Genomic DNA, 142,304 nt, shown 5'->3' on the forward strand with positions numbered 1-142,304 from the left:
CTCTTGAAGTTTCCTCACAACTCTTCACTTGCAAGTAAATACAAAAAAATAATACGTTATGATTTTGTGTATGATATTTGTCAATCAGTGATGCAAGCTTCTCATAAAACGCTTTTTTTGGGTCCTAAGCCAAAGTGAGTTTGTGGGTTTAATTGAATGGTTGTTAATGTTATCAAATTGAACATATTTTTCCATGTTCACAAAAAGAGGGAAGTGGAACCTCATGCTGCGGGCAAGTAGTTTCACTGCAGAGGTTTTGGACATTTTATGATTACATTTATATGGTTTAAAAGACTGTAAGCTAATGCAATAACACCACAAATGCACTGGTGAATAATTTGGAGGAAAAAGTGGTGTGAATTTGCATGAGTGCAGGACAGCTGGTAAGATGACACTTTTCTGCTTGCAGCAGATGAGTTGTCAGAAAGTTGGCTTCTGCGCATTTAATAAGCCATTTCTGAATTACCTTTAGCCTCTTTCTCAAAGGAGTCTTGGTGCCCATTGTTTCATATGAAAATGAGATCCATTCACATGCAAATTAAACTTATTTTCACATGAATGGTTGTGCTCCAGCCTCACCTTGATAGAGTGGCTCAGGTCAACTCAGAAATGGGCCGTTGTGATATCAATTTCCAAACTTTTCCAAAAGTTATATAGCAATACAAGTTAGATCATGCACAAGGTCATGCTCCCATTTACTGTGGCTCGTGACAATAAGCATGTGAGAATAGGCCATATTCGTATTCTCGGTATTGGACTGAAACTAGCTTGAAATGGAGGCTCATGCCGGGAATATCATTAAAAAGAGATTAATTCCATTTCCATTTCCATGTTCAATTCTTTCTATCAGAATTTTTTGCTCAATTCCTTCATGTAGCCCAGATCAAAATTATAATAGTCACACTGTAAAGGGTTTTTACACAACAAATTTTATTGCTCTTTGGGCCCCGGGTTTGGACCAACACAAGTACCAGTGGCTATTAGTAATGCATGTAACATTTAAAAGCGGGCTTCCACTATATTGTGTCGTTCCCAAAAAATACTCATTGTCTTTTGTTTTTTCTTCTGGCCAATCCTCCCTTCTGAAATTCTACTTAAAACTTCATGCATCCACTTTCAGTTTAAGACTTTGCCATTTGAGGGAACCATCACCTGCTTGGAATTTTCAATGACATTCCATGGAAGGAGTGGGGATGGATATTTTTCTGAAACCACACATTTTACAATCGTTCATTTTTACTTTTTCTTGGTTATACGTGGTCTTGAAATAACATATCTAATACAAAAAGCAACACTTTGCAGTAAACAAGTTCAATTTTACAATTTCTTAAAAACTATACTGATAGATCGTCAACCACAAATGTTACAAGTCTAAAGAGTATCAGTCAGCCATACTGTCTCACAGACAAAATACAAAAGAAATGTTCAACAAAAAAATTGCAATTCACACTTTGGACAGAAAACACAACTGCCCTTGCCGTAACTTGTTGTGAAAGGTACATCAAAGATCCACTCTCACTCTTTTCGACATTTATGTAGGAGAGAAGCTCTTGATCTCAAAACCTAATGCACCAATAGAACCAGCAAGTAGCATCACTGTTGTTGTTTTGCTTTATTCCATGCTATTCCTCTTTACACCTGCAAGTAATTCAGCAGTTAGTGGAGACATTTAATGACCGATTTTTTCCAAAGTATTTTTTTCTTGCCAAATCCAAGGCTGATACTCGATCTACATTTTCTGCATTATTTCTTTGGCACAGTTTAGTGTTGAGGCAGTGAAGTGGTCTAGGGATGATTTGGGGGGATGGGGTGGGTAATGGCCTGGGGGGTACTTTGGGAATTTCTGGGTGGGGATGTGCCGCTGTGACCCTGGAACCCTTAGCCTATACCAGAGCTAGTTCAGCTGAATTTTGCTAACCCCCATCTATTGACACTGTTGAGGCTGATTTGCGTAAATTTAAACTTGCCAATTTGATTTTTTTATATTTTTGAGTGGCAATTTCTGGTTTCCTTACTCTAGATAAAACCTTCAACCAACCAGTCAGTTTTGTGAAAAATGATATGCTATTCTAGACCCAAACGCTCTCATTGACATACCCTATCCTAGAGTAAACTGCTTGAAAACCATACCCTTCACAGCGGCACATACATATATAGCCCATATATGGCAGTGCCCCCCCCCCCCCCCCCCGCCGGGGTAATGGCTATCGACACTTGTTATGTAATGTTCAATTTATATTTCCTTCAAAGCACCGTTCTGCATCAACGTAACCACGCACAAAATTAACTTCAAAAAAGCAGTGAGTTAAACAAAAACTTTATATTTAATAGTTAAAGTGAATTCTACGCTTACCTCGGCTAAGTTACGATTGATCCGTTGATGAAACACCCTCCATCTTTTCTCTTTCGATGGCCGCTGCTTTCGCAAGCCTCTTTTCACGCAAAGCCAAATAGTTCCTTCCAGTAAAAACCAGGATGTAAACCGAAGCTGCCATACAAGTAAAGGTAATTGACTTCTGAGCAAAATTCGCAACTTTTGACAAAGTACCCATCTCTACGAAAGTTCTTCGAATCCTTGGAAAGCGTTAGGAGTTAATCAGCGGTATTGTTCCTTAAAAAGATGCGCAGGTATTTCACAATTTCGCGGGAGTAGAGCGGGTAGTAAAATGGCAACAATTTTTCGTGCGAATATTGCTCTCAGATCGCTTGCTCGTAGAACTTTAATCTGCCGTTTCTACTCAAGTAAGTTTGTCTGTTTACAATCTAAGGAATTGCTTTATATTTTAATCAGCGTTTCCGAAATCTCACAAGATTCGTTTCTTTTCAGATGGCATTCAGTCTCAGGTGAGCGAACAAAGTTTATTGTGTCTATTTTCAGCTATTTTAAAATTCCACGTGGAAGATTGTCTATGATCTACTTTAGTTTTAAACGTCCCTTTAAATGCCGTTCATTACAGAACGATTGATTGCACTTAGGGCTGAACTGTGTTTAGTATTTGGTCTCGTTTTCAGGGCTTAACTGCAGTTAATACAATTGTACTTAACATAACCTTCGATCTGTCCTGAAAAATACTTTCTAGTTATAGCTCAGCTTTTACTATAAATGTTCAGTTTCGACGAGATCGCTTTAAAGATATTTGCGCTTCCTTCTATTTTTTTTCTTTCTTTTCTGTTTTTTTTTTTTTTTTTTGTGGTCACAGGATACTTTTGACCTTTACCGTTTGTGGCTCGTTTTACAAACTTGGAGCCTGGACTCTAAATAAAGGGGGTAGTGCAGGGGGTGTGTCTGGGGCGGAGCCAGTGATCGACCGTTAGAGAGAATTAAGGACGTCATCAGCTAGTTACATTATATAATCTTTTCAGAATTTTAAATATATTTAATGTGCAACTGAAAGTGTGACATCTTCTGTTGTTTGCTGAAAATCTGTCAAGTTTTGGATATTTGAGTGAGCTTTCAGCTTAATGGAGAAATTTTATTTATTTTTTTTATTTCCTAAAGCTGCACATTGGTTTTCTTAAAGAAATAAAACACAGGCTAGGATTTTCTATTTAAAAAGATTGAAAAGAAAAATGTTTCTGCTAAAGGTTTTTTTTTTATTCTGGACTGCTTTGCCCTGGGTGTTTTATACTGCATCAAAGATCATTGCATTCTTTGTTTTTATAATGGCTCATTGTTTGACTGCTGTAGGAAGGACCGATTGGTTTCATTGGATTAGGGAACATGGGAGGTCCTATGGCTAAGAATCTGTTAGATGCAGGACATGAGATCATAGTATATGATGTATTTCCAGAAGCTCTAGTTGATTTTAAATCACTGGGTGCAGCAACAGCTGCCACGCCCAGTGAGGTGGCATCTAAGGCATCCACTATTGTCACCATGCTACCATCAAGGTATTTAGCACTTTATTTGTTTGCAGGATCTTTTGTTCTGTGAGGAAAAGCTGATAAAGCTGAAATCTCTAATGTTCCTTTTCCTAAGTTATGAAAAGCCATGAAGACCAATGCAAAGATGTTTATCCCTACACATGACACTTTGATTGATCTGGACTTTTTTATATTTGCTGTCATTTCCCTTTTTGCTCTTTTTTCACTCAAGATGCACCAATCAGGGATGAAACCCTGCAACCATTGTGCTTGTCTTGTAGTCTTCACACAAACGTTCTTATCATTAGGGAAATTGTAACAGAATTTTTTTCATTTATTTTTTTTAACACCTAGCCATTTGCAGGATTCTGAATTAGATAAATCACTTCAAAAAATTTTAGAGATGAGTGCCTTGGTTCACCTAGCCTGTTAGTGCAAAGCTCTCTCACAGTTCAGCTCTGTCCACCATCCTGAATAAGCTGAAAATAATGCATAGTAGCTGGCAGTGGACTTGCATCCCATACAGTGAAACCTGTATTAAGCAGACCCCACATTAAGAGGACACCGGACCCTCTATCAAGCGAACACCAGCTTGAGTCCCTAAATTTTCTTCCCATATTTAGTGTAAAATAAACCTACATTTAGTAGACACCTCTGTTAAGTGGATGCAGACCACAAAACCTGCAATAAGCGGACACTTCAAGGGCATTTTACCTTTAAAAGTTCAGCTGAGACTCCTTTAACATTGTTCAGTGATGTTGCTTTAAAGCTAAGTGATTATTCCAGATTGATGTGTTGGCTGACTGGACATTTTGCCATGAGCAGTCTTTGATTTCACTGTGTTACACTGTGTTACAAAAGAGTTAATAATTAACTATTATTGCACAACATATTAGAACATGTTTTGAGTGGACACCCTATATGAAGCGGACACTAATGAGGGTCCCCAGGGGGTCTGCTTAATTCAAGTTTCACTGTACATAGGTGTAGCACTGGCATTATAAGCTGCTCAGGCTAATTAAGTAGCCATAGCGTAGCGTTCCTGATCTTTCCCTTGAAACAAAGTTGCCTGCTTGAAGTTTATGTCTTCATGTTTTCTGATTTCAGCCCAAATGTGAGAGATGTATACTGTGGGGAAAATGGGATTCTTAGGTAAGTGCAATAAAATTGTAAACTTACAAAACCTTATTTTTTGGAAGTAACTTTTATTTACATTTTTTGCAAGTTCCTGCAACCAGGCAATTATTTTCTTTCAGTAACGTCAAGCCTGGATCATTGTTGATTGACACCAGCACAATTGAACCTGCTGTTGCCCAGGAGATGGGGGAACTTACACAGACCAAGGGAGCAACATTTCTAGATGCACCAGTTTCTGGGGGTAGGTTTTGTTTCTCAAGCAATGACATGTGAATTTACTGTCATCTGAAAACCCTTTTGAGGCACTGGTCAATGTCCAGTTACAGGAAAAATAGTGGTCTTGGGTAGGAAAATTAAGCACAATTTAATTCTTTTCTGTGCATACAAAAAGACTGTCTTTTTGACAACTCAAGTTTTGAAGTAAACAAGCCTAGAGTGTTATAAATTAAGTGCATTTCAGTTTTTGAAGTCTTAACCAAAGAAGACTGACTTCATGTGAATTGATTTCACTATTGTGAACCATGAGAACGTATGGGGTGTCATTCCCAGAGAATGTTCTGTACAAAAAGTTTTGTTTAAAAATTTACCAGCTAAGGAGAGCGGTTCAGGGCACCATTTTAGGCTGGTTTCCACTTGCAGATAAGCATTAGCATGAGTAACATATGCAGATGCAGTAGAATATTGCTAAGTAACACCTTTTGTTGCTTGCTAGGAAATTGCCAAACAACCAATTATCAACATCTTACTGTGTCTCTGTATGTTGGCTTATTCTTTTGCGCTAGAGAAAACCAGCCTTTTATGTTACCTTATCCCTAATTTGTGTGCTTAATGTAACTGAACATGCAAGCCAGAGTACAAAATAAACCTGAGTGTGCAGATAAGCATAAGAGGGAGGGACAGTGAGTCAATGTCCTCTTAGAGAGGAATGTGTTGATGAAAGGAGTCAGTTGTTTGGAATAATCTGCTCAGACTGGTACTGTGTCCATTTTTGTTTTGATCATGTCTTCTGTGCTTGTGCTTAATCTACCTCAGGAGTGACAGCAGCCAAAGGAGGAACCTTAACATTCATGGTTGGTGGCAAAGAAGAAGCTTACGAGAAGGCTGCTAAAATATTACAACACATGGGCAAGAATGTGATCCACACAGGAGCCACTGGGACAGGCCAAGTAATTTCCAATCAGAGTATTGTCACAGTGTTGCAAATCAACTTAGGAATCCTCACAATCACAAATTGTTTATTTATTATTATAAATATATGATTTATCATTATTTTGCAGGCTGCTAAGATCTGTAATAATCTGCTGCTTGCTGTGAGCATGATAGGAGTCTCAGAAGCCACAAATCTTGGAATCCGCTTGGGACTGGAGCCAGAAATGATTGCCAGAGTAATAAACACAAGCAGCGGCCGCTGCTGGTCCAGTGACACATACAACCCTTGCCCGGGAGTTATAGAAGGTATTCCTTCCAGCAATAACTACCAAGGAGGGTTTGCATCACAGCTCATGGTCAAGGTGAGCTAAGAATTATGATTTCTAAGAAATTTGTACTGAGTTTGTATCTATTTGGTCAACACCAAAAAACATGGTGTTATCTTAGTATGGTATCACCTTTTCAGTAGTTAGTGTTGTTCTAGAAAACATTCATGCTCCCCCACTCCCCCCAACCGCCACTGCTAAGTCCAGTGGGCAAGTGAAACACATTAAGCACTTAATGACTGGCCCCAAGGGAAACAGTGAGTTTTGTTTGAAGCCGAGGGGAACACTGAGGTCGAGGGGAAACAAAACTCACTGTTTCCGGTGGGACCAGTCATCAAGTGTTTTGTTATACCTCCTAACGTAAAAATAGAAAAAAATCTGCGAAGAAATTGTTTGCTTGATGCTGGCTGGCAGACAAATTTGCCATGGTTTCAAGGAGCACGACCTGATCAGGTTCGAGTCGAAAGTTCAAGTTGTTGTTTCCCTAGGGAGTTAGTGAGTTTTGTTCATCCTAGGGAGTTAGCGAGTTTTGACCCACAACACGTGACACATTCTCCTCCAATCGGAAAACGTATTTGAGTTGGAAGGTATAACAAAGCTATTTATTAACTTTAAGTCAATGTAGGTAATTTAACTTCCATAGCAAGTACACATAAGTAATACGTCATACACCTGCACTTGCTGTGGCAGTTATTTACCTTCATCATCTTCAAGTTGATAAATACCTATTATAAGTCCATCAAACAACACATCCAATAACAGTGTGATACAACTAAAAACTTGGTAATGTCAACAGCAATTCAGTGCAGATAGCTCTTTAAATGATCGATAAAAGTGCCAGTATCCAGAGTCTATAGCAATGCAAAATTTGACAAATCATAACTTTGACAATGTTATGCCAAGCACATTTCACCTTCTTTTTTGCATAGTTTAGAAGACCACTTCAAGAAAATGGAATTTTTAGCATAGAATAATTTTTAATTATTTTGTATATTTTTGTTTCTTTCCAGGATTTGGGTCTTGCTCAGAGTGCAGCGACAGCAACCCAGACGCCGACACCCATGGGTTCACTTGCTCATCAGATTTACAGAATAATGTGTAACAAAGGGTTTGCCAAGCTAGACTTTTCGTCCGTGTTCCAGTTCCTCAAGGAAGATAAACATTAACCTGTTCTGTGTACGCCAGCACTTTTCAATAATAATATTCTTAACACTTTTATTGTCAGTCACACTTTCTATGCTGTCATCTTTAGGAGTTTGGCTGAGAATTAAAGAAATGAGCTTGGGTCAAGTGAAAAAATACTTGAACTGAATAGGCATATAAATTATTTTAGTGATGCAGTCAAGGTGTATTTTTACTGGAACTGGCCTTGGACCAGCAAATATCAGGCATTCTTCTCATTAGAAATAAATAAATATAATCGACAATTTGATTAGGACTTTTGAGATTTCAATGAGGTGATAGTGGATGCGGCCAAAGGTCATGTCTTGGAAATCAAAAGTGAACAGTCTAATCTCTGTTTCAGTAGGATATTCAAACTAAATTTCAATCAAATGACGATTTCTAACTATTTCAAAGTGTAGTATTAAAGTTCAGGCTTCAGCAAAGCACGCAGACTTAATTGTTATTTAGAACTTACAGTTGTGTATACATGCTGATAGCTCAGCCAATCAGATTGCAACATTTGCATTAGTGCTCAAGTAGAATTCTACTAATTGTTGTTAGTGTTTTTCAAGAGAAATTCCTTTTGTCCCAAGAATTTCATGAAGACAGCTTTAGTGTCTCTGCATCTATTACTGACAGTTAATTGTGTGGTCATGAAAATTAAAGCCTGAGCAAAAATAAACCATCTGGGAATTTAGTAAGAGAATCCGCAAACCGCTGATTGCTATTGATTCAGCTGATTTTTCTGCAAATCATTGTTTTTAATTAATTAATAAATTCACTAGTCTGAAATAACGAAATAATTAACTTGTTTGCACCAAACATGAAACTTCTTGCATTTGCATACAAATGCTAAATGGCTGATGCCACAGGAGAGACAAATGTTATGCTTTCATAATCTCTCTATGGACAGACATTCTGTTTAATTACATTAGCAGAATGGAATTTTTCTTTTCTGGGGTGGGGAATGGAATACTTTTTGGGGGAGGGGACTGTCAAATCTTAAACTTTCTCAGAGTGGAGAAATAACTAGTCTTGCATTTAAATGTCTCCTTGGTATGCTAGTTGTTCCATATATTCCAAATCCAAGTTATTTATTATGTTTAGAACAGGTATTGAGGGATTATGTTTATAACACACCAGTTTGATCTGTAATATGGGCAAAGCCAGAAAGGAATTCAATATAATAAACTGCAATATTTGGAACACCATCGTTACTAAAGTTGTGTTCTGATTAACCAGTGTAATTCCTTTTTCAGTTGGTTTTGTTTTGTTTGTTTGTTTGTTTTTTTTATTGTCAGTAATCAAAAATTCCTACAACAATCTGTGCTTGATTTGCGACCGGTTCTCTCCCAAACCCTAATCCAACAAAAAACACTCCACAGTACAAAAATTTGTTTTCAAATCAACCAAAGACATGTATTGTAGCATCGTTTAGGAGTTTCTCCCAGTTGTTCCTCAAAGAGAATTGACGCAAATAAGAGAAATTACAAACCTCTTTAAGGAGATCATGTCCACTAACTACAATATGAACTATTTTTTGTCTAAACAATTAAGTAAAACTGCTTTGAAGTCTGTTTCCTCATTAATTTATTATCAAAACATGACAATATTGTTTAATATACAATTGCAACAAGAGCAACAGGTCAGATACAACTCATTGTTTTCAACACAAGCCTCTAATTTTTACAAAATTCATACCAAGAAACAACTTAAACTGTGGGGAAAAATAACCAAAGTGCAAAATTCCCTTTGCTCCCTGCTGATCAGTCATGCCAAGGAATAAAAAGCATGTTGGAATACATTAAGTGGTGGTTTGCAAATAGCCCTTTTCACGATTAACTTTCCTCATTTGTGTTACAATGTAATCCAACAGCATTTTCCGGCAGAATATAAGGTGGCTTATATTGTGTAAATGCAAAAGAGAAAAGTTAACAGTGAAATGGGCTAAGATCACTGTGAATGTGTATCGCTAAATATAATACTGACGTTGCTATGATAGCATATTGATTCTAATTTGATGCTTCCTTATATTAAGCATTAAATTAATCAACAAAAAATGCCTCAAAATTCTTACTATTAATTTGAAAATAGAATGAAGGCTTCTTAGTAAATGAACTCAGAGTTAACTGACTTGACATATATGATTTTTAACGAGATAGGAAATGCCTCTGCTGGACAAAACTACATCAATTACTCTCCTGTCCATTACCCACACTCGTCCTTAACCATCTTTCAGCTTATCGGAAGAATCAAATTTCAAAAATGAGCATTTCTTCATTTGGTTTTAATTATACAAGGTTCAGTGCAACAATAAATCATTTAAATACAAAAATTTCAAAGTTATAGACTGTATTTGTTATGTGACAAAATATTGTTTTGATATTGATTATAAAAGTGTCACCTTAAAATATTTGGCCATTTACATTCCAAGTTACAGTGTCCTATTCTTTGATGTAAGCTGGAAGGCCGTAAAGCACAGGTGAGGCTCCTATAAGGTACTTGAGTTTACATGCTTGTCGGGATTGACTCAGCACTTGTGGCAATGACAGTTGCGCATTTGGTTGAAGCCACTGTTTCAGAAGCGACTCACTGAAGCGGTCAATGTCTTTATCAGTGACATCCCACAGGTTGGCGACAATGGCTGGGCTGGAGGTGAACAGAGTGTAGCATTTATTTATTTTTCAGGGTTGGAAAGGCTTATTTACCGAGTAGAAAAGATAGTTAATGTGGCTCACAGGGCAATTTTTGTAACATGAAGCAAGCCTGCAAATAATTTTTGTCTACAAGAAAGTCATTTGTTAGGCCAAAGACAAGTTATGACCTGACAAAAAGCTAGTCTGGTTGGACCCATTTTTTTTGCTGTTAGAAATTATAAAAGGTATTTCAGTGTAGAACCTTCGCCAAAATGTTGGTTACAAATTTGAATGGCTTAAAAGCAAAATCAACTGAGTGTAAAATCGATACTAGCACAATTCGATGTGACATTTGAAACGACCCATTGTGCGTGATAAAATTTCTCAAAAGTGGAATAAAAACGAAACTATGATAACAAAGCTTTTTTCCGTGATATTGTGTGGCAGTATAATAAAATAACTTGTTCCATATTCGGCCGCAAATTTCCAGTTAAAATATTTTTTGTTTATCAGAAATGCCCAGTCAGAGTGTCCAACCAGGCTAAGCTTTTACCTGTCAAAACCTCAAATTTACCGGACAGTTGTCAGATGACCGATTGTTATTTGCAGGCTTGTGAAGTAACTAGGAGTACTGCTGCACCCTGGGTAGGATTTTGCAGTGACAAAATACAAAATTCAATGCCAGTTCCAGTTTTTTTGGCTTCTTAGTTTGAGCAAGTTTGAAGCAAAAACATGCAAGGTTTTTGTAAGAAAATTGGGAAATCAAAATACGAGGTGATAAGCTAGCTGCATAATAATTTGCTATTAAATTCTTAATGTTTATGCAGAGCACAAAGCTCAACTCTCAGTGACTGACTTAAAGTTTCGCTTGAATCTCGTGGATTTCGGGATTTTCACAAGTTTGAGAGGGAATAACAGCATGACTTAAAGAAAAACATACCAGCCTGCTAAGAGGTAGTTTAAAGCCATCCCTCTTGGTTCACATTCACCACCAACCTAACGTAAAGCAATTAATAGTACACAAAATGATCTAAATGTGAATGCCAAGTGTAATCAACTAAAATCAAACAATCAAACTACTTTATTGCTCTTCCAATATTTTTGAAGTACTGGTAAATTTATCAAATTGTATGGCTGAAGTTTACCATGTCTTTCCAGTCTGTTATTGTGGGAATTATTCTACATCTTTTCAGTTTAAATATAGAAGAACTGTAGCCAGGAGAAAACATTAAAAATTTATAAAAAACGTTCATGGACTATATAGACTTAAAACTCTCCAGCTTTCGGCTGTCAGACTTCAGCCTTTGATGAATAAAAAAGGAAAAAATGACAACTACAAATATATACAAAAAGAGATGAGAATATAAAAAGAATACACTAAAATGGAAAAAAAAAATACAAGTGTCAATAAACTAATTGTTCTTTGTAAAAGAATAGAGTATTGATTGGGGAGCAGCCTTGAATTGTTATCTGCATGATTTATTGAAGCGGTGTACCATGATTCTGGCATCTTGCAAATACAGAAAGAACCCTTGTCAATCAATTGAGAATTTCTAAAGTCAACAGAGGGATTTTGAAGACCAAGCGTGTTTAGCAATGTTGGAATCTCTTGCGTAAGATTTCACATTCCTTGTGTGTTCTTTTTTCCTAGTTTCAAAGCATCTGACAGTTTCGCCTACATAACTCCATGGGCAGTCAGCACAAGATATTTTGTAGACCACATTTAGTTGAAGTTTAATCAAAGGTCTGGATTTAGGGAAATGCCTGATGTAATATCTTGACTGGCTTGCTGACAACTTGAATATCATGTTTTTGAAGAAAAATTTATTTTCAGTTACATAATAAACCTCTGATTAGCCAAGCTCGCTCTGCGCACTACTGAGTGACCATCAGTTTTCTGTTTTGTTTTGTTTTTTCCTACCCAACGTAAGGCACTTGATCATAACTGTCAGGACCAATATGTAAAAAAAAAAACCCAATATTTTGAGCTTGGTTCTGATGTGATATATTAATAATAGTCAAGTTATGTTCAATGCATGCATCCAGTTAGTGTTTTAGACCAACTGTCAAATGTTGCATATTTTATTACATTTTTTTCTCAGTCAGTTCTGTTGGGAAAGCAATTTTTTGTCCAGCAGCCATTGTTGGGGATGGTATAATGGTTGAAATACAATGGCCACTAACCCAATCAAAATGCTGGAAATTATCATCAGTCCTCATCACGCCATTGGACGCATAAGGCCTTAGGAAATACACTTCAGTTTTTCTTATTAACTTGGAGCAACTCTCCTAGCCTTAGCCAATGCTACCAAAACTAAACTGTTTATTAGTATAGTATGTTACTTGACTGACCGTTAATTTCCCAGAACTGCAGCCCATGAGCAGAGTAACAGCTCGGCAATCCAGCCTCTGGATGTCGTCTCCCTGGAGAAACTCTCGGCCAGTGCCATGGCCAAAATATCTGAACATAAAATGAGACATTGAGAAATAAGCATAGAAACAATAATGTTATCATGCATCACTGGTCTGCAACTGTACAAACAGCTTGAAAAACAAAATATCTACAGACTAGAATAATTTGTGGTGACACTTGACTGACCTAAAGAGCAAAAAAAATGAATTCATAAATTAGAGCACAGATGTTTTTTTTTTTTATTTATTTACAGACTGCAACCTGAAATTAAATGCTTAATCTGCTTTGGGTATATAAATTTACTGTCTCTTGATCAAGAACTTCAAGTTGTAAGTGCAAAAACAAATAAAGCTTTCCCACTCATCAGCACATCAACACAAGGATATTAACCAGATGGATAAAAAATGTCAATCTGTGCTGATGGTCATGGACTTCAAATTTATAAAAAATAATCACAGGTCTTTAGGGAGTGTTGAAAGGACTGTCTTGTCACCTTTTAAGTATACATGGAAGACTATGTCTGCAAGAAATCGTTGCCCTTGTAAACCGACCAGATATTACAACTCAAGCATTTCAGCACTAACTGCTCTGTATCATTTCAGATGTTTCACGTTACTTACATGAACAGCTCATGGTCTGTGAGTGCACTGCTGAACTGCTGTTGTGTTGGTGCTTTGCCTGTGATACCATGCCATCCATTTTCACTGAAAGTCAGAACAATAGCAATGAGTTTCACTCCCATTAATTCAACCTCTATCATTGTACCACCATTCAAATGAAAGTTAGTACTTCATGTGGTTTTGTTTTGGTAGATCTTACAAGGTGGCAACAAACTTTTAAGTGCATGACTGGCCCATTAAAGATTGATGATGAACTTGTCACCTTTATCATCATTGGATGTCTCACTCAGTGTTTGGGTTAGGGGGGTACGAATATCTTTTTCAGGCTTCAGGCATATAAAACAGTAGGGATTTCACAAGTTGAGGTATATGAAAGGTTAGGGAAATCTGTCATTTACATACAATGTAAACATGAACTAAGAAAATAATGCTTGCTTTTTGGTTAACATGTCTTCTGGTAATGCTTGATGTTCTCCTGCAATATTGTTCATTAACTTTTTTCCAAGGGTCTAGAAAACAGATACAGTTTTCGAAGTATGTTTGCGAAAGGGCTACCTTTTTTCAACAATACATATAGGAAGGGAGTACCTTTTCTGTCAAAATGATATACAAAAAGGTTAGGGATTGGAGCTCGTGATGAAAACTCATGGTATAAAACTTTGTACAGTACTCCCTGTTGTAGAGTACTTTGGCTGCCTTATTGTTTTCTTACCTCTCGAACCATTTCTGAAACATCTTCTGTGTGTTTGGAAGGTTGTTTTGCGGGTTGAGTGCATAGAATGTTTTTACAGGATCCACCTGTGGGAATTGACTTTGGCAAGATACCTAGAGAGTAGCAGAGTAAGTGGTTAATTTCTGAGTAGTACTGGTTCAGTTTGGAGTAGCCAAGATGGATACCCTTGATCAACGTCTCAGTTGGCAGATACACCATTGCAGATACACCATCAAGAGCCGTTCAACACTCTCTGAACTATTGACCGACTGTCACTTGAGTGTCAATCTAGTGTCAATCGAGGGTCCATTGAGGGTATCAATTTACACTCAAATGTGGATACCTTAGGTACACCTGATCCACCAGGACCACTGAATAAAAAGATGCAAGACTCATGCGTAATATTAATCTTAATCTCTAGAAAAATATTCAGACACCTGTAGGAAGGTGCTGTAGTCGTTAATGTTCTAACCACTTTTTGTGATTATGTCACTTAAGACTGAGACTAACATTGTACAAATGCATCTGAGTCTTTTTAAACAGCAATCTTGGTTAATTTGAATCTGGACTATTGTCAACATTTTCAAATCGAAAAACACATCCACCAGACTGAGTGTAAATAGCTAGCTAGTTGAAGCCTTCCTTCAGGTTAGGATGTTTAACAAGTTTCTGTTCCACTGTCCCCTGTAAACACCACAGGGCGAGATACTTTCATTGATATTTAAATAAAAAAAATCATTTTACTTAATTTTATTTTCAACATTTTAAAGAAAAAAATAAACAACAAAATACTAAATATACATATCAATTTAACAGACTCCAAGTGATGGTATTTACAAGACTTGTGACTCTTGGGAACGCAACAACAAGTTGTTGCTTGTTTTTTTACACCATAAAAGTTATTTAAACATGACACATGTCAAGCTGTACCAGCAAACTTCTCAAGAGGTCTACCACATGACCGTGTACCTTTGAAAGGAGAAATTGTAAAGATGGAACTCTTGTCACAGGTTGGTCAAACAACATAGGTATGCTTTCCCAAGGAAGGTGCTGAATATCCTGTAGGGTGATTTAAAAAAAACCACATTGTGTGACCATTTTAGCTTCCAACATAAATAAATAAATAAATAAATAAATAAATATACATTTATATAGCGCCATTTTCCACTAATTGTCCATGGCGCTTTACAATACTTTAAAATTAAAATCCCACAAAGCAACCATTACTTTTAAAACATTCTTGGTCCCTGAATTACAGGATAATTAAGTTTATTTTACTTATGATTCCCTTTGTATCACAAAAGAGACTTTCTTGTGACATATCAAACTTGAGAGGGTGTTTCATCACATTCTAAACAATCAGACAAGAGGTAAATATACAACGTCAAAACAGAGAATTTTCAACAAACTTTGAAGTGTTTGGAACTGTGATGAAATACACTCTGAAACACATTCTGAAATCCTTGATATATTTTCTTTGACAGATCCACAGACAGAGATGAAAGCAAGAATTTTCAACAAACTTTGAAGTGTTTGGAATTGTGATGAAACACACTCTGAAACACATTCTGAAGTCCTTGATATATTTTCTTTGACAAATCCACAGACAGATATCTGTCTTTGACTCAGACTGTTATCTGCTTGCCATTTTGTACTATGAAAGCAAAAGGTGCTAAGGAAACCCCTTGGTACAACATCATCTAGAATGTTTGGCTTAAATGCTAGTCATCTCTCTATTGTATTAGCAAATGACCTATTGTAAGCCTGCAATGCATCCAAAGGGCTATGCTGCTGTACCCTGTGCACACATTACATGCATGGCTACTGTGTAATCTAATTCTGCTGTTTAAAAACAGATCAAAACATGGCCCTAGAGCAATGACAAAAAGGCAAATCTTTGTTTTAAAATACTGGAGGAAACGCTCAAGGCAGGATGGTCTAAGAACTACATCAGGTGAGGTTAACTAAAACCAGTGCCAAAGCCAGATTTTAGTTTTTTTTGCATTCACTGTTAATCTATACGAAAAATTTTCCCTTGCTAGTCACCTTGCCAAGGATGAGAATGACAGGGTGTCGTGAAACAGCCTTTGCAGGGCTGTCATCAATCCTGCAAAAAAAAAGAGAGAGAGAGAGAGAGAAGCATGATCACTTAATTAATGAAAGAAATTCACTCAACTATTAATTTGAGAACAGCACTGCCAGTAGTCATAATAGTGGAATAACTTTAATGAGCAACAAGTGTTAATCTCTTTTATTTATCCTATTTTTGATTCCAGTGGACAAATTTAAACCCCTGTCAGGTAAGACATCACTCGACTCTCCCAACAAGGCTGTTTTTTCCTAATACCACTTGATTTACAGAGTAGGCAAGTTTTTCTTTGAAATTTGCCTGAACTGGGTGTACAAAATACATCATTAATAATAAACGCATTTTACCCAGCTGTCTCAACTACTGTTGCTGCTCATAGTAGTGATAGAAGTAACAATTTTTTTCCAGACCTGCTATTACTGCTCTTCTTGTTGCTATTTTGAAACAAGTTGCCAGTCAGTTCCTCAAATTCATCAAGAAGCTAAAAGATTGATGAAAGAGCAAATCATCTAGGTGATAACTATCTTGTGAAAGACTGTTTGTGGTGATCACATGTAAATGCTTCAGAATTAAAGGGTGCAAAGAATATTTCTTATCAGAATGATAAATTAATTTAAAAATAAATTGCAGTAACACACAAATTGGTTTTCTCAAGTCATTTGCTGGGTTGAAGTACCAATGCAGGGGTTTTACTGGGTGCAAGAGGTATTTCACCTTTATCTAAACATGACTGCAATCTAGGTTTTAACAAACTGCAGTTGATAATAGTTCATGAACTAAATTTATTTAATCACTATTAAAAAATACTTTAGAAAACTCAACAAACTAATTAACTTTAACTCAAAAGACAAAGTCTGTGAAGCCCCTGTGGAAGAGCAAACTTGAAGTTTTATTTTTGAAGTAAATATTCAGCCAGTGGAATATGAGAATTTGCCTCATCACCTCATTTAATGAAGATGTAGTAGGATCCAAGCCAGTGATTTCCATAAATGCTTCAGTTGCCTGTTTTTGTGACAGATGTGGTGAGGAACTCACGAGCACCTGGAATATGTATTGACAATGACATAGTTATACACGTGCAGTCCTTCCAACAGGGTGTGAAATAACCTTAATTAAGATATAAATTTGTCATTATTTATTTATCTAGTTTGCCACACTAACAGTGTACAATGTATCACAGGAATGTCTTGACACACCACCAACTTTTTGGTAGCATGAAACCACAAAGTTAATGTTTCTATTTTTTTTCTTTTCTCTGTTTGATTTACTAGCATAAATAACCCATACTGTGAGTACTGTTAAATACTGACAGTTGTATGAATCTGCAAGTAATATAAGTATTGAATTATAAGTACTGAGTATAGTTGAGACATTGTGTTCCTGCCAAATAAGTACTAAGTTGTTGACCACCCCTATTTCAAACTCTCAGGGGAATCTAAAAGCAGTTCGAAATAGTGAGAGCTCGAAATAGCCAATAGTGGACGACTGAAGTGCAAATCCAAGGGAAATGGTTTGAATGAGTTCGAAATAACAGGGAATTTGAAAAAACTGACTTTGCATTAGCTAGGTCCAACTTTAGTTCAAAAATTCCAAAAACGAAGTCATCAAACAGAATGTCAATTTAATTTCAACGAGGCTTACTGTCACAAGGACTAAAAATTACCTCAAGTAATTGTTCATCAGCTTTACATTCACACAAGTGCATAATCTTCTCCTGCAACTGCCTTGCTATGGACACTGTTGAATCACAGTAATCCTTGTTGACTGGCTGTCCAAGAAGAACTCCCTTCCATCTCCCCAACCATGAAGATTCAAGCTTTGCCAAAAGGCTCTAAAAGATAATTTTCAGAAGAATCTCAGCCACTTGCATTGATAAAATTAGTAGACACTTACATGAACATAGATTTAGCAAATCAGCACATTCCCCAGACTGAATTACAACAGAATCCGGATTCCTCAAACACTCCAATTTGAAACCTTGCTAGAAAAAAAAGATGCAGTTACCGGTATAATTTTGAAGTGCTCAATTTTTGCTCCTTGGAGAAATGTTAAGAGAAATTTACCTTCCTGTTTTTCACGCATCTTGATTGCAGTTCAAACCATTTTCCATTCCCCTTAGCGTTTGCTAAATCAAGGTTCCTCTTTAATATGTTATTAAACCTAAACAGACATTGAGCTGTGTTGTTCGTACCTTCATTCTGACATCAAGGCTTGTTCTCAGTGCCCACCACTCTGACGTGTTGTTAATGCCCATGCTTCTAACACTGTCACTCATAATGTCACTGAACTCCTCCATCACACTGCACTGAAACAGCTTGGTCAGATCCATGACAACCTCATCTGACTGCACACAATAAAACAGTTATAGTGATAATATTATTTCAATTCTGACAAATATAGCACCAATGTACATATTGTAATAGGAAATACTTCTCGACAAGACATAAACTCCACAAACAATGATGGTGTGATTGTTCTACATTTCAAATATTATTTGCTTGAAATTATATCTGTCAAAGGTCTCTTCCCTCCTGGCCCCTCTCTTCTCACACCATTTTTTTTTTGGTCACTTTCACACCTTAAGCCTTTTTGTTCCTCCCATGGCAAGCTATTCATATTGATATGGACAATATCGGGCCTCAGGAAACATCCACACTATTTTGTCCATGAGTCAATAATTAGTTAAAGAAGAAAAGAAAGGGGTTTTCAGAATGCTATCCCAGGGACCAAAACAAAAGACTGCCATAAAAACAAAGGCGTCCTATCTTACATGTACCAGGTGCCTGTGAAATGGAGGAGAAGGAATTAAAAGCCAATCAGTCCTGGGAATTAACTGGTCAGACAGGCATTATATGACATGGATTGGGTTATGGACCTAGCATGAGGTTAAGATGGCTACATTAAGACATCAGTCAACTTCATTTTTTACATGTCTAAATGAATCAAGACACAGGCAAGGTCCATTATATTGCTAGAAAACAATTTTCATGTGAGACAGTGAGTAATCTTGGGTGGGAAAGATTGCCTCAGTGACGTACAGCATTCTCTTTGTTCTGTTCCTCTCCTGATGTTGTATTGATCTTGACCAGCACAGGATCAAACCCAGCTCTTATTCTGCAAATAATCAGTTCTCTCACTTGACTTCCTGGTGGTGTGAAGGTTTGCAAAGTACACACAGTCCATTCTATAAAATATTTTAACAACATCATTAATTTTAATATTGCATTGTGAATTTTATATCTTATTAAAAGTATACTGATTAGCCTAAAGAACATAGTAGGAGCATGCATGTCGGTTAGGCTGAGTAACATAACATGAAAAGGTCTCCCAACATACTATCAGCGGAGTCAGGTTTTATCAATATCTTTATCCTTTAATTAAAACATAAATTCCATGTACCTTTTGGAATGTTCTGCAGAAGAGAAATTTCTTCAGGAGAAAATGGGGATGAGGACTGGCCACTACCATTGATATGCAGGATAAACTTCATGATGTTTCGAGTCTTGACCAGTTGTGCTAATTTGAACTGGGCTTCAGCTGGTAGACTAGCAGATAAAGTGCTATCAAGAGACAAGCAAGACAGATCTTCTGCAAGTTGGGTCACGTCTCTGTGAAGTTCCTGGAGAAGAAAAAAAACACATAAGGAAATAGAACATCAAATGAGAGTTGCTTCAAATCCCACAGAAAAACATAACCAGTCAAAAAATCCCTGGAAAGAGAAACATTACGCAGGACTTTCAACTGATATTCTCAAACTCATCAATAATTCATCAAGTTTAATAACCATGATGGTGCTTGAATGTCTGATCATAATTAGCATAGATTCATACAATTGTATTTCCCTATTTTCTCCTTTGTTTCAGTTTCAATTGAGAAGATATAACATCAAACACTCAATACCGTGTTTTACCACATTTCCAACACCTCAAGGTTGATCAAAAATTCTATGCTATACATCTTATTATCATCTCTCTTCTTGGTGTTTGCAAATGTGGTCAAACATGGTCTCTTGCATTTGATATATTACTTAAACATCCTATTCTAAAATGTTTTGACTGTATCATGTTGGGTAGGGTTTTGAACACCTCCTGTTATTTGGAACATTTAGAAGACAAGCTTACTGAGACCTCTCCACCCCCAGCTGTGAAAAAAGCTGTTAAGCAATACTCACCACAGGCAGGGAAACTGACATGTCCTTTGCTGTTCTCCTGAATTTAAGAAAGCATACAGCTACATGTATCAGCTACAACTATGATTTCTGAATGGCCAATGTCTTTTGTTGGGGAACAAAATAGTTAGGGTGTGAAAGCGACAAAAAAAAAAAAAAAAAAAGGAAGGGGAGAGAAGAGAAGAGACATAAAGAGAGGGGCCAGGAGGGATGACATTTGACATTTTGCCAGAAGCCCATTTGTCCATGAATCAGGACATTCATGGAAAAAAGGGCTTGTGGCAAAATATCAATGCTCAGTGGCAAGCATTTTCTTCCCTTTCTGTTTTTTCCTTTCTGTCACTTTTGCACTCAAAGCCTTTGCATGTCTCCCAAGGGTTTTGATTGGACAATGGGTAGTCAATCAAAGGTGAGACAGATTTTTGACTGGAACATGCACTGTAAGCATCCAGTGCAAATTAACAAATCAGTCCAGATTCGTATGAATTTGCTTTTCAAGAAAGTTCCAAATTTCTATCCCAAGGTGGTACAGTTATTCCTCTGAAACTGGAGCAAAAGGTTATCATTACAAGCCTAATCAATGGAGAGGATGTCCTTGCAGTTTTGCCAACTGGTTTGGACAATACTATTAATTAATCAATTTCTCATCTGAGTGAAAAAGAACATGTGCCTCACATGTTTTTTGTTCACCTCTGGCATGCTTAGGAAGGAAACAACTGCTGTGCAGACTAGCCTACAATCATGGACAAAAGCAGTTGAGACACTCCCCGAAAAAACCCTGTTTCGTTGAATGCGTGAGTTTTTCAATCTCCAATTTTCACATTTTGACCCCCTCTCTCCTTTTCAATGTTGTAACCACGTGGCAGCGTCCACAGAGCGCATTTCAACACTGAAAAGGGGGAGAGGGGGTTTGGCTATCCACGAAAAAGATGTTTGTTTTTTTTCAATTACGGAAGGATGCCAATAGAAAGCGTTTGTTTTGCTCAAATGTGTCAACACTTTTGTCTGTGATCATAGATGAGCCACCTGGCTTGTGCAGTTTTTATGACTGGAACAGATGTCAGACTACATTAATTTGTGACATCTTCACCTTATTCTCTTTCCTGTTCTGGTCACAGCTTGATGTCTGAGTGTCACTGATGTTGACATGTTTAAGTAGTAAATTGAAAGTCCAGGTGCTGATCGTCCATGACAGAATGCCAATCCTCGGCAGATACTGGAGAACAGGGCTGGAGGAGGACATGCCTGACAGAGTTCAAATGCTTCATTGAAATACTGGATGGCCTGATCAAGCCATTGAGGATCTAATCAGAGAACAAAGTAAGAGGAAAGTGATATTCATTATCGACTGTGTTCTCTATAATTAAGAATTAGAATATGAGCTTGCGATTTCTATAGCCTGACAGTTGATGACAACAAAGCTTGAGTCACCTATCACACATAAGAACTAAGAGTGAATAATCTTTTTGTTTCTATTAGTATAAATCTACTAGTTATTCAAAACTTCATTTAGATTCTCTTCACAGACACTTCAAAACTGCATAGAAGCAGCTGCCATTTTATTAACATTGCACACTGCTAAGCCACTCACTATCTACAACAGTCATGAATAAACAGCAAGTAGCATAGCCAATAAGAAAAAGGTGTTTGTGATAGACTGCTAATAGATTTATACTAATAATGTTTACAGCCACCTGACTCACTTTTTATTGATATGAAAAGGTTACAATACTGTAAGCGTACTAACAGTACCTTGGATTTGATTGTCCATATTGTTACAAGTAGCCACCTTGGTTGTCTTTGACCTTTCGCTTTGTCCCTTTGGTTTTTGTTGAACGTTTGCATTAGATTCCTTATCTTCAAGGGGGATTTCCTCTACTTTTTTGCTCTTTCCCCTGCCCTTTGCTCTTGAGGGTTTTTTCTTGCCATTATCTTCCACACTTTTAGAAGTTCTACATCGTCTACTTGAACCTCTTCTTGGCATCTCAGGTTCGGCTTGTTCAACTGCATCAACATGCAGGGAATCTGTCACTTCCTCTGCGTTTCCATTGGAAATGTTGTTCATCTCACTCTTAGAAAACCAGTTACTATCCACCAAAACATCACCAGAGGAACACTTGTTACGTAGCAGAGTCACTACACCATGCATGTAAAGTAAGGAAGCTTTGATTTGAAGCAAGTGAATTAATCTGTTTCCAAAGGTATCCTCTACATTACGAAGATATTCCATTGCTCCTGATAGGACAAGATTGGCTTTTTCAACTTTTCCATTCTGGAGCAACAAGTTTGCATTCATGCAGTATAATGTGGCATAATGTTGACTGAACATTAATTGTGAAGTAGAGGTGCTTGTCAAAGTTGTATCTTCTTTTTGTTTTCTGCCTTTTGCAGAATTTCTTCCCGTCTTCTTTTTTGTCGCCTTTGAATTGCAGTCGCTAGGTTCAGCACCACACAGAACAACGTCAAGTCTCCTAAGAGTTCTTGTCATCATGTTTTCAGCATGACTGCAAACAGACTCCCCAACCTCCAGAGCTTGGATGGCTTGTTCAGGACTTGAGACAGATTCAAAGTAGCTGGACAAATTTGCAAAGTAGTTGACAATTATAACATGGAGTGCAGGATCAAGACAACTGACACATTCACAAGTGTCTGGATGTTCAGTAAACAGTGGCTCTTGAACTCTAGTACTAGATGGCTTTAATTTGCTAGGCTGCTTGAGAACTGGTTGCAACATTGCCTTCAGCTGATCATGCTGGTGTTGGCACTTGTCCACGTTTCCTTGCATCACTTCCAACCGTGCAATGTTGGTGAGAAATTCTGCAATTCTAACAACACAAAATACATGTACTTCTGTTTCTGGCAACTGGACAAATGTGATTTGCTATCAACATAAGAAGACATTTTCAGGAAACTGTCACATGTGTATTTTAAAGGTTAATTGTTTTGAAGTTGGTCCTCTTAAAACCTGGGGCACAATATTGTAAAGCACTAATTAACTGGGAATCAAAGAATTAATTCTGAAGTACACTGTATTTTGAGTGCTGCAAATCCTACCAAATTCAAAAGTTTTTCTTTGCCTGGTGTGGTCCCCCTTATCTATTCTTAAGGCTAACCCTCAGAGGGAACATTAAAGATTACTTCCAGCACTCAAAATTTCATACTCGCTCATATTTCTAAAACGCTGTATGGCTAAATATTGCTTTACAATTGTACCCTTCATACCTACATTGCCACAAATTATCACTTAAAAATTGCACAAACCTTCTTCCATCCAGCCTGGAAGCACATGTACAGTCAATGGAGCAACATTGATCTAATCTGGGGTTACGTTCAATAAAGTTTTTTAAAAAGTGCTTTTGTGTGGTATTTTTAGAGACGTTTTGGGAAAACCCCCTTCATCAGTTGCAATTGTGAAGCGTTAAACATTAAGGTCAGAAGACTTTTTCTTCGGCTTGTGCGATCCCCCATTTCTTTTCTTAGGGCAAATGTTCCAAGAGAAATTCACAGGTTACTTCCAGCACTGCAAGTCACTTCTGTCAGAGTGAAGTAAATTCAGTCTCTGATTTCCAACATTTTAAAGTTAATTGTTGTTTTATAATGTATGTAAGGAAATTTCAAGTGTTTCTTGACTGTGGCTCATGCTTCACCCTTTTGAGCTCTCATTACTTCCTTACGTACTTTATAAAACAACAACTCATGGTCCTGTGATTACAAGGTATTTCCTATTTCAGCTTGAACCAGGAAAAACCTACCTGCAGGCCATGAAATACATTGATCTGTGAAAAATTTGACTTACAACATACAAATGTATGTGACTGCACTATTCACCTGTATGAAAGGGAAAACTGTCTTGCCAAAGCAATGCCATCCACAAACTGTCTAAAGGCCTCCCTCACAGCACCTTGATGAGCATAGAGTTGGCCAACTTGTAACAGAGAAGACAGCAAGTCATGTAGGAGTGACAGGTGGATAAGGTTTTGACTGGAGCCTGCTGAGCTTACTCGACCCTCTAGTGAGAAAAAGAAAAATGCAAAAACTTTTACTAGACTAACCATCATGGCTAAATTTATATGAAAGTGTCCCAGCAGTTTTTAGAGAAGGAGCAACAGTAATCTTTGAGTATTCACTATTGTTATTTCCTCACCTGTCTTGTTTTCTTTCTGTTTCTGTTTGCCACTGCAAAATATACCACTACCAAAGATCTCTTCAGCCATTTGACTCAACTTATGATACCCATCAAGAGCACACTCCAAAGCAGTCAGTGAACCAAGCATAGGATCTTTATTTTTATAAAGAAGATAACTGATCAGTACAAAGTATGTAGGTTATGCAACATACAAGTCCATAGCCTTCCTTTTTTCAAAAGGACATGAGCCTCTCTGTCTGTGGGATGAACTGTTGCCTTGAAGGTCAGTGGTATCATGCCAATAACTTTGTGTGTTGGTCTTTTCAGATTAACAGGGATCAAAGCAGACTAACGCAGAGATGATAGCTATGTTTTGGGGGCTGAAAAGATAGATACACTCATTTACTTTGACAAGTACTCACCTAGAGCAACTGTGACTGTGTGGAGCTTAGCAGGGAGCATTGAGTATTTTGCACAAATGCATTTCAGTCTAGCTTTCAACAGATGTGACATGTAATTCTTGTGAGTAACAACTTCACTCTGCAGTACTTCCTTGAGGCAATCCTCTCCTTTTGAGTACTAAAAATTAACCAATTTAAAATAAGGGACAAGTTTATGTGACAGAAATAAGGCAATGAAGCACACCAAAGAAACAAGTTTGTGAAATGAATGTCCTGTACAATTTTGCTTGTATAGGCTTATAGGATGTTCAGGTCCATATGTCATACCTGTATACTAATACTACGTCATTCAGTACATGAAAGGTCGAAAATGAAAAAGGGACTCCTATGGAACTTTCAGACAAGCTTTAACTAGGATGTACTAGCCTAGAAGTCATTCTCACAAGCCCACATAAAATTCTCTCACAGGCATGCATGTAGATCAAAGTGCTGTCAGTGACTCAGCAAGCATAGTTTGACATATCTAGATAAACTGTAAGTAACTAATGAACTGGTTCAGTCTTACCTTTCCTGTGAGCAACAGATAATGACTTTTGGCCAACAAGAATTGAGCCTTTGAGGTACTACTTGGCTCAAAGGCATCTAACAAGTTACTTGCACGAGACAGCAGAAGGCAGGCATGTGAAATGTCCAGCATGTCACACAATGAGTGGATTGCATCACTGAAGGCGGACAGTCCACTATCCAGCATGTCATTGGTGCCAATTGCTTGAGATATGCCGCCCGCAAGGTAAAGTGCACAAACTCTCTTGAAAGGCTGTAGAAAGACACATCAAGCTTATAAAGAACAATGCAAATAGACTTTCTATAGCCTTTGTCAGAGTATAAAGACAGAGGAAAAGTGTGTGGCAAACTACATGTATGTGAGGTAGTAAGTGTGACATCAGGTGGTGAATTACGTCAGACACTGGCAAGGTAAAGCCTGTGTCAGGCCAAATGTCCCACAATGCCAGAGCTTATCTCATTTTCTCTGGCACAAAGCAACTAGAAGTATTTCTACATGTACTTCCGCCCTGGTAGGGATTCTAGTCCGTTGCAGGGTTACCCTCATGATTAGACCCTATTTTAAACTTAGGTGGACTGAGGTACTGTGAGAGGAAAGTGTCTTGCCAAGAATCATAATACAATAACCCCAGCAAGGGCCATTCAAGCCATGCAAATAACAACATTTACAAAAACCATATCTGTTTTTTGGCAAATGTTTACCTTATTTAAAAGTCCAAACATTGCAGCAGTCATTAATAGGTAATGACAGGTCTCCTCAGGATTGGCAAAGTGCTGCAAGTTAATCTACAAGATAAACAAAAAATCCAAATAGATAAACATACACTGCAAAGTTCCCAAAGTTCCCCTGCCGCCACCCCAGAAAAAATAATGACCCTCCAAAAGTAGCTACCTCAAAAGTAATTTCCCTTTTTAGCAAGAAATAACAAATTATAGATGTAACAAGTTATACCATACTGGGAGGTTTTTGGGTTCAAGGCAGTGGAACTGTGTATTGGAAGTGAAAGTCAAAACTGGATAGCAACAGCTGAGAAAAGATTTGAAGGAAGGCCTGCAACAACTAACTCCAACAGCTCACAATTTGATTTAATAATACTGGTATTAATGGCAACTGACTGCCGCTAATGTAGATTCTTTTGAATTGTTATTCAAAACAATAACATTTAATATGTACATCATTAAGAAGTTTCTCCAAATAAAAAAATGCGTCTTCACATTTGTCGCCATTTTATTAAACCGTAACTTCAAACAGTAGTATAGGGTATCCATGGTACAGCACACGTTTTAGCTACCTGAAAGTAGCCCCCCTGAAATTAGTGACGCTAAGTAGTACCGAACAAAAAGGCTGCTACATTCAAAAGAAATGGGGGTGGTTACTTTAGAAACTTTGCAGTAATTACATGTAACCTAGGCCTGCAGCTTCATCTAATTTTGGCAGTCCTTGGAATTTTCTTCATCCAATTATTTCCAAACTGGACAGCATAGTCCTACTACATACATGTATATAAACAAACCTCTCTATTAGAGTCCTGCTGAGTTGATTTACTGACCAACAGTGTCCATGTGTCTAAAGCCAAATAAAGAGATGATACAAATGGCTGCTCCAGACAGACAACTTCCATCTAAAAATAATTGTAAACAAAGGTTTCATTTGAAAGACAAAGGAGAGATCAGAGGTCCTTTTGTATGCAAGGACTGAAGCAAAGAGGATAGCTTAGTTCTCTGCTTTTGGTACACCTTCCGTGTGACCTTATAAGACATACAGAAACACTGGAAAATACTAAATTTCAACCCAAATTATTTTAAACAAGAAACTCAGTCAAACAGGTCTAGTCCCCGCTGAGAAAAAAAAAGAGGAAAATGTTTACTCCAAGTGGAGTTTGAATGGAACACTGTGTTTCCAAAGAATTTTAAAAATGAACAGTGCACCTCTTCAGCTTCAAAACTCTCACTGAGCTCTGGTGATGCAGCAGCTGCCTTCTCTTCCATTCCACTTTTGTGTCCCAACATGGCAAGCCACATATAGGCTGCAGCAAGTCTGTCTTGAACAAATGATGAAGCAAAGCTCTCCTTGTCCTCTTCTTGAGCTACTCTGTCAGATAATTGCTCAAGAATTGTAACAGCTTCTTGGCAGTACTCAAGTGCAGACCTATGAACATTTAAGAGCAGCTTCGCCTAAATATCAACTAGATTTAAAAAGAGTGAAAAAATTGAATTTCTTCAAACTCGCCCAGAATGAAGCCCTATGGGCACTCGTTACAAAAATATTGTTTTAAGTTTGATAAATCCAAAACTATTTTTTACGCAATTTTTTTTTTATTCGATGCCCCAAATCAGCCAAAATGGATTGAAAATGAATGGCATATTTGGAGGCTCGTAAACTGAAAAGTAAAAATCTTCATTTCAAACTGATTGCATGTCGTATTTGTACTTTCTTTCTTGTGTATTTAAAGCTAAATAGATTGCGATTTGATTAGAACTAAAATATTTGACTCTAGATGGCTTCTAACTGTTCCTGAAGACAGCCAATTTCACTTTACATTTTTGGGGATCGTTTAATTTGGGGTTGCCTATGGAAACTGTCAGTGGAGTTCAGTTGGTTTTGCGACAAACATGTGGTCGGCATTTGCATGAAATTTAAAGCAGTGGGCAGGTCACGGAACATTAAACATTTCTTCTTTTAGAGGTTTCCAAATCTGGATCCAGCTTCTTTTGAAGGTTACTCCAAAAGGAAGACTCTTCTACAAATATAAATATTCAGGTAGGTATCGGGTAGCATTCTTCAGGTTCGCAAATTTCACTGAAATTCATTAACGGTCATTGACTTCAATTCTCAGCAAACAAACTTATTGTGTCAAAATGCACCCTTAAGCTCCCTCTTTGACCCTGTAAGATTTCATATATGGAAATAGTTTCTTTAAATAATGGTTTCAGTGAGATATCACCAGAAAATGTTTCAAAATAATGAAGGTCATGTACTCAGGAAAAAGTGCCACATTTAGTTCGCTATCTCAGCACTCATGACTTTATCGACCAAAAAATTTTATTTCACTAATTCGAAGAAGAAACAATGCTCTTTCAGACCAAACTAGTCGTTTTGGGAAAAGCCGTGTACCAGAATGCCTTTTTAGCATTTGAAAATAGGCCAAATGAAGACCTCTTGTTAAGCTGTCTTTACTGTCTTGGGTCACTCATTTAGAAAATTCATCATATATTTTAGTGCTGATCAAATCGTGATCTACTTAGCTCCAAATATACAAGAAAGGAAGTACAAATACAACATGCAATCAGTTAACAAGCCTCTGAATATGCTGCTCATTTGCGATCAATTTTGGCTGATTTGGGGCATCGAAAGGAAAAATTGCGTATAAAAATAATTTTTGATTTATCAAACTTTAACAAAAGAATATTTTTGTAACTAGTGCCCGTAGAGCTTCATTCTGGGCGAGTTTGAAGAAATTCGATTTTTTTCACTATTTTTAAGTCTAGTTGATATTTAGGCAAAGCTACTCTTAATCAAGGTACATGTTAATGGTTTAAGAACAAGGGGTTTAAGAGGAGAAAGACAGCAATCAGCAGTTGTTTTCTTATTAATATACTTCCTGCATTACTTATAGAATCAGTCAGGAGAATTTGAGTACATATCAACATAATTGCTGTTTGGCAGTCACTTCCTACGGAACTGTGAGATGTTCTTCTGTTGATATTGTTAATTAAAAACAAACAATTTTGATCTTTAACTGACAAACAATTAAGGGTTTAAAGGTAATATTCTTAGTAGTGTGACATGTTATCACCAACTGATGTTCAGTGAGGTTTTTGAGCCTCCTTGTTTTCAAGAATCTCAACATTTTGCAAAACCGGAAATTTCTGTATTAGTCCTAGATTAGGATAGTGGCTTCTGTAATAGTTTCTTCCTTTACAAAAGTAGGGCTTGTGAGAAAACATAAGTAGTGTTGTAAGTGGTTCCCATAGCAACTAGGAGTATTGCTGTGTGTTATGCTCACTTGTCTTCTCCAAGATCTACGTCTACCAAGCTATCCAATGCTATGGCGAGATCCAACATGGCAGAGCCATGTTGAAATTCATCCTCTTGAACAATAAACAGCTCTGTTAACTGCTTGATGACTGAAACTTGCTCTACTGCAGTGTCATAACTGAAAATAGAAGAAAACATAAAGAATTTTGTTAAAAATGAAGTTGCCACAGATGGGCAGTTCACCACAAAATATTCTTTTGCTCCCATTCAGGAGAACAGCACTCCTCGTTTATGTACATGCAAGCCCAGGGCAGTAGTTCATAACAAGCGCACTGAGGCACTTGCCTCACTTCTTTTTGTTGTTGTTTTGTTTATAGTCGTGATCATAAACACCCTAAATACCTAGGAAGAGAATTTAACCATGAACATGCCTACATTTTTTCTGGCTACAGCCCTCAATCCCTTCCCATTCAGTGCAAAATTGTGTGTATCAGTTTTTCTACAAATGGAGAGTTTATAATGAAGCCACAAACCTCTTTGCCTTGTAGCAAGCAAGCTCCTCTTGAAGAACCAAACACAACTGGTTACCCACAACATCTTTAGCATCTTCTAGCTCTGCAAAGGCACTGCATAGAGTTCTAAATCAGACAAGAAAAAATACAGAGACATATTTATTATAGTTAGTTGCCCACTATAAACTGTAGGGATGATTACGTAAGTCACTAACAATAACTCCCCAGCCAAAATGTTCTTTACAACACATATTCAAACCTAATACAGACACAAAAGGACCAGAACTGAGTGTTCAGATTATGGACGTGTCCGTAATATATAGGTTAAGTCTGCATACAAGCCAAGTGGCCCATCATGCCAGAGCTTAACCTAGTTTCTGTAGCATGAAGCAACTAGGAGTATTTCTACTCTTCTCTGAATGGGATGCTAGTCCATCGCAGGGTTACCCCCAGCATTAAGTTCGACAGTATCCATTTATACACCTGGGTGGAGAGAGGCACTGTGAGAGTAAAGTGTCTTGCCAAAAAACACAACACAATGTCCCTGGCCAGGGCTTGAACCCAAATCACTCAATCCGGAGAGAAGCACACTAACAATGAGGCCACAGCGCCTCCCACCTGTAATATATAGAGGTAGAGATAACATGTACATGTACGTGAATATTATTATAAGTTTCTCAGATCATGTGGGAGATGCAGTGGCCTCATAGTTAGTGCACTCGACTCCAGAGTGAGCGGTCCAGGTTCGAGCCCTGGCCGGGGACATTGTGTTGTGTTCTTGGGCAAGACACTTTAGTCTCACTGTGCCTCTCTCCACTCAGGTGTATAAATGGGTACCAGCAAATTTAATGCTGGGGGTAACCCTGTGATGGACTAGCATCCCATCCAAGGGGGAGTAGAAATACTCCTAGTCGCTTCATGCTACGGAAACCGGGATAAGCTACGGCCTGATGGGCCACTTAGCTCGTATGCAGACTTTACCTACCTTTCTCGGATCATGTGTACTTAAGGCATCTGTTGGCCGAGTGTTGACCAAAACTAACGGTCAACATGTGGACTGAGCGTCGGTCGACATATCGACCGAGCGTTAGCTGATATGTCAACCAACACTCAGCCGACCAACATTGGTTCCCTCTCGACCGATACACATGTCAGACGATACTTGGTTGACACTCGGCCGATACTTTGCCAACACTCTGCCGACACATGGCCAATACTTTACCAGCACTCAGCTGACACTATGGTCATTAATTTTGGTCGGCTCTTGCTACTGAGTTCTATGAGAAGCCCATGGCTCTTCTCTACTCAAATATTAAATAATTTTCTCTAGCCTTTTGAAAGGGACTTTTTGGTGGTTGTCGTCTGTTCTTGACCTTTCATGCCGGCAACATCCATCTATATCAAAGACAGTCTTTTTCAGCTTATGTGGTTTTTTTAACATTGAAATCTCTGTAATACAGTACTATGGACAGCTCAGAGTTCTAGAGAAACTGGATCATGTGTACTTAAGCCATCCGTTGGTCAAGTATCGGTCGATGCTATTGGACGTCATGTTGACCAAGTGTCGGTCAATACATCAGCCAATATGTTGACCGAGATTCAGCCAAGTGTCAATCTACATGTTACACGTGGCCACTACATGTTACATATGGCCACTATCGGTCAACACTTGGTTGGTATGTCAGACACTCTTATTAATTTTAGCTACTCCAACTTTAGATGCTGTCTATTTATTGTCTAAAACAATGATAAATAGACAAGTAGGTGTTTACATGTAGCAGTCATTGCTGTTATTGATTTTTGATTGATTTTTTAATTATTAATAAGCATATATTTGTTTGTTACATTTCTTCATTTATTCCTTCCTACTTGGTGTTTGTTCAGACCTCAAGTTGCAGTAGATATGTATTCAAAATGACAGTTGTTTGAGCTGTATCCCCATTCTGTCAACATAGGAGTATAGGTGATAGAAACTCTCTTTTGTGTCCCCTGTGGGTAAAGGGAAGGGGCTAGGAGACACCTGCCATTTCAGTAAGAGAACGGTTAACTAATAATACACAATCATATACCACCAACAGTCTATCCAGTACACCACCGACAGTCAAGTGATATGCAGCCGACTGTTTATTGCAACATGACGGTCAAGGTGTCAGCAGATTGTCGTCTGACATACCAACCAAGTGTTGACCGATAGTGGCCACATGTAACATGTAGACTGACACTTGGCTGACTCTCGGTCAACACATCAGCTGATGTATCAACCGACACTTGGTCAATATGACGTCCAAAAGCATCGACCGATACTTGACCAACGGATGGCTTAAGTACACATGATCCAGTTTCTCTAGAACACTGAGCTGTCCATAGTACTGAGAAGTCTGTATTACAGAGATTTCAATGTTAAGGTCATATTTGACTATACATGTATCATAAAACTGTTCCAGCTGAAAAGGAATTGGAAAAGTTAACCAAAAAACAACAAAAACAAAAATCAGTTACTGGTTGTGTAAGACAAAACAAATAAAACAATCACAATTACAAACCTGGATCTTTCAGGCATTTTCTCTTCACTCTGGAGGTTCTTTATCAGTTCATGTTTGACTGAAGTCCATTGTTTGATCTGTTGACTTAGAATGTCAGCATCACAGGAAGTTCTCAGCGTGTTCAGGACCTGAGTGGTAGCTGTCTTCAGTGCATCACTCAGTTGTCTGGCCCGTCTCTGACAGTCGATCAGCAATGTATACTTTGTTAACAGTTTCACCTACATGAATTAAGGGTGTTGAATCACAAGTCACACATTTTTAATCCTTTACAGAATTCAGGATTGATGTGAAATGACAAAAAAACATAACAGAAGATGTAGAAGCTTTAAACAACATTCATGTGACTAAGTGATGTAAAATTAAAGCTTGCAAAATTAATTAAGGTAACCAGAAAACCAAACAAATATAATGAAATTAAGGTTACTTCCCACCTTCAAGGGCACAAAAAATAGTTTTTTTCTTTTATTGGACAAAATTTAAGTCAGTCATTTTATCTAAAGTTTACAAAAGAAAAATATTAAAAATTTCAAAAAGCAGCCGAGTTATTTAGAAAAAATGTATTTTCAAATAAAGTTAATAAACCAAGGGAGGTGTCATAATCACTTAAATGGAAGAAACCACCAGGGGAAATTTTCATGGCAAACACTCTTCTTGGAGCTTGTATTTCTTGTTATTTGGTATTGTTTATATCACACAGTCGTTCTTTTGCCTTTGGCTACTTTGCCCGTTTTAGTGTCTTTCTCTTCAATGCGACAGCGAGATAGAAAACATGTTGCAATGCAATGCTTTTCCTGGGAAATCCTGATCCATCATCATTGACGCTAGGAGGTCCTGTTGTTCCATTGGTTTGCAGTTTCATACAGCAAGATAATCTCCTGGCGTGGCACGAGTTGTTTACGAACCTTTACCAGCTAAAATCTAGCATTTGATTTCGGAAGGAATACATCCACTTTGAGCGAATTTATAGGGTATGCAGATTTGATGGATTTTCGTGAAATTTCACCAGAACATTCCAGGGATGATGACAAACAAAAGTTTGTCAGGAAATTTGGATATTTAACATATTTTTCCTGTGGCGTCCATTTACACAACACGTCTTGCATATTTTTAGCTACTCCAACTTTAGATGCTGATATCTAGACAACCAATCAAAATATCCAAAAAGCCCAACACCCTTTTGTTGATTGATGCCTTGTGAATAAGACTGTGCACTACTAAACACTACATTTATGATCAGTCTGGTCTAAATCACTAAAAAATTTAAACAGTTTAGTTTTAAAAATTAGGACTATTTGATCGGAAAATTTTCTAACAAAAGGCATTGCTTAGCAGCACTCTACTGCATCTTCTTATGTTGCTTGTGTGTATGCTTATGCTTATTATTTAGGGAAATCCAGCCTTGAAGCAGTGATCCTATGAAAAAGTTCCTTGAAGTGCTTTTCAACACTAGTGAATTACCTCTTCGATTCTTGCAACAATGCCTTGCTCAGTCTCTGCAGCAAAGCTCCAGATTTTCAGCTCTTCACAAGCAAGAGCCAGCAGAGGCCCTCCCTCTGAAAAACAGCCTCTCTGATAAGCCACACAGCCTAAGTTGTAAACACTACTGCCCAACCATCGTAGCTCATTTGCAGACAACGGAATGTCTGAATCATCAAGAGCATTGTGAATGAGGGTGCTTGCTTGTTGTGCCACTATAATGCAGTCTCTTAATATGCGACTTCTGTGAAGAAAACAATAACTGCTGAATGTACAATTATTTAGTTAATAATACATTTTTATAGAGTTAAATAAGCTTATTATAACTGGATTTTCCAGTCAGGCTTGTGGATCCAGTGTGTCACTTGGCCGATGGGTAAGTGACATTTCTTGGGGTCACATTTTTTGAGAAAAATCAAAATACACAGTACTGTAAGAGATTTGGGGGGGGGGGGGGGGGGGGGGGGCTAGTGAGAATGATTTTCTGGATAGTTCATCATAGTTAGAGCTTCCCAAAGGGCAAGCCAGAAAACATGTTTTCTTAGCAACCTGCTTTCACTTTACATTATCTCATGAAACAAGCATATCTTACTAACCTTGAATCCTTGCTGCACTCTTCTGTAACCTTCTCAGTTTTCATCTGATCTTGATACAAAGAAATCACAAAATTCAGCACAGTCAGTTGCCGCACTGTTGTCTTCTGCAACTGCTGCCTGAACTGTACAATTATGTCATCAGTGGCATTGGCTTTGTGCAGCGCTGTCTTGATTTGTTCACAATGGAGTGAGAGAACTGCTGCATACAACTTGAGCAACTGCACAGCATCTTGGAACATTCTCCGTGAGAGTTCTGTTTGACTGTTGTAAGCATTTTGCAAAGTAATTCTGAAATACTCCATAGAATCTGAGAGTAGGTTCAGCACAGAAGACGATAATGTCTTGCACTTCAGTACCTGAGAAACTAGTCTGTTACTCTCTAACAACATCTGCTGATAAGAGTCTTCAGTTTGTGGCATTGCATTTGTATTGCAGTTCAAGAAAATGGTAGCCTTGTTCACTACACAAACACAACAGCAAACTTGGGAAGGTATATGATGAAGTTTTGATTGGCCATTTTTGGAATGGTTGACTTTCCTTGCAATTTCCAGTAGCTTATCAAAAACATTCAAGGCCTGGGTTGATCTTTCTGCTTTGCAGCAAATCCTACCATAATGAAAACCCAATTCAACTAAAACCAGCATTGGATCTCTTCCATTTGTAACAAGCTGTTCAGTCTTGACCATAAGTATCTCAAAAACAGATTCAAAAAAACTGGCTAACAGTTTAAAATTGACATTCTTTTGTCCACAATCAATCTGATATTTTGTTCCACATTTAAGAGTTCTATCCACTAAGGATTCCAGAGAAGAATTTGTAATCGCTTCAGCTTGAAAAAGCAATGACAGCTTTCTCCAGTCTAAAATGGCACACAAGTGAGCTGCTTTTTGCACTGGAGTTACCTTCACTTCTTCTAGCTTGCCTGCTCCTTGAAGCAGGGCATCAGACATACGCTTGGCAAGTGAAGACAGCTCCTTGTCCATTTTGTTACTGTCATAGTTTTTCCATGATTTCAGGAGTTGAATGAATTTAAGCAGGTGATTAGCATGGCACAATGCCTTGTCAAACTGTGTCTTGGCTATAAGCTGCACAACAATCAGATAAAGTGTTTTACCAAGCTGGTCCAGGGATGGTATGAACTTGAGGTAAGTTCCATTCTGAACAGATAATGTGTCATTGAGCAAGGTGCCCACTATATCAAGAACACAAAGAAATGTTAGTTAGCAACTTTTTCAAGTCTTACAGTTTAAAATTTCAATTCTCCTTGCCAGTTAGCACACATCTTTTCAAAGATAGTTCTGAGAATTTAGCATTACATCATCAGATAAAATCCTTGACAATAAGCTTAGAGTTCTCTTGATCATTTCCAGCTGCATTGTTTGCTAGACAGCACATGTGTAAGCTAAAACTAAATGACTGTTTTTTTAATAAACAAAAGACTGGTTAGGAGGCATGATGACTTTAAGTTAAGTGCACTAAACTCTGGATCAAGAACTGATCATGGTCACAACATAAAGTTCTCAGGCTAGAAACTTCACTCTAACAGCGAGCCTCTACCCACAGTAATAAAGGTTGCAACACACTAGGTGGCAAGTCACGGCATGACATAAGGATAAGTTGTAGGAACATGTCACAGAAGTGTACACTTGCTGTGACAACACTACTTTTACTCATTTTCTTGCTGTCATCATGCACAAAAAAAAAAAACAACAGATTGAAAATTTTCTTCACAAAAATTCTCCATGTTGCGTGAAGCATATTGTCACAGTGACTTGTCACCACGTCATGTCACAGGGACTTGTTGCCTATAGTACCCAGGGGGAGTAGAAATGTTCCAAGTAAATTCATGCTTTTGAAACTGTAGATAAGTGCAAGCCTGGTTAGCCATTGGCCTCAAATGCGCACTCAACCTTTACCGTACTCACCTAAATTCAAGGAGTTAGTGAGCTCATCAAGACTATTTCCTCTTGCCTTCACCTTTTTCAAGGTCTCAATAGCACATCTTAGGAACTTGGTGACAAATACAGTGTATTTTGAAACAGTTTCCTCTGTCACTTTGTAGCCCACCTTACAGCCATTTTTGTTCTTCAACGGAGATCGCAAAGGAGCAAGATAATTCTAAAACCATGCAAGCAAGACACAAATTTTAAGTTTTTAGCTCAACCTCATTCTTATCAAAATAACTGACATCAAGATTTCACCATTTCCACAACAAGGCAACTGTGAGTCTTTACGTTGTTTAGCTTTCAATATTCTAAGTTCAAACTTAATTAAGCTTAAATTTGTATCATTGGTTCTGTAATTCGTTTGTAATCCCAATTCAACGCGCTTTAAGAAAGCAGACACATCCTCTATAAAATGAAAGCAGTATATCCCATATTATGCTTTAGCTATACATAAGTTTAAACCGCCCAAAAATTAGAACCTGAACTTGCACAAACCTTAGTATCCTCGAAAAGGCCGTCTGTTTCACCGTTCAGAAGCGACTTGAGGATTCTTTCCCCCTCCATGCTTCTTATACGTTGCTTCCATTACCGTTTACTCCATTATTGTTTACCGTTTTCATTACAATCCTGGCATTTATCGTGGAACAGTTCTTGGACTTGTGTGAGTGAATCACAAAGATAAGCTAACGAGTCAAAAATGGCGCCTTCTCCTCGAAACAACAACGCTCGGACCCAGCTTAAACCGCGTGCCTTTGCTAGTGCCAGGCTCTGCCCTGTATTTTTGGTAGCTCCCTTTCTTTTGTGTGACAAGTTACGATGCTTTTTTTAACAAAAAAATATTAACTTGAAGAGGGAAAAGGTTTTCGTCCAATTGTTACAACAGAAAAGTCGCAAAATCACAGGTTTCGCGCGTGCTTGTGCTCCAACGTGAGCCTGTTCGCAGGCTAGTACTACAGAGGTTACTTTTCTAGTACGGCCATTAGCTTGACCACGTACACAGTAAAGCATATCCTTCCTTTTATCATGGGCGAGTCGATGCATCAAGAATTGAATCGCATTCCATCGCGGGGTTCATATAAACCCTCAGGTCCTTATATAGATTGATATAAATCCCTTCTTCGTTAGCTTTTTCCGTTACACTGGACTACATATGAGACAATAAGAACTAGTCAATATCTCGATGACAAGTTCGCTTGCTCGTGGGGCTAAACCCCGGCATATTCAACTATGTCTGGATGCTGCATGCAGTGGTTGAGTCCGGGAGAGGGCGGGAGAGGATTTAGCCTGCGAACAGGCTCGTGGTGAGGACGGAAAAAAGTTTCGGAGAGTGAAGCGATCGGGGCCCACAGGGCGCCTGGTGGCAGACTAGAGAGGATTCCAGTGATGTGGCGTAAATTGCAGACCTTGGTATCTGTTATGGTGCTCAGCGCAAAAAAATATATTTTTAGCCGTGAAAGTAAGAAGTAAAACACACCGTCACGCCGAGAAATTCTAGACAGAGCAGGCGAGAAGTTGTTTTCGGAGTAGTATCTTTCAGGAGTAAAATAAATAAGGCTTTAGTCACATCCTTTAAGGGTGCAGTGTGAGTTTTCGGATTCGCATCCGTGGCCCTGTCACATGGGACCTCCCCCGAGGAGTTGAGTTACACGCCAATTAGGAAAGAAGTGTCAAATTTCACGAATCGACATACAATCAAGTTTAACCAGTGACAAACCCTTCATCTTTAACCTTATTGTATTGGGTGAATGTATTGTTATTTAGGATTATAATAAACTGCCTGATCCCAACAGAAGCTGTTAAAGTAAAATCTAACGTGGGTTTATGCGTTCTATGTCGCGCGCTATTCTAACGGAAGAAGTTTTGATAATTTTTTTAAAAAAGTCAACTTTAAGGGGTAACTTGAAAGCCGCGTTTATCGCTCTGGGGCGTAGCTAGGGGGGGGGTCCTGGGGTGCCCGTGACCCCCCTTTTGTAAACCTACAACAGGTGGCGAGAACGACATGACAATCTGGTGAGTACCCTCACTTTGATACAGTGTGACACCCCCCCCTCCTTGGAAAAATCCTGGTTACGCCCCTGTCGCTAATCCAGTATTTATATTATACTTTACTCCAAGCACTCCTTTCTCTCTCATAAAAGTTGAAGACATGATTGACATCGCAGTTATACACACAAATTCAAGCCTGAGTTTTTTTTCAGGCTTTAACTGTGTATAACTGCGATGATCAATCAGGTCTTCATCTCATTCTCCGCAGTTCAAATATATGATATTTCATACATTTACTCTTTCATGAAGTATTAAAACTGAAGGGAAAGCAATATCAACAGAAATCGTAACTGAAAATTGCTTTATTAGGGACCAGTTAGCTGACCATTCGAATGGACTTCGAGTCCGGGTGAATCGTATTCCAGGCGACACGACGCGTTTCCCTTGCTCTGTACAACCAGGCTTTGTCATCTCATTCCTTTCTCGTCCTACATCCCAGTACGAAAAATGCTAGTGAAACAACAGAGCTTCCTGAAGTTACTGAAAGAAGTCGTTCAAGATCCTCATGACAAAGTGTTCAAGGTTTCTGTGATTTCTAACGACAGAGCTGAGAGAATCGTCAGGGAGATATCTGGTCAGGACTGCATGGAGATGACCAAATACTAATGCATCTAACTCTGTTGGCCTGAGGAAAAAAAAAATAATGATGAAAATAATTGGTACAAGCATAGTTAGTAGAACTATGGTTCAAGGCAAGACAACCCGCTACCCTAATGCCTCTGAATTTTCCCAAGGTCTTTTGCTTCTATTTGCTGATCTTTTCATGAAAGGTATCTAATCCAAATCAATGAACTCTCCTTTCTCCGCATCATATTAGGGTTCAGCTCGACGGTGAGAAGATAGCGTCAAGGATCAATTCCATGCGCATACTCAAAACACTTACTCAATCCCCGAAAACGCTTTCATAACCGTTTCCCTTGTCTAGAAGTCGAGAGGCGAGCCACCTTGCAAAGTTCTGATTCGAAGTCCGAAAATATCTGACTTCTCGAAGAAGTAATCACGCCTAACTACTAAACACATGGCTTAATCGAGTTCCCTCCTTGGTCTTCACTTCTGAACACTGTTTTACTGCGTCTAACCAATCGAAATCGAGCCTGCAACGGACCTGTCCAAAGTCGATCGTTACGGCAAGCTTGCGCAGTAAAGAAAGCTCAAGGTCCATGTCATTTTCGTCCCCAGTGCTACCTGTTTTAAAATGTCTACGTGACCAAATGAGAGGCTCTGGGAACAAGAACGGTCTCTATGATACAGGGTAGGGAGAATTCAGTGACCACTAGACACCTTACATGGTTTATTGACATAATATTTTAATTAATTGGCTGCCTGGCTTCTCCCGTACAGATGGATATTGTAGGCTTATTTCTTTGTCTTTTGCAAGAAAAGAAAGAAAGGCGGCATTGACGTTGTTATAGCCTGCAGAGCAGGCGAGATTTTTTCGAGCGAGCGCTCACATCGTAAAAAGTTTAGCCGCCTTCTTGAATTTTTCATGCAGTGGAAGACTGGGGAGAGAAAGAAAGTTTTACCAAGGGGGTGAATGATAGGCGGTCTAAAAAGGCGGTCGCAAGGTTGTAACGCTAACTCGCCCCAATAAGACGCCTGCACTGCAGGCCAACGCTGTTATTGTGAAGTGACCCCTGAATTCCCAGGCTGCCTTACCTATCACTTACGAAGAACTTGTTATTTCCAAGTTTTTCAGAAAGAGCCTGGCAGGTCTGCTTAAACTCTTCAAGAACCTGTAGAAAGAACTAACATGTAAATCAAAAGAATAGGTCCGGAATGCGTACATGCGTCGGCTGCAAGTTCAATGCAGTAATACTCAATTTACGATGCGAACATTTACAATGCGTGTACCTCTGATGAGGTTATTTTGTTTCCTAGTAACCAAAAAAGAAACCTTTTGGATGTATAAGACCAGGCAGAGAAGAATTAAACAGAGTGATTGCAGTGTTTCAACAATTATCAGAGCTAGTCTTTTGGAGTCATGCATCAGCCATAAATAATGAAATAATGATTACAGGTATGGTAAAAGAAAAATTTTCGTTTTCCATAATTCTGTACATAAGGGTGTTTGTATGGCCATACAAAGCTTGGCCAAGTTTCAAAAGCCTATTCACGTTCCTCATAAAAAGAATCACATTTTACCTTGCAAAATGGATACATCGTAAACAATCAAAAAACTCATCAACTTAACAGTGTCAACAACACAATAAACAAGGTGATCAGTACCTAAGAGACATTGTATTTTTGAGTTTTAGATTGAATGCCAGTTTTTAATTAAACCTCAATTTGTAGAACATCATAACCCATATCCATTCTTTGACTGCAGGTCACTGTACCTCTCTCTCTGTCTTACGATGCCAGCCATGAGCCTTCAGATACTGACATACTTGCCACTGTTTCCTGTAGCTGAGAACAAGGTTAATAGGAACAGGAAACTGGCTGCCATACTGCTGCCTTGTTCGTGCCGCCCAGTCTTTCTTCCACCATAACATGTAAAGCTAAAAAAGTGCAAGAAATCAAACATTTGACAGAATGTAACATTACAAGAAAAGAATCAGGTTCACACCAAACTAAACCCCTAAACGTACTAATAACCAGTTTGGTTATAGCCAGTTTGAAAATCTTTAAGATGATGGGAAACTAGTCTTGATTTACCAGCCTGTACTCCAAAATGTCTCAGGCATGTTTAACTTTCAACAACATTTGGTGAGAATGGGATATCAGACAAATACACCTGTAAAAATAATTGACTAACCATCATTAATGGAAAAATTCCCATGTTTAAGCATTATGGCACTCATACTCAGATGCAATCTGAACTTTAATTTACTTTTCCTGTGTTTACAATATAGATATATGTTATTGAACCAGCGGAAGGTTTGTATTGTGAAAATATTGGTCAATATGAACCGCACAAGGTAAAGGTAAAGTCTGCATACAAGCTAAATGGCCCATCAGGCCTAAGCTTATCCCGATTTCTGTAGCATGAAGCAGCTAGGAGTCTTTTATACTCCCCCTGGATGGAATGCTTGTCCATTGCAGTGCTATCCCTCAGCATTAAATTCACCATACCCATTTGTATACCTGGGTGGAGAGAGCCACTATGTAAGCAAAGGGTCTTGTGCAATGGACCACACAAGTTAGTTCCAGAAAGCATAGTTTATTATAATGCCTCCTTTAAGACTTTGCTGATAAATTAACTCATCCCCATGTTCTATTCTTGGTTAACATGTGTGCCATAGTTAAGAATCTGCTTTGCTTTTCAGGCCACTTTTGTGATAGTTAACACGAAATTATTCACCAAACATGAAGAAAAAAAAGTTCTTTCCCACTGGTGATTACAGGTAACAACAAGCTATTTCTCTTGTGTGCAATGTTTTCAAAAAGCAGTTCCCCAGACCTTTCTCATGAATGGTCCATCTTAGTAATTAGAATTGCAAAACTTGGACCACTCAGGGATCCAGTCAGAATTCTCAGCTTTCCATTGTGGACCAGTTTGCCATAAAATATAAATTTATATTGTTACCACATTATATCACACAGGTCCTATGTTTCAGATTGATTACCTCAGCTGGCAGGAGAGAGTTTTCAATCAATGATATGTATGCCTCCATTTCAGCTTTGTCTTGCATTTCCATGTCTGCACTTGTGGAGAATCCCTGTCAAAACACACCCATGATTCTTGTCAACATTCCATGCAGCGAATGAACATAAATTGAACATGATAAGGAGTTAAAGCAATGATGACAGAGACACCGGGGACCATGCCTAGTAAAAACAACTTAAGTTTTGCAATAATATCAATAATACTCAGTGTGTCTAGCAATTTAAGAGCTAGTTCCAGGTTAATATGTTAAGATGCCATTCAGTTCCAAAACCTTTGATGGACTCACATACCATCCAGGGTGGAGAAAAAATACCTAGATTTTACTTACTTACCTTGGCCTCAATATAAGATGTTATTCCCTGAAAATTACCAGTAAGCTCCCTGTCTGCTCTCAGGAAAGGAACATTACCTTAAAACAGAAATTATAACATTTAGCTCATAAAGCCACACTATCTACTTACAGTGCCATCATAATCTAATGATACTTGCTTGTGACATGGGCAAAGTGAGCTGCACCACAAGCAACCCTTACACATTTTTTTGCACTTCAAACTTCCCAAGTGCATCACCTTCGATGATGAATGCCAAAGGTGAATCAATTGTTAAATACAATACTTTCTTTTGAACGTACAATAAAATATAATAAAGCTTGTAAAAGAGGCTACGTTACAAACACAGGAAAGTTTGTGTTTGGGTGAAATCAAAATCTAAGCCCCAGTATAATTCTAGTCCAAGTCAAATGTGTGAGCCACATAATTTGATAAAGTGGAACCTGTTTAACATGGACACCAAAAGAGCTGCAAGATGACTGTCTGTGTGTGGTTTCCGTTGGACCTTAGGCTGGTGTCTATTACAGAGGTGTCCATTTAGACAGGTTCAACTGCAACACCATTGAAAGTGTTACTCATGAAAATTAGTTTTAAAAGAGGAATAACCATTTTTGAATTTGCTCCATTGAGGCCAACTGAACCAGAGAGCTTTTTAAGCTTACCAAAGTTCTATGTGACTAGGATGGATTCAAGTATTTAAAGGTCCTATGTTTGAAACGACATGAAGCTGGGATGTACCTCTGACTAGTGCATTTGACTTAGAAAACAAACTTCCTCGTTCACATAACTTACCTGTATGCTGTTTTACATTCCTTTTTTAAATTAATTTGTTTTATTTTTAACTTTTTCATCTGTTTACCTGTTGGAGACATAAATTCGGCATTCCGTCTGGACTTTACGCCATAAGCTAATCCACAGAATCTTAGGTAAGCCTGTCAATGATATCGATTGGCATAGTAGATTAAAAATAGCAGTTACCTTATTTTAAGTACGAAAATTGAAATGTCTCCAAATCTCCCAGGATGTGATACATGTACTAGATGGCTATGGCTTTCCAAATGAAAAATTGTAATTTATTTACAATTTTTGTTATAATTTTATGATTTCTCTGTAAACTATAAAAAAAATAGTGAAGCCTTGGAGCCAACTGGGTCATGGCTGCCAGAGCTTATCGCGGTTTCTGTAGCATGAAGCGGCTAGGAGTATTTTTACTCCCCCTGGACGGGATGCTAGTCCATCACAGGTCACTCCCCTGCAATTTGTTAGGTTTCCCCAACAATCCGTAAGTACCCATTCATTCTCCTGGGTGGAGAGAGGCAATGTGAGAGTTAAGTGTCTTGCCCAAGAACACAACACAGTGTCCCCGCCCAGGGCTCGAACCTGGACCGCCCGATCTGGGGATGAGCGCACTAACAATGAGGTCACTGCGCTTCCTCCTCCTCCTCCTCCTCTGTATACTATAGCTCTGCCTTAAAGCATTGAGCACTTTGTTTTGGTAGTAAGACTTTAATTTCTTATTTATAATTTTGTTATAGTTATAAATAACAACAGACTTTACCTCTGTACTTTTACAACTGGCAGCATCTGTTAAAAGAATGGTATCTGTAGGAGGCAAGAAGAGGGGAGTCCTGTTATGTTCATTTATTTATTTATTTATTTATTCATTTAAAATTTATTTATTTATTTATTTATTTATTTATTTATTTATTTATTTATTTAGTTGTTAACAAGTCAATCCTTCATTTAAAGGGCAGTACATCCTCAGAGACCCAGGGGCTGCTAGTCAGGACAATGCGATATTTTTGGGTGAGCAATAAAAGTTTACTTCAAGAGCGGAACTTTCGCCCGAAAATATTGCTCGCCCAAAAATATAGCATCATCCTGACTAGCAGCCCCTGGGTCTCTGAGGATGATGGAGGTACAGTGGCCTAATGGTTACTACACTAGACTCCAGATTAAGTAGTCTAGCCTTGAGTACAAGCTGGGTCCCTTTGTTGTGTTCTTGGGCAAGGCACTTTTACTTTCACAGTGCCTCACTCCATCCAGGTGAAAAATTGGAAAAATATACCATCAAACTTTATAGTTTAGTTCCTTTCTCCCAGGTTGAGGATAGGGTGAGCAATGAATTGCCTCCACTTGTCCCTGTTCTTGGCCACAGCCGCAGCTATGGCCCATGATGTTAGTTCAATCTCAGTGCATTCTCTTTCCACCATTCCCCTCAGTGTTTTACCTGGCCTTTCTCATTTACTTTCCCACTTGGTTTCCGTGTGGGTGGCAGCTTGGTGCCAGTTGTATTACTGAGAGGAAACCCTGCTATAGCCTAGCATCACATCCACAAGGAGTAAAAATACTCTTTGTCACCTTGCAGAAGCAAGGTTGCTTTGGGAGGGGGGGGGGTACTCCCTTATCCTTATATTAGCTATATAGGTATGTGCGGCCCCAAAGGGTATGGTTTTTCAGCCGTTTTGGTCATAAATAGGGTATCAATTTTAGCCTATTTTGGCCATTTTGGTCATAAATAGGGTATGGTTTTTGCACTCTAGCCTAGATATGGGTATGTTTTTAAGAAGAAGCCACTTTTTCATCATTATCGAAAAGAAAATTAACAAAAGCCCACCACAAATTATGTTTATGGTAATTCAACATTGGTCTGAAATAGGGAACTTATTATAACACAGGTCTGAAACAGGGTTTTGATTTAATGGTCAGGTCATAAATAGGGTATCAAATATTTGGTCAGGTCATAAATGGGGTAGGGAATATCACAGATTTTGGTCATAAATAAGGTAAGGGTTTTGGGAAGTGGGCCACACACCCCCACCCAACTTTTCTGGGAGTATCCCCTTCCCCCCCCCCCTCCGGGGAATACAGACAACCATTTAAAGATTACACTACCATTGTTTACATCTAAGTGTAAACATAACATGAAAAAAAAAATAGACCTAATAGACATCATTCCTCATCATGCATGATTCTTCATCAATCATTTGAAGTTTGGCACACCAGTTACGGTGAATGTTTGTGCCCCAAGTCCAGCACAATTGGTATCATTGAATGTTATTTTGTGAAAATGTTTTCACTAAATAAGGACGAAACTTCAAACTAGGAAATCCAAGTTTGAAATCCAAGTTTGAAGTAGCTACTGTCAGTAGTTTTTTTGAGAACATTATTGACAACTCGACAAAAACATACCAATTGTGTTGGACTTTGAGCATGGAAGTTTGTGTTATGTACAGTCTGTCACACTTCAAATGATTAACGATGAATCATGCAACATTTGACACCTATTTAGATCATGTTTTTCCAATGTGTGTTCACACTCAGATGCAAATAATGACTGCAACATTATTGTAAAATAAAATATACCTTTGCAGGGTTCATACAGCTCCACATTTTCAGGCCACACCCCTTGTTCAGTGTCTATATTGCATTATATGTACAAACAAAACAGCATTTTATAAGCACAAGGTTTTTCACAACATCTCTTAAAACCTCTTCCTTTAAATTACCTCAACTTACACTCGACAGACAATGTTTAATTTACTGCTATCGGTCATTTTAGCACACCTCTCAAGAAACAGAAGCAAAGCTCACATCAACAGGTTCAAAAGGTCAGTGGGTTGTGGTTAGCAGATTCAGATCCATTTTGTTTGTCACCCTTTTCAAGGTTTGTTGAATGCCGTTGTAATCAGGATACAGGGAAGCAAAAACATGCCAATTATTTGTTAGTTGCCTTTTAAATGCCAGTCAGACAGTGGCATGCTATTCAAAGGCACAGTGAAAACAATGAAAAGGTTGCTCCTCATCAAAATAAAAATATAAGTTCAGACTGTTTCCACCACAACATGGCAACTATAGAGACAAGCAATATCGATATAGATCAAGAACTAAACAAAAGCAAAATTTTTATCAATATCACTTGTTTCCACATTGGAATTCGTAACATATCACTTTATTTACATTAACCATACTTGAGAGTGTTAATCAAAAATAGCACAAAAATATTGGGTCAAAGCCTGCCCCTGACACAGGCACCATATCAGTGTGAAGCTTGGCATAAAGGTTTTGGAAAGTTACTGATGTCTAAATTTTATATACACTTAAACTCCTGATAACTTGAAGAGTTTATGAGTTACTGTGAGATGGGTAAAAATGACCTGAAATAATTAAATATTATAATGTTGTATGTTTCAATCAGGTTTAATTTTACAAAAGAATAATTAAAACAAGAAAGTCTCTCAGTTGAACAGCCTTGTTGTCTACAATTCTAGTTTGGTTTGCACAAAGCCTATAGATGTCATATTATTCACAACTGAGTCCCCCTGACTCAAACATGGCTATTTCAAACTCCACACTATTTCAAACTTAAACCAATTTCCCTGAAATTTACCCTTTTTTTCAGTCATTTAATGCTAGCTATTTGTCACTCTATCATGTCCACTTCCTCACTATTTTGAACTACAGTAATTTTGTTCACTTTAATCAACCTAGTTTATTTCAAAGTTAAAAAGTGGAGTTTAGATAAACACCAGACTATATCAGAATACAGCTGGAACTTATTATGATCGCACTTCATCTTGTACTGCAATCAAATTTGTCCACAGTTGTTCTTTTCTCGCCCTTCTTAGGCCCATTAAAAAACACAGGCATCCCTTGGGAAATAAAACTGTAACTGCATCATCTGCATTTACCAGCAAAGACCTGGTAACTTCAAATGCAACTACCACTATTTCAAACCATTTATCATTTCCCTTGAGAGTTTGAAATAGCAGGGTTCAACTGTAAGATGTTTTTGTCACTAAAAATCAGTTAGTAAAATTAGTTATTGAGCCACTTTGTCATCCAATCAGAAGTAAAAGCAAACCCATTGCGACTTGCTCTGACATGTTTTCCCATACTTCTTGGCTACATGTATTAGCTTTGAGTTTTGATTGGTTCAATGTATTCTCTGTGTCCTTTGAGGTTGGCCTGAGTGTTCACCTTGATTTTAGTTCACAGCACTCAATAAGCCTTATGTTTGATTACATCACATGCTCAAAATTCACCACCAAGCCTCATTTGCAGTAATTTTTTCTCAAGCTTTTTGAACCTGTGTTGTTTTCATGAGGGTATTCCATTAATCTTTGCTGCTTTGGGAATTTGTCCGCAATAAAATTTGTAATTTACACTTTACATTTTCAAAGCAAGGCTTAGTGGTGAAATTTGCTCGTCTGATGTCATCATGTATAAGGGTTATTGAAAACCACTCTAGATCAAGACATGATATTACTACTTCTCTCAAAAGCAGCCATCAATGATTATATAATTTAAAATATATTATTTTACTTTGAAATTCATATTCTGTGTACATTGCACATTAAGGTGCAGTTTTATATATGAATTATGTCCCCTTGCTGAAGACAACAGCTTGAGTACTGAATGTTCCAGTCACTCTCTGACAAGCTTTAAATCATTTTTAACTCCATGCACACGATACATGTACTGTAATTATGTAATAACTATATTAAAAAACTACTGGATCGATCAGGGCAAATGTCAAACAGTGGATATTCCTGCAAAGGAGAGTAGTCAAAGCATGCAGGACAAACTACACTTACTAATATAATTTATGAAGCTCATACAATACAGCTTAGTGTTGATCATCTTTAAATTCTCAATTTATCCAAAATAGGTATTTAACACTTTAATTACACATATAAAAATTTACTGAGTAATGGTACGATACATATGTCCAAAATATATTCAACTTTTATGATATTATCGCTAAAATTAAACCAAAATGATGGCGGACTTCCATCCTCTTTTCATTCCAAGCCATTATTCCAATATAATGAGATGAATATTGAGTTCAAGTGCAAAGATAAATTAGTCACATGATATCAAAATATACTGACAATACTTGATCTTGCTTTGAGTGTAGTAATTTTTGTTAGCACTAATAAAAAGAATCTTGTGTGGAAATTACACAAGCTCCCCATAAGTTTTTTTTCTTTCACAGTATTTCAGAGGACATCTGACGAACAATGCTGGGACTGAGGAATGTTCATTCACTAGTTTTCTGGTTAAGTCTCTCAATGATCAAGAGTCAACTGAAATATGTAGTTATGTGTAGATAACTATTAGTAAACAAAGTTAGCCCCCCCAAGTGACTTATCCTCAACTGCAACTCCTAATTGATCTAAAATAGAAGTGAAACCTCCCATAACCAATCGCCTTTGAAGGACGATGTTAAGTCACAACTTAAGGCAAACCAAACCCTGATCATAATTACATTTAAATGTTGGAAACCCACGCTTCTAACTTACTTCATAAAATATAACACAATATAACAGCAAAAATTCTTGGTGTTTGCCAATAGAGAGGCTTGACTGCATCAAATGTTATTATTACTGGATGTATTAATATTAGTATATAATAGTGCTTTTGCATATACTGTCTGATGCATATAAATCTCTTTCCTTGACAGCCAGTGGAAAAACATGTTTACATGTATGGACAGCCAATGAATCAATCTAGAAAGTTACATAACTAACCACACTAGCAGAGATAACTCGAAGGGAAGAATTTATATAAGGGGTGGTGAATGGTCGTTCAAAAACCGTGGGTCTTGTAAAATTCTCATCGAATTTCACAGGTCTCGCAGTCTCATTTTTTAGCTTTTATATGCGTCTCACAGTCTCCTTTTTTCCACAGAGCTGTGTCAGAGTCTCAATTTTCTGAAAGACTTATTATTTGAAAGTCTCAGAGTCTAGATTCATTTGTTTGTTTTATAACTAGCCTCTGTGCATCTCTTTGAATAGAATCTGAATGTCTCAGTTTGATGTCTCGGTCTTGTAATTTGAAAAGTCAAAATGTCTCCGGCTCGCAAAGAAGAACGCTCGTCTCGGACAGAGTTCCAAAGATTGAATGCAAGTCGTTTGGCCTCAAGTCCATTAATTAGCCCCTTGCCGGTTAGCCTCCAACAAGAAATCGATTAACCCCCATTCACGCTATAAGAACGAGAAAAAGACGGTGTTTTCGACTTCAGGTAGCTTCTGGGTGAGAACTAAACGATTAGGGGCTAATTGACTTGGTGGCAAAAAGACCGGATACCGAATTTTAACGGGTACAGGCGTGCGCTTATCAGTTGAATATAGAACAAAAGGAAGTGCTTCAGAGCTAATAATATCTGTAATCTGCTTTTTATAACTCTGAATCTGCATAATCTTTCTTATATTTACAGAGAACATTTTATAGTATTGCAGTGTCACGAGGCAAGGTTTTTCATTTAATAAACCCGCAAATGAAGTGACGAAAGCATATATGTCTTAAGGTTTCGGATATGATAACAACAACAAAGATATTATGCCCAGAAACTTACTCATTGCAGCGATAACTGCCTCAATCATCGGTCCTCCGGCCGCCATCTTGAAAAACGCGTAAGGAGCTGGGAACTAGTTGTATTTCCGTCGTTTTCCTTGGTTTCATAAAGAAATTTCTTGGTTTCAATTCAAGTTAATGTAGAGTAACCACGAACTACAGATAAAATAAGTTATTTTCCAACTTTGCTAAGTCCTAACTTACTGTGCAAGGAATGCTTGAGGTTGACAGGATGTTGTCCCCGAAATCGGCCAACTGTGAATGAGCGAAGCCTGGACTTGAATACTCAAATTTCAAAGTGGTTCAAAGTTCGTCACCGGAGCCCACTTCCTCTGTCACGTTTTGAATTCAGTATGAAATATTTGTGTCAACATCCTCGAACACTCTGGAGCACAACAAGACGCTTATAAACCTGGCTTCCCTCACGTGTTCCTCAGTATCCTGCATCGCTTGCGCGAAAGCCAATGAATTCTCCTTCGGACGAAAATAAGAAACAGCAAAACGAAGAATCCTCCACGCCAGAAGGTGAAACGAATGTGCTGGAAGCGAGTACGGTGAAGTGTTTTCCCGCTGTCAAACGCAGTTTTCGTCAAAAACAGTGTAACTGGAGGTGGAGATGGAAATACTTCACCAGGTAGGTTTTCACGATTTTATCTTTTAGAAGTAAGTCTGCTATCGTACGAGTGTAGTTTTACTTGGATTGGCGGCAATCAAAGCAAATCGGTGGTACTTCACTTACACTATATTTTACGAAAATAAACTCCCTGGTGATTTCAGAGGCAAACATCAGATAGTATTGTGTAACATTAAGCTTAATCAATACAATTTACGTATACAGCACTATCATCCGCAAAGCTCCTACTCAAAATTAGATGTGTAAGCGTTGTTTTGGATCTAGTTTTTGCGGGAGAATATTTCTTTGTTAATTATGGGCGTTAAGGCATTTTCCTCTTTAGTATGCAGAAAACACTAGTAAAAAACATTTGCAAGCAGATGTTTTCGTCAAGTTCAAGTTCGCTGTAAGATTCGGCTTGTCGACTTAAATTTCGCAACCTTTCGGTGAACTTTCTTTGATACATTTCACCTCGCACAAATGGTTTACATGTAGATTTCCTTCGTTCAATTCCTCTCTCTTACAAATTGTGCGGTTAACATCGGAGGTATGGAGAAGCTCCTCGAAAATCTATACCAAATGGGAGATTATATACGAGGAGGCATGCTGTAAACAATGATACTCTTAAAATCGAATTAGAAAACGCTAGTGAGTTATGTCTTCAGTTGAAAGGAAACAAGCCGAGGCTTGATTTTTGGGTATTTTTTTGCCATGCTTGAACGCCTGACCATTTATTCTCAAAACTAAACAATCGCCTATTCATATTTTATAGTTCGCACGACCACAAAAAGCTAAACAACTTTCCTTCCTGAAGTGTCAGAATTAATAACTTTAATTTTAAAACAGTAATCAGGGCCAACTACACTGTATGTTGTTTTGAGACCATTTTCGTATTAGTGTATGCGTTGTAAATTCGATTTTCGAGAGATCGATTGCGTTCTAGTTTAATACTGCGGAGACATCTATACGTCTTGCTCGGTTTTAAGTTTGCCGCATGCCGCCGAAAGAATATATTGTATCGAGAATTTTTGTGAAAAACTTTCCGCTCTGACCTTCGCCCACTGTTATGATTCACTAAGGATTTACAGAGTACCGCACGAGAGACAAGAGGCGTTTCACCACTCATCACCAAACACACGTGTAGTCATTGAACAACACAGCGGATTTGCATTATTGGATATCCATTGTTTTCTCCTAATGAAGGCAGTCGCTTACCAGAGTTGTTTCCAAACAAACTGCATCCAGTCGAGGGACTCTTAAACACATGAACATTGAAGAAAATTTTGCAAATCAAAGTTGAGTTAGACATATTTGTTATCAAATGAGAAATCAAAGGCACCGGATGTAGGCTTATATGCCCGTTATATAACAGTGAAGCAGTGTGCAATTTATATTTCTTTTTTTTTTGTCCCAGGACAATGCAATTTCACATTACTGATATTTCCATACATTTCCTGTAAGCTTGATTTTGAAATTCTTTGTTGTGCATACCGACACTCTGCATCCCGACATGCTGATGTCACCAATGATTTTCTCTTTTATACTTTCCTGTCACTTTTTTATTTGACTGTATGCATCTATGCCAACTCTCTTGGATTATCCGAGAATCTCCCAAATGCAGACCGAATCTCCTGGTCTCTCTTTTACAGGTCACCAAATATCCCGGACAGTTTAGAGGAAAGTGCATAAAAAAGAGTTGTGTTAAGTTCTGGCCTGAAAAGCTGTTAAGTACATTTATTATATGGCTTGCTCCGTGAGCGAGCAAGATGAATCAAATCCTACGCTGTGATTGGCTAACCGAGCGGGCAAGAGGGAGCTATCTTGCCCACTCGGGACTACCCGCCGTGTCCTGCAAGCAAAATTTCTCTGAAGGCCATATAATAAATCCTTTATTGACCAAGCTTGTTCCGTCAAGATGGCTGGATATTGGCCTCGTTCTTTTTTTGCGTGTTTATGGTCCTCAACTCTGTCTCGGTCCATAAACACACAAAAAAAGAATTTGGCCAATATCCAGTCATCTCGACCTCACACTTGGTCAATAACCCATACTTATTATGAGCCTAAAAATCGATTAGACTGTTCACAGTCCCCTATTTTTCTGTGAGATCGTAGATGTCGATCGTTGAGCTCGACGGGCCGCCATCTTGATCTCTTGATGCAAGCGAAACTGGAGAGAGTACAAAATGCCGTGGGTAGGGGTGGTGGAGGGCACAGCCGGCAGAAAAAATAGAGAGACTGTAACAGCTTCAGTCTGTCTCATGTTCAAGGGGCGTGGCCGCCAGTTTGGCGCCTCTGTTAATCAAATCAATCAACAATCTCCTCCCCTGGGAAAAAACCTGTTAAATCAGAAATGATGATATGAATACACGTTACTGTGTTGTGAATTTCGAAACATTTTGAAGGTTTACTAAGTTGAGTCGCATGAATGTGGGACGGAAGAACTCTTCTCTGACTCCAAAAAAAGCGGCAAAACCCACAGAAAATTCCAGTTATTCAGATGCGTGCCGTCTTTGTGGCATTAACTGTAAAATTTCAGTCGGAAATAAGAACAATCAACGGAGCTTTCAGCCATTTCCTTCGCCAAAACGAAACTTTGATATATTAAACTCTCGCCAAAACCAGTCGGAAGAACCGCCAAAACATCTTTTCCTTTGAGTAAACGAGAAACGGCCTCCTTTTGCTCACGCTTTAACACCAATCCTCCAAGACAAGAAGCAGACAGACGATCAAAATCAGAACATTCTTCAGAAAACTGTCTTGAAATCGATGGCCTGAGCCACGAAGTGATGAAAGTCACTTTCTGTCACTCAAGTTGTCAACGCTCTGCTACGCTTTGATGAACTCTATTGTCCCTTCGACCAATCAGGTGTTGTTGTAGCTGGAGCAGCTAACGCAGCGAACACCAGATGGAGTGAAGCTGTTACAGTCTCCCTATTTTTTCCACCCCATCACCCCCACGTTGTTAACCCCACCGCCACTACCCACGGGCATTTTGTACTCTCCCAGTTTCGCTCGCATCAAGAGACCAAGATGGTGGCCCATCGAACTCAATGATCGACATCTACGATCTCACGGAAAAATAGGGGACTGTGAACAGTCTAAAAAATTGATTGTCTATTTTTTTTTTTCTCCCCCAGGGCTCTACAGCCAATATCAGAGCAAGGGGAAAATACAAAAGATGACGCAAGTAAAGTTGATGAGAATGGTGTAAACTCAGCTGTTGATGGTGGCATTGAAACTAGTTCAGATTCCCTAGAAACAAAGGAGCAAGAAAATCTAGATTCAAATAATCAGCATCTAGTGGACTGTAGACATAATGTTTACAATGACAACAATTGTGATGACAGTAGAGAAACGGTTCAATCTAAGGAAGACTACAGTGCTTGTATCAAACTAATAGAAAAGTTCCAGGAGGCAGTATTAGACAATGCAGTAAGAATAATACAAGCTGCTTACAAGCGGTTCAGGGAAAGACGTAGATTTCTGAAGCTAAAGAAATCAGCGACAGTTATTCAAAGGTGTGCAAGACGATGGCTTGTACTAAGGCACTCTAAAGGATTACCTGCTCTCCAGTCTACAAAACCTGAATGTGAACATGATAATGGAGTACAAAAGAGCTGTTGTAATGACAGTAAGCAGGAGAGAGAAGTTTTCTCCCATCATATTGAAAGCGAAGATCAGGTAAAAGAAAGACAATCAGTGGAGTCAGATAGTTTTGATGGTGACAGAGCAGACTCTTTGTGGACTCAGGAAGAGTTAGAAAAAGATGTTGATGGTGCACCAGAATCAACGTTGGAGGAACATGACCAGTTTGAAAACTCTTTTGAAAATTTTGATGCAGTGTCTTTGTCTGGAAGCACTGAAAACCTCAGCGACGCAGAAGTGAGCATCAATCAAGGTGAAGAGATTGCCTTTACAAGTGACCCAGACTCACTATCATTAGCTGACAGTGGAATTGACATGGGCTCTGATACTACCCAGGAAGTAGCGGTCATTGATGACTGCGAATGTTCCAAGTTTGAAAATACATCACCGCTTGAAAAAGCAGTTTTGCACCAAAAATGAGGTGAATTAAACCCTTGTTGCTTTTCAAACTATGTACAGTGAAACCCTGATATAACAAAGCATGGCTTGTTAAGATTTGATGTTGGTGGCTGCTCTGGGGAGCACCTTTCAGCAAGCAATACATTAAGGCTGGTTTTCACTAGCGATGGAGTCACAGTCAGAGTTGTAAGAATGCTTACAACCTTGTGAAAACTGTAAATTTGAGTCGTAAGCCTGGTCATAAACATTTCCTTCCGATTCCACTTACGACTCCAACACCTATGATCCAGTGAAAACTAGATTGTTGGAGTTGGAAACAGAAACGGAGGAACCAACCAATTGCAATGCCTGGAATCAAGCATTGTGATTGGCTTATTCTTCAGCTTCTGCTTGCAACACCGACAATCTAGTTCCCACTAGATATGAAATTATGCAAAGATTTTATTATATAAAGGTTTGCTATGCCAGGGTTCCACCGTACTTGGACCTTTCTAGTCCCAGCACAAATTATAACTCTCCTTCCCTAAATTCTTGATCTTTTGTTGAAATTGCAGGGAGGAATTAAATATTAATCAGTCTTGGGACTTGAATGGTTTTGAGGGCTAGGTTGGCCTTATTCTAATATTTCTTTTCTTCTGCATTGATGACAAAAAATGAAGGCATTGGTGGTATTTTGCCGTCTGGTTTGAACTTCTCTAGTTTTGACCATTCATGCATGTTTCAGTTTGGCATCCCTGTTTTCTTTTGTGTAATACTATCACTGCAAACTATTATTTTTCAAATTGAAGACCACTTTACATGCTACCAAAATACAACTTAACATGTAGCACAATCAAGCCCCTTTCAATCAGTTGGGGTGTAGGAACAGAATCTTGTGGGTTGTCTTTTCTTAGGCATTCACTGATCAAGACCATGAAAAACATACTATTCTAAACAATTATTGTTAATACTAGATTCTCTATACAAGAATGTTATTCCTTATTCAATTTTATCCACATACAAGATAATAATTATTGTCTATCATAGCTGTTATACTATTGCTACTGTACTATGCAGCTTTGTGTATAATTTGCACAAAATAATTCCCACACCTTATGTTGCAACATAGCATGTCGTGACATGGGTGGGAGGCGCAAGTTCGGGCTTTTAGCCAGAATTTGAAAAGTGGCCGTCCAAAATGTGCTATGGGGCCTGCTCAAACAAACAATTTATAAGGCAACATAAGAAAAATAAGACACGCAGACACCCATCTGGCTAAAAACCTGCACAAGGTTGATATGTTGATTGAGAGGTTTGGGGCTTTTTCCTAGGACCATGACTAATGCAATGATGTTTGTAAGTGTAAATATAATTGCATTTCTGTGGCATGTGCTTTGCATTGAATTTCATTGCATTACATTTTATTATATAGACACTAGTGTTTTACTATACACCGCTCGTAAAATTCATGAGGAACTACTTCTGGGATCCAAGTGGCATAATTTCCATATCTTCAGTAGTGAGGATATCAATTGCATCATTTCTTGCCTTTTTCACGGTTGTTTTTGCAAACGGTCGGTCAAAATGGCAAGCAATGGATTAGTCTATATATAATAAAATTAGTCTCTATATAATAAAAAGAAGAGTACATGGTGGCTTGAAGATATGAATTTTATTTTCTTGTGTTAAAACAACATTTTACTTGTTTTACTCCTTCATGTAATGTTGTTCTAACCACTTAGAAATAAAATTTGTGTCTTTGTGCCGCCATGTAATATCCTCTATGTGTTTTATGCCTTTACAGTGTTCTTTCTTCATTGCCATTTGATTTTACTTGTATTTGCACTTAAAAACATTTTCTCCTGGACTCCTGAGGGACTACTCACCTTTTTCTCAGAAAGCGGGTCATTTTGGTGATTTTCTGTCAGGTAAAGCTATTTTTTTTCAGGCAGCATTATGTTGAGCGGCTGGAGGCTAAGTGAATTTTTTTTTCAGTGCTGTGGTTTAGTGAGGAAGATTCTACGGTGTGGGAAAATGTTGCTTTGCAATCAAATGTTCACTATTAGTATATAATATTTTAAAGAAAATGCAAATTGATGTGCAAGTTCATTGTCAAGTTGTGCAACAATTATTACAACAAAGATTGTGAAACTTGGACATCGTTTAATATAAGTTCTTTTGATACATTATTCAGTCTACATTTTTGGTTAAGTAATTTAGATTAGGGGCAACAGGAGCAAGAAAACCCCAATCTGGCATTTTGAGATCTTTAATTAAGAGTTTGGTGTAGTTGACTACTGTCATCGTATCCTCATCATTATACTTCTGTTACAAGTGATTCTCGTCATTATCGTTGGTGGGTTCTCTCCTTTCTCCAAGGCCGTCTTCGTCCAATTTGAATATGCCCACAGGTCCCAACTGCAGATGAAGCTTACTTTGTACCTTCTGAAGGGCCTGTAGAGAGTGTAGGTGTGCAAAGTGGCATGCTGCCTGCCACATTCTTTGAGAGAAAGGAGAAAGCTTAACCACGAATTTGACCAAGAAAAGACAGTTTGACTCCCTTGCAAAGCATTTTTGTGTGACAGTAAGCTTCAATTTACATTCAGATGATTGCTCTGAATCTTCCAGAAATCTTCATTGTTCTACCAAAAAGATTATCTTGTTTTCTTGTTCCCATTGCTATTGATAGTTATACTTTACAAATTAAGCTTCATTGTAGATTAGGTTTTTTTTTAACATTTTTTTAAAATAATTGTATTGAAATTTAAGTTTGGCAAATGTTTGCCAAAATTTTTGAAATAATATTTCGCCAGCATGGCCAAGAGAAATGTGAATGTTCCAACATTTGCAAAAATAGAGCTTTAAATATTGTTGAATTTGAAAAATCGTGTATAAAAATGGTTCTTGCATATTCATTCCCAAGTTTGCTTGCAACCAGAATTCAGTGTTTATTTATAAAAATTGTATGAATTTTTTGAATAAAATATGTCATTAATTAAAACTGTGGCATTGTTTCAACATTCCTGCATTTAAGTCCCTGGCATCTTAGCAATGGCAATCGTAGTTTCCTTGTCTACTGATAGACAAGCCTGTTAGGTTTCTCATCAACAAATTCATGAAACGCGAAAGATGAGAGGAATTCCCATAATAACTAAGGCATACAATACGTACGAGCGTCATTTAGGCGCAGAGTTTCGTGTCTAGGCGGTCAGTTTGTCGGGCGGTAACAGTTTCTTCCATTCCCCCTCCTCCACCCGGGGTAGTCTGTCTGTCTTTCTAACGACAGACCACGTGATATTCTCTGGAGTATTGTTCTTTAAAGCGAGAATTCTCAAGAGTATCGTCACATGGTCTGAAATGGGGCAATAAACCGCCCAAGCTAATTAAAGAAGTCTATTCCTGAAACGCTAAAGATGAGAGGAATAACCAATTAAAACGAAGGCATGCAATATGTACTAGTGTTATTTTGGCGGCAAGGCTTATTTAGTTCTGCCGCAAGAGTTATTTGGCCGGGCGGCAAGGGTTATTTGGCCGGGCGGTAAGTGTTGTTTAGCCGGGCGGCAAGAGTTATTTGGCCGGGCGGTGAGTGTTATTTAGGCGGACGGCAAGAGTTATTTGGCCGGGCGGTGAGTGTTATTTAGCCGGGCGGCAAGCGTTATTTGGGTGGCAACTGTACATTCACCAAAATATATCGTAGCCTGGGGCTTTCGCGACGAGGTGGGTGGGTGTAATGAGGCTAAAATATGCCATTACACTCTACCTTGTGCCACTGTTTCGAAACCAGTCTTCGTGCAAAACCTTCGCATGAAATTTACCCTGTAGCGGGAACACATTTTCGCTCGAAGACTCGTTTAGACAAAACCCAGCTCCGAAATAGCCTATTTAGACAGGAATCTTGTGTGCACACTCCCATGTGCAATATTTGGATAAAAAAGAAGTGCAGGTTTGGTTCAAATATCTATATTCTTTATTCTCGTACTTTTACATTATTAACAAAAAGCCTGTCCGATATTAATTATAAGTACAAATTATTCAAAACCCCATTGCATTGTATCTGTAAATTATTTTTAAGTATTTGAGTGGCTTGTTTTTTAACACTTCTGTAATATATATTACCTGTCAAAGCCATGTTTCGTGTAAAAAATTTCCTTAACTTCTTAAAGTTACTGCAGTGAATGATTAGTGATCGTTGGTATCGCCGGGGATAAATTATCATTCTAGAATTTCTTGAATATCTAAAATGGTTTAAACGTTTGCAGACGAACTGGTCATCTTTAAGAGCGAGAGAAAATCTTGTTCAGAGCTAATGAACCGTCTTGTCCATCAGTGTGGGTTGTAAAATTTTCTGAAATTTTAACATATATTTTCTTATTTTGAAATTCGATTCTCTTGAATTTGGCAGAGGTGCTATTTCATATGCAATCAGATCATCCCCCGGGATAATCCCCACAGAAAGCCAATTAGAGTGTCTTGTAACCAAAACCGGAGTAATCACTCTTGCCAGTCACAAGGTACACTGCCAATCCAGCGAACCAATCAAAACTCGAAGCAAAGACATGTAGCCGACGCAATGCGCGGGAAAACGGTGCGAGCGAGTCACGATTGGTTTTGGTTTTACTCAGTTCTGATTGGCTGACAAAGTGGCAAAGGCATTTTAAGCCAGTCGCTTCGTGGTAATCTAAAACCAAAGCAAACTGGCGACACTCGTGTTCAAAAATGCTCTTACGGTTATGTTAACTAATAAGTCGCAGAGATACAATGCAATCAGACGGTCGTTTTGCTTCTACATGTAATACATAGCTAGACAAGTACAAAGGAAATGAAATACAATGGTAATTTACTTCTGTTGTTATATAATTTTATTAAAAGTTCTCTCATGATCTCAACATTATTTAACCCTTACTTTGTTTTATAAATAATAGTGTAACGTCTTTCTTTCGTCTAAATCTGCTTGTATTCGCAGATTGCATCTATTTGGAAATTGGTAACGACGGTCTACAATTTACAAGTTAAAACACGAGGTACCGTTCCAGTCGATTTAAAAGTTTTGATTGATTTAAGACATCAGTATGTTGGTTTTCTCCATTGCTTGACTTTATTCCAGAAGAGGAGAAACTTAATTGGCTGATTGGCTAAGAAGTTTAGAAAACCAACAAAACGATGTGAATAAGTAAACCAATCGAGACCTTCCATCCGAATGGCGCGATGCGAAGCGTTTCGTAGCAATATGGTTGACACTAGTTCAGAGCTTCTAATCCACATATGTATTTTCAGTTCTAAATGGATCAATGTTATCACTTTGTGAGCAATGTCCAGTCCCGGCCAATCGCCAGCAGATGTGAATGAAATCCACTCGGCACTTGACATTGTCTGTTGCGTGCGTCATCTTAGGACTGCGAAGAGAAAATTGCGAAAACTTGTTAAACGACTGCAAAGGAAAGATGACGACATTTTTTGGTGCCCAAACTATCACCTCACTAACCTTAGCAGGAGGTCTAGGGGACACACGCGTCAGGGGTGAATAGGGGATAGTTTGTTATCGTGTAACGACTGAGCGCAACTGTATATAGACAATTTCTTTGACGTAAAAATGTTTTTTAAAAAGGTAACTTAATTCCCTACACATCATTTCTCTTTAGAGAGAAAAACAGTGAAGCTAAAACTCGCTGAAATCGGTTTAAAACGGATTTAACTCCTCAGCAACATAAGAAATATCTAAAGACAGAGAGGGAAGGCGGCCATTTTTCTTCATTTTCTTTTTCGTGTCTCTAGCTACTGAAAACGTTAGTTAGATTCCAATACAAATTCCTAAATTTACGTTGTTCATAATATCGTTTGACAGCGTTTATGCAATGAGATTTAGATAAGAGATACCTGTGGTTTACAATCAATTATATGACTGCTGTATTCTAACGATTCATCCAATTTTGCAACTATATTCGAACTGACAGTCTGAGTGAGCAAGAAATTAATCTTACTGTAATGTAACGTTTGGGTAATATGTAGATAGGCATTAGACAAGTATTGTAATGAAGTGTAAGTAAATGTCTTACTGTAGGTAGAGTAAGTAGTTGTTTTAGAATTGTAATTAATGTACGTATATGTATTCAAATTGTAAATATTATAAGTGTGTGGCAATAAATAATAATAATAAAAAGAGATCAATCATGGCCAACGTAAGGTCTCAAATCTTATCTTACCTTACAAATGATCTTCATCAGCGCCCTCGTTACTTTTTCCACGTCGTCCAATGACGATGTCAAGTAAATATCATTAGGATCTTGGGCAATGCTCCTCAGTTCCTGATACAATACCTGGCGCCCAACCCCTACCACGATTACTCGGACTCCGTGCTTTCTGAGCGGGTGAACGGCATGTTCAAGAGGAAGCATATCAGCTGCTACACCCGACTGTGCACCTTCGGTGATAAAAACCAAAACTTTGGTAGCCTGTGCAGATCCAGATGGTCGTCTAGCCTTGTACATCCTTCTGGCAGTCACCAGTGCTTTGTCTTTTCTGTTGCCTCCGCCGAGATGAGGTAAAGCACCCACGGCTCGTCTGAGAATGGAAGAGTCCCTGTAGCTGTTCATTCCGACAGTAGTGAAGGCCTTGTCGCTGTATAAGAGAACACCGACCCTGGTGTCCTGTTTGGAGACATCGTAATAAGAAGAGAGTCGCTGGACTAGTTGTTTTTGTTGTTGGTAGTCCTCTGACGTGGCACTGTCTGAGGAGTCTATGGCGAAACCGATGTCGACATTTTTGAAACAGGATTGGTACGTCCCAGCTAGTCCTTGTAAAGAGACTAAAAAAACGAAAAAGAAGACTATAAGTATAATTCCAACAATTTCAATTCTTCTGTATTTGTATAATTTTCTTTTGGAAAATTAAATTGAGGGTTTTGGACTGTGGAAACTGATTGCTTACTGTAATTTCTTATGATGCCATAAAGTGGAGTTTTAGTGATCGGTAAGTCATCCGTTTAAGCGACAGAACAATCAGTTAAGCAGTCAATCACTCAAGTACTCGTTAAGTTCGACAAAAGTAGCAAACAAACACACTATCGCACCCACAATTGTGAGCAACAAACAAAGTGTTGGCAATCAGAGTCGGACTAGTCAGCCATCTTGGATTTGAACGACCGAAAAGAGTCCGGGGACAAGATTGTTTTTAACCCCAGCAACAAGCCTAACGCCAGTGGTCACTTACGTTCAGTTGCCTTCACTTCGTCACATGCTGCGCGGGCAATTTGATGAGACTTCGCCAACAAGTCATCAAAATCGTCCACTGTGAAGATGTCTTGGTCCTTTTCGACAATCAATCTCAACTCATCGCGAGAAATCTCATCTCCAACGCCAACAGCAAACACCTTGACACCGAGTTGAAACAGCGGCAGAACAGCTTCTTCCAAGGGTGTCGCTCGAGGATCCGAGTTTTGCTTGCCATCCGTGAGCAGAATAAGCACGTTAGGAAGCTTGGCGCGCTCGCCTTTGATGTTGCCAAAAAGCTCAACGGAGGCCATTTTTAGGCCGTTGTCGATGCGCGTTGAGCCACCCCAGTAAGGTATCAGGTCGACAGCCTTTTTGAAATCTTCGTTGTTGTTGTACTGTCCAAAACTGATCCACAGTTTGGCATCTCGGTTGTACGTGACGACACCGACATCTGTCTTGGTTGGCGAGATGGAAAACGTGTCTGCGACGTTCTTGACAAAGTCTTTTTCTTTTGGGTAGTTTTTGGAGGTGATGCTGCTCGACATGTCCATCACAAATGCTAAGTTGATATATTCTTTGCATTGACCTGCCAAAAAGAATTGGAGGAAATAGGTGATAGTGATATAAATGAAAATCAAAAAAAGAAATTGCTTAGCTCATTTTTCTAAGAGAATTAAACGATTTTCCCTTTGGCATCGAAAAGAATGGCTCTCGAGGCAATGTTAAGTCTAAAACACGTTTAACGCTTATAACTTTTACAATTGATACAGTTAGACTTTGCATACAATGCTAAAGAAATTGCGATAAACTATATCGAATTTAAAGTGACATTCAGAAAGCTTTATTTGACCTGTTCAGATTAGAAAACAAAAATAAGAAAACCAAGAAAAGAATAGTGAGATCTTGCTACATCCAAGTTATAATTAAGCAACCCTGACTGAGAAAGTAAAATTGAAGATTCCACCGTGAAAAGGCGCTCGCTTTTCTGCTTAAAAAAGAGAAAAATTAATTAGCAGCCCACGTAGCCAAAACTATGTGTGCCTCTCTTTGCATTTACGAAAACTCAACTCTAAAACTGATTTATCTACCTTGCGATGGAGCTTTAACACGACACGTATTCAACGCAATGTCGTTTGCCATGTTCGCCAAGTCATCAAAATCGCTGACCGGAAACACATCTTCGTTTCGTTCCGTGACTTGGTACAGCTCCTTCAGATCCACTTCGTCACCGATGGCCACTGTATAGATCCGTACTCCCAGCTGCCTCAAGGGAAGTACAGCATCCTTAAGGGGAACAGTATCCGGGTCCTGACTCTGCCGACCATCCGTGAGTATTATCATGATCTTGCGTTTCCCCGAACGGGTACCTCCGCTAGCAGTGAACAGTCGAGAGGACGCAAGCTCTAAGGCTTTGTCTAAACGTGTTCGACCCTTGGTATGAGGGATACGGTCCACGGCTTGTTCGAATTCTTTTCGATCGGCTTTGTCTTGAAAGCTTACTTCCATCTGGGTATTGCTGCTGTATGATATTAAGCCAAGTTGGTGTTCCGCTAAGATGGGGTCGAACGAAGAGGCGAGAACTTTAACGAAGTCTTTTTGCTTTTGAAAGTTCTTATCACTGATGCTGCCTGATGTGTCGACGACGAAGGCAAGGTCGGCATCTTCGGAACATTTCACAACTAAGATTAGGGAAATAAGAGAGGGAAATAATTAAAGTCAAAGGTTGCATAGATCAAAGAGTACAAATTATTCAGGGCTTTATTTTCGGTTTCTATTAAAGTACCGTCAAACGGAAGCGGATTTCAAAAAACCTCAACAAACAAACAACAACAAAGACATAAGAAAACATAACCTGGTCTAAATTGTGGTATCAAAATGTCTTTCCTTAGCTAACTATGAGTTTAAAATGAACTAGAATTTTTAATGTTCATAGGGCTTTTATCCTAGAATGACTGGTTTTCTTAGCTTCTGGTTATTAATATTGTTATTTACCTGGAGGGGGACGGGTGATAATGTTGCAAGTTTTACTGGCCAGTTGTCGAGACTTGTTCACCAAGGTATCAAAGTCCTTTATGCTAAAGATATCCTCCTCATTCCGTACCAATTTGCGAAGTTCTACCCGGTTCACTTGACTGCCAATGGCTATCGCGTGAATTTGCACTGACATTTGGTGCAGTGGTAGGACGGCTTGCTGAAGAGGTATGGCATCGTAATCTTGGCTCTGTCGCCCGTCTGTAAGGATGATCATGACTTTCGGAACGCCCGGCCGCGCACCGCTTTCCGTGGTGAAAACGTCCTCTGCTGCGAGTTTGAGGGCATTGTCGAATCGTGTTCCTCCGGCAGCGAATGGGAGCTGTTTTACAACTTTGTTGAAAGTGTCTTGATTCAAGTGATCTCTGAACCGGATGTGCAACATTGCACTGCTACTGTAAGTCACCAATGCGAACTGAGTCGTCTTGGGAGCCATGTGGAAAGACTCGGCGACTTTTGTTACGAAGCTCTTTTGCTTCTCAAAGTCATCCTCTGTCATGCTTTCGGACGCGTCCATGAGGAATGCTACATCAGCCTTTTCGACGCACAGCACCTCTGAAAGGTAAAATGAATTGCGAAATATGGCGTTAACCACTTTATGTAACAATATTCCAGATCGCGAGTCCAATTCAATGGGTTGTTGGTCCATTTGAGTTTACGCACAGCAGTTTGTAAGGCTGCTCCAACCTGAAATTTATTTACGAAGTAGAGAAGTTTTCCTGTCATAAAAAAAAAACAGTAGCATTTGGATTTCCCACGTATCAAAAGCTGTCCGGGTGACCAAGAAGCCTTAGTTATAAAATGAAAGCAGTTAGAGGGAGCAATAAGCTCTAATTCTGGTCTTAGATAGGTTTTGTCAGAACACTGCACTGAGTCGTAAACTTGTGCACTCAGAAATTTATTCCTCCATTTCTTGTGGTGTTCCTATCGTGATGTAAGACACTGCACTTTTATTCAACCCATAGGACTTACCTGGTCGCTTAATGATTTCACAAGTCTCGTTTCCAACTTTTTTGACGTCATCTAAAAGATCATCAAAATCTTTAAAAGCGCTAATATCTTTGGGGTCGTTCACCATTTGTCGCAGTTCATTCATGTCGACTTGACTCCCAATCGCCAACGCGAAGATACGCACGCCAAGCTGGCGTAATGGAAGTACGGACCTCTCAATCGGTATAGCATCGTAATCAGCGCTCTGCTTGCCGTCAGTAAGGATAATCATAACTTTGGGAAGATCAGGACGAACTCCTCCATTGGGAGAGAAAAGCCCGTTGGCCGCCTCGCCAAACGCCTTGTCAAAGCGCGTGCCACCGGCTGCAAATGGAATCTTGTCGACGGCGTCCTGAAAGCTGCGCAGATCCAAATAGTCCCCAAACTTTACGCGAATGTGCGCGTCGGTGCTAAATGAGATGAGCCCGAGGTGGGATTTGGTTTTACCGACGTCGAAAGTGGCGGCAATTTTCTTGATAACTTCTTTCTCCTTTTCAAAGTCTTTCTTTGTCATGCTTTCGGATGCATCCACCAGGAAGGCAATGTCAGCGATTTCAGAGCACCCTGCATGGTGGTGGAAAAACAAAAAGGTGAATAATGTAATATTATCTTTGTAAAAACCTAATTATTTTATTTTTTGCGTATATCAGTTTTTTTTTACACAGAGACACAACTTAAACCTCAGTCCTTTTTTGTCAAAGCAAATCTTCATTTGAAGACGGGAAGAGCTTGTCATCTTCACAGTACCTTACTTTACTTGTCAACGTCGCTCTCTTAACTGCAGGCTCCTCTGACAATCACAGCCTGAAACTAAAACTCATAGACACCATTACATACCTGCACAAGACTGAGCGTTACAACCCTGCGTCTGTTGAGCTTGACCAGTGCATTGGTTTCCTCCATGGGCTGGTGGTGGATTTGTACAGGTACGAGTTCTCTTTTGCTCGCCTTTACCACATGATTTTGAGCATGCCGTCCAAACGGTCCAGCTACTCCACTGGCCATCCACTGTTTTAGAATCAAAACGAACGGTTAGCGACAACGAGCTGATAAAACAGCTACCAAATATGAGCTGCTAACTTAGTTGAAACAGGTGTTGTCGAAGCAAACATTCAGAGTAACTGTGCATTTTTATACCTGGACAAGACTGAGTGCTACAGGGACGAGTTTCATCGGGTTTCCCAGAGCAATCTTTTCCGCCGTGCCGGGGTGGGGGATTGGTACAGGTTCTAGAGCGTGAGTGGAATCCGCCGCCACAAGTCCTGGAACATTCTCTCCATTCTGTCCACTCCGACCAGTTGCCATCCACTGTATCAGAAAAATAATACTTTAAGTACAAACGGGAACCACGATATCTCATGTTACTGCTTTCTGCCTTTTGAAACCGTTATGCGCTGTACTGGGTCTTCACTTTTTCCCGCCTCCACTCGTTTGCTATTACGGTAAAAATTATATTACGTTACACAGAAAAATATTGAAACTTATGCCAAAATGAACTTGCGATTTCGAACCGTTTGCGCTGTTGGCTCCGTATGAGACATTAAAATGGCAAACTTTATTATCGTTTAACGCGTATTGGGTATCTTTTTACTTCATTCTACCTGGGCAAGAGTCAGTGCCACATGGTCTAGTCTCATCTCCGCGACCGAAACAATCTTTTCCACCGTGGGCGGGGCTGGGTCTTGTGCACGTGCGAGCACGTGTTTGAATTCCACCACCACAAGTTCTGGTGCATTCAGTCCACTGTTTCCACTCGCTCCACTGTCCATCAACTTAAGGGAAAAGGGTACAAGTTCACATCGTAATTAATATAGGGAACTGGCGTCACCACTGAGTCTTTTTTGTAAATGTTAACAAGCTAAACACTAGTGCCCCCGATAAAGGTTGTATTGGAGCTGGTTATTAACACATATTTATCATCAAGGCTTATTTGATGAACGCTTTGTGACATATATGCATAATGCTTTAATATTCAATTAGAAACTGATGAAGAGCCCGACTATATTAATTAAGTGAACATCGTTAGCGTCACGCTTCCATTTCTTCAGAAACTAAAACTGTGGAGAAACAGCAACGAGGCCATGAAAACAAACATCTTCCCGAGTTCGAGAATGCACACCAGCGGCAATGCACAGTCATTGAAAACTTAAGCTCACAAAAAGAGAGACGTAAACTCTCGACAGATATTCGTCAAGTGAAGGCGTTTTACAGAGAATCTTGCTTCGATGGAAAATGTCAAGACGTCATTTTTACCTGGACAAGCTCTCGCTTGGCACGACTTGGTTTCCCTACTGACACCAGCGCAATCTTTCCCGCCAAAAGCTGGTCGTGGTTTGGTACAAGAACGCACACGTTCCTGCGATCCAGTCCCACACGTCCGCGAACACAGTGTCCAGTCTTCCCAATCAGTCCATCCGCCGTCCACTGGAAGGCAAAACAAAACAAAAAAAAAAGAAAATTTAAATCATTTTAATATTCCAAAAAGATCACTTGCACGGAGAAATTTGCAAATATTGAACACGGAAAGAAATGGATACTGAAACCAGGACTTTACCTGGACAGGGTATTCCTTGACATGATTTGCTCTCCCGACTAACACCAACGCAATCTTTCCCGCCAAAAGCTGGGCGTGGCTCGGTACACGTGCGCTCACGTTCCTGTGTTCCAGTTCCACACGTGGTCGAACATGGTGACCAATCTTTCCAATCACTCCATTCGCCATCCACTGCGCGGAAAATTATTTCAAACATTTAGAACTTATCGCACAGCAGGTTCAGGTTCATTGTAAAATAACAGACCAATTGTTATAGAAAAATAACAACAACGAAAACAACAACATTATTTGACATATTGTTCAAATACCATCGTTTATTTCAACCAGGTTTAATTTTTCATGCGGTTATTACCGTTTCTATTCTATTTCGCTTCGCTCAGCCGAAGAGAAAACATTTGTATTATAAATAGCGGAGACAAGTAATACAACAGATAGTGGAGGGAGCCGCCGGCAATGGTCGAGTTTATTTACAAGAATCTGAGACACGCTGAATACAGGTTACAAGCCTGAGAATATAAGAAAATGTCACACGCTATTTAAAAAAAACGATATAAACAATAAGGAAAAAACAGCCTCGAGTAAACTGGTCGGCGTCAAGTGGTGTGATATTCACAAGGAGTGGTACATGAAGGCCTGACTATCCCAATCGGAACTAATACAAAGCAACCTAATTAAACACCTAAAAGAAACACATGATGTTGTGCACGTTTAAAATTTGTTTTGAGTTATGCGAACGTGTTATTTTGAACGTAACAGGACCTATGAAGAGTCCCCAACCTGGACAAATTCTATTGCTGCATTCTCGAGTTTCATCTCCAGCTCCTGGACAGTCTTTACCTCCATTTGCTGGTCGTGGGTTCGTACACGTTCGGGAACGTTTCTTCTCACCAATGCCGCATGTTCTGGAGCAGGCCGTCCATTCTGCCCAGCTGCTCCACTCACCGTCAACTAAAATGATGTAGACGTGGAAGGTAAGGAAAGGTTAAGGCAAGGCAAGTTTAAGATAAAGTAGAGTATTAAAGGTGAACTTCAATTTTTGAGAAGTTATTTTCGGGAGCAAAGAATAGTGTATTCAAATTCCATTTATCTTTGCAGAGTATATTCAAATTTCATTTACCTTTGCTAAGTCCCAAATCCCAAAGGCCGTAATTATCATATTTTGTCACACGACCTCTTAAAGAAGGAGGTGTTTGTTTATTTTAATGTTTACATTTTGTTTCTTTTTATACTTCGCCTTCTGTGTAGTTGTAATTCTTGCTGTTGTGGTTATTCGCTTTTATAAATTTATTTTCATTTATTTCCATGTGCATGATCAGTGTTTGTAATTAAATAACAATGAAGCAAGGCTGATAACTACGTAGAAAACTTCACGGGACAACGACATGATAGAGCCCAAACTGAAAGCCAAGAATTGCAACCGTGGTCTTTTACAGATCCTATGTACACCGGCACATTTTTTAGTTTGCTGTCTCTTGCATCATTGTATTTATTTGTAATTAAATAGCCTTAATTGCAATTTATAATTTGATTTTAAAAACTATTAAAAAAAAAAAAATTAGTAAGTAGAATATAAAGGTTTCTGATTGGTCACCTGGGCAGGCATTTTGATTGCAGATTTGTGTCTGTTCTCTTTGTCCTAGGCAGTCCCTGCCTCCATTAGCAGGCGGGGGATTTGTGCAGCTCCGTACTCGTCTCTGAACTCCGCCACCACACGACTTTGTACAGGTACCCCACTCTTCCCAATTACTCCAAAGACCGTCCACTATAGAGAAAATAGCATGCCTAGGTTAGATGTGTGCCGAAATGCGGTGAATATATAGCCGACAAACATTAGTTATCTCAACAAGTGAGGAAGTATCGGAGAGGTAACACAACGTTTATACATGCCATATTTGGTAGCAGGCTGTACGCCAGTGGCAGAAGCATTAATAAATAAAATAATATACCAACAGGTTAGTCGAGAATAGTACTCCACGATCCCTTTCAAGTTAGTAGCTACAGCTGAATTTGAAGGGAAAATACCCATCTTTACTGCTCCAATGTAGCGGATTTTTCAGAACGTTTACTAACCAAACTTTCAGATAACTTGCTTTAGCCATGCAGCGTAGATTTGAAAGGGTTTTGACATGCATGATGATAAATGTTTTGAAAGATTTTCTCATCTTTGTTACCTGGGCACGAGCCGCTATTACAATTTCTTGTTTCAATACGTGACCCAATGCACTCTCGTCCACCATAGGTCGGGCGGGGATTGGAACAAGAACGGAATCTTCTCTGTGTCCCTAAGCCGCAGGAAGTCGTGCATATACTCCACTCGACCCAGGCACTCCATTTCCCGTCGACTGTTGAAAACAAGGATAGAATGTCCTACGTTGGCATCTCAGTCAAATTGTGAATGAAGCAAAATGGAAACTGCCATATCCTGAACCAAACCAAGCATTTTGTTACGATCAAGACCATAAAAACTGACGTTCAACTTACCAGGACAAGGCTGAGTATTACAATCGCGTGATCGTTCATTCTCTCCTCTGCATTCCTCCCCACCATTGGTCGGAGGAGGATTGGTGCACGTGCGCGAGCTGGTCTGTGATCCACCACCACAAGATTTTGTGCATGGTCCCCATGGTTTCCACCCACTCCATTTTCCGTCGACTGAAAAAAAATTAATTTTGTTTTTAACTTGGAATTTTGCCACTGTAACTAACTGTATAAAGTTTTTTTTTGTCCGAAGGTGCTTTTATATTTTTGTTTCCACTCAACATTTATAAAAGAATCATTTTAACTGTAGAACATTTCAATTAATTTCAGTACCTGGGCAATCATTAGTGTTACAAAAACGTGTCTCTCCGCTGGATCCCGGACACTGCTTGCCCCCGTGAGCTGGTCGTGGACTGTCGCATGTCCGTGCTCTTGTTTGTATTCCAGTGCCACACGATCTCGTGCACGCGCTCCATTTCTGCCATTCGCTCCACCTTCCGTCCACTGCGAAAGCAAAAGGAAAGGAGTTGTGTGACAGCAACAATTTAAATATGTAACGGCATCCGTCGGCGGCGGAAAATTCCGCGTCAAATTTTATATTCACGCTTGTTATGAATGAATGAACTTTATTTAAGTGTCTTAGTATTTAGCTTAGATAACTAATTGTGGACACTCAAATAATAATATTTGTTAAAGAAATAAATGAATATATAAATGAATAAGAGCTATAAATTTGTACATGTGAAAATTGTTCTAAGGTACAAACGTAAAACATAAAACATTAATCTATTAACCTTATTAATTTCTGGTAGCCCAGAAATTGTGATCTTTCTGGCCTGTTTGTTAAGATTCTTTTAGAATTGATATCAATCTAAAAATACACATTGCGCTCAGCTAGAGACAAATCAATTTACCTGGGCAAGCTATAACGTTGCATTCACTCGTTTCTTCCTGCGGTCCTCCGCAGTCCAGTCCACCGTTGGCCGGTGGAGGATTGGTACAGGCTCGTGAGCGCTTCTTGATTCCACCTTCACCACAGGTGAGACTGCAGGAACCCCAATCACTCCATTCACTCCAGGATCCATTCACTATTGATAAAGTTATAAAAAAGAAATATTAAGAGAAAGAATCATTTTTTTCAACCTGTAGGGCTCTTCAAGGTCTATGCAATGATAGCCTTCTACGAAGACGCCCCATGCAAGGGCTCGTCACACGGTCTTTTCGAGAAGAGTGCGTGACGAGGTAAAAGAACGTCTGCCAAAGAGGCTAACGAAAAGGAGGACGCATCTTGATACGTTTAGGCTTTCAAATTAAGTTTGTCGGAATTCGTCTCGTCCCTTCCAACTTATAGTTTTCCTGTGTTGTTTCTTTTAACTTGTTTTTCACTTTCTGTTTTTTCTTTTTTACTTTTCCAATTTTCAATTTGCGATTTGATTCAAACTTAGCTTAGAGGAGAAAAATGCTGTGAAGCTCATGGATAACTTACTTTACTGCATGCTCTTGGTTATCATTTTCGATTTTTTTTGATATATAAAACACAGAAGGCTAGCTAGGCAAGTTACCTGGGCACCCTCGGGTGTTGCAGCTCTGCAACTCCGTTGATTTTCCAGGGCAATCCCGTCCGCCATTGCTGGGAGGTGGATTTGTACACGATCGCCGGCGTCCCTGAACACCACCGCCACATGACTGGGAACAGTCACCCCACTCAGCCCAGACGGACCAGTCACCATGAACTGACATTAAAAAGATCACATGTCAGTATGCCCACCCATACAACTGAATGCGGGTACAAATATCTTAGCTGAAAACTCATACGTCATAGTTAATCAAAAGTTCGTCTACTAAACTAATGACATATGGAATGCTGAAAATCGATATCGAACCGAGAATTGCCTCCTGAGAGTTAAGCCAAGAGGGGACATAGGAGATCATACGAGCTCTGAGGATTCGAACCCACGCCTTCGGATTTATTCATCGTTGCTCTATCAATTTATCTACGAGGCCACAGGGGAACAGGTCGTGGTCAGATAGATATCAAGGGTGCTATTGCGAAGGGAATCTGTCTTGCCACGAATTTCCATGGTAATAACCCACGACAGCTCTCGTCTAGCTCCTAGCTCAGTCGAAAGAGCAACAGTGCGAGGGCTAGAACCCAGACCACCATTAGGCCATCGGGTTTTCGATCAATTAGAATAATGGCATACCATGTGAAAACATCTCTAAAGTTGCTCTCAGATGGACCCCAGAGAGTAAAAGTAAGACAGGCCGTCCCAAATCCACCTGGAGGTGGACTGTACAGGAAGAACTTCAGAGGCTTAAACGTTAACTGGGAGCAAGCCGCATGGCTTGCCAAGGACCTATAGAGATGGAGGAGTCTCAATTGTCGATGCGCCAGTTGGCGTCTAAGGGATAGATGATGATACCATGGGAAGCAAGGGGAGCGAATAGCAATAAACCGTCTTCCCACCTGTAGGAGGCTTGATCCTCTGACATGTTTGAGAAGCCAAACGGAGACTGTCTTTAGCCAACTCATTGAAGTTCTGAGCTCTGAACAAGTTTTCTTCGTTGTTTCCCACCAAGAGTAACAACTCGTTGATGTCGATAGCACTGCCCACACCAACCGCAAAAATCGTCACATTGATGTCCAGCAGAGGGCGCACCGCTACATCAAGCGTCTTCGAACCTGTCATATTGGTCTGCTTGCCATCCGTCAGGATGACCATCACCTTGGCAACGTTCGGACGGGCTCCCCCTTCGGGAGTGAAGAGACTGGTGGCAGCAAGATCTAGAGCTAAGTCGATTCGCGTGCGTTTCCGTTGATGCTTTACACTGTCGACGGCAGCGTTGAAGTCGTTGACGTTCGAGTATTCGCCGAATTTGACGTCGATTTGAGCGTCGTCGCTGTACGAGATGACGGCGATTTGAGATTGATCGGGACCCATCTTGAAGGTGGACGCCACTTCCTTCACGAATTCTTTTTCCTTCTGGAAATTTCTTCGGGCGATGCTTCCCGAGGAGTCTATGACGAAGGCGACGTCTGATTTCTGAGTACATTGTTCTAATACAGAAAAGCAAACAGACGTCAGTCAGTGACACAAGCTACCAAGAAAATCGCTCGCCATATTGCTTTTGGTTCAAACGAGTTAATCACCTCGAATGCTGCTAGAACTAATTTTGTAGACTTTTACAAAGGAAAAAAGAAAGTTATGGAAAGTTAAAGAAAGGTATGTACAGCCTGGCAGTGTGCAGTGACAAAGATATGAATAAATAACAGATACAAAGCAAGAGACTGGGAAAGGTTTGTCTCGTAGCTAGTAGAGTAGTGGAACATCAGACAGGTATGCGAAAGGTCCATTCGTTTTCAGGGCTTTGTCCTTGAAACAACTTTAAGGAAAAAGTTCTGGAAACGAGGCAGGAAAGGTCTTAGATTTGAGTCCGCAAACACGGTACCCAAGAACTTAAGTCTCTTTTTTCCTCAACATTTATAATCTCGTTACTAATATCTATACATTTTGAGAGAACACATGATACTTCTGGCAGGTCAGTTCGTTTCTTCTCATGACCTACAACATGACTTGTACTGAGAATTTACACCTTTATTACAGATCGAATAGAGCGAAACATATTGATGAATAAAGGACTCAACAGACTTGCCTAAGGGAACGCATCGAAAAATGACCAATGATAACAACACGATATTCAACGGAATATGTCGGGAAGATCCAAAAATACTTCACGTTTTTCCGAAAGACATCCTGTTATTGTGTTGGCTCAATACTTCAGCTCACATGATCAAGTTATTCAGTAAGCGGGAAGTTTGGAGAACACGAAAGAAGCGTAAGAGTTGCTAAAAGCGTAGCTAAGACCAACTGTAGTTTCTTAAGTGCTCCAGTGTTCTCAGGAGCATCATAACTCGATGGCACAGCTAAAGCATATAGCAATTGTGTTCTCGTGAAGCAAAATGAACTGCACTCACGCCATGATGAATAATGCATGATGCAAACTTCAATACGAGTTTAATAGCGCGGCTCTAATTACTAGCTATGTTAAATATTTAATTCTTAAAGGGAATACAACTTTTTCATTGAAAATCATAGGAACACTACAGAGGACTTATAAAACGTGGTATGCAAGAAAAGTTCTTAGATCCACGCAACAAGACAAAATTAAACTTGGATATTAGTTAATGTCGCGTGTTAATTGAAGCTTAGGATAAATCCACGCGATATCTTTGTAATGACATTTAAAGTCGGAATTTTAAGGTAAATTAAATGGTCCAATATTCCGTAATATTTGCTTCATTTGAATGTAAAAATGCATTTATTGTGGCTTCAGATTAGGCGTCGTCAATCGTATCCGTTTGTAATGGGTATGGTGAACCACAAAACCAACAATGGGCTTACTGAGGAAGCATGTAGACAGAACTGAATGAGAACAATTGCTGGACTAATTCAATACCTTCGTTGAGAGATTTCTCTCGCTAGACATTGTGGTTTAGTATAACAACGTCAGTCTGTCATGTACTTAAATTGATTATAAATGATTTCGTTTTTGTAAAGTTTTTACAAAGGTTTGGCTAACAATGGATTTTTGAAATCTAAAGAAACGTGATCAATTGTGCTTTTGCGTGATTGATTCCTAGTTTCACTTCGCTTGAATTGAACTTAAGACGGGTTTTCACCCCGGTATAAAACAAGTCATGTTTTTGAGTATTATTTTCCTTACCTTTTGTGCTAAGGACGCAAAACTAAATCCGCTTTTGAAGTTTAACTCCGCGTCCTAATTCCGGCGGAGTAAAATTCAAGGACATTCAATACTAATTCTATTAATTCGCACTAAAACCATTCTATAATTTTGGAAGGTAATCGTGATAATATAACAATAAAATCGTGAGGCGTAGTAAATGTTTCCGTCATTGACGGGTTTTTTTTTTTTAGCAATATTTACATTAAGTTTGTCATAAGAGAGAAGAATATAAAATCAAATGAAAGGCACCACGCTATTTTTTTCGCTGCATGCCATCAAATGGCCTGCCAAAGATATAAAACCGGCTTAACGATGTAAGCTGTCGAACATGTCTTCGTACCGTGAACCCTGTAAACTTATACGAACAGTTTTCTAATTTACAGTATGTTCCTCTTTAATTGTTATTATTTTAACAAAAACCTGTTAACCAAAATTTCCTGAATCAGTGTCAAATTAAAGAAAATAAATTAAACGAAAACCGAGTGTTGTTTTTTGTCTTAGCCTTGAAAGTAAACGACGTGAACTTTCAGTGCATGTTTTCCCTTTCCATAACTGAGAGAGATAGACAACTTTTCTCTCAATGCAACGGAAAGCAGGCGTTTCTTCTTGGGTCATTTGAAAAAAATTCCGCAATGTATCTCACAAGGGGGCATCTTTCAGTTTTGTCAACATCAGAAAAATTCTTCAGATATCTACGATTACCAAAGGAGCTTAAAAACTAAAAGCGAACACAATATAACTGATAAGGTGAGTTCGTCTTTCAATACGGGTGGGCTTAATTGAATTGTCTTGACTGATACGCAATTTGCGCCACAAAGCTTTCGTACAATTTGAATCGTAATTTAACTTTTGTAGTTCACGAGTAAACTCTTACTGAAGAAGGAAAAGGTCGGAAAAGGAAATCAAATTCGCCACAGAAAGGGAAAATGAAGAATCAAAGGAACAACGGCTGATATTTGATTCTAATGAAAATGGTATCTTGCCAATATCGCTCTCACAGCATCTTCACGCACCAAGAGGTTTCGACAACGGCTGTATTTCGCTACATCGTAACAACTTTTAATGATCAATTTCTAACTTCCTCGTACAATATCAGCACATTTTCAAGCAAACAAGTAATGAGAATAAAGAAAATCATCATATGAAAGATAATGTGCCACGAAATTTTCAGACGTAACGGTTTTAAAAGATATGGGTGAAAACGAAGCGCTATCGATTTTTGTTCACGCATCGTGCGAAACTGACAATTTCGTTTCACATAGGTTCCCGTGGGGAACTTCTACTGGGTAGAGCTTCCTAACAAAATAAATCGCTTTTCTTGCGATCAAAACATGTTGTTTGACTTACCTTTAACCAGTTCTTGAGAATTCACTGCTATAAGAAGCAAGGCCAAAATCGTCGAAAACCCATTTAAAGTCGCCATGTCGTTGATTGGCCGGTTGCTTAACCTTACTTCTCCAAGTTTGTTTCTAAAACGTCTGTCGTGGAGGTGATTTTATACTTAATGAGCCGTCGTTCGTGGAAATGCCACCGAGTCAATCAACACCTCAGCTTGAATTAAGGAGGGCTTAGAATGCGCAGCTTGTTTACATTCATTACATTGAGATATTTTACTTAGGCAGGACTGTGACGAAAACAAATGGCTTCCGTGTGGGTGCTGTCAGTCACACCACTAGATTGGCTTCCTGAATGATGTCACGCACGCCTGCCTTCAATTTGCATGGAAGGGTTATATTATCGTAAAATATTCTGCCCGGTCACATCAAAATAACTAGAATGTAAAGGCACGATCATTTATTAATACGAAGTACAGGACTCGTGGATTACTCTATCAGTACAAGAGTTCTAGAATCATTGTCATAGTTTTGAAATCAGAAATTTTCATTTCCACCACATTTCCTATCGGGATTGCTACACCCTAAAAATCCAGAAAATAATCTTTATTTATTCATTAAATACTGACGTTTCCGTTATCCCCACTTCTGCTTCGCGCGGCTGTGGTCAAAGACTGAAGTATTTTTCCATTAGTTGTTGGTTCAACTCGATGCCACGCCTTTTCTTTGAGTGAGAAATCTATGAACACTCCTAGACCCGCCTTGAACCCCATAACGATCTTATTGACTCTCCGTGCTACGAATCCTGAATGTGCGACAGCGAAAGAAAATTTTCAACAAGCACGAGGCCAAAGTGGCGAAGAAAAAAAGTGGTAGCACTTTGGTTCCGACATAACGCGTGACTTCCTTTTGATAATAAATTGAATGATCTTATTTGCGGTTCTAAAGGTAATATTGACCAAACAACATTAAACCACACTAAATCCGAAAAATTGTCGTTCTACAACACCGTTGAGGATTCCGAACTTAACGGATGGTTTTCTAGAATCAGCAGGTTTCGGGAATTCTTCGGTGTCTCCTTCAAGTCTTAGGTCGACTGTATACGGTTGCGGGTATTAAAATTCCACGACAAGGCAGTCTACATTTGAATTCGCAAGATGACGTCTAGAAAATACCCAACTATGTTTATTTACCTTAAAAATCTTTTCTGATACGTTATATGTACAAAAAGACAACTGAAAAGAGGAGGTTTCTCGGTCTAAGTGGATGAAAACTAACGAACAAGACGGGGCCGGAGATCATCTTTTCTTTTCCATGAAGCGCGGCTTCGGCACGGTAGACATGGGTATCAAATCAATCAGGTGTTAGGTCGGAAGAAGAGTCTTTTAAAAGGAAAGGTTATGTTCTTCCTCTTCTTTTTTCACAACAACAGGTAGTATTAAAACAACAGTGGGAAGAGATACTTCAAGAAGAGTGAAGAACACATGATCTGTCAGTTTTGTTGTTCTTGTTTTGGAGAACGAAACAACATTAATAGCCCACGCACCTTTGCTGACTTATTGAATACATAGAAATTTGACTGGGTAATAATTTGTTGCTAAAAAAGAGAATAGAATTGCTACAACAGTTGTAGAGATAATTCTGATTGACCAAATCGTGACCTTCACTGAACAAATGGCATCACGCACGTCATGACAATTCTATAAATATCAAGGCTCGTTCACCTAAACCCATTAACCTGCGATCACTTGTTCTTTATTTCGGCGCCATAGTAAAAGAACGCCTGATCGCAGGGTATCCTCCCACTTGTCAGTATTAAAGCTCCAGTTTTGTTGGCCGAGTCCTTCTGAACTCCTGTTGTGTTTTAGGGTCAGGACAATTATTGAAACAATTAGTTGAAAGCCTAGCAACGTTACGAAATAACAAGCATCATACTGACAGCGCGTCCTCTCCCTTCACACGTTAGGTGGGGTGGAGCAGGATGCAAATTTTTAAAAAAATGCATCCAAAACATTTTTATGGTGTAAGGCACGTCAGGACGAATGCTTTTCGATTGGGTTCGATTACCGAAAGTTCGATTCAGGACGTGCCGGGACTAGAGAAAGATTTAAGCTGCGATGTCCAGATGATTTCGAAACTGCTCGTCGTTGTGACATGACCACCGAATCTCCATGAAATTTCCGGTGGTAAGATGAAATCGTGGGTAAAATCACGACTCAATCGAAGGACAGCACCCCCTGCGCGAGGAGCCCTTTGAGGAGAGGGTTGTTCAGATTTCAACCCGGCCTGACATATCAGTAAACAATCGAGCAGTGTTTCATAAGCCAGCGTTTACATGTCACAGACAGTCTGAGCCGCGGACTGTTATTCTGAGTTTCGAAGGCTATGTATGTTTAAAAATAACCTGATAACATATTACGTCTAGATACCCGGCAGCCGGGAAGTGTTTTCGAAAAACTAGATGCCCGGAAGTCTGAAATGATTATAGAAATTCCACGAAATAACTCTTAGAATAGTAGATCTTTGTTCAGAATTGTCAAGCGATTTTAAGCATTTTAGCTTTGTATCGATCTGAGGAAATTTTCGAGCTTGGGCATACTATAAAATATCGATGTTCCAACACTTAGCAAATATCATACTTTGGTATCTAGACACACTGCAGTTTACATAGAAACAAAGGAATAGCACATTACGTTTCGGTTGCTCGTTTGGCTTATTTCTTGTCATATGGAATTAAGTCACTGCATTTTTATTCCCCACTCCACCACGGTCAACAACAAGAACAAAAAACTTGTATTTCTGTAGACTGTATGATTTTACAATTTCATTTATAAAGTGTTGTGAAACATCACAGCGCTGACACAACCCCTACTGGTTGTCGATTACTTCTGTTATTTGTCTGACCTCTTGTTGTCACTCGTCTGCGACAAGAGACCATAAACTAAAAATATCTCCAATTATTTTTTTTATGACGTCCGGTATTTTCAAATAAAGGAAGTCGCAAATTATTACAAACTTCTAAAAGTTACTTCTGCTATGTAGATATGATCTGTTTGAAGTGTTTTTCACGTACTACGCTTTCACAATACAGTGGTGGAATTGTTCGATCACATCCGCTCTCACCCAGAGGACCAAGTAATCAGTCGGTGTGAAACTTTCAAGTGGATTAAGTGTAATAAAAATTATAACACCAATAAAACAAAAGTTAAAGCAAGCTGAGCGGACGTTTTAACTGGTTTGAAGTTACTAGGTAAAGATAGAAACAAAGCGAATTATATTTTTTTTGTCTGAAAGTTTTAGAGAGACCGCGTGCGCACAAGGACAACAAGCGGAACGGATTTAGCTACCAGCCAACAGAAGAATAGCCTAACCTGAACTATTCGATAAATGTCTTTTAGAAAGACAATTAAACCTCCTTGTAAAACTGATCTTTTGGCAGACGCCACAAGGCAGCGTCTTGTGTAATATCGTGGTTCAGCCAACTCTTCCATAAATGGGACGAGTAAACTAACATACCTTCACAACATGTAATATAAAATTCGAAAATTGTCGTTTTGCATTTCCGTAGAGTTCCATAATGTAATTGTCTTTTCGGGTATCGCGATGACTGGAATGCATTGTTAGAAGAGGCGAGAACCATTTCGTGGTCCAGACAGTCATTGTACTTTGTTAACAGGATTTGTTTCTCAACTTTATCGCGGGAACTCAATACGCGGGCCGTAATAGAAGACGCCCTCGTCGGCATGTGAGATGTTTCGATGGGTGCTTTTTGTTGATACAGATTTGGTCTAAGGCATGTGTCTTTCTCGACTGATCTGTAAAGTTTTCAGTGCTGTAAATGCATGTATAAATTGGGAAAATGGGCCAACCAAACGCAACGAAAACGGGATTGCTTCAGAGCTCTTGCTTCCCTCCCCCCGGTGGGGGAGGGGGAGCAGGCACGTCACAGAAGGGGGCAAAAAAGTTACCTCCTGAAAGAAACCGCCTTACAGTTTGGTTGCTCAGATTCATCAATTTTCAAGCCAGCTGTACCAGTGTTTACACCCTTAGAGTGCAGTTCTCTGCTAAACGTCGCTTTTGCCACGATTTCCGACCAGGGGAAGTCTTCAAGAAACAAAAATTACTTTATTCTGCCAGACCCTCATTCTCCCTGCTTCATGCGCCAATAATCAAATGAAAATTGAAACATTGTATTGTATTCAAACATTTGTATTTGGTGTCAAGGGCTCGTTCCGTCTTCCTCCTTTCAAGTGGTGCGTGGTAAACCGCAGATATCAAAACAGGAAGTCGTGGACGATAAAGGAAGTCTTGCAAAGTGGCGATTCATATTCTTATCAAAGTTTGCGGTGATTCTGAACTAATTTATGTTTGTGCTTTCTTTTGTTGCTTTTTTGTTGTCTTAGTTATTTAATTTAATAATTACAGTAAACTCTCTTTGCCGAACGATGTAAGCGTAAAAGAAACAAAATCTGGTCGGTTTAATGGGCGGTTTGGGTGTGTTCAAAAACTTTATTCTTGCAAAAGGTGTCAAAGGTGTGTTATTCGCAGCAGAAATAATTATTATAACTTCAAAGCGTCACATTGCTATTACAAAATACCAGATGTCATGGGAAGGATTGGGAAGCACTGCAATCAATAATGAACCGCCCGTACTATTACAGGTTTTTGGCGGTGATCGATTGAGGCGTTTTTTGTAATAAATGAGTTAGTTTTGATCTTAGTAAAAACGTCCACTGATCAATGGTGTCAACTGGATATGTAACACTTGCAGTTATCGTAGATAAATTGAACGCGGCGCTTTAGCCTAACGCTATTTCGCGTTGCTACCAAGCCTAGAAATACAAGTTACACCCTGTAGAAATCCGTGGTATGTTATGACGTAACAGTACTAAGCACTCAGTAGCTTTCATTTGAATTAACTCTGTACGTTAATTTTAGGAAGCCTAAAAAAATAGTCAAAATAATTTACCTGTCGATCATTCTAAGGGAACTTGAGTCTTCGCGAAATAGACAGGGCAGTTTTGTTCATTTCCCGAAAACCTTACGTCTTACTGCCTTTCCGGAAACTATAGCTGGCCTTTTTTTGGTACACAAAATGGACACTTTTATCAATCCACGAAAGTAAAGGCCTTCTGAACAGACAATTTACCGAAAAGATCCAGTAGGTGCCCCTGTATGTTAGTAATAAGTGTTAGAGTTTTGTATTGTGACGTTAAAAATAGATTTAAAACATTAAAGTGCAATATAAAAATAAAGAACTAATTTTGTCTGTATAAAATCCCTGGTTTGTAAAGAATAGTGTCTATTATCTCACAGGAGTCCCTTACGTGAGCATTAGAAATATCTTCGTTGCCACCACCTTTGCGATTTCCGAGGCGTCCAGTGATCCCAATAGCTGGTTTCCATCAAGAAGAAAATTTCTCTTGTTGCCACATAATTGCTTGGATCGCGGAAAGAAGAGCTAGTGTTCGTTGCGACCAAGGCCGTTTCCATATCTTCCAATATGCAGATCTGTTCTAGTCTTCACTGCGGTTAAATACGAAGTTACTCGATTGTGTTACAAATGTGATATAAACTGGGGTCACCAACTTCGTTTCAGAGATAAAGAATGTGTAAAATAACCAAGAAACTCAGCATGGTCTCGTGGGTTTTAGCTGAAAATATTAAAGATAATGGTCCCAAATGTTGCCAGTCTTTTGCAATTTTAGACAAAGAGCTAATTGGATGGTGTTTGGAGCAAAAATAAATGTCATTTTTTCCACATAACGAAGGAAAGGATAGAGATAGTGATCCATCGATAGAAAAAATAGTGGTCATCAGAAGCAGACACGCCGCGTATAAATTGACACTGAGCAGTAAGGAAAAAACGGGCTAGGGTTTCGACCGAGTATATCTTCTAATATGTAGATTTTTTCAAACTTTTACTTTGGTTATAGATAATGAGTTACTTGTATCGGAAATGCAAGAGAAGATGGGGGTTACCGGCTTTGTTTTAGAGATCCCGGGCAGAGATACATTGTGTGCACATGAAAAAATAACCAAGAAACATAATCTCTAGAGGTTTTAGCAGAAAATAATGAAGATGGGTCAATGTACGGAGGCAGTCTATCATCTCATATATTTTTCTCAAGGCAGTCAGCGCGAACTGTTTACTGATTCTGGAAAGGTGGTACACCAATTGAGAACAAAGACCTCTCAACAGATTGGAAAAACTAACGACACCTTGCAAACAACTTATTGACGACTTAAACCAAAGGGAGAAGCAGAACGACAATTTGAGACAGGCCTTAACACACGCAGACGCAGTGATGACTGGTTGTAATCTTTGTAAAAGCACAAGCACAATGCAACTAGCCTATAAACGCTGTCCTGAAGAAGTCACTAATAGACGTCTTTTGCTGACACAATTTACTATCAAGACATGATAATAAACAGCACCTCACTGCATCTGCTTATGCTGCTTATGCAGTTTGTACGCTAGAAAAAAAAAGATTTAAAAGTTCACACTTTAGCGATCATCACTAATACAGATCAGCGTCTGATTCCGCAGGATACAAAGTTCAGTTGCCACACAGTAGCTTTGTGTTGTCATTCGCCACAGTCTTTTACAACGCAAACACTAAAAAATACATGGTAAACAAAAGACAACTAGTTTGTCAGAGGTTTGCTCCTACTGATATTTACAGAAACTATAAAGGAGTAAATGTCTGCCTGAAAGTTTTGAGTCACATGATGAAGCATTTCCGCTCAGGTTTTTTGGAAGTTAACGAGGGCTGGGTTGCTCCGGGAAGGCTTCCATCGGAAGGGAAGGTTTCGTTCACCGGCCGGATGTTGCAAAATCCTTTACAAATTCTCATCGAGCAAACGTTGTTAGGTGGAAAAAGGCCAAATGTCGCACGTCTTGCTGTCACTTCTGTTTTCGTGTCCCATTTATTCTCTTCAGGTTTATAACATACAAATCTTACACTAAATTTCTCACTCTGGCAGGAGTCAACTATAATACTCGAGGTATATAGGTCACCATCGACTGCCAGTAGGGCTTCAAAATCTTCCCGGTCCATACCTGAAGCTTGTGATGAACCGCCACTCATTTGTTGTTTCATCGTACACCTCACACTGATGGCCTTCTAGCACCTTCGTCCTATTGAAAAAACCTCCAGCAATGTAGATTTTTTCGTTCACAGCAGCTCCGTGAGCGCACTTTCGCGCCACTTGAATGTGAGCTAATTTGTCCCATTTGTTTTTGCTAACGTCATACCTGTCAACATTGCAAAGGAACCTGCACTCGTTACTAGGGGATCCTATGCCTCCAATAAAATAAATAAAATTATCTTTGGCTACAATGCAGAAATCTTATCTAAGATCCAAATAATCAAAAGATGATACATCTTCCCACGACTTTGATTCCGGTTTGTACTTCGAGAGGAAGGAAGTATGTTTTCGGCTGCCACACGTTTGCTCTGTTTCTGTTCTAGAAAAGTCCAATACATGGCCAAGGCGGCGACACTGATGGAAGCGCCAATTTAGTAAATGGTCCATAACACATGGTTCAGACATCAAAGCGTACATTTCATCTCCATTTCTAAAAAATGTTTCCCGCAAATACCGTCTCGGTTCTTCCAAGGATGGTAACAGCTCACGTTTGTTAGAGTATAGACTATATGTTAATTGTTTTAAGGACTTAGGTTGATAGCGCGACGCCTCCTGCACAGTAAGATACAATTGACCATCACAAGGGACACATTTATGATGCGTAAAAAATTCAGCTGGTATCTCTCCCAAACCGCACCAGCTATTCTCACGAGGAAAGTTACACAGAAGATTTTCACCCACATTTACTACTACAACAGGGGTCTCGAGTGTCTTTCTGGGTGGAACACTGAGGCTCTCGAAGTTTTTTGAGTCAAGTAAGTTGATGGCATCCTTTACCAGCGTCAGACAGCTGTTATTCTCTTGCACTAGCTCATTTGTCACGATATCATGTCTTAGAAAGTCACGCGATACATTCACAAGCCGAACGTGACGAAATAACTCGACGAAATGTCTTTTTCGCCGGCTTCTGTCATGGTCAATCCATGCTAGAACGATCTTAAAAACATCTTCCTCGGCGCTAACATCTATTTCATCACTTGAAATCCACATTTCAACCTCTCTGCTCGACATATTCAAAACATTTCCACGGTTCGCGGCGTAAACGGAGGTAAAATTGGCGAGGAAAAATTTCCTAGTGCTCGAAAGAAGGTCTTCGCATTGATATCTTTCAGCAAAATAGTAAGTTGAAGTACAATTTGAAATGCTCAGCGTCTGTAATAAAACCCCTCCAGCGAGAAGTTTTAGTTTGTTAAGAAACAAATAATCAGCCACAACGATCAGGTCTCGGGCGTTGTCTTCGGCCAATATCTGAACATTGCCGTTGTAAATAAACTGTAGCGTGGCCGCTATGGCTGACTCGGTAATCATCTCCAACCGAACTACTCCTTCTTGAGTCTCTTTCATGTCACTGTTCAGCAGCTTTTCAAAGAAAGGACTGGCCTCTGAGAGAACTCGTCTGTGAGCTTTGAATTCTTTGCCATCTTTGACCATCAAAACAACATCGCACGGCTGGTCGAGTGTGTCCTTTGGTATAAAGAGTTCACTTAAACTTTCATTCCTTCGGCTTGGAATAACTTGCTCAGAACTATCATGATTCCAACCTCTTCCAGGCCTTCAGTTTAACCGGGCGTGGCGCGAAAAACGGTGAGCGAAAAAATAGGGGTGAAGCGAACGCTTTCTCCCGACGCGCTTCTCTTTTATCGCTCGTTATTTTTCGTGCTGCCCCCAAGTAACTGAACGCCTGCAAGAGGCTATCGTGGTCAAGACAGGCTTTGTGCTTTGATAATAAGGGTAGCTTGGCAGTTTCATACGGGGACAGTACCTCTAAATTGCGGCAAAAGACAAAGTGACATCTTCGCCGCCATGCGAGATGTTTCCATGGGTTCTTTCAACCTCGTTCCCAGGGTAGGGAGAGGACGCTGGGAGCGAGGTAGGAGTTCTTTTTGTTAACTCCACAGATTTGGCCCAAGCCATGTATTTCTGAACTGCAGTCTGTAAGGTTTTCAGTGCTGCAGATGCAAGCATCAACTGTGAAAATGAACTGTTAAATGGTACATATCTGGGTTGTAAATATTGGCAGAATGTTTGGATCAGCTGCTGACCAAATTCCAGCTTCTTGTAATTGTCACTTTGGCCAAGCTGAAAAAGATCTGTTTTCACCGAATTCTAGTTCAAACGATACCATCAGATAGTGTGTTTAGTGACGGACGTTGCGGTGAAAGCTGCAATGAAAACTTGAGAGCTCTCGAAGTGAGGAACCAAAAAAGAAACAAAACAAAAAGGATGGTTTTGTTCTCACAAACAAAGAGGGGCTGGTTATCATCAAACCACAAATAATTCGGTCGTCTCTGAAGGCGAAGGTCAGTGTAAAAGAAGTGATGAAGATTACGGATCACGCATTGGAACGTTTTGCTTGTTTTTTGGGATTTTATTAAAACCACTCTTCATCCTGTTATTCAATTCAACTTTCAAATATAACCGTGTTCATCTGAGAAGCGTACATTTAAAACTTGAGACGCGTACATTTATGACGATGTGCACGACTCAAGAAAAATAGATTAAAAGACGCAACATGGGCGGTGGTATTTTAATTGCTTGTTTTACATGTTGTAGAAATACTAAACCAAAGACAGCTAATTTAAATAGTCTATGCATAAATAGGAGTCAAATGGCGATTTTTTCAAGGGGTACTCTTAATTTGGAGGGGATATGATATTTTTGACCTACTATTTTCGCCACAAAACACAACATTTGTGCCAGGTTTGAGCGAAATCGGTGTACCACCTTCTGCCTGGTTCTATCATGGACACTATCTTAAGCGTAAAATGTTTAGCCTGGAGGGTTTTTGGCGCAGATTGCCCGCTGTGGAGACGTAGCCAGTAGAGGTTCAACTGTTTGATCAGCACATGCTGAACGGATTGTGAAGATGTAATGTGGAATATTGAAAGAAATTGCCTCTGGGTAACCTGCAGTTTTATCTTTTTGATGGACAGGGGAAGTTGTTATCGTCTCAATGCTGTGCCTGAGTAGTAGCAAGTCTTGAAAGGTCAAGATCACACATAGAAAAGGACTTTGAGCACCATCGCATCTGGAAGAAAATTATCAGTTAATCCTTTACGTGCAGAAGAATGGAGGCCGGCCTAGCTTGCTAACAGGTTCTTTGCTGGGATTCCAAGGAAGAAAGAAGGAAAAAAACAGGAAGAAAGAAATAGGAGATCTTGCTAGAATACTTTAAGCACCAGTTAACACGTCAGAGATACATTTTTGAGTGTTTCGAAGACTACCTATGTTTACTTCTAGATATCGTAACAAACTGTAGTCAACACTGCTGAACTATGAAGAAACAAGACAACGAAAAGGGGATCGGATCGTAGCTACAGTATTCTAGCTGCGATTGCACCACAGAAGGATGCGAGAAAAGCTATCTCCTTAAAGAACCTGCTGGGTGGGTGCAATTAACCAATTTTCATCCCAGCTGTATCAGTGTTTACACCCTTAGGGTGTTCTCTGCTAAGCGTCGCTATTGGCACGATCTCAGGCTAATAGAGGTCATTAACACACACACAAAAATACTTCATTCTGTCAGAGGCTCACTAGTCGTTTTCCTTGCATCGCATGCCAATAACAAAATGGAAATGTTAAAACTTTGTTAAGATATGCCAAATCTCCTAGTTCTTGGAGGATCCATGCGAGCTACTGAATTGGCTGTTGACAAATCAGGATGACGGATATCGGTCCCTCGGGAGCTCTCAAAACCGGTTTCGATAAGTTGGAGAGATCTTGTAAAAGAAATACGGCAAAAAGAGGTTTCTTGGAGTTTGCACCTCGTGTTGTCAAACCTTCGCAAGCTTTGCGTTGAGGAGTCCAGGATTGGAAACGTTAACGGGCATTCTAATTTTCAGGTAATCATGAAAACAAGAAAATACTTGTACCTTTTTACGTTAGCTTTGAACTGTTTGTGATTTTTTATCACTGGAACAGTTACAAAGATGTAGTTCTCTACTACTAAAGGCAATCAATTGCATGATAATTTACTCATGTGTATACATTCAATCCCTCTAGTCAATATATATGGGTTATTGACCGTAAGCATGAGGTCAAGATGGCTGGATATCAACACCGGTCGTCATTTATTGTTGACTGCTTTAGAACGTAACAGTAAAACGTCTTTCTGTTTGGAAATTTTCGGAGAATTTAGAAGAGAAAATACGTGGTGCGTTACAGTCGTTGCTGTTTAAATTCATCAGTCGATTCAAGCTGAGGGAAGTCGACAAAGAAATAGCTTGTCTTTTGCGATAAGTATGTCAATATTTAGTAGGGTTTTCTCAACTTAAAATATTGTAATAATTCGTTATCATTGCTTCTTCGCGGGTAAAGAATTTCCAAAACGCGAAAATGGATGAAAGATAACGTTAATTAGGTTTATTTATTGAAGGTAACTAGCAAGATTCGCCAGAAAGTAAAGCTGGAGCCAGTAGTAATTTAAACAACAAGACATATATCTTGGGCAACAGTTTATTTAATGAAAAGATTCCGAACACATTTTGCCCTGTGAAATGCATATTTACGAAAAACACTAGTAATGAACATGAGAAGCGTGCTTGTGCATTGGCTAGGCATGCTGGCTGATCGAAAAGCTGTGCAAATTTTTAAACAGCCAAAAGACGTCATCTTGTATGGCGAAATGTTACTTTGAAAAAGAGCGTTTGATTGAGAATCTGAAGAGGCGAATCCTTAAAAAGCACCATAAAAAAATGCCCAAGGCCCTGTCCGCATTACACCGGTAGAATTTGAAAACGCCGCTTTAGGTCTACGGTTAAATAAATTTCCTACCTTTTCGAAAACGCTCTTCAAACCGGAGGAATTTGAAAACGCCGGCTTTTCATTTTCGCGCGGACAGAAACCATTTTGAAAACGGAGCTTTTTGAAAACGTTGACCTTACGACAATCATAATTTCCCTGCCCAAGTATTTTTCAAACACAAATCCAAAATGATCGGTGATTGTTGCGTTGTTAAATTCCTCTGGTGTAGTGTGGACGGAAAACATTTGCCTTCAGAGTGAAACCACCAAGATTTCAATGAAATGTGAAGAATTTTTTTTCCACGCCAAGAAACTGATTGATACCGATAAAACTGTGCCAACTACTATTATTTTTTAATCAAAATACCGACAAACAAGTCGCTGAATCCTTTTACCGGCAGGGGTAATTGCAGAATGCAGAATGCCCAGTTTGCTTGCCGTTGGTCTTGCGGTTAGCTTTTATTTGTTGGAGAACGCCAAATACAATATAATGCTGTCCTGTTCATGAAATTAAAGCTAACCGCATGCAAACAGTGCCTTCGGCATTGCTATTTTAAAATACCAGAGTACCAGCTTTTGGCGGTGATCGGATGTTCATTTGTAGTTGCCAGAGTAATTCAGGCATTTTATGTAATGAATGAGTCGGTTATGATCTGAAAAACTTCCATCTGATCAATGATGTGCTACGTTTTCAGTTATCGTAAATGTTTGGAGTGCGGAGCACAAGCGTAATGCTATTTTGCGTTCCTATCAAGCAGAGAAATACAAGTTACACCCTGTAGAGCTGCGTGATATGCTATAATAACAGTAATAAGTACTGCTCAAGAGCTTTCATGTTGATGTTCACACATTTAAGGTCTTACCACATGAGAGTACTGCCCGTATTTTTTTTGATGGATCATTTTCTCTACCGATTTTCTACGTTTAGCGAAAAAATGAAGAAAATCTATCGATTAGAAGTTTGAATTTTTTGCAAAATGCACCATCGAATTCCGTTCTTTTTAGCTCTTTGTTTATCTGCGCGGCGGTTTCGAATGCCTCTTGAAAAGTTAAGTTTTGTTGGCGACATTTGGAACTATTAACGCAACGGATTCACTCATACAAAATATTACAGGATAGTTTGTCTTCGTTGATTCATGTTTGATATTTTAAGCTACAAACCCTTTCAAAAGCACTAGTTTTCACACGCCAATTTGTTTTTCATTTCTGAAACAAGTAATTTATTATCCGTCCGCAGTAGAAGTGTGATGAAAAGCTATCGAGTAGAACATTTTCGCGCGAACGTCCTTAATCCATGGACTTTAAAGTTAGAGCTACCTTGGTGAGCATAAAAGAGAGTACCATAGAGGACCATAGGAAAGTACTGCTCAATAGTTTTCATTTAAATGGTCACACACCAGGGTTTTATCTACAGCCTTAAGAGCTAGATCCCTTTTTTTACAGACTAATAAAAGCTATCACATGAAGGTCCTGCTCAGTAACGTTTCTAACAGCAGAAATGTGAAAGTGGAAATTGAGAACACAAAGAAATATAATTTTATTCCTTTAATTTCTAATCTATATAGTGTAGTTATTGAACAGGTCATGAAATAATGTGTTCTTTACGAAAATAAATTATTTAACGAGTTAAATTCAGTTAGTTAACATAGCATAAAGATTAGAACGCAAGTCTTAAACGTTTTGAAATCTGAAAATTATTGTTGTTGCTTTATAGATTCGCTTTTCTTTTCTCTGCCTATACTGTCTTTATTTCTATCTCTTGACCTATTGCGTTATTTTTTCTTGCTCTGATTAAAACTATCTGCTGCGTTTTACGTTACATTACAATATACTGTATCTCATTATTTTTGCCGTTGCGTAGGTTACGATTCCTCCCAGTTACCCTGAAAGAAAAAAGAAACAAGAAAGCTTTAGTCAGGTAGGACTTTCCAAGTTTCAGTTATAGCATTTGAAAAGTTACTTTATTGGGAAAAGGACTTATGAACCGATCTGCGGGGAGGAGCGGTGGCAATGGGGGAGTGGAGAGAGTTTCCCCAGTTCCCTGTCGTCTGGCTCGGTACGCCGGCCGTCCAATTTTTCAAGGCTTTCCTCCATGAGCGGGCCCGTGCAAGGACTATTCTAACTGTGATAACAATTTTCTTTCCCCTCACTATTTGAATACATGGTCAAGCATGCAGGTTAAGAGAGTAGCAAAACATGGACAAGGAGGTTAATTTCTTGTTTTGGCATCAGATTTTCAGAGGTTAACAGTGACGCTTACGACAAAAGGACAAACGGGAGACACGACCACGTGACCATTTTTTCTCATCAACTCCGTTTGTCGTTTTCAGCGTGAAGACGCGAGATTTGACGTTCATGAAAAACGTAGGGAAAAACGTGAGTAAGAACTATATTTTTTATCGTAGCAATACTTTCAGACGTCCTATACTTTAAGATAATTATGCTTTATTTTATTTGTAAGAAAATTATACAGAGTTCATGAGAAACCGAGTCGAGTTTCGGGTTAGCCAAGACCATTGAATAAAAAAAAAATTTAAGACACATCTGTAGAGTCTGATCAGACTTATCGTGAAGGAAAATAGTCATAAATACCAACTGAAAAGTAATAGTGCAAAAAAGCATAGGATGAAAAAATGTTCAAAGCTGTAAATAGTTCATGCTTTTAATGGTATTTGCAAATGTTCTTCCTGAGATCGAGACATTGCACAGATAAGTCTTCAATCTTTTAACTGAGCGATCTTGGTTAACTCGGCAATGGTCGATTGATGAGACCGGGTTCCGTTGAGTGAGAGTGCTTAATCGAATCATTGCGGCCCGGGGAGGGGGAACTCCCACATAAAATGGACAGGAGTGCTCTTCGGAAATTTTGAAAAGAACCCCTTAAGAAGTACCAAGATCCTGTTCTGTGGGGGTCGCTTGAAATTTTTGTTCACCCTAAGAGGTACCAATTCTAAGACAACACGTACCCTAAAAGGTACCGCGAAAGCTCCCACTGAAGACCTACAATCATGGACAAAAGCAGTTGAGACACTCCCCGAAAAACACCTGTTTCGCTGAACGCGTGAGTTTTTCAATCTCCAGTTTTCACATTTCGACCCCCTCTCCCCTTTTCAATGTTGTAACCACGTGACAGTGTCCACGGAGCGTATTTCAACATTGAAAAGGGGGAGAGGAGGTTTTGGCTATCGACAAAAAAGATATTTTTTTCAATTACGGAAGGACGCCGATAGAAAGCGCTTGTTTTGCTCAAATGTGTCAACACTTTTGTCCATGATTGTAGCTTTTGAGACTGAACACCCCAAGAGGAAACAAAACCGCTATTTTAACCCCTAAAAGGTACAACGAGCACGCCCGTCTTTTTTACATGGGCATTCCCGTCGGGCATTGCGGTACATACCTCGACACATCTTGTCACTCAGCTCTTCTGCAATTCTTGAAAGTCCTTCGAATGTCTTCACCAACAATACTTTTTGATCGCTGTTTGTGAGCGATCGCAGTTCACCGTAACGCGCATCGCTACCAATACCGACCGCGAAGACATCGACTCGCTTCCGTCTAAGTGGTTCGACCGCGTACCTAAGCGGTATAGCGTCGAACGTTCTAGTTTGATGTCCTTCGGTCAACAAGACCACAACTCTTCGAACGCCAGCTCTCATGCCAGCCCTACTGTTGAAAACGCCACCCGAAGCAACCTGCAAAGCCTTGTCAATGCGGGTCTTTTTACCCAGATACGGGACATCATCTAGGGCCTTGTTGAACTCCCGGATGTCGTCGTGGTCGTCCAGTCTGATTTGAACTCTGGCGATGTCACTGAAGATGACGACACTCGCATGGGTGCCACTTCGGGACATGCGCAGTGTCTTCGCGAGTTTGCGCACAAAGTCCAGCAGTTTTTGGAAATTTTGTAAGCCGACACTTTCTGAAGAGTCCAATAAGAAGCTGACATCCATTACACGATCACATCTCGGAAGGGCTGTATGAAAGATAGAAAATTAGATCAGAAAACTATCTTCACGTGCTCTTGAACGGTCGAGGGAACCACTACGTACAAATAATACGTTATCCATCTTTTCTCTAAGATGGGATTCTCACAAAGCAATTATATTTGTTTCCCTGACTTCCCGACAATTTTCAAGAAAGATAGGAGAGGTAGTTGGAGAAAAATATTCGGTTCTGATGAGATTAGTTTGCTTTTACATCTTCAGGCCAGTTTAAAAGCTATCGTAGTATCGGACAAGAACAAGAACAAGAACAACAGCAAGAACAACAACAGTAGTAGCATCAACAACAACAACAACAACAACAACGACAATAACAATGACACATGCAACAAAAACGCCCCAAGAGTTTCTTTAAGCTTCTTACCACCACTTTCACAGGTGTCCTTTGATATTCTGCGCAGTTGAAGTGCCAAATCATTGTATGTTCTGACGTGATACAAGTCTTCACGTTGTTGCGTAAGCAGGTATAGTTCCTCTTGGCCCTCCTTACTTCCAATGGACACAATAAACACTCTGACGCCAACGCGTCTCAGAGGCGCTACCGCGGTGTCCAATGGGGTGAAATCAGGCGCGTCAGTGTTTATTCCGTCCGTGATCACAACCAGGACTTTAGGGATGTCTTTTCGCATGCCTTCTTCATCGGAAAACAGCTTTTCACCCGCAAGCAAGAGAGCACGATCTAGCCTAGTGTATCCCCCTTTGTGAACAACTTTGTCCAAGACACTGCGGAATTGATCACCGGTAAGTCCGTCGGAAAATCGAGCGTTAATTGTCGGGACGATGCTGTATTGAATGAGTCCCACGCGACTTCCGACCTTGTTTTTAAGGAAGGAGTTTGCCATAAGCTCGATGAAATCTTTCGCTTGTTGGAACTCGGTTGGTGTTATGCTTCCTGAGGAGTCAAGCAGGAAGGCGATGTCCATGATGTTGTCACAAGCGTCGATTTCTGGGAGAAAAGTCCATAACAGAATGTCAGTTGTGTTTTTTTTTTACTGTTACAATTGCCCTTGGAGATACCGAGAAATATCAGGAATGAAAGTACATAGGGGTAAGATATGCATGCACATGTACCTCACGGCTGTATTAATGGCTTGTATGCGACCCTGTTTTTCTGGAGTAAGACGTGGAACACCACAACTGTAGTTAACGGCTGGGCATTAATCCTTATATTCGGTTGTCGTTAAAATAATGGTGTCAAACGAATCCAAATCATCTGTGAACACGTTTTAAGCATCGTCTTGACGTAAATTGCCATAGCAGCAGGATGACCTTTTCAGTGCTAAGGGCTTTTTACGAAAAAGCGAGCTCTGTGACGATGAAACGGCCACGCCTTTGTGAGTGAACGTTTTGGTAAAAATCCCAAGAATAAGATTCCGGTTAAAGACTTGTCTTACATGATGTAAGATGTCAAAATAATCCAATTACATTATAAGAGTATTGTAAGGGTTGTCAGTTATACCTGAACTTTCGCACGTGGCTATGGACAGCTGCCTCACTCTTGCTGCAAGTCCATCGAATGATGACACCAAGATGACGTCATCTGTCTTATCAACAATGAGTTGTAATTCATTCTCATCAATTTCGGTTCCAATCCCCACCGCAAAAACGCGCACTCCTGCTGACAATAAAGGCGTCGCAGCTTTCTGAACATCCACGCCCTCGGGAGCTCTTGACTGCCGTCCATCTGTTAGGAGTACCAGCACTTTGGCGACTCCTGCCCGGGTACCGCTGCGTTCTGTTAGCAGCTCAGACGACGCCAGCTGTAATGCTTTGTCGATACGCGTTTCCCCTCGTAGGTACGGTAGGGCGTCAACAGCCGTATTGAAATCCGCGTTGTTCATGTAATCAGTAAATCGGATAGCGGTGGTTGCATTAGTACCGTATTGGATCACAGCTGTAAACGCTTTGCCTGGTCCAATGATGAACGAGTTTGCAACAGTTTTGACAAAGTCCTTCATTTTCCCGTAGCTAAGTTCACCTATACTTGCTGATGAATCCAGAACAAAAACAATGTCCAAAGGAGAGGAGCACTGCTTCAAGGCTGTTCAAAGATAAGATCAACTTTTGAGTTTTTGTAATACAAGCGGATGGGATTTTCTGTCTCATAACTTAAGGTTATAAATAAGAATAAGAACATCGAACATTGAATGACTTATAAAACACAAAACAAACTTTACAAGCTGAAATACCAAGACTCTGCCAGTGTGAAACACAAAAATCAAACAAACAAGCTCAGAACTTTAGAACTTATATTGGGTGGATTAAAGCTAGACCTAAATATAGGCCTAGCCCAAAGGCAAAAACCCGGAGGATTTTATTATGGCAGTGTCCCTTTCTAGAACGGCAGTTCTCACCTGCGCGTGCGCATAGTTTTTTCGACACTACATACGAGGACGAGTAGAGGTCATCAAAACTGTCAACTGTGACAATGTCGTCTTGCCCATCCACAACTCTGCGGAGCTCTGCGGGGCTTATTTGGTTTCCGATCCCCAGAGCTATCCGGGCCACCTTTTTGTCTTTCAGAGGCTTGACTGCACGCTCCATAGAAATTGAGTCCGGTGCCGGGGTTTGTCTTCCGTCTGTGAGAAGCACGAGAGTGTTGGCCACGTAAGATCGCACGCCTCCAGTTATGCTAAACAACTCTGTGTTTGCGAGTGACAGAGCGCGATCTATACGCGTGGTACGTCCGTAGTAAGGTATGTGATCTACAGCTTCCATGACAGAACTTGTTCCGTTGCAGTTTTTGAAAGATTGTTGGACTGTCGCCACGTCGCTGTAAACCAGGGACCCAGCGCGGGCTAGGCCACTCCTGAGGCCTAACGTACTGGCGACTGCTTTGATGAACTCCTTCTGCTTTTCAAAGTTGGTTGCTCCAACACTGCCTGAAGCATCCACTAGGAATGCGACGTCCATGGGTTCACTGCAAACTGGCGGTTCTAAAAAAAGCAACGCACAAGGTCTACCGTAAGAAAATCGGTCGATCGGTCAGTCGGTCATTTGGTAGGCCATGCGGTCTGGTTCGTCAGTCACTCCGTAAGTAACAACTTTTCACACGATCGTAAAAAGAACATAGTAACATATATAAAGAAATAAGAATAAATTTATCCGTTTAACAACAGCATTTCCTCAACAGAAGTTTCATTTGGAAATATGCTATGTGCTCTGAAAATCTTGGAACATTCCATTAAAAAGTAGAAAACTAAAACGAAGTCGAAGAGAGCAAAACGCTGGCAGACTTTTCTCTTCCGGCAGCTTTAATGAAGACTTAAGGCATTACGCAATAGCAAAGGTTTGCAAGATAACTTTACCTTGCTTAGTACAGTTTGGTTAGACAAACATTACATTAGTACACAAGGAAAAGAAAGAGAAAATGAGCTTTCACCGGATGCTATTCTAACTGAAAAAATGTGACCTAGCTGCGAGAACCCAGATCTGATTTGGACTGTATACTTACTAGCCACCTGACACATTTTTTTGGACAAGGAGCCGCTTAAGCTGACAAGATTGTCAAAAGACGGTGCTAGGAACACGTCCTCTTTATCAAGCGCCACAGCTTTTAGTTCTTCAACATCTACATTGCTTCCCATTCCCACTACAAATATCTTAACATCTCTCTCGTGCAGTGGTCGTGCAGCTTCGTCAAGGGTCAGAACATCCTGGGCCATGGTTTGCTTTCCGTCGGTCAACAAGATAAAAATCTTGGGCACTCCTCGCCGTGTGACACCATTGGAGTCAAAAATCGACCGAGCAAGCTTCAAAGCTCTGTCGATGCGCGTCACCCCGCGCTCATGAGGCAAACCGTCCACAAGATTATCAAACGATGCCAGAGTTTTCTCTTCATCCAGTCTGACAGCCGCTGTGGCGAAGTTGCTGTAAAGAATCAACGCGATGCGGCTTCTTCCAGGTGCAATGTTCAAAGTGGCTGCCACTCTTTTCACGAGTTCTTTTTCTTTTCTGTAGTTTGAAGGAGTGAGGCTTCTAGAGGAGTGGACGGCGAACACCACATCTGCTACGCCATCACACTGCTTGTAGGCTTTGCGTTGAAAAATAGACAGCAGATCGTTAAGTTAGATTGAAATGAAAAGACCTCTTTCAACTATCCAGTGTGTGTATAATTAAATGAGATCAGCCCGGTAAGTGATTAGAAAGGACATCTACTATCAAGTAAAGTAATGGAATGTTATTGGTGCAGAATCTTTGGGCTTGGGCCGAACTGATTACTATTCGGATCGAATCCCATGTTTTGCTGACACCTCTACAAGGATTTGCCTCGAAATAGTAACCAATTGTGCTCGCAGTTTGTACACCAAAATCTAAAGTACCAGATTGGACGCGAGGAATGTCCGTCTTGTTTGTACTTTCCACCCCACAAAATTGTCTGAAAGATCATTCCGACCGAAACAGGTACAGTTTTCGTTCCTTTTCGGCAATTCATTCACAACATCTACTCTCTTCAGACGAGAGCTGATCAGTACGAAATACTCAACGCCCTTGAAACGTTACAAAATTTCGTGGGGCCTGTCTACGTTAAATTTCGGTGCATTTCTATTGACTATTACCCAAGGGCGAGAATTTTTGCACAGCTGACAAGGTCAAAAAAAAAATCACAAATTACATGTATATGCTCACGTTTCCTTCAAATCTTAGTCCTTTTTACTACAAATCGGGAAAATTAACGAGGCTTCATTTGTGTCATCCTAACGTATAAAGAATGGTGCTTACCAGCATCGACGCAGACGCGCTTGAAAAGATAACTAACTTTCGTCACCAAACTGTCACACGAGTGTGACACGATGACATCTTTGGCGTCCTCCGTTATGGAGCGCAACGCCTTCCAGTCCACCGAGGAAGTCACCCCAATGGCTATCACCCGGACTCCTGCGCGTTGAAGGGGTCTTGCGGCATCCTTCAGTACTTCAGTGTCCTCTGCAACGGCTTGTTTTTTATTTGTAAGCACGATACATAGCTTCTGGACTCCGGGTCTTGCCCCTCCCACGTCAGTAAACAATTCGGTGGAAGCGATGTGCAGAGCCTTGTGGATTTGTCCTAGTCCTTTCTCGAGGGGAAGATTGTCGATAACACGGTTGAAGTCAAACTCGGAATAATATTGTCCAAACTTGAACCGTATCGTTGCCTCGCTGTTGAATAAAATAACACCGACTTGCTGTTGACCACCGTTTGTCAGTAGGTATGTAGCTGCTTCCTTGACGAAATCTTTGATTCTCTGATAGTCTCTTGGTGAAATGTTATCCGATGACTCCACCGCGAAGGCAACGTCTAGAGGAACATCGCATGTCTGTGGTGCTGCAAAATCGGGTCAAAGAGGATCAGTTTCTGTACAATATTACAACAATGGTAATTGAGAGGTAATACAATTGAAGGTAATGCCTTGTCTTCCATAGGAGGCAGCGCTAATTTATATATTTTTTTCTACTAAATTCTTAATGCGAGGATTACGAGGATTACAGCTACTCACTCCCACCCCCCCTTCCCACCACGAACGCACGGGATACCACTCAATCACATGTAACCCTCCAGCATTTTATGAGATTGTCAAACGTAGCAGAGGTCATAAGAGGAAATTGAGAGAAATGTGCTTGATATCTAAAGGCATTTTCCCAAGAAGTACAGGAAAATGTGCAGAAAAAAAAAAAAACAGAAAAGAGAACTTGTATATTAATATACACGCATGAAGGACTAAGTAACCAGGAAAACAGTGCTGTGCACATACCTGCAGCTTCACATATGCTTGTAGAGAGTGGTCGCACAAAACTAGATAAACTTTGGAGGGAAGGTGCAAGGAAGACATCGCCATCTCGAGCAGTCATTTTTCGAAGTTCTTTCTCGTCTGCCAGTTCACCGATTCCAAGTACTAACGTCGTGACGCCTAACTTCTCCAAGCTCGTAGCCGCTTCCTCTAAAGGTGTTACGTCCAAATCGGGAGTTTGCCTCCCGTCAGTCATTATTACCATGACTCCGGGGATGTCCTCTCTTCGTCCTCCTCTCCTTGTCATAAGCTCCTTAGAAGCCTTGACAATGGCCTTGTCAATCCGGGTGGTCTTTCCGTGATACGGCAAGGCTTCGAGAGCGATATTAAACTCCTCGTAGTGATTGTAATCGGAAAATGTGATCGCTACTGAGGCTCTATCGCTGTACGTTATAACACCAGCCCTGCTCTGCGAGTAAGATATATCAAGAGTTTGAGTGAGCGCTTTGATAAAATCCTTCTGCTCGCGAAAGCCTTCTTTGCCGAGACTTCCCGAGGAGTCTACTAGGAAAGCGACATCAACTGGGTTTCTGCATCTGGAAAATACTAAAAAAACGTAAAAGATCGCGACAGTTTGATTATCAAATTATGATCATTCCATCTGGTTCTGATGATTCATCGAATTTGGGCTGTTTTAGAAACTTAAAAAGCACTTATTCTGTAGTCTAAAACAAAGTTTAGCCTACTTATTTCTGTGTAACTTCGGCTAAAATTTCCCCTCAAGTCATTTGGTTTGGAGAACATGAATTATTTTGAGTAAAAAGTAAACTGAAAGCCGGGAATTTGGTTTTAAACCTCTTCAGGATGGCGCACTATACGAGCTGTAGTCTGTCCATAGACCCTCTATTTTGCCTTGAGTTCGACGAGATCGCAAGCTTAGCAAAATATTAACCCGACGCGTGGGATATCGACGAGTCAAAACGCAAGAGGGTGGGGCTGGGGAAAGACAACTCGCGCTCCGCCCAAGCATCGCCCACGTGCTCGAAGAAAAACAACTAGTAGCAAAAAATAAACGTGATTGGACAGACTATACAAGCTCTCATTTAGTGTCCATTCCGACCAAAAGACACCTAGTCTTCAACGAGACCCTAACATTTCACTGTTCTAATGAGCGATAAAGTGCCCCGGGTGACCTCATTTGTAAGCTTTGCAAGAAGGCGTCCAAGGGAGAGCCATCCTTGATTTGGACTGGTATTGGTAGTTATTGTTCTCATGGTTACGTGGTTCCTTCCCAAGCACTGTCATTTACAGTCCCTGCCTATTGGTTCCAAAGAACAGTTTACAAACAAACCTGCCCTGTCGCACGCCATCTTTGCCACTTGTCGAGTTTTCATCATCAAAATTTCGAACGACTTCTCAAGGAAAACATTCTCGTCGCTGGTAATCAATGGATGAAGTAATTTCACATCCACCTTCTCACCAACGCCCATAAGAAACACTGCCACTCCTAGTTGTTGAAGTTTTCGAGCGACGGCGTCAACCAGACCGTTATCTACCGTTTGATTCTGTGTGTCGCTTGTTATCAGGACTAAGATCTTCGCCACCCCAGGTCTCGCGCCACCTTGAACAACCAGTAGCTGTGTAAGAGCTACTTTAAGGGCTTTGTTGATGCTAGCGTTGCCTGCTGTGTACGGAAGTCTGTCAACGGCCTCTTGGAAGTCCTCAGCGTGCAGGTAGTCACCAAATTTGATGTTCAAAGTTGCCTCCTTACCGGAAACGACGACTCCAGCTCGGCTTCCGGTGGGCTGTATGTCAAAGCTTTCCGCGATCGCGTTGACAAAGTCTTTTTGTATCTGATAGTTCTGGATGCCTATACTATCCGAGGAGTCCATTATAAAAGCAATGTCGGCCACTTTAGTGCATCGTTCAGGTGCTGGAAGGTGGAGGTTGGAAAAGAGCTTTTCAGACAATACAAGTAAATTTATATAAAATTGGGGCAAAGTTGAGGGATAAATAAACATGAATAAAAAGCCCGAAAACTGGCAGACGGCCTGCTCCCAGTACAAGAGCACCTCAGGTTAGGGAAATGCACTTTGGCGTCCTTCTATCAATTTGTTGAATAGAAAAAAATTACATTCAATCTTCACTGTAAACCACCATTTTCCCTCATCTACGTCAAGTCAGACTGATATCTCACTCCTTTCTTGTCATTCCTTCAAATCGCATAATCCCTTGAACCTTTCATTTCTTACCTATGGTGGCAGTTTTAGTCGACTGCATAAAACATCAGGGACAATGAGAGAACCAGCGCAGAAACGTATGAAAGACGTAGCATTCAGGTGCATTGTCCCTTATGCTCAACCAAGTCTTAAGACACAGTCCACACTACGCCGGAGAAATTTGAAAACGCAGTTTCTTTCTACGGTTTGGTCAACCTTCCACGCTAATCCGGAGGAATTTGAAAACGCAGTTTCTTTCTACGGTTAGGCCAACCTTCCACGCTAATCCGGAGGAATTTGAAAACGCAGTTTCTTTCTACGGTTAGGCCAACCTTCCACGCTAATCCGGAGGAATTTGAAAACGCAGTTTCTTCCTACTGTTAGGCCAACCTTCCACGCTAATCCGGAGGAATTTGAAAACGCAGTTTCACTCTACGGTTAGGCCAACCTTCCACGCTAATCCGGAGGAATTTGAAAACGCAGTTTCACTCTACGGTTAGGCCAACCTTCCACGCTAATCCGGAGGAATTTGAAAACGCAGTTTCACTCTACGGTTAGGCCAACCTTCCACGCTAATCCGGAGGAATTTGAAAACGCAGTTTCACTCTACGGTTAGGCCAACCTTCCACGCTAATCCGGAGGAAATTGAAAACGCCGGCTTTGTGTTTTAGTGTGGACAGAAAACATTTTGAAAACGGAGCCTTTCGATTAACGATGATGACGCGATAATCACGTGATTTTCCTACCCGAGGTTTCCTCAAACACAAATTTCTCTGGCTTTGCGCGGAAGGAAACGTTTGATGCGTTTCAGAGTGAATACACTATTTTCAAATTTCAGAATTATCATGGACTGAGTTTACATGTTTCAATAGCAAAAAAATGGAGGATTAAGACGAGAACTCAAAATAACTCATGTAAGGACAGAACCAAAGAGGTTACTAGTAATGAAGTGTTGAAAGGTTAGGTTCGCTCATTGTTCAACTCGCGGTCCCCAGCAAGATAATTTTATACCGAAGATTTTCTTTTACTTTCTGCACGAAACTAAGTCCGTAAATTGTCCCGTGAGGTGCTTGCGGCTTCTCTTCTTCATTCAGTCGCTTTTGTCGCACATTTATTTTTGTTTCGAATAGAGCAGACGCTATATGGTTGAGGTTTGGGGCATTTTGTAGTTTACAGAATTGTAAAGGTAAAGGTATAGTCTGTATACGAACTAAGTGGCTTATCGGGCCGGAGATTATCCCGGTTTTAGTAGCATGAGGCGACTAGGAGAATTTCTACTCCCCCTTGGATGGGATGTTGCCCCACAGCATTAAATTCGTCGGTACGCATTTATACACTTTGGGTGGAGAGAGGCACTGTGAGAGTTAAGTGTCTTGCCCAGGAGCAGAACACAATGTCCCCGTCCAGGGCTCCAACCCGGACCGCTCGCTCCGGGGTCGAGGGCACTAACCTTGGGGCCATCGCGCCCCCCACTTCCAGAATTGCATTGTCTACTATTTGTTGGTAGAACGCTCAATAAATCCTGCTACTTTCCGCCATTTTTTCACGCGTAACTTTCAACTATCTTTCCGCCGAAAAATCTAAACATCGCCGCGCTCAACTGGAATGGACCATATTCGGTATTCTCGGTACTGGAGTGGAACTAGCTTGCAATCGAGGCTCACGCGGGCGAATATCATTACAAAAAGATAAATTTCATCTATATCTGAGAAGACTCCCCGTGTTAGCCTCAGTTGCGAGCTAGTTCCAGTCCAATACATAGGTAAAAGAGGTTGACAATTGATTAAAGGGTGAAATCATCTGAACGACTATTGTTGGTTTTCAGTGTCACGCCATTCAAAATAAATTAAAATCAACATCAAAACCGTTCAATAGATAAAGTCCAGAATCTGGGAAATGAAAGAAGGCAAATATGCAAACACTCTCGCCAAGATTCTGTTCACGGCAATTTTTCTTATGCATGATTTGCGGACAAATTTTTTACTAAGTTTATAAAGATTTGTATGGAGACGCCATGCTGGTGCCCATCCGTATGGGCACCAACATGGCGGCCGGAAACCAACAGAAATATCTGTCACTGAGCATTGCTACAAAAGCGTGAATTTATTCCTCGAGGAACTCTAAAACATTAAAATAATACTAGGCCGTCATGTAAAGGCCGCGTCACGCAAAAGCTAAGAAATTCAAGCGTAGTGTATCACAAAACCAAAGAACCCATTCGGAGCGAAAATTTGTATGAAAATTAGTTTTCAGTTACTCTTATACATCATTGATCATCATTAAAGTAAAATCTCAGGAAGATTAATAGTTTTGTAGTTTGAATTTTAGTGACGTCATGTGAAAACCAGCTATTGTACGCTTTTAGTCAAGTGTCTTTTGATTACGTGAGTGTTCGTAACGAGAGCCTCGAGGAAAGATCTGCTAAAAAATTGTACCGCGTGACACACTGCGTGACACCATGACTTCCATATACCGTTCACTAAACGAAGTGCAGGCGTTTTCGTCCCGGGCACACAGTTTATCGTTCCGGTAAGGATTTTGTCCCTCTCTTGTAAAGCAGAACGATGTGTAATGAAAGGAGATATCCAAAGGAAGTAAGGATTAAGTTCTTCAATAACCACGGTTGAGGTTTGGATCAAGAACTGCCGTAGTTGATATTGCCAAAATCTGCTTCACATAGTGATGTACTCAGGAATACCTTCCCAGCCACAAGCACCAAGTCTGAGGTATGACTTAAATGATAGCTTTAACGTGCAACAAACGAGGATAGGGAACAATCTGTGGTATGGCACACGTTGAATTACTTTTTAAAACGTAAATACGAATCACTCAGTAGTCCAAACGTGGCACAAGTTGTCAAAATGTTCCTTTTAGTTCCTGGTAGCACGCTTCATTTCCACGGGCGAAGTAAATATTCAGACAAGAAAAACCTCGCAAAAGTCTTTCTAAAGCATCCCTTATGTATTTTTCAAGATATACGTTTGTAAATGTAAATTTTGATCGAAACGGCTGAAAGTAAACAAAAATTATTTACTTCAAATTGATCAGACTCGATTGACAGCAGTTGTTTCGGGAAATGAATCCGCGCTTACGCGATCGGACCCGTAAGAGCGGCAGAAATCGAGCCTACAGGTTGATTTGCAGCTCGAAAAGATGGTCGCGTACAAATAAAATGTAGACAACCTCATGACTTTCTCTACTGGCACATTAAAAGGTCTTAAAAGTGTTCTGTTTCGCATAAATTCCATCCGCGCTAGTTTTTCAATCGCTTAGCGCACGGAGTAGTATTTCAATTTGGCTCATATTTCACACACACATTTAAGCTCGCTGTACATTTTAAACAATACAGCTGAAAACAGGTCACAAAAAGGCCCTTTCGACGAAATAATTTCAGTCCTGCTTAAGATTCTAACTATTTAAATTTCTGTTAGTTCCACCGCTTCTCTTTCACCCGCAAAGGTCTTATTTCTTTAGTAAAACAAGAAAAAAAAAAAAAAAAAAAAAACACAGGGGGAAAATAAGGAGGCGAGGTGCACGGGGGACGATCGCAAAGGAGAAAAGGCGAGAGACGTCTCTGTGCTACAGTGCACCGCGAGTCTTATATATTTCTCTCCCCAGTCCTTAGCTTAGCGACTATACCAGAAGCCCCTGTAGAGGGGAGAGCAACTGCCCAATAAACAAAGCTCTTTCAAAAAAGCAGCATAACGAATGCGAGTACACGCAAAAGTACCTGCAACTTGGGACGCCGCTGCACTGACTTTCTCAGCTGCCGCCGCCAAGCCCTCAAAAGAGTCAGCGGTAATTATATCCTCTTCATCCTCGACAAGCGTTCCAAGCCCCTCGTCATCAACATCATCACAAACAGCCGTCACCAGGATCTTGACACCATTTCTTCGCAATAGAGCAACCGTTTCATTCAGTCTACTAGAACCTGTCATGCGATCTTGGCAACACTGCGTCGTTACGATGACAATGGTCCTTGGTACAGCAGCCCGAGCAGTCCCACTAGGGGAGAACAGCTGTGCAGCTGCTGTTTCCAGAGCTTGGTCAATCTGTGTTCGTCCTCCAAGGAAAGGAAGAGCGTCGACGCGTCGTAAGAGGCTTTTCTTGGTTTGTTGGTCGGAGAAATTGACAGTAAGGTCCGTTTCATTACTGTATGACATGATGCTGACGCGACTTAAACTCGATGATATTGTAAAACTCCTGACAAGGGACTTGACAAAGTTTTTCTCCCTTTCGAAATCGATGGAGCTAATGCCTTCGGATGTGTCAACGAGGATGGCGACGTCCATCGGGTGAATGACTCGCTTGGGCTCTAGAAAAGTAGAAATCAAAGCATAAAAGAAAGCAAGAAAAAGAGAAAGATTTGCAAGCAGTTCAGATTTACAGCGGATTAAAAGATGTTCTGTTCTGAAATGTTCTAAAGTATCTATATCGAAAATTTCCAGTTAATAGTAGGAGCACTAGCTAAAATATGGCCCCCTAGTAAAGTAATTGTGCAGTGATGTAACTTGGTGGCGTTTCACCCGTTAAGCTATATTTTGCGAACTTGAGGGAGCTAAATATTTCTTTTGCACATTTGGCGGCCATCTTGGACTCGCAAAACGTAGACGATTGATACGAGAGAAACGGGGCTTGGAGCGAGTCATTTGTCATTCAGTCCCACTCCTACCACCCAGGGACGCTTTTTTCCTCCTGTTTGCGCAAGCCCGAGAAAAATACACCCACTCGCTCTATTTACGTCTGCATTAATGGCTAACAAATGATCAGAGGCAAACTTACCACCGTGTTAATACCAAAACACGCGAAAAGTATTTATTACATAAACTCTATAACGTAACAAAACGATTCGCATAACTATTAACGAGAGAACAGTATCACTGCAAATTGCACCTCATGGAGCCTTCTGGTATCATCTAAAAGCGTAACTGGTTAAGTCACTATCTAGTATAAACACAAACTTATATTTGTTCCGGCCAAGGAGTCACGTTTGAAACAGTGTCTCATGAGGCGTCAGGTGATACTTAATTGACCTTGTACAATGGCCAGGCTGCTTGGGTATTGTATGAAGAGGGTTAGCCAGCTATTTGAAAATGTATATAACTGCATTCCACTATATAAATACGCTAAAGACGCAAACAACTCCCAATCCCCCACATTGCTTTTATAAAGAACTAATGCTCAAAACATCATCTTCATAGAAACGATACTTGGGTTAATTTACCTTTATCGACCTCAAGTTGATAAATAATGGTTTCACTTGTCCGCTGACGCACCTCAACACGTACTTTAGAAAAAATAACTTTGTATATTTACCTGCAGCCTTACATGCTAACAAGGTAAGGTTTCCTGCCAAGTCACCGAGTCTTTTAAATGATTCAGCCCCTAAAACGTATTCCTCGCTGCCAACCAACACACGCAGTTCTTGGAGGTCGGCTTGTGGCCCGATACCGACTGCAATCACTTCAACACCTTCTGTTTTATATGGCACAACTGCCTTCCTAAGAGTGTCGTACTCCGTAATATCTGTGACCAGATCCGTAAAAAGAACAGCCACCTTTGGGATTCCGGGTCTAGCTCCACGGTTCAAACTCGACAGAACCTCCAGAGCAAGATCAAGAGCCTTGTCAATTCGGGATGCTCCTCCCTTAAACTGGAGAGTATCGATGGTGGCTTGAAGATCATCGGGGTTCGAATGCTCCCGAAATGCAACATCGACGCTGGCCTGGGCACTGTAGGAAATGACTCCTACACGACTACCAGTAACAGACATTGCAAGGTTGCGAGAGAGAAGCTTCACAAAGTCTTTCTGTGTATGATAGCCAACTTGGCCAGCGTTACTCGAAGAATCCAAAACGAAAGCAATGTCCATAGGAATTAAACAAGAAGGCGCCCTCCGTCCTACCCGAGTAAAAACATTTAATTTTTTTTAAATTAAATATAAACTATAACAAATGCGATGAAATAGACATTTCTAATGAAGTCATCCCTTCCCAAACTTATCATTCAACTTAAAACACGCCTTACCGATCGATTTATCCTGCAACATGTACTCAACATGCGAGATTTGTTAAGTTTCTGTTGCTAACTCGTTAAAACAGATGACATAAAATTTAATTTTTTTTTCATCAAAAAGGTGCCTCTAAAGCCAGCGTTACCCCCTGGAATACGTTTAACTTCACGGGCTACCAAACAACCAGGAAATCTATTTAAAATCTAGCATACAAGTAGAAATGCGTTTCTATCTACTACTTCCATAAAGAGGTTGAGACCCTATTTTCAGGAGTGTCTTACTGGAAGCCAGACAAGCTAGCTAACGCGCCCAAAGGCCAGACAGATTTACTGACAGCTGGAAAAACAAAGAACACGAGCTGCGGCCTTAAATCATGGCATGAGCGCTTCTCTCGCACTCAGTCAAGTCGCAGAAGGCGACGACAGGCGCCTTTTGAATGGCTGGACACTAGTTTGGGGCGGACATTAACTGGGCGGGCTAGCATGCAAGCAGGAAATCTCAGTATTCCTATCTAGCTAGAGCTGTTTTGCAAAAGCCAAAGTCAGGCCACAAAGCGACCTCTAACTTTGACCACACTCACCAGCCAGTTCGCAGGCCCTGCTGGTCAGGTTGGCCATTTTCAGCAGCAGGTCTTGAAAGTCAGTGGCCACCACAACGTCGTCGTCAGTCTCCGTTACCAATCTTAGTTCATCTCGGTCGACACCACTGCCAATACCCACGGCTAGAACACGAACGCCTGCCTTGCGCAAGGGCTCGGAGGCCTCTCTCAAGCCTTTGGCGTCGGCTGCTGGGGTCTGGGTACCGTCAGTTATCAGCAGGGCAAGCTTAGGCACGCCCGCTCTGGCTTGTGGGAAGATGTCAGTGGCTGCTAAATCCAGCGCTCTGTCGATTCGTGTCTGGCCTCTCTCGTAAGGTAGAGCATCCACAGCTTTGGCGAACTCCTCCGTGGTCGCATACTGGCCGAATCGAGCCTGTACTGAAGCTGAGTTACTGTACAGAACCATGGCTGCTTGACTCTGGTCTGGTGCTAGGCCGAAACTCTTCGCTACTTCCTTGACAAAGTTCTTCTGTTTCAGGTAGTTTCTTTTGCCAATGCTGCCCGAAGAATCGATGATAAATGCCACATCCACAGGAGAGCTACATGGCGGTGGTGCTAATGAGACAGAAATTCAAGGCAATTAGTGTCATGCAGTTGTACTTTCTCGAGACTCGGCAAAGCTCATTCTTGTGCCAGCCCTTCTGTCAAGAGGTCAAGACCTTGTTTTGATGGGCGCCTTCTTGGAAGCCAGACAAGCTAGCTAACGCGCCCAAAGGCCAGACAGATTTACTGACAGCTGGAAAAACAAAGAACACGAGCTGCGGCCTTAAATCATGGCATGAGCGCTTCTCTCGCACTCAGTCAAGTCGCAGAAGGCGACGACAGGCGCCTTTTGAATGGCTGGACACTAGTTTGGGGCGGACATTAACTGGGCGGGCTAGCATGCAAGCAGGAAATCTCAGTATTCCTATCTAGCTAGAGCTGTTTTGCAAAAGCCAAAGTCAGGCCACAAAGCGACCTCTAACTTTGACCACACTCACCAGCCAGTTCGCAGGCCCTGCTGGTCAGGTTGGCCATTTTCAGCAGCAGGTCTTGAAAGTCAGTGGCCACCACAACGTCGTCGTCAGTCTCCGTTACCAATCTTAGTTCATCTCGGTCGACACCACTGCCAATACCCACGGCTAGAACACGAACGCCTGCCTTGCGCAAGGGCTCGGAGGCCTCTCTCAAGCCTTTGGCGTCGGCTGCTGGGGTCTGGGTACCGTCAGTTATCAGCAGGGCAAGCTTAGGCACGCCCGCTCTGGCTTGTGGGAAGATGTCAGTGGCTGCTAAATCCAGCGCTCTGTCGATTCGTGTCTGGCCTCTCTCGTAAGGTAGAGCATCCACAGCTTTGGCGAACTCCTCCGTGGTCGCATACTGGCCGAATCGAGCCTGTACTGAAGCTGAGTTACTGTACAGAACCATGGCTGCTTGACTCTGGTCTGGTGCTAGGCCGAAACTCTTCGCTACTTCCTTGACAAAGTTCTTCTGTTTCAGGTAGTTTCTTTTGCCAATGCTGCCCGAAGAATCGATGATAAATGCCACATCCACAGGAGAGCTACATGGCGGTGGTGCTAATGAGACAGAAATTCAAGGCAATTAGTGTCATGCAGTTGTACTTTCTTGAGACTCGGCAAAGCTCATTCTTGTGCCAGCCCTTCTGTCAAGAGGTCAAGACCTTGTTTTGATGGGCGCCTTCTTGGAAGCCAGACAAGCTAGCTAACGCGCCCAAAGGCCAGACAGATTTACTGACAGCTGGAAAAACAAAGAACACGAGCTGCGGCCTTAAATCATGGCATGAGCGCTTCTCTCGCACTCAGTCAAGTCGCAGAAGGCGACGACAGGCGCCTTTTGAATGGCTGGACACTAGTTTGGGGCGGACATTAACTGGGCGGGCTAGCATGCAAGCAGGAAATCTCAGTATTCCTATCTAGCTAGAGCTGTTTTGCAAAAGCCAAAGTCAGGCCACAAAGCGACCTCTAACTTTGACCACACTCACCAGCCAGTTCGCAGGCCCTGCTGGTCAGGTTGGCCATTTTCAGCAGCAGGTCTTGAAAGTCAGTGGCCACCACAACGTCGTCGTCAGTCTCCGTTACCAATCTTAGTTCATCTCGGTCGACACCACTGCCAATACCCACGGCTAGAACACGAACGCCTGCCTTGCGCAAGGGCTCGGAGGCCTCTCTCAAGCCTTTGGCGTCGGCTGCTGGGGTCTGGGTACCGTCAGTTATCAGCAGGGCAAGCTTAGGCACGCCCGCTCTGGCTTGTGGGAAGATGTCAGTGGCTGCTAAATCCAGCGCTCTGTCGATTCGTGTCTGGCCTCTCTCGTAAGGTAGAGCATCCACAGCTTTGGCGAACTCCTCCGTGGTCGCATACTGGCCGAATCGAGCCTGTACTGAAGCTGAGTTACTGTACAGAACCATGGCTGCTTGACTCTGGTCTGGTGCTAGGCCGAAACTCTTCGCTACTTCCTTGACAAAGTTCTTCTGTTTCAGGTAGTTTCTTTTGCCAATGCTGCCCGAAGAATCGATGATAAATGCCACATCCACAGGAGAGCTACATGGCGGTGGTGCTAATGAGACAGAAATTCAAGGCAATTAGAGTCATGCAGTTGTACTTTCTCGAGACTCGGCAAAGCTCATTCTTGTGCCAGCCCTTCTGTCAAGAGGTCAAGACCTTGTTTTGATGGGCGCCTTCTTGGAAGCCAGACAAGCTAGCTAACGCGCCCAAAGGCCAGACAGATTTACTGACAGCTGGAAAAACAAAGAACACGAGCTGCGGCCTTAAATCATGGCATGAGCGCTTCTCTCGCACTCAGTCAAGTCGCAGAAGGCGACGACAGGCGCCTTTTGAATGGCTGGACACTAGTTTGGGGCGGACATTAACTGGGCGGGCTAGCATGCAAGCAGGAAATCTCAGTATTCCTATCTAGCTAGAGCTGTTTTGCAAAAGCCAAAGTCAGGCCACAAAGCGACCTCTAACTTTGACCACACTCACCAGCCAGTTCGCAGGCCCTGCTGGTCAGGTTGGCCATTTTCAGCAGCAGGTCTTGAAAGTCAGTGGCCACCACAACGTCGTCGTCAGTCTCCGTTACCAATCTTAGTTCATCTCGGTCGACACCACTGCCAATACCCACGGCTAGAACACGAACGCCTGCCTTGCGCAAGGGCTCGGAGGCCTCTCTCAAGCCTTTGGCGTCGGCTGCTGGGGTCTGGGTACCGTCAGTTATCAGCAGGGCAAGCTTAGGCACGCCCGCTCTGGCTTGTGGGAAGATGTCAGTGGCTGCTAAATCCAGCGCTCTGTCGATTCGTGTCTGGCCTCTCTCGTAAGGTAGAGCATCCACAGCTTTGGCGAACTCCTCCGTGGTCGCATACTGGCCGAATCGAGCCTGTACTGAAGCTGAGTTACTGTACAGAACCATGGCTGCTTGACTCTGGTCTGGTGCTAGGCCGAAACTCTTCGCTACTTCCTTGACAAAGTTCTTCTGTTTCAGGTAGTTTCTGTTGCCAATGCTGCCCGAAGAATCGATGATAAATGCCACATCCACAGGAGAGCTACATGGCGGTGGTGCTAATGAGACAGAAATTCAAGGCAATTAGAGTCATGCAGTTGTACTTTCTTGAGACTCGGCAAAGCTCATTCTTGTGCCAGCCCTTCTGTCAAGAGGTCAAGACCTTGTTTTGATGGGCGCCTTCTTGGAAGCCAGACAAGCTAGCTAACGCGCCCAAAGGCCAGACAGATTTACTGACAGCTGGAAAAACAAAGAACACGAGCTGCGGCCTTAAATCATGGCATGAGCGCTTCTCTCGCACTCAGTCAAGTCGCAGAAGGCGACGACAGGCGCCTTTTGAATGGCTGGACACTAGTTTGGGGCGGACATTAACTGGGCGGGCTAGCATGCAAGCAGGAAATCTCAGTATTCCTATCTAGCTAGAGCTGTTTTGCAAAAGCCAAAGTCAGGCCACAAAGCGACCTCTAACTTTGACCACACTCACCAGCCAGTTCGCAGGCCCTGCTGGTCAGGTTGGCCATTTTCAGCAGCAGGTCTTGAAAGTCAGTGGCCACCACAACGTCGTCGTCAGTCTCCGTTACCAATCTTAGTTCATCTCGGTCGACACCACTGCCAATACCCACGGCTAGAACACGAACGCCTGCCTTGCGCAAGGGCTCGGAGGCCTCTCTCAAGCCTTTGGCGTCGGCTGCTGGGGTCTGGGTACCGTCAGTTATCAGCAGGGCAAGCTTAGGCACGCCCGCTCTGGCTTGTGGGAAGATGTCAGTGGCTGCTAAATCCAGCGCTCTGTCGATTCGTGTCTGGCCTCTCTCGTAAGGTAGAGCATCCACAGCTTTGGCGAACTCCTCCGTGGTCGCATACTGGCCGAATCGAGCCTGTACTGAAGCTGAGTTACTGTACAGAACCATGGCTGCTTGACTCTGGTCTGGTGCTAGGCCGAAACTCTTCGCTACTTCCTTGACAAAGTTCTTCTGTTTCAGGTAGTTTCTTTTGCCAATGCTGCCCGAAGAATCGATGATAAATGCCACATCCACAGGAGAGCTACATGGCGGTGGTGCTAATGAGACAGAAATTCAAGGCAATTAGTGTCATGCAGTTGTACTTTCTTGAGACTCGGCAAAGCTCATTCTTGTGCCAGCCCTTCTGTCAAGAGGTCAAGACCTTGTTTTGATGGGCGCCTTCTTGGAAGCCAGACAAGCTAGCTAACGCGCCCAAAGGCCAGACAGATTTACTGACAGCTGGAAAAACAAAGAACACGAGCTGCGGCCTTAAATCATGGCATGAGCGCTTCTCTCGCACTCAGTCAAGTCGCAGAAGGCGACGACAGGCGCCTTTTGAATGGCTGGACACTAGTTTGGGGCGGACATTAACTGGGCGGGCTAGCATGCAAGCAGGAAATCTCAGTATTCCTATCTAGCTAGAGCTGTTTTGCAAAAGCCAAAGTCAGGCCACAAAGCGACCTCTAACTTTGACCACACTCACCAGCCAGTTCGCAGGCCCTGCTGGTCAGGTTGGCCATTTTCAGCAGCAGGTCTTGAAAGTCAGTGGCCACCACAACGTCGTCGTCAGTCTCCGTTACCAATCTTAGTTCATCTCGGTCGACACCACTGCCAATACCCACGGCTAGAACACGAACGCCTGCCTTGCGCAAGGGCTCGGAGGCCTCTCTCAAGCCTTTGGCGTCGGCTGCTGGGGTCTGGGTACCGTCAGTTATCAGCAGGGCAAGCTTAGGCACGCCCGCTCTGGCTTGTGGGAAGATGTCAGTGGCTGCTAAATCCAGCGCTCTGTCGATTCGTGTCTGGCCTCTCTCGTAAGGTAGAGCATCCACAGCTTTGGCGAACTCCTCCGTGGTCGCATACTGGCCGAATCGAGCCTGTACTGAAGCTGAGTTACTGTACAGAACCATGGCTGCTTGACTCTGGTCTGGTGCTAGGCCGAAACTCTTCGCTACTTCCTTGACAAAGTTCTTCTGTTTCAGGTAGTTTCTTTTGCCAATGCTGCCCGAAGAATCGATGATAAATGCCACATCCACAGGAGAGCTACATGGCGGTGGTGCTAATGAGACAGAAATTCAAGGCAATTAGTGTCATGCAGTTGTACTTTCTTGAGACTCGGCAAAGCTCATTCTTGTGCCAGCCCTTCTGTCAAGAGGTCAAGACCTTGTTTTGATGGGCGCCTTCTTGGAAGCCAGACAAGCTAGCTAACGCGCCCAAAGGCCAGACAGATTTACTGACAGCTGGAAAAACAAAGAACACGAGCTGCGGCCTTAAATCATGGCATGAGCGCTTCTCTCGCACTCAGTCAAGTCGCAGAAGGCGACGACAGGCGCCTTTTGAATGGCTGGACACTAGTTTGGGGCGGACATTAACTGGGCGGGCTAGCATGCAAGCAGGAAATCTCAGTATTCCTATCTAGCTAGAGCTGTTTTGCAAAAGCCAAAGTCAGGCCACAAAGCGACCTCTAACTTTGACCACACTCACCAGCCAGTTCGCAGGCCCTGCTGGTCAGGTTGGCCATTTTCAGCAGCAGGTCTTGAAAGTCAGTGGCCACCACAACGTCGTCGTCAGTCTCCGTTACCAATCTTAGTTCATCTCGGTCGACACCACTGCCAATACCCACGGCTAGAACACGAACGCCTGCCTTGCGCAAGGGCTCGGAGGCCTCTCTCAAGCCTTTGGCGTCGGCTGCTGGGGTCTGGGTACCGTCAGTTATCAGCAGGGCAAGCTTAGGCACGCCCGCTCTGGCTTGTGGGAAGATGTCAGTGGCTGCTAAATCCAGCGCTCTGTCGATTCGTGTCTGGCCTCTCTCGTAAGGTAGAGCATCCACAGCTTTGGCGAACTCCTCCGTGGTCGCATACTGGCCGAATCGAGCCTGTACTGAAGCTGAGTTACTGTACAGAACCATGGCTGCTTGACTCTGGTCTGGTGCTAGGCCGAAACTCTTCGCTACTTCCTTGACAAAGTTCTTCTGTTTCAGGTAGTTTCTTTTGCCAATGCTGCCCGAAGAATCGATGATAAATGCCACATCCACAGGAGAGCTACATGGCGGTGGTGCTAATGAGACAGAAATTCAAGGCAATTAGTGTCATGCAGTTGTACTTTCTTGAGACTCGGCAAAGCTCATTCTTGTGCCAGCCCTTCTGTCAAGAGGTCAAGACCTTGTTTTGATGGGCGCCTTCTTGGAAGCCAGACAAGCTAGCTAACGCGCCCAAAGGCCAGACAGATTTACTGACAGCTGGAAAAACAAAGAACACGAGCTGCGGCCTTAAATCATGGCATGAGCGCTTCTCTCGCACTCAGTCAAGTCGCAGAAGGCGACGACAGGCGCCTTTTGAATGGCTGGACACTAGTTTGGGGCGGACATTAACTGGGCGGGCTAGCATGCAAGCAGGAAATCTCAGTATTCCTATCTAGCTAGAGCTGTTTTGCAAAAGCCAAAGTCAGGCCACAAAGCGACCTCTAACTTTGACCACACTCACCAGCCAGTTCGCAGGCCCTGCTGGTCAGGTTGGCCATTTTCAGCAGCAGGTCTTGAAAGTCAGTGGCCACCACAACGTCGTCGTCAGTCTCCGTTACCAATCTTAGTTCATCTCGGTCGACACCACTGCCAATACCCACGGCTAGAACACGAACGCCTGCCTTGCGCAAGGGCTCGGAGGCCTCTCTCAAGCCTTTGGCGTCGGCTGCTGGGGTCTGGGTACCGTCAGTTATCAGCAGGGCAAGCTTAGGCACGCCCGCTCTGGCTTGTGGGAAGATGTCAGTGGCTGCTAAATCCAGCGCTCTGTCGATTCGTGTCTGGCCTCTCTCGTAAGGTAGAGCATCCACAGCTTTGGCGAACTCCTCCGTGGTCGCATACTGGCCGAATCGAGCCTGTACTGAAGCTGAGTTACTGTACAGAACCATGGCTGCTTGACTCTGGTCTGGTGCTAGGCCGAAACTCTTCGCTACTTCCTTGACAAAGTTCTTCTGTTTCAGGTAGTTTCTTTTGCCAATGCTGCCCGAAGAATCGATGATAAATGCCACATCCACAGGAGAGCTACATGGCGGTGGTGCTAATGAGACAGAAATTCAAGGCAATTAGAGTCATGCAGTTGTACTTTCTCGAGACTCGGCAAAGCTCATTCTTGTGCCAGCCCTTCTGTCAAGAGGTCAAGACCTTGTTTTGATGGGCGCCTTCTTGGAAGCCAGACAAGCTAGCTAACGCGCCCAAAGGCCAGACAGATTTACTGACAGCTGGAAAAACAAAGAACACGAGCTGCGGCCTTAAATCATGGCATGAGCGCTTCTCTCGCACTCAGTCAAGTCGCAGAAGGCGACGACAGGCGCCTTTTGAATGGCTGGACACTAGTTTGGGGCGGACATTAACTGGGCGGGCTAGCATGCAAGCAGGAAATCTCAGTATTCCTATCTAGCTAGAGCTGTTTTGCAAAAGCCAAAGTCAGGCCACAAAGCGACCTCTAACTTTGACCACACTCACCAGCCAGTTCGCAGGCCCTGCTGGTCAGGTTGGCCATTTTCAGCAGCAGGTCTTGAAAGTCAGTGGCCACCACAACGTCGTCGTCAGTCTCCGTTACCAATCTTAGTTCATCTCGGTCGACACCACTGCCAATACCCACGGCTAGAACACGAACGCCTGCCTTGCGCAAGGGCTCGGAGGCCTCTCTCAAGCCTTTGGCGTCGGCTGCTGGGGTCTGGGTACCGTCAGTTATCAGCAGGGCAAGCTTAGGCACGCCCGCTCTGGCTTGTGGGAAGATGTCAGTGGCTGCTAAATCCAGCGCTCTGTCGATTCGTGTCTGGCCTCTCTCGTAAGGTAGAGCATCCACAGCTTTGGCGAACTCCTCCGTGGTCGCATACTGGCCGAATCGAGCCTGTACTGAAGCTGAGTTACTGTACAGAACCATGGCTGCTTGACTCTGGTCTGGTGCTAGGCCGAAACTCTTCGCTACTTCCTTGACAAAGTTCTTCTGTTTCAGGTAGTTTCTGTTGCCAATGCTGCCCGAAGAATCGATGATAAATGCCACATCCACAGGAGAGCTACATGGCGGTGGTGCTAATGAGACAGAAATTCAAGGCAATTAGAGTCATGCAGTTGTACTTTCTTGAGACTCGGCAAAGCTCATTCTTGTGCCAGCCCTTCTGTCAAGAGGTCAAGACCTTGTTTTGATGGGCGCCTTCTTGGAAGCCAGACAAGCTAGCTAACGCGCCCAAAGGCCAGACAGATTTACTGACAGCTGGAAAAACAAAGAACACGAGCTGCGGCCTTAAATCATGGCATGAGCGCTTCTCTCGCACTCAGTCAAGTCGCAGAAGGCGACGACAGGCGCCTTTTGAATGGCTGGACACTAGTTTGGGGCGGACATTAACTGGGCGGGCTAGCATGCAAGCAGGAAATCTCAGTATTCCTATCTAGCTAGAGCTGTTTTGCAAAAGCCAAAGTCAGGCCACAAAGCGACCTCTAACTTTGACCACACTCACCAGCCAGTTCGCAGGCCCTGCTGGTCAGGTTGGCCATTTTCAGCAGCAGGTCTTGAAAGTCAGTGGCCACCACAACGTCGTCGTCAGTCTCCGTTACCAATCTTAGTTCATCTCGGTCGACACCACTGCCAATACCCACGGCTAGAACACGAACGCCTGCCTTGCGCAAGGGCTCGGAGGCCTCTCTCAAGCCTTTGGCGTCGGCTGCTGGGGTCTGGGTACCGTCAGTTATCAGCAGGGCAAGCTTAGGCACGCCCGCTCTGGCTTGTGGGAAGATGTCAGTGGCTGCTAAATCCAGCGCTCTGTCGATTCGTGTCTGGCCTCTCTCGTAAGGTAGAGCATCCACAGCTTTGGCGAACTCCTCCGTGGTCGCATACTGGCCGAATCGAGCCTGTACTGAAGCTGAGTTACTGTACAGAACCATGGCTGCTTGACTCTGGTCTGGTGCTAGGCCGAAACTCTTCGCTACTTCCTTGACAAAGTTCTTCTGTTTCAGGTAGTTTCTTTTGCCAATGCTGCCCGAAGAATCGATGATAAATGCCACATCCACAGGAGAGCTACATGGCGGTGGTGCTAATGAGACAGAAATTCAAGGCAATTAGTGTCATGCAGTTGTACTTTCTTGAGACTCGGCAAAGCTCATTCTTGTGCCAGCCCTTCTGTCAAGAGGTCAAGACCTTGTTTTGATGGGCGCCTTCTTGGAAGCCAGACAAGCTAGCTAACGCGCCCAAAGGCCAGACAGATTTACTGACAGCTGGAAAAACAAAGAACACGAGCTGCGGCCTTAAATCATGGCATGAGCGCTTCTCTCGCACTCAGTCAAGTCGCAGAAGGCGACGACAGGCGCCTTTTGAATGGCTGGACACTAGTTTGGGGCGGACATTAACTGGGCGGGCTAGCATGCAAGCAGGAAATCTCAGTATTCCTATCTAGCTAGAGCTGTTTTGCAAAAGCCAAAGTCAGGCCACAAAGCGACCTCTAACTTTGACCACACTCACCAGCCAGTTCGCAGGCCCTGCTGGTCAGGTTGGCCATTTTCAGCAGCAGGTCTTGAAAGTCAGTGGCCACCACAACGTCGTCGTCAGTCTCCGTTACCAATCTTAGTTCATCTCGGTCGACACCACTGCCAATACCCACGGCTAGAACACGAACGCCTGCCTTGCGCAAGGGCTCGGAGGCCTCTCTCAAGCCTTTGGCGTCGGCTGCTGGGGTCTGGGTACCGTCAGTTATCAGCAGGGCAAGCTTAGGCACGCCCGCTCTGGCTTGTGGGAAGATGTCAGTGGCTGCTAAATCCAGCGCTCTGTCGATTCGTGTCTGGCCTCTCTCGTAAGGTAGAGCATCCACAGCTTTGGCGAACTCCTCCGTGGTCGCATACTGGCCGAATCGAGCCTGTACTGAAGCTGAGTTACTGTACAGAACCATGGCTGCTTGACTCTGGTCTGGTGCTAGGCCGAAACTCTTCGCTACTTCCTTGACAAAGTTCTTCTGTTTCAGGTAGTTTCTTTTGCCAATGCTGCCCGAAGAATCGATGATAAATGCCACATCCACAGGAGAGCTACATGGCGGTGGTGCTAATGAGACAGAAATTCAAGGCAATTAGAGTCATGCAGTTGTACTTTCTCGAGACTCGGCAAAGCTCATTCTTGTGCCAGCCCTTCTGTCAAGAGGTCAAGACCTTGTTTTGATGGGCGCCTTCTTGGAAGCCAGACAAGCTAGCTAACGCGCCCAAAGGCCAGACAGATTTACTGACAGCTGGAAAAACAAAGAACACGAGCTGCGGCCTTAAATCATGGCATGAGCGCTTCTCTCGCACTCAGTCAAGTCGCAGAAGGCGACGACAGGCGCCTTTTGAATGGCTGGACACTAGTTTGGGGCGGACATTAACTGGGCGGGCTAGCATGCAAGCAGGAAATCTCAGTATTCCTATCTAGCTAGAGCTGTTTTGCAAAAGCCAAAGTCAGGCCACAAAGCGACCTCTAACTTTGACCACACTCACCAGCCAGTTCGCAGGCCCTGCTGGTCAGGTTGGCCATTTTCAGCAGCAGGTCTTGAAAGTCAGTGGCCACCACAACGTCGTCGTCAGTCTCCGTTGCCAATCTTAGTTCATCTCGGTCGACACCACTGCCAATACCCACGGCTAGAACACGAACGCCTGCCTTGCGCAAGGGCTCGGAGGCCTCTCTCAAGCCTTTGGCGTCGGCTGCTGGGGTCTGGGTACCGTCAGTTATCAGCAGGGCAAGCTTAGGCACGCCCGCTCTGGCTTGTGGGAAGATGTCAGTGGCTGCTAAATCCAGCGCTCTGTCGATTCGTGTCTGGCCTCTCTCGTAAGGTAGAGCATCCACAGCTTTGGCGAACTCCTCCGTGGTCGCATACTGGCCGAATCGAGCCTGTACTGAAGCTGAGTTACTGTACAGAACCATGGCTGCTTGACTCTGGTCTGGTGCTAGGCCGAAACTCTTCGCTACTTCCTTGACAAAGTTCTTCTGTTTCAGGTAGTTTCTGTTGCCAATGCTGCCCGAAGAATCGATGATAAATGCCACATCCACAGGAGAGCTACATGGCGGTGGTGCTAATGAGACAGAAATTCAAGGCAATTAGAGTCATGCAGTTGTACTTTCTTGAGACTCGGCAAAGCTCATTCTTGTGCCAGCCCTTCTGTCAAGAGGTCAAGACCTTGTTTTGATGGGCGCCTTCTTGGAAGCCAGACAAGCTAGCTAACGCGCCCAAAGGCCAGACAGATTTACTGACAGCTGGAAAAACAAAGAACACGAGCTGCGGCCTTAAATCATGGCATGAGCGCTTCTCTCGCACTCAGTCAAGTCGCAGAAGGCGACGACAGGCGCCTTTTGAATGGCTGGACACTAGTTTGGGGCGGACATTAACTGGGCGGGCTAGCATGCAAGCAGGAAATCTCAGTATTCCTATCTAGCTAGAGCTGTTTTGCAAAAGCCAAAGTCAGGCCACAAAGCGACCTCTAACTTTGACCACACTCACCAGCCAGTTCGCAGGCCCTGCTGGTCAGGTTGGCCATTTTCAGCAGCAGGTCTTGAAAGTCAGTGGCCACCACAACGTCGTCGTCAGTCTCCGTTACCAATCTTAGTTCATCTCGGTCGACACCACTGCCAATACCCACGGCTAGAACACGAACGCCTGCCTTGCGCAAGGGCTCGGAGGCCTCTCTCAAGCCTTTGGCGTCGGCTGCTGGGGTCTGGGTACCGTCAGTTATCAGCAGGGCAAGCTTAGGCACGCCCGCTCTGGCTTGTGGGAAGATGTCAGTGGCTGCTAAATCCAGCGCTCTGTCGATTCGTGTCTGGCCTCTCTCGTAAGGTAGAGCATCCACAGCTTTGGCGAACTCCTCCGTGGTCGCATACTGGCCGAATCGAGCCTGTACTGAAGCTGAGTTACTGTACAGAACCATGGCTGCTTGACTCTGGTCTGGTGCTAGGCCGAAACTCTTCGCTACTTCCTTGACAAAGTTCTTCTGTTTCAGGTAGTTTCTTTTGCCAATGCTGCCCGAAGAATCGATGATAAATGCCACATCCACAGGAGAGCTACATGGCGGTGGTGCTAATGAGACAGAAATTCAAGGCAATTAGTGTCATGCAGTTGTACTTTCTCGAGACTCGGCAAAGCTCATTCTTGTGCCAGCCCTTCTGTCAAGAGGTCAAGACCTTGTTTTGATGGGCGCCTTCTTGGAAGCCAGACAAGCTAGCTAACGCGCCCAAAGGCCAGACAGATTTACTGACAGCTGGAAAAACAAAGAACACGAGCTGCGGCCTTAAATCATGGCATGAGCGCTTCTCTCGCACTCAGTCAAGTCGCAGAAGGCGACGACAGGCGCCTTTTGAATGGCTGGACACTAGTTTGGGGCGGACATTAACTGGGCGGGCTAGCATGCAAGCAGGAAATCTCAGTATTCCTATCTAGCTAGAGCTGTTTTGCAAAAGCCAAAGTCAGGCCACAAAGCGACCTCTAACTTTGACCACACTCACCAGCCAGTTCGCAGGCCCTGCTGGTCAGGTTGGCCATTTTCAGCAGCAGGTCTTGAAAGTCAGTGGCCACCACAACGTCGTCGTCAGTCTCCGTTACCAATCTTAGTTCATCTCGGTCGACACCACTGCCAATACCCACGGCTAGAACACGAACGCCTGCCTTGCGCAAGGGCTCGGAGGCCTCTCTCAAGCCTTTGGCGTCGGCTGCTGGGGTCTGGGTACCGTCAGTTATCAGCAGGGCAAGCTTAGGCACGCCCGCTCTGGCTTGTGGGAAGATGTCAGTGGCTGCTAAATCCAGCGCTCTGTCGATTCGTGTCTGGCCTCTCTCGTAAGGTAGAGCATCCACAGCTTTGGCGAACTCCTCCGTGGTCGCATACTGGCCGAATCGAGCCTGTACTGAAGCTGAGTTACTGTACAGAACCATGGCTGCTTGACTCTGGTCTGGTGCTAGGCCGAAACTCTTCGCTACTTCCTTGACAAAGTTCTTCTGTTTCAGGTAGTTTCTTTTGCCAATGCTGCCCGAAGAATCGATGATAAATGCCACATCCACAGGAGAGCTACATGGCGGTGGTGCTAATGAGACAGAAATTCAAGGCAATTAGTGTCATGCAGTTGTACTTTCTTGAGACTCGGCAAAGCTCATTCTTGTGCCAGCCCTTCTGTCAAGAGGTCAAGACCTTGTTTTGATGGGCGCCTTCTTGGAAGCCAGACAAGCTAGCTAACGCGCCCAAAGGCCAGACAGATTTACTGACAGCTGGAAAAACAAAGAACACGAGCTGCGGCCTTAAATCATGGCATGAGCGCTTCTCTCGCACTCAGTCAAGTCGCAGAAGGCGACGACAGGCGCCTTTTGAATGGCTGGACACTAGTTTGGGGCGGACATTAACTGGGCGGGCTAGCATGCAAGCAGGAAATCTCAGTATTCCTATCTAGCTAGAGCTGTTTTGCAAAAGCCAAAGTCAGGCCACAAAGCGACCTCTAACTTTGACCACACTCACCAGCCAGTTCGCAGGCCCTGCTGGTCAGGTTGGCCATTTTCAGCAGCAGGTCTTGAAAGTCAGTGGCCACCACAACGTCGTCGTCAGTCTCCGTTACCAATCTTAGTTCATCTCGGTCGACACCACTGCCAATACCCACGGCTAGAACACGAACGCCTGCCTTGCGCAAGGGCTCGGAGGCCTCTCTCAAGCCTTTGGCGTCGGCTGCTGGGGTCTGGGTACCGTCAGTTATCAGCAGGGCAAGCTTAGGCACGCCCGCTCTGGCTTGTGGGAAGATGTCAGTGGCTGCTAAATCCAGCGCTCTGTCGATTCGTGTCTGGCCTCTCTCGTAAGGTAGAGCATCCACAGCTTTGGCGAACTCCTCCGTGGTCGCATACTGGCCGAATCGAGCCTGTACTGAAGCTGAGTTACTGTACAGAACCATGGCTGCTTGACTCTGGTCTGGTGCTAGGCCGAAACTCTTCGCTACTTCCTTGACAAAGTTCTTCTGTTTCAGGTAGTTTCTTTTGCCAATGCTGCCCGAAGAATCGATGATAAATGCCACATCCACAGGAGAGCTACATGGCGGTGGTGCTAATGAGACAGAAATTCAAGGCAATTAGTGTCATGCAGTTGTACTTTCTTGAGACTCGGCAAAGCTCATTCTTGTGCCAGCCCTTCTGTCAAGAGGTCAAGACCTTGTTTTGATGGGCGCCTTCTTGGAAGCCAGACAAGCTAGCTAACGCGCCCAAAGGCCAGACAGATTTACTGACAGCTGGAAAAACAAAGAACACGAGCTGCGGCCTTAAATCATGGCATGAGCGCTTCTCTCGCACTCAGTCAAGTCGCAGAAGGCGACGACAGGCGCCTTTTGAATGGCTGGACACTAGTTTGGGGCGGACATTAACTGGGCGGGCTAGCATGCAAGCAGGAAATCTCAGTATTCCTATCTAGCTAGAGCTGTTTTGCAAAAGCCAAAGTCAGGCCACAAAGCGACCTCTAACTTTGACCACACTCACCAGCCAGTTCGCAGGCCCTGCTGGTCAGGTTGGCCATTTTCAGCAGCAGGTCTTGAAAGTCAGTGGCCACCACAACGTCGTCGTCAGTCTCCGTTACCAATCTTAGTTCATCTCGGTCGACACCACTGCCAATACCCACGGCTAGAACACGAACGCCTGCCTTGCGCAAGGGCTCGGAGGCCTCTCTCAAGCCTTTGGCGTCGGCTGCTGGGGTCTGGGTACCGTCAGTTATCAGCAGGGCAAGCTTAGGCACGCCCGCTCTGGCTTGTGGGAAGATGTCAGTGGCTGCTAAATCCAGCGCTCTGTCGATTCGTGTCTGGCCTCTCTCGTAAGGTAGAGCATCCACAGCTTTGGCGAACTCCTCCGTGGTCGCATACTGGCCGAATCGAGCCTGTACTGAAGCTGAGTTACTGTACAGAACCATGGCTGCTTGACTCTGGTCTGGTGCTAGGCCGAAACTCTTCGCTACTTCCTTGACAAAGTTCTTCTGTTTCAGGTAGTTTCTTTTGCCAATGCTGCCCGAAGAATCGATGATAAATGCCACATCCACAGGAGAGCTACATGGCGGTGGTGCTAATGAGACAGAAATTCAAGGCAATTAGTGTCATGCAGTTGTACTTTCTTGAGACTCGGCAAAGCTCATTCTTGTGCCAGCCCTTCTGTCAAGAGGTCAAGACCTTGTTTTGATGGGCGCCTTCTTGGAAGCCAGACAAGCTAGCTAACGCGCCCAAAGGCCAGACAGATTTACTGACAGCTGGAAAAACAAAGAACACGAGCTGCGGCCTTAAATCATGGCATGAGCGCTTCTCTCGCACTCAGTCAAGTCGCAGAAGGCGACGACAGGCGCCTTTTGAATGGCTGGACACTAGTTTGGGGCGGACATTAACTGGGCGGGCTAGCATGCAAGCAGGAAATCTCAGTATTCCTATCTAGCTAGAGCTGTTTTGCAAAAGCCAAAGTCAGGCCACAAAGCGACCTCTAACTTTGACCACACTCACCAGCCAGTTCGCAGGCCCTGCTGGTCAGGTTGGCCATTTTCAGCAGCAGGTCTTGAAAGTCAGTGGCCACCACAACGTCGTCGTCAGTCTCCGTTACCAATCTTAGTTCATCTCGGTCGACACCACTGCCAATACCCACGGCTAGAACACGAACGCCTGCCTTGCGCAAGGGCTCGGAGGCCTCTCTCAAGCCTTTGGCGTCGGCTGCTGGGGTCTGGGTACCGTCAGTTATCAGCAGGGCAAGCTTAGGCACGCCCGCTCTGGCTTGTGGGAAGATGTCAGTGGCTGCTAAATCCAGCGCTCTGTCGATTCGTGTCTGGCCTCTCTCGTAAGGTAGAGCATCCACAGCTTTGGCGAACTCCTCCGTGGTCGCATACTGGCCGAATCGAGCCTGTACTGAAGCTGAGTTACTGTACAGAACCATGGCTGCTTGACTCTGGTCTGGTGCTAGGCCGAAACTCTTCGCTACTTCCTTGACAAAGTTCTTCTGTTTCAGGTAGTTTCTTTTGCCAATGCTGCCCGAAGAATCGATGATAAATGCCACATCCACAGGAGAGCTACATGGCGGTGGTGCTAATGAGACAGAAATTCAAGGCAATTAGTGTCATGCAGTTGTACTTTCTTGAGACTCGGCAAAGCTCATTCTTGTGCCAGCCCTTCTGTCAAGAGGTCAAGACCTTGTTTTGATGGGCGCCTTCTTGGAAGCCAGACAAGCTAGCTAACGCGCCCAAAGGCCAGACAGATTTACTGACAGCTGGAAAAACAAAGAACACGAGCTGCGGCCTTAAATCATGGCATGAGCGCTTCTCTCGCACTCAGTCAAGTCGCAGAAGGCGACGACAGGCGCCTTTTGAATGGCTGGACACTAGTTTGGGGCGGACATTAACTGGGCGGGCTAGCATGCAAGCAGGAAATCTCAGTATTCCTATCTAGCTAGAGCTGTTTTGCAAAAGCCAAAGTCAGGCCACAAAGCGACCTCTAACTTTGACCACACTCACCAGCCAGTTCGCAGGCCCTGCTGGTCAGGTTGGCCATTTTCAGCAGCAGGTCTTGAAAGTCAGTGGCCACCACAACGTCGTCGTCAGTCTCCGTTACCAATCTTAGTTCATCTCGGTCGACACCACTGCCAATACCCACGGCTAGAACACGAACGCCTGCCTTGCGCAAGGGTTCGGAGGCCTCTCTCAAGCCTTTGGCGTCGGCTGCTGGGGTCTGGGTACCGTCAGTTATCAGCAGGGCAAGCTTAGGCACGCCCGCTCTGGCTTGTGGGAAGATGTCAGTGGCTGCTAAATCCAGCGCTCTGTCGATTCGTGTCTGGCCTCTCTCGTAAGGTAGAGCATCCACAGCTTTGGCGAACTCCTCCGTGGTCGCATACTGGCCGAATCGAGCCTGTACTGAAGCTGAGTTACTGTACAGAACCATGGCTGCTTGACTCTGGTCTGGTACTAGGCCGAAACTCTTCGCTACTTCCTTGACAAAGTTCTTCTGTTTCAGGTAGTTTCTTTTGCCAATGCTGCCCGAAGAATCGATGATAAATGCCACATCCACAGGAGAGCTACATGGCGGTGGTGCTAATGAGACAGAAATTCAAGGCAATTAGTGTCATGCAGTTGTACTTTCTTGAGACTCGGCAAAGCTCATTCTTGTGCCAGCCCTTCTGTCAAGAGGTCAAGACCTTGTTTTGATGGGCGCCTTCTTGGAAGCCAGACAAGCTAGCTAACGCGCCCAAAGGCCAGACAGATTTACTGACAGCTGGAAAAACAAAGAACACGAGCTGCGGCCTTAAATCATGGCATGAGCGCTTCTCTCGCACTCAGTCAAGTCGCAGAAGGCGACGACAGGCGCCTTTTGAATGGCTGGACACTAGTTTGGGGCGGACATTAACTGGGCGGGCTAGCATGCAAGCAGGAAATCTCAGTATTCCTATCTAGCTAGAGCTGTTTTGCAAAAGCCAAAGTCAGGCCACAAAGCGACCTCTAACTTTGACCACACTCACCAGCCAGTTCGCAGGCCCTGCTGGTCAGGTTGGCCATTTTCAGCAGCAGGTCTTGAAAGTCAGTGGCCACCACAACGTCGTCGTCAGTCTCCGTTACCAATCTTAGTTCATCTCGGTCGACACCACTGCCAATACCCACGGCTAGAACACGAACGCCTGCCTTGCGCAAGGGCTCGGAGGCCTCTCTCAAGCCTTTGGCGTCGGCTGCTGGGGTCTGGGTACCGTCAGTTATCAGCAGGGCAAGCTTAGGCACGCCCGCTCTGGCTTGTGGGAAGATGTCAGTGGCTGCTAAATCCAGCGCTCTGTCGATTCGTGTCTGGCCTCTCTCGTAAGGTAGAGCATCCACAGCTTTGGCGAACTCCTCCGTGGTCGCATACTGGCCGAATCGAGCCTGTACTGAAGCTGAGTTACTGTACAGAACCATGGCTGCTTGACTCTGGTCTGGTGCTAGGCCGAAACTCTTCGCTACTTCCTTGACAAAGTTCTTCTGTTTCAGGTAGTTTCTTTTGCCAATGCTGCCCGAAGAATCGATGATAAATGCCACATCCACAGGAGAGCTACATGGCGGTGGTGCTAATGAGACAGAAATTCAAGGCAATTAGTGTCATGCAGTTGTACTTTCTTGAGACTCGGCAAAGCTCATTCTTGTGCCAGCCCTTCTGTCAAGAGGTCAAGACCTTGTTTTGATGGGCGCCTTCTTGGAAGCCAGACAAGCTAGCTAACGCGCCCAAAGGCCAGACAGATTTACTGACAGCTGGAAAAACAAAGAACACGAGCTGCGGCCTTAAATCATGGCATGAGCGCTTCTCTCGCACTCAGTCAAGTCGCAGAAGGCGACGACAGGCGCCTTTTGAATGGCTGGACACTAGTTTGGGGCGGACATTAACTGGGCGGGCTAGCATGCAAGCAGGAAATCTCAGTATTCCTATCTAGCTAGAGCTGTTTTGCAAAAGCCAAAGTCAGGCCACAAAGCGACCTCTAACTTTGACCACACTCACCAGCCAGTTCGCAGGCCCTGCTGGTCAGGTTGGCCATTTTCAGCAGCAGGTCTTGAAAGTCAGTGGCCACCACAACGTCGTCGTCAGTCTCCGTTACCAATCTTAGTTCATCTCGGTCGACACCACTGCCAATACCCACGGCTAGAACACGAACGCCTGCCTTGCGCAAGGGCTCGGAGGCCTCTCTCAAGCCTTTGGCGTCGGCTGCTGGGGTCTGGGTACCGTCAGTTATCAGCAGGGCAAGCTTAGGCACGCCCGCTCTGGCTTGTGGGAAGATGTCAGTGGCTGCTAAATCCAGCGCTCTGTCGATTCGTGTCTGGCCTCTCTCGTAAGGTAGAGCATCCACAGCTTTGGCGAACTCCTCCGTGGTCGCATACTGGCCGAATCGAGCCTGTACTGAAGCTGAGTTACTGTACAGAACCATGGCTGCTTGACTCTGGTCTGGTGCTAGGCCGAAACTCTTCGCTACTTCCTTGACAAAGTTCTTCTGTTTCAGGTAGTTTCTTTTGCCAATGCTGCCCGAAGAATCGATGATAAATGCCACATCCACAGGAGAGCTACATGGCGGTGGTGCTAATGAGACAGAAATTCAAGGCAATTAGTGTCATGCAGTTGTACTTTCTTGAGACTCGGCAAAGCTCATTCTTGTGCCAGCCCTTCTGTCAAGAGGTCAAGACCTTGTTTTGATGGGCGCCTTCTTGGAAGCCAGACAAGCTAGCTAACGCGCCCAAAGGCCAGACAGATTTACTGACAGCTGGAAAAACAAAGAACACGAGCTGCGGCCTTAAATCATGGCATGAGCGCTTCTCTCGCACTCAGTCAAGTCGCAGAAGGCGACGACAGGCGCCTTTTGAATGGCTGGACACTAGTTTGGGGCGGACATTAACTGGGCGGGCTAGCATGCAAGCAGGAAATCTCAGTATTCCTATCTAGCTAGAGCTGTTTTGCAAAAGCCAAAGTCAGGCCACAAAGCGACCTCTAACTTTGACCACACTCACCAGCCAGTTCGCAGGCCCTGCTGGTCAGGTTGGCCATTTTCAGCAGCAGGTCTTGAAAGTCAGTGGCCACCACAACGTCGTCGTCAGTCTCCGTTACCAATCTTAGTTCATCTCGGTCGACACCACTGCCAATACCCACGGCTAGAACACGAACGCCTGCCTTGCGCAAGGGCTCGGAGGCCTCTCTCAAGCCTTTGGCGTCGGCTGCTGGGGTCTGGGTACCGTCAGTTATCAGCAGGGCAAGCTTAGGCACACCCGCTCTGGCTTGTGGGAAGATGTCAGTGGCTGCTAAATCCAGCGCTCTGTCGATTCGTGTCTGGCCTCTCTCGTAAGGTAGAGCATCCACAGCTTTGGCGAACTCCTCCGTGGTCGCATACTGGCCGAATCGAGCCTGTACTGAAGCTGAGTTACTGTACAGAACCATGGCTGCTTGACTCTGGTCTGGTGCTAGGCCGAAACTCTTCGCTACTTCCTTGACAAAGTTCTTCTGTTTCAGGTAGTTTCTTTTGCCAATGCTGCCCGAAGAATCGATGATAAATGCCACATCCACAGGAGAGCTACATGGCGGTGGTGCTAATGAGACAGAAATTCAAGGCAATTAGTGTCATGCAGTTGTACTTTCTTGAGACTCGGCAAAGCTCATTCTTGTGCCAGCCCTTCTGTCAAGAGGTCAAGACCTTGTTTTGATGGGCGCCTTCTTGGAAGCCAGACAAGCTAGCTAACGCGCCCAAAGGCCAGACAGATTTACTGACAGCTGGAAAAACAAAGAACACGAGCTGCGGCCTTAAATCATGGCATGAGCGCTTCTCTCGCACTCAGTCAAGTCGCAGAAGGCGACGACAGGCGCCTTTTGAATGGCTGGACACTAGTTTGGGGCGGACATTAACTGGGCGGGCTAGCATGCAAGCAGGAAATCTCAGTATTCCTATCTAGCTAGAGCTGTTTTGCAAAAGCCAAAGTCAGGCCACAAAGCGACCTCTAACTTTGACCACACTCACCAGCCAGTTCGCAGGCCCTGCTGGTCAGGTTGGCCATTTTCAGCAGCAGGTCTTGAAAGTCAGTGGCCACCACAACGTCGTCGTCAGTCTCCGTTACCAATCTTAGTTCATCTCGGTCGACACCACTGCCAATACCCACGGCTAGAACACGAACGCCTGCCTTGCGCAAGGGCTCGGAGGCCTCTCTCAAGCCTTTGGCGTCGGCTGCTGGGGTCTGGGTACCGTCAGTTATCAGCAGGGCAAGCTTAGGCACGCCCGCTCTGGCTTGTGGGAAGATGTCAGTGGCTGCTAAATCCAGCGCTCTGTCGATTCGTGTCTGGCCTCTCTCGTAAGGTAGAGCATCCACAGCTTTGGCGAACTCCTCCGTGGTCGCATACTGGCCGAATCGAGCCTGTACTGAAGCTGAGTTACTGTACAGAACCATGGCTGCTTGACTCTGGTCTGGTGCTAGGCCGAAACTCTTCGCTACTTCCTTGACAAAGTTCTTCTGTTTCAGGTAGTTTCTTTTGCCAATGCTGCCCGAAGAATCGATGATAAATGCCACATCCACAGGAGAGCTACATGGCGGTGGTGCTAATGAGACAGAAATTCAAGGCAATTAGTGTCATGCAGTTGTACTTTCTTGAGACTCGGCAAAGCTCATTCTTGTGCCAGCCCTTCTGTCAAGAGGTCAAGACCTTGTTTTGATGGGCGCCTTCTTGGAAGCCAGACAAGCTAGCTAACGCGCCCAAAGGCCAGACAGATTTACTGACAGCTGGAAAAACAAAGAACACGAGCTGCGGCCTTAAATCATGGCATGAGCGCTTCTCTCGCACTCAGTCAAGTCGCAGAAGGCGACGACAGGCGCCTTTTGAATGGCTGGACACTAGTTTGGGGCGGACATTAACTGGGCGGGCTAGCATGCAAGCAGGAAATCTCAGTATTCCTATCTAGCTAGAGCTGTTTTGCAAAAGCCAAAGTCAGGCCACAAAGCGACCTCTAACTTTGACCACACTCACCAGCCAGTTCGCAGGCCCTGCTGGTCAGGTTGGCCATTTTCAGCAGCAGGTCTTGAAAGTCAGTGGCCACCACAACGTCGTCGTCAGTCTCCGTTACCAATCTTAGTTCATCTCGGTCGACACCACTGCCAATACCCACGGCTAGAACACGAACGCCTGCCTTGCGCAAGGGTTCGGAGGCCTCTCTCAAGCCTTTGGCGTCGGCTGCTGGAGTCTGGGTACCGTCAGTTATCAGCAGGGCAAGCTTAGGCACGCCCGCTCTGGCTTGTGGGAAGATGTCAGTGGCTGCTAAATCCAGCGCTCTGTCGATTCGTGTCTGGCCTCTCTCGTAAGGTAGAGCATCCACAGCTTTGGCGAACTCCTCCGTGGTCGCATACTGGCCGAATCGAGCCTGTACTGAAGCTGAGTTACTGTACAGAACCATGGCTGCTTGACTCTGGTCTGGTGCTAGGCCGAAACTCTTCGCTACTTCCTTGACAAAGTTCTTCTGTTTCAGGTAGTTTCTTTTGCCAATGCTGCCCGAAGAATCGATGATAAATGCCACATCCACAGGAGAGCTACATGGCGGTGGTGCTAATGAGACAGAAATTCAAGGCAATTAGTGTCATGCAGTTGTACTTTCTTGAGACTCGGCAAAGCTCATTCTTGTGCCAGCCCTTCTGTCAAGAGGTCAAGACCTTGTTTTGATGGGCGCCTTCTTGGAAGCCAGACAAGCTAGCTAACGCGCCCAAAGGCCAGACAGATTTACTGACAGCTGGAAAAACAAAGAACACGAGCTGCGGCCTTAAATCATGGCATGAGCGCTTCTCTCGCACTCAGTCAAGTCGCAGAAGGCGACGACAGGCGCCTTTTGAATGGCTGGACACTAGTTTGGGGCGGACATTAACTGGGCGGGCTAGCATGCAAGCAGGAAATCTCAGTATTCCTATCTAGCTAGAGCTGTTTTGCAAAAGCCAAAGTCAGGCCACAAAGCGACCTCTAACTTTGACCACACTCACCAGCCAGTTCGCAGGCCCTGCTGGTCAGGTTGGCCATTTTCAGCAGCAGGTCTTGAAAGTCAGTGGCCACCACAACGTCGTCGTCAGTCTCCGTTACCAATCTTAGTTCATCTCGGTCGACACCACTGCCAATACCCACGGCTAGAACACGAACGCCTGCCTTGCGCAAGGGCTCGGAGGCCTCTCTCAAGCCTTTGGCGTCGGCTGCTGGGGTCTGGGTACCGTCAGTTATCAGCAGGGCAAGCTTAGGCACGCCCGCTCTGGCTTGTGGGAAGATGTCAGTGGCTGCTAAATCCAGCGCTCTGTCGATTCGTGTCTGGCCTCTCTCGTAAGGTAGAGCATCCACAGCTTTGGCGAACTCCTCCGTGGTCGCATACTGGCCGAATCGAGCCTGTACTGAAGCTGAGTTACTGTACAGAACCATGGCTGCTTGACTCTGGTCTGGTGCTAGGCCGAAACTCTTCGCTACTTCCTTGACAAAGTTCTTCTGTTTCAGGTAGTTTCTTTTGCCAATGCTGCCCGAAGAATCGATGATAAATGCCACATCCACAGGAGAGCTACATGGCGGTGGTGCTAATGAGACAGAAATTCAAGGCAATTAGTGTCATGCAGTTGTACTTTCTTGAGACTCGGCAAAGCTCATTCTTGTGCCAGCCCTTCTGTCAAGAGGTCAAGACCTTGTTTTGATGGGCGCCTTCTTGGAAGCCAGACAAGCTAGCTAACGCGCCCAAAGGCCAGACAGATTTACTGACAGCTGGAAAAACAAAGAACACGAGCTGCGGCCTTAAATCATGGCATGAGCGCTTCTCTCGCACTCAGTCAAGTCGCAGAAGGCGACGACAGGCGCCTTTTGAATGGCTGGACACTAGTTTGGGGCGGACATTAACTGGGCGGGCTAGCATGCAAGCAGGAAATCTCAGTATTCCTATCTAGCTAGAGCTGTTTTGCAAAAGCCAAAGTCAGGCCACAAAGCGACCTCTAACTTTGACCACACTCACCAGCCAGTTCGCAGGCCCTGCTGGTCAGGTTGGCCATTTTCAGCAGCAGGTCTTGAAAGTCAGTGGCCACCACAACGTCGTCGTCAGTCTCCGTTACCAATCTTAGTTCATCTCGGTCGACACCACTGCCAATACCCACGGCTAGAACACGAACGCCTGCCTTGCGCAAGGGCTCGGAGGCCTCTCTCAAGCCTTTGGCGTCGGCTGCTGGAGTCTGGGTACCGTCAGTTATCAGCAGGGCAAGCTTAGGCACACCCGCTCTGGCTTGTGGGAAGATGTCAGTGGCTGCTAAATCCAGCGCTCTGTCGATTCGTGTCTGGCCTCTCTCGTAAGGTAGAGCATCCACAGCTTTGGCGAACTCCTCCGTGGTCGCATACTGGCCGAATCGAGCCTGTACTGAAGCTGAGTTACTGTACAGAACCATGGCTGCTTGACTCTGGTCTGGTGCTAGGCCGAAACTCTTCGCTACTTCCTTGACAAAGTTCTTCTGTTTCAGGTAGTTTCTTTTGCCAATGCTGCCCGAAGAATCGATGATAAATGCCACATCCACAGGAGAGCTACATGGCGGTGGTGCTAATGAGACAGAAATTCAAGGCAATTAGTGTCATGCAGTTGTACTTTCTTGAGACTCGGCAAAGCTCATTCTTGTGCCAGCCCTTCTGTCAAGAGGTCAAGACCTTGTTTTGATGGGCGCCTTCTTGGAAGCCAGACAAGCTAGCTAACGCGCCCAAAGGCCAGACAGATTTACTGACAGCTGGAAAAACAAAGAACACGAGCTGCGGCCTTAAATCATGGCATGAGCGCTTCTCTCGCACTCAGTCAAGTCGCAGAAGGCGACGACAGGCGCCTTTTGAATGGCTGGACACTAGTTTGGGGCGGACATTAACTGGGCGGGCTAGCATGCAAGCAGGAAATCTCAGTATTCCTATCTAGCTAGAGCTGTTTTGCAAAAGCCAAAGTCAGGCCACAAAGCGACCTCTAACTTTGACCACACTCACCAGCCAGTTCGCAGGCCCTGCTGGTCAGGTTGGCCATTTTCAGCAGCAGGTCTTGAAAGTCAGTGGCCACCACAACGTCGTCGTCAGTCTCCGTTACCAATCTTAGTTCATCTCGGTCGACACCACTGCCAATACCCACGGCTAGAACACGAACGCCTGCCTTGCGCAAGGGCTCGGAGGCCTCTCTCAAGCCTTTGGCGTCGGCTGCTGGGGTCTGGGTACCGTCAGTTATCAGCAGGGCAAGCTTAGGCACACCCGCTCTGGCTTGTGGGAAGATGTCAGTGGCTGCTAAATCCAGCGCTCTGTCGATTCGTGTCTGGCCTCTCTCGTAAGGTAGAGCATCCACAGCTTTGGCGAACTCCTCCGTGGTCGCATACTGGCCGAATCGAGCCTGTACTGAAGCTGAGTTACTGTACAGAACCATGGCTGCTTGACTCTGGTCTGGTGCTAGGCCGAAACTCTTCGCTACTTCCTTGACAAAGTTCTTCTGTTTCAGGTAGTTTCTTTTGCCAATGCTGCCCGAAGAATCGATGATAAATGCCACATCCACAGGAGAGCTACATGGCGGTGGTGCTAATGAGACAGAAATTCAAGGCAATTAGTGTCATGCAGTTGTACTTTCTTGAGACTCGGCAAAGCTCATTCTTGTGCCAGCCCTTCTGTCAAGAGGTCAAGACCTTGTTTTGATGGGCGCCTTCTTGGAAGCCAGACAAGCTAGCTAACGCGCCCAAAGGCCAGACAGATTTACTGACAGCTGGAAAAACAAAGAACACGAGCTGCGGCCTTAAATCATGGCATGAGCGCTTCTCTCGCACTCAGTCAAGTCGCAGAAGGCGACGACAGGCGCCTTTTGAATGGCTGGACACTAGTTTGGGGCGGACATTAACTGGGCGGGCTAGCATGCAAGCAGGAAATCTCAGTATTCCTATCTAGCTAGAGCTGTTTTGCAAAAGCCAAAGTCAGGCCACAAAGCGACCTCTAACTTTGACCACACTCACCAGCCAGTTCGCAGGCCCTGCTGGTCAGGTTGGCCATTTTCAGCAGCAGGTCTTGAAAGTCAGTGGCCACCACAACGTCGTCGTCAGTCTCCGTTACCAATCTTAGTTCATCTCGGTCGACACCACTGCCAATACCCACGGCTAGAACACGAACGCCTGCCTTGCGCAAGGGCTCGGAGGCCTCTCTCAAGCCTTTGGCGTCGGCTGCTGGGGTCTGGGTACCGTCAGTTATCAGCAGGGCAAGCTTAGGCACGCCCGCTCTGGCTTGTGGGAAGATGTCAGTGGCTGCTAAATCCAGCGCTCTGTCGATTCGTGTCTGGCCTCTCTCGTAAGGTAGAGCATCCACAGCTTTGGCGAACTCCTCCGTGGTCGCATACTGGCCGAATCGAGCCTGTACTGAAGCTGAGTTACTGTACAGAACCATGGCTGCTTGACTCTGGTCTGGTGCTAGGCCGAAACTCTTCGCTACTTCCTTGACAAAGTTCTTCTGTTTCAGGTAGTTTCTTTTGCCAATGCTGCCCGAAGAATCGATGATAAATGCCACATCCACAGGAGAGCTACATGGCGGTGGTGCTAATGAGACAGAAATTCAAGGCAATTAGTGTCATGCAGTTGTACTTTCTTGAGACTCGGCAAAGCTCATTCTTGTGCCAGCCCTTCTGTCAAGAGGTCAAGACCTTGTTTTGATGGGCGCCTTCTTGGAAGCCAGACAAGCTAGCTAACGCGCCCAAAGGCCAGACAGATTTACTGACAGCTGGAAAAACAAAGAACACGAGCTGCGGCCTTAAATCATGGCATGAGCGCTTCTCTCGCACTCAGTCAAGTCGCAGAAGGCGACGACAGGCGCCTTTTGAATGGCTGGACACTAGTTTGGGGCGGACATTAACTGGGCGGGCTAGCATGCAAGCAGGAAATCTCAGTATTCCTATCTAGCTAGAGCTGTTTTGCAAAAGCCAAAGTCAGGCCACAAAGCGACCTCTAACTTTGACCACACTCACCAGCCAGTTCGCAGGCCCTGCTGGTCAGGTTGGCCATTTTCAGCAGCAGGTCTTGAAAGTCAGTGGCCACCACAACGTCGTCGTCAGTCTCCGTTACCAATCTTAGTTCATCTCGGTCGACACCACTGCCAATACCCACGGCTAGAACACGAACGCCTGCCTTGCGCAAGGGCTCGGAGGCCTCTCTCAAGCCTTTGGCGTCGGCTGCTGGGGTCTGGGTACCGTCAGTTATCAGCAGGGCAAGCTTAGGCACGCCCGCTCTGGCTTGTGGGAAGATGTCAGTGGCTGCTAAATCCAGCGCTCTGTCGATTCGTGTCTGGCCTCTCTCGTAAGGTAGAGCATCCACAGCTTTGGCGAACTCCTCCGTGGTCGCATACTGGCCGAATCGAGCCTGTACTGAAGCTGAGTTACTGTACAGAACCATGGCTGCTTGACTCTGGTCTGGTGCTAGGCCGAAACTCTTCGCTACTTCCTTGACAAAGTTCTTCTGTTTCAGGTAGTTTCTTTTGCCAATGCTGCCCGAAGAATCGATGATAAATGCCACATCCACAGGAGAGCTACATGGCGGTGGTGCTAATGAGACAGAAATTCAAGGCAATTAGTGTCATGCAGTTGTACTTTCTTGAGACTCGGCAAAGCTCATTCTTGTGCCAGCCCTTCTGTCAAGAGGTCAAGACCTTGTTTTGATGGGCGCCTTCTTGGAAGCCAGACAAGCTAGCTAACGCGCCCAAAGGCCAGACAGATTTACTGACAGCTGGAAAAACAAAGAACACGAGCTGCGGCCTTAAATCATGGCATGAGCGCTTCTCTCGCACTCAGTCAAGTCGCAGAAGGCGACGACAGGCGCCTTTTGAATGGCTGGACACTAGTTTGGGGCGGACATTAACTGGGCGGGCTAGCATGCAAGCAGGAAATCTCAGTATTCCTATCTAGCTAGAGCTGTTTTGCAAAAGCCAAAGTCAGGCCACAAAGCGACCTCTAACTTTGACCACACTCACCAGCCAGTTCGCAGGCCCTGCTGGTCAGGTTGGCCATTTTCAGCAGCAGGTCTTGAAAGTCAGTGGCCACCACAACGTCGTCGTCAGTCTCCGTTACCAATCTTAGTTCATCTCGGTCGACACCACTGCCAATACCCACGGCTAGAACACGAACGCCTGCCTTGCGCAAGGGCTCGGAGGCCTCTCTCAAGCCTTTGGCGTCGGCTGCTGGGGTCTGGGTACCGTCAGTTATCAGCAGGGCAAGCTTAGGCACGCCCGCTCTGGCTTGTGGGAAGATGTCAGTGGCTGCTAAATCCAGCGCTCTGTCGATTCGTGTCTGGCCTCTCTCGTAAGGTAGAGCATCCACAGCTTTGGCGAACTCCTCCGTGGTCGCATACTGGCCGAATCGAGCCTGTACTGAAGCTGAGTTACTGTACAGAACCATGGCTGCTTGACTCTGGTCTGGTGCTAGGCCGAAACTCTTCGCTACTTCCTTGACAAAGTTCTTCTGTTTCAGGTAGTTTCTTTTGCCAATGCTGCCCGAAGAATCGATGATAAATGCCACATCCACAGGAGAGCTACATGGCGGTGGTGCTAATGAGACAGAAATTCAAGGCAATTAGTGTCATGCAGTTGTACTTTCTTGAGACTCGGCAAAGCTCATTCTTGTGCCAGCCCTTCTGTCAAGAGGTCAAGACCTTGTTTTGATGGGCGCCTTCTTGGAAGCCAGACAAGCTAGCTAACGCGCCCAAAGGCCAGACAGATTTACTGACAGCTGGAAAAACAAAGAACACGAGCTGCGGCCTTAAATCATGGCATGAGCGCTTCTCTCGCACTCAGTCAAGTCGCAGAAGGCGACGACAGGCGCCTTTTGAATGGCTGGACACTAGTTTGGGGCGGACATTAACTGGGCGGGCTAGCATGCAAGCAGGAAATCTCAGTATTCCTATCTAGCTAGAGCTGTTTTGCAAAAGCCAAAGTCAGGCCACAAAGCGACCTCTAACTTTGACCACACTCACCAGCCAGTTCGCAGGCCCTGCTGGTCAGGTTGGCCATTTTCAGCAGCAGGTCTTGAAAGTCAGTGGCCACCACAACGTCGTCGTCAGTCTCCGTTACCAATCTTAGTTCATCTCGGTCGACACCACTGCCAATACCCACGGCTAGAACACGAACGCCTGCCTTGCGCAAGGGCTCGGAGGCCTCTCTCAAGCCTTTGGCGTCGGCTGCTGGGGTCTGGGTACCGTCAGTTATCAGCAGGGCAAGCTTAGGCACACCCGCTCTGGCTTGTGGGAAGATGTCAGTGGCTGCTAAATCCAGCGCTCTGTCGATTCGTGTCTGGCCTCTCTCGTAAGGTAGAGCATCCACAGCTTTGGCGAACTCCTCCGTGGTCGCATACTGGCCGAATCGAGCCTGTACTGAAGCTGAGTTACTGTACAGAACCATGGCTGCTTGACTCTGGTCTGGTGCTAGGCCGAAACTCTTCGCTACTTCCTTGACAAAGTTCTTCTGTTTCAGGTAGTTTCTTTTGCCAATGCTGCCCGAAGAATCGATGATAAATGCCACATCCACAGGAGAGCTACATGGCGGTGGTGCTAATGAGACAGAAATTCAAGGCAATTAGTGTCATGCAGTTGTACTTTCTTGAGACTCGGCAAAGCTCATTCTTGTGCCAGCCCTTCTGTCAAGAGGTCAAGACCTTGTTTTGATGGGCGCCTTCTTGGAAGCCAGACAAGCTAGCTAACGCGCCCAAAGGCCAGACAGATTTACTGACAGCTGGAAAAACAAAGAACACGAGCTGCGGCCTTAAATCATGGCATGAGCGCTTCTCTCGCACTCAGTCAAGTCGCAGAAGGCGACGACAGGCGCCTTTTGAATGGCTGGACACTAGTTTGGGGCGGACATTAACTGGGCGGGCTAGCATGCAAGCAGGAAATCTCAGTATTCCTATCTAGCTAGAGCTGTTTTGCAAAAGCCAAAGTCAGGCCACAAAGCGACCTCTAACTTTGACCACACTCACCAGCCAGTTCGCAGGCCCTGCTGGTCAGGTTGGCCATTTTCAGCAGCAGGTCTTGAAAGTCAGTGGCCACCACAACGTCGTCGTCAGTCTCCGTTACCAATCTTAGTTCATCTCGGTCGACACCACTGCCAATACCCACGGCTAGAACACGAACGCCTGCCTTGCGCAAGGGCTCGGAGGCCTCTCTCAAGCCTTTGGCGTCGGCTGCTGGGGTCTGGGTACCGTCAGTTATCAGCAGGGCAAGCTTAGGCACGCCCGCTCTGGCTTGTGGGAAGATGTCAGTGGCTGCTAAATCCAGCGCTCTGTCGATTCGTGTCTGGCCTCTCTCGTAAGGTAGAGCATCCACAGCTTTGGCGAACTCCTCCGTGGTCGCATACTGGCCGAATCGAGCCTGTACTGAAGCTGAGTTACTGTACAGAACCATGGCTGCTTGACTCTGGTCTGGTGCTAGGCCGAAACTCTTCGCTACTTCCTTGACAAAGTTCTTCTGTTTCAGGTAGTTTCTTTTGCCAATGCTGCCCGAAGAATCGATGATAAATGCCACATCCACAGGAGAGCTACATGGCGGTGGTGCTAATGAGACAGAAATTCAAGGCAATTAGTGTCATGCAGTTGTACTTTCTTGAGACTCGGCAAAGCTCATTCTTGTGCCAGCCCTTCTGTCAAGAGGTCAAGACCTTGTTTTGATGGGCGCCTTCTTGGAAGCCAGACAAGCTAGCTAACGCGCCCAAAGGCCAGACAGATTTACTGACAGCTGGAAAAACAAAGAACACGAGCTGCGGCCTTAAATCATGGCATGAGCGCTTCTCTCGCACTCAGTCAAGTCGCAGAAGGCGACGACAGGCGCCTTTTGAATGGCTGGACACTAGTTTGGGGCGGACATTAACTGGGCGGGCTAGCATGCAAGCAGGAAATCTCAGTATTCCTATCTAGCTAGAGCTGTTTTGCAAAAGCCAAAGTCAGGCCACAAAGCGACCTCTAACTTTGACCACACTCACCAGCCAGTTCGCAGGCCCTGCTGGTCAGGTTGGCCATTTTCAGCAGCAGGTCTTGAAAGTCAGTGGCCACCACAACGTCGTCGTCAGTCTCCGTTACCAATCTTAGTTCATCTCGGTCGACACCACTGCCAATACCCACGGCTAGAACACGAACGCCTGCCTTGCGCAAGGGTTCGGAGGCCTCTCTCAAGCCTTTGGCGTCGGCTGCTGGGGTCTGGGTACCGTCAGTTATCAGCAGGGCAAGCTTAGGCACGCCCGCTCTGGCTTGTGGGAAGATGTCAGTGGCTGCTAAATCCAGCGCTCTGTCGATTCGTGTCTGGCCTCTCTCGTAAGGTAGAGCATCCACAGCTTTGGCGAACTCCTCCGTGGTCGCATACTGGCCGAATCGAGCCTGTACTGAAGCTGAGTTACTGTACAGAACCATGGCTGCTTGACTCTGGTCTGGTGCTAGGCCGAAACTCTTCGCTACTTCCTTGACAAAGTTCTTCTGTTTCAGGTAGTTTCTTTTGCCAATGCTGCCCGAAGAATCGATGATAAATGCCACATCCACAGGAGAGCTACATGGCGGTGGTGCTAATGAGACAGAAATTCAAGGCAATTAGTGTCATGCAGTTGTACTTTCTTGAGACTCGGCAAAGCTCATTCTTGTGCCAGCCCTTCTGTCAAGAGGTCAAGACCTTGTTTTGATGGGCGCCTTCTTGGAAGCCAGACAAGCTAGCTAACGCGCCCAAAGGCCAGACAGATTTACTGACAGCTGGAAAAACAAAGAACACGAGCTGCGGCCTTAAATCATGGCATGAGCGCTTCTCTCGCACTCAGTCAAGTCGCAGAAGGCGACGACAGGCGCCTTTTGAATGGCTGGACACTAGTTTGGGGCGGACATTAACTGGGCGGGCTAGCATGCAAGCAGGAAATCTCAGTATTCCTATCTAGCTAGAGCTGTTTTGCAAAAGCCAAAGTCAGGCCACAAAGCGACCTCTAACTTTGACCACACTCACCAGCCAGTTCGCAGGCCCTGCTGGTCAGGTTGGCCATTTTCAGCAGCAGGTCTTGAAAGTCAGTGGCCACCACAACGTCGTCGTCAGTCTCCGTTACCAATCTTAGTTCATCTCGGTCGACACCACTGCCAATACCCACGGCTAGAACACGAACGCCTGCCTTGCGCAAGGGCTCGGAGGCCTCTCTCAAGCCTTTGGCGTCGGCTGCTGGGGTCTGGGTACCGTCAGTTATCAGCAGGGCAAGCTTAGGCACGCCCGCTCTGGCTTGTGGGAAGATGTCAGTGGCTGCTAAATCCAGCGCTCTGTCGATTCGTGTCTGGCCTCTCTCGTAAGGTAGAGCATCCACAGCTTTGGCGAACTCCTCCGTGGTCGCATACTGGCCGAATCGAGCCTGTACTGAAGCTGAGTTACTGTACAGAACCATGGCTGCTTGACTCTGGTCTGGTGCTAGGCCGAAACTCTTCGCTACTTCCTTGACAAAGTTCTTCTGTTTCAGGTAGTTTCTTTTGCCAATGCTGCCCGAAGAATCGATGATAAATGCCACATCCACAGGAGAGCTACATGGCGGTGGTGCTAATGAGACAGAAATTCAAGGCAATTAGTGTCATGCAGTTGTACTTTCTTGAGACTCGGCAAAGCTCATTCTTGTGCCAGCCCTTCTGTCAAGAGGTCAAGACCTTGTTTTGATGGGCGCCTTCTTGGAAGCCAGACAAGCTAGCTAACGCGCCCAAAGGCCAGACAGATTTACTGACAGCTGGAAAAACAAAGAACACGAGCTGCGGCCTTAAATCATGGCATGAGCGCTTCTCTCGCACTCAGTCAAGTCGCAGAAGGCGACGACAGGCGCCTTTTGAATGGCTGGACACTAGTTTGGGGCGGACATTAACTGGGCGGGCTAGCATGCAAGCAGGAAATCTCAGTATTCCTATCTAGCTAGAGCTGTTTTGCAAAAGCCAAAGTCAGGCCACAAAGCGACCTCTAACTTTGACCACACTCACCAGCCAGTTCGCAGGCCCTGCTGGTCAGGTTGGCCATTTTCAGCAGCAGGTCTTGAAAGTCAGTGGCCACCACAACGTCGTCGTCAGTCTCCGTTACCAATCTTAGTTCATCTCGGTCGACACCACTGCCAATACCCACGGCTAGAACACGAACGCCTGCCTTGCGCAAGGGCTCGGAGGCCTCTCTCAAGCCTTTGGCGTCGGCTGCTGGGGTCTGGGTACCGTCAGTTATCAGCAGGGCAAGCTTAGGCACGCCCGCTCTGGCTTGTGGGAAGATGTCAGTGGCTGCTAAATCCAGCGCTCTGTCGATTCGTGTCTGGCCTCTCTCGTAAGGTAGAGCATCCACAGCTTTGGCGAACTCCTCCGTGGTCGCATACTGGCCGAATCGAGCCTGTACTGAAGCTGAGTTACTGTACAGAACCATGGCTGCTTGACTCTGGTCTGGTGCTAGGCCGAAACTCTTCGCTACTTCCTTGACAAAGTTCTTCTGTTTCAGGTAGTTTCTTTTGCCAATGCTGCCCGAAGAATCGATGATAAATGCCACATCCACAGGAGAGCTACATGGCGGTGGTGCTAATGAGACAGAAATTCAAGGCAATTAGTGTCATGCAGTTGTACTTTCTTGAGACTCGGCAAAGCTCATTCTTGTGCCAGCCCTTCTGTCAAGAGGTCAAGACCTTGTTTTGATGGGCGCCTTCTTGGAAGCCAGACAAGCTAGCTAACGCGCCCAAAGGCCAGACAGATTTACTGACAGCTGGAAAAACAAAGAACACGAGCTGCGGCCTTAAATCATGGCATGAGCGCTTCTCTCGCACTCAGTCAAGTCGCAGAAGGCGACGACAGGCGCCTTTTGAATGGCTGGACACTAGTTTGGGGCGGACATTAACTGGGCGGGCTAGCATGCAAGCAGGAAATCTCAGTATTCCTATCTAGCTAGAGCTGTTTTGCAAAAGCCAAAGTCAGGCCACAAAGCGACCTCTAACTTTGACCACACTCACCAGCCAGTTCGCAGGCCCTGCTGGTCAGGTTGGCCATTTTCAGCAGCAGGTCTTGAAAGTCAGTGGCCACCACAACGTCGTCGTCAGTCTCCGTTACCAATCTTAGTTCATCTCGGTCGACACCACTGCCAATACCCACGGCTAGAACACGAACGCCTGCCTTGCGCAAGGGCTCGGAGGCCTCTCTCAAGCCTTTGGCGTCGGCTGCTGGGGTCTGGGTACCGTCAGTTATCAGCAGGGCAAGCTTAGGCACACCCGCTCTGGCTTGTGGGAAGATGTCAGTGGCTGCTAAATCCAGCGCTCTGTCGATTCGTGTCTGGCCTCTCTCGTAAGGTAGAGCATCCACAGCTTTGGCGAACTCCTCCGTGGTCGCATACTGGCCGAATCGAGCCTGTACTGAAGCTGAGTTACTGTACAGAACCATGGCTGCTTGACTCTGGTCTGGTGCTAGGCCGAAACTCTTCGCTACTTCCTTGACAAAGTTCTTCTGTTTCAGGTAGTTTCTTTTGCCAATGCTGCCCGAAGAATCGATGATAAATGCCACATCCACAGGAGAGCTACATGGCGGTGGTGCTAATGAGACAGAAATTCAAGGCAATTAGTGTCATGCAGTTGTACTTTCTTGAGACTCGGCAAAGCTCATTCTTGTGCCAGCCCTTCTGTCAAGAGGTCAAGACCTTGTTTTGATGGGCGCCTTCTTGGAAGCCAGACAAGCTAGCTAACGCGCCCAAAGGCCAGACAGATTTACTGACAGCTGGAAAAACAAAGAACACGAGCTGCGGCCTTAAATCATGGCATGAGCGCTTCTCTCGCACTCAGTCAAGTCGCAGAAGGCGACGACAGGCGCCTTTTGAATGGCTGGACACTAGTTTGGGGCGGACATTAACTGGGCGGGCTAGCATGCAAGCAGGAAATCTCAGTATTCCTATCTAGCTAGAGCTGTTTTGCAAAAGCCAAAGTCAGGCCACAAAGCGACCTCTAACTTTGACCACACTCACCAGCCAGTTCGCAGGCCCTGCTGGTCAGGTTGGCCATTTTCAGCAGCAGGTCTTGAAAGTCAGTGGCCACCACAACGTCGTCGTCAGTCTCCGTTACCAATCTTAGTTCATCTCGGTCGACACCACTGCCAATACCCACGGCTAGAACACGAACGCCTGCCTTGCGCAAGGGCTCGGAGGCCTCTCTCAAGCCTTTGGCGTCGGCTGCTGGGGTCTGGGTACCGTCAGTTATCAGCAGGGCAAGCTTAGGCACGCCCGCTCTGGCTTGTGGGAAGATGTCAGTGGCTGCTAAATCCAGCGCTCTGTCGATTCGTGTCTGGCCTCTCTCGTAAGGTAGAGCATCCACAGCTTTGGCGAACTCCTCCGTGGTCGCATACTGGCCGAATCGAGCCTGTACTGAAGCTGAGTTACTGTACAGAACCATGGCTGCTTGACTCTGGTCTGGTGCTAGGCCGAAACTCTTCGCTACTTCCTTGACAAAGTTCTTCTGTTTCAGGTAGTTTCTTTTGCCAATGCTGCCCGAAGAATCGATGATAAATGCCACATCCACAGGAGAGCTACATGGCGGTGGTGCTAATGAGACAGAAATTCAAGGCAATTAGTGTCATGCAGTTGTACTTTCTTGAGACTCGGCAAAGCTCATTCTTGTGCCAGCCCTTCTGTCAAGAGGTCAAGACCTTGTTTTGATGGGCGCCTTCTTGGAAGCCAGACAAGCTAGCTAACGCGCCCAAAGGCCAGACAGATTTACTGACAGCTGGAAAAACAAAGAACACGAGCTGCGGCCTTAAATCATGGCATGAGCGCTTCTCTCGCACTCAGTCAAGTCGCAGAAGGCGACGACAGGCGCCTTTTGAATGGCTGGACACTAGTTTGGGGCGGACATTAACTGGGCGGGCTAGCATGCAAGCAGGAAATCTCAGTATTCCTATCTAGCTAGAGCTGTTTTGCAAAAGCCAAAGTCAGGCCACAAAGCGACCTCTAACTTTGACCACACTCACCAGCCAGTTCGCAGGCCCTGCTGGTCAGGTTGGCCATTTTCAGCAGCAGGTCTTGAAAGTCAGTGGCCACCACAACGTCGTCGTCAGTCTCCGTTACCAATCTTAGTTCATCTCGGTCGACACCACTGCCAATACCCACGGCTAGAACACGAACGCCTGCCTTGCGCAAGGGCTCGGAGGCCTCTCTCAAGCCTTTGGCGTCGGCTGCTGGGGTCTGGGTACC

The 142,304-nt window shown here is 43.1% G+C and overlaps 6 protein-coding genes, 1 long non-coding RNA gene and 1 pseudogene across 9 annotated transcripts; 2 read left to right on the top strand and 6 right to left on the bottom strand.

Moving 5' to 3' along the window:
* Window positions 1–911: 911 nt before the first annotated feature.
* Window positions 912–2,583, bottom strand: LOC149114893 (uncharacterized). The gene is made up of 2 exons (XR_016205939.1): window positions 2,354–2,583; window positions 912–1,638 (listed from the first exon to the last, which is right to left on the bottom strand). It is a non-coding gene; the product is annotated as an uncharacterized LOC149114893 (long non-coding RNA).
* Window positions 2,584–2,623: 40 nt separating this feature from the next.
* On the top strand, window positions 2,624–8,853 carry LOC110058856 (3-hydroxyisobutyrate dehydrogenase, mitochondrial-like). The gene is made up of 8 exons (XM_089284543.1): window positions 2,624–2,742; window positions 2,828–2,844; window positions 3,689–3,891; window positions 4,972–5,016; window positions 5,121–5,242; window positions 6,034–6,167; window positions 6,279–6,512; window positions 7,487–8,853. The coding sequence occupies exons 1-8, from the start codon at window positions 2,667–2,669 to the stop codon at window positions 7,640–7,642; spliced, it is 987 nt and encodes a 328-aa protein (XP_089140669.1). The 5' UTR covers window positions 2,624–2,666; the 3' UTR covers window positions 7,643–8,853.
* Window positions 8,854–9,213: 360 nt separating this feature from the next.
* LOC110058860 (uncharacterized) lies at window positions 9,214–37,160 on the bottom strand. The gene is made up of 30 exons (XM_089284537.1): window positions 36,917–37,160; window positions 36,401–36,593; window positions 34,476–35,667; window positions 33,862–34,123; window positions 32,404–32,621; window positions 29,882–29,986; window positions 29,377–29,526; window positions 27,299–27,518; window positions 26,884–26,991; window positions 26,072–26,155; window positions 25,371–25,622; window positions 24,827–24,983; window positions 24,423–24,557; window positions 24,107–24,287; window positions 22,031–23,103; window positions 21,369–21,582; window positions 20,282–20,318; window positions 19,510–19,729; window positions 19,149–19,294; window positions 18,302–18,454; window positions 17,774–17,941; window positions 17,053–17,151; window positions 16,521–16,591; window positions 16,068–16,128; window positions 14,991–15,080; window positions 14,022–14,134; window positions 13,310–13,393; window positions 12,629–12,737; window positions 11,217–11,272; window positions 9,214–10,289 (listed from the first exon to the last, which is right to left on the bottom strand). The coding sequence occupies exons 1-30, from the start codon at window positions 36,983–36,985 to the stop codon at window positions 10,085–10,087; spliced, it is 6,225 nt and encodes a 2,074-aa protein (XP_089140663.1). The 5' UTR covers window positions 36,986–37,160; the 3' UTR covers window positions 9,214–10,084.
* Window positions 37,161–38,751: 1,591 nt separating this feature from the next.
* On the bottom strand, window positions 38,752–50,087 carry LOC110058858 (metaxin-2-like). 3 transcript variants are annotated; one of them, XM_020765519.2, is made up of 10 exons: window positions 49,967–50,087; window positions 49,764–49,859; window positions 45,770–45,823; window positions 43,962–44,005; window positions 43,263–43,335; window positions 42,407–42,483; window positions 42,034–42,126; window positions 40,804–40,965; window positions 40,124–40,200; window positions 38,752–39,092 (listed from the first exon to the last, which is right to left on the bottom strand). In XM_020765519.2, exons 2-10 carry the CDS (start codon window positions 49,807–49,809, stop codon window positions 38,945–38,947), a joined length of 774 nt encoding a protein of 257 aa, XP_020621178.1. In that variant the 5' UTR covers window positions 49,810–49,859; window positions 49,967–50,087; the 3' UTR covers window positions 38,752–38,944. The 3 variants fall into 3 exon arrangements, with proteins under 3 accessions (XP_020621178.1, XP_089140679.1, XP_089140680.1); XM_089284553.1 differs by lacking the exon at window positions 43,962–44,005 and having other exon boundaries at window positions 49,967–50,007; XM_089284554.1 differs by lacking the exons at window positions 43,962–44,005; window positions 49,764–49,859; window positions 49,967–50,087 and adding an exon at window positions 45,971–46,219.
* Window positions 50,088–50,226: 139 nt separating this feature from the next.
* On the top strand, window positions 50,227–57,399 carry LOC110058855 (uncharacterized). Its single transcript, XM_020765517.2, has 2 exons — window positions 50,227–50,396; window positions 53,513–57,399. Exons 1-2 carry the CDS (start codon window positions 50,227–50,229, stop codon window positions 54,438–54,440), a joined length of 1,098 nt encoding a protein of 365 aa, XP_020621176.1. The 3' UTR covers window positions 54,441–57,399.
* A 943-nt stretch (window positions 57,400–58,342) lies between these two features.
* On the bottom strand, window positions 58,343–76,030 carry LOC110058854 (coadhesin-like). Its single transcript, XM_020765516.2, has 20 exons — window positions 75,753–76,030; window positions 72,127–72,717; window positions 71,222–71,392; window positions 70,574–70,747; window positions 69,993–70,163; window positions 69,663–69,833; window positions 69,353–69,523; window positions 68,773–68,943; window positions 67,959–68,129; window positions 67,182–67,352; window positions 66,881–67,051; window positions 66,229–66,399; window positions 65,765–65,935; window positions 65,465–65,635; window positions 64,610–65,191; window positions 63,599–64,192; window positions 62,695–63,285; window positions 61,605–62,192; window positions 60,599–61,200; window positions 58,343–59,791 (listed from the first exon to the last, which is right to left on the bottom strand). Exons 1-20 carry the CDS (start codon window positions 75,826–75,828, stop codon window positions 59,786–59,788), a joined length of 5,685 nt encoding a protein of 1,894 aa, XP_020621175.2. The 5' UTR covers window positions 75,829–76,030; the 3' UTR covers window positions 58,343–59,785.
* A 5,802-nt stretch (window positions 76,031–81,832) lies between these two features.
* LOC149114894 (kelch-like protein 38) lies at window positions 81,833–84,445 on the bottom strand (annotated as a pseudogene).
* Window positions 84,446–89,146: 4,701 nt separating this feature from the next.
* LOC110058859 (collagen alpha-3(VI) chain-like) lies at window positions 89,147–105,456 on the bottom strand. The gene is made up of 11 exons (XM_089284551.1): window positions 104,877–105,456; window positions 103,291–103,875; window positions 98,693–99,274; window positions 97,366–97,947; window positions 96,357–96,938; window positions 95,089–95,667; window positions 93,989–94,570; window positions 93,094–93,675; window positions 91,999–92,580; window positions 91,031–91,606; window positions 89,147–89,516 (listed from the first exon to the last, which is right to left on the bottom strand). The coding sequence occupies exons 1-11, from the start codon at window positions 105,430–105,432 to the stop codon at window positions 89,512–89,514; spliced, it is 5,793 nt and encodes a 1,930-aa protein (XP_089140677.1). The 5' UTR covers window positions 105,433–105,456; the 3' UTR covers window positions 89,147–89,511.
* Window positions 105,457–142,304: the final 36,848 nt, after the last annotated feature.

Source organism: Orbicella faveolata, unplaced genomic scaffold (assembly GCF_042242905.1).
Source record: "Orbicella faveolata isolate gen_17 unplaced genomic scaffold, um_ofav_v1 contig_13, whole genome shotgun sequence".
Classification (NCBI taxonomy): Eukaryota; Metazoa; Cnidaria; class Anthozoa; order Scleractinia; family Merulinidae; genus Orbicella; species Orbicella faveolata.

Coding starts and splice junctions, on each gene's coding strand:
- LOC110058855 (XM_020765517.2), top strand. CDS start 50,227: ATGAATTCTCCTTCGGACGAAAATAAGAAACAGCAAAACGAAGAATCC. Junction 50,397..53,512: donor AGATGGAAATACTTCACCAG/GTAGGTTTTCAC, acceptor TTTCTCCCCCAG/GGCTCTACAGCCAATATCAG.
- LOC110058860 (XM_089284537.1), bottom strand. CDS start 36,985: ATGGAGGGGGAAAGAATCCTCAAGTCGCTTCTGAACGGTGAAACAGAC. Junction 16,129..16,520: donor AAGAAGAGCAGTAATAGCAG/GTCTGGAAAAAA, acceptor TTTTTTTTGCAG/GATTGATGACAGCCCTGCAA. Junction 11,273..12,628: donor GCAGTTCTGGGAAATTAACG/GTCAGTCAAGTA, acceptor GCTTTACGTTAG/GTTGGTGGTGAATGTGAACC.
- LOC110058858 (XM_020765519.2), bottom strand. CDS start 49,809: ATGGCGGCCGGAGGACCGATGATTGAGGCAGTTATCGCTGCAATGA. Junction 40,966..42,033: donor ACTCTCTCCTGCCAGCTGAG/GTAATCAATCTG, acceptor GCACTTTTTTAG/CTTTACATGTTATGGTGGAA. Junction 40,201..40,803: donor ATCGTAAGACAGAGAGAGAG/GTACAGTGACCT, acceptor TTCTTTCTACAG/GTTCTTGAAGAGTTTAAGCA.
- LOC110058856 (XM_089284543.1), top strand. CDS start 2,667: ATGGCAACAATTTTTCGTGCGAATATTGCTCTCAGATCGCTTGCTCGT. Junction 3,892..4,971: donor GTCACCATGCTACCATCAAG/GTATTTAGCACT, acceptor TTCTGATTTCAG/CCCAAATGTGAGAGATGTAT. Junction 5,243..6,033: donor AGATGCACCAGTTTCTGGGG/GTAGGTTTTGTT, acceptor AATCTACCTCAG/GAGTGACAGCAGCCAAAGGA.
- LOC110058859 (XM_089284551.1), bottom strand. CDS start 105,432: ATGGACATTGCTTTCGTTTTGGATTCTTCGAGTAACGCTGGCCAAGTT. Junction 94,571..95,088: donor AAAAATGTGTCAGGTGGCTA/GTAAGTATACAG, acceptor TGCTTTTTTTAG/AACCGCCAGTTTGCAGTGAA. Junction 92,581..93,093: donor AGCCACGTGCGAAAGTTCAG/GTATAACTGACA, acceptor CTTTTCTCCCAG/AAATCGACGCTTGTGACAAC.
- LOC110058854 (XM_020765516.2), bottom strand. CDS start 75,828: ATGGCGACTTTAAATGGGTTTTCGACGATTTTGGCCTTGCTTCTTATA. Junction 69,834..69,992: donor TAACACTAATGATTGCCCAG/GTACTGAAATTA, acceptor ATTTTTTTTCAG/TCGACGGAAAATGGAGTGGG. Junction 65,936..66,228: donor TGGCACTGACTCTTGCCCAG/GTAGAATGAAGT, acceptor TTTCTGATACAG/TGGATGGCAACTGGTCGGAG.